The 144,179-nt window shown below is 38.5% G+C and overlaps 2 protein-coding genes and 3 pseudogenes across 9 annotated transcripts in view; 3 read left to right on the top strand and 2 right to left on the bottom strand.

Moving 5' to 3' along the window:
• The first annotated feature begins 8,041 nt into the window (after positions 1-8,041).
• On the top strand, positions 8,042-8,243 carry LOC143643352 (phosphatidylinositol N-acetylglucosaminyltransferase subunit Y-like; annotated as a pseudogene).
• A 48,338-nt stretch (positions 8,244-56,581) lies between these two features.
• LOC143644309 (interstitial collagenase-like) lies at positions 56,582-117,358 on the top strand. 8 transcript variants are annotated; one of them, XM_077113127.1, is made up of 13 exons: positions 56,596-56,692; positions 63,525-63,622; positions 67,402-67,455; positions 98,157-98,234; positions 109,328-109,572; positions 109,666-109,814; positions 110,054-110,179; positions 110,894-111,049; positions 111,211-111,328; positions 113,448-113,581; positions 115,781-115,943; positions 116,506-116,609; positions 116,793-117,358. In XM_077113127.1, exons 2-13 carry the CDS (start codon positions 63,602-63,604, stop codon positions 116,900-116,902), a joined length of 1,458 nt encoding a protein of 485 aa, XP_076969242.1. In that variant the 5' UTR covers positions 56,596-56,692; positions 63,525-63,601; the 3' UTR covers positions 116,903-117,358. The 8 variants fall into 8 exon arrangements, with proteins under 8 accessions (XP_076969246.1, XP_076969242.1, XP_076969247.1 ...); XM_077113125.1 differs by having other exon boundaries at positions 56,643-56,789; XM_077113126.1 differs by having other exon boundaries at positions 56,643-56,789; positions 63,522-63,622.
• Positions 95,070-95,583, bottom strand: LOC143643351 (protein archease pseudogene; annotated as a pseudogene).
• On the bottom strand, positions 100,173-100,386 carry LOC143643350 (phosphatidylinositol N-acetylglucosaminyltransferase subunit Y-like; annotated as a pseudogene).
• Positions 117,359-137,109: 19,751 nt separating the features above from the next.
• LOC143643349 (stromelysin-2-like) overlaps positions 137,110-144,179 on the top strand; it is an 11,519-nt gene continuing 4,449 nt past the window's right edge. The window contains exons 1-7 of the mRNA XM_077112049.1: positions 137,110-137,236; positions 138,010-138,257; positions 138,349-138,497; positions 138,589-138,720; positions 142,425-142,589; positions 142,786-142,948; positions 143,931-144,064. Coding sequence (XP_076968164.1) covers positions 137,114-137,236; positions 138,010-138,257; positions 138,349-138,497; positions 138,589-138,720; positions 142,425-142,589; positions 142,786-142,948; positions 143,931-144,064 — 1,114 coding nt within the window. The 5' untranslated portion in view covers positions 137,110-137,113. The remainder of the gene's footprint in view (positions 137,237-138,009; positions 138,258-138,348; positions 138,498-138,588; positions 138,721-142,424; positions 142,590-142,785; positions 142,949-143,930; positions 144,065-144,179) is intronic.

Genomic DNA, 144,179 nt, shown 5'->3' with positions numbered 1-144,179 from the left:
CTCCATGGCTTTTTGTTTTTTTTAATGGACTTTGCGGCTCGATTCTTCTGTTCATGCAGTACTGTGGGTTCATGCTCCCAAGGCAGAAAGCAGACTTGCTGACACAGTATGCTCATGGCTAGTCAGCCCCTTTACTGACCAACATTCGGCAACCTGGGCCCTCTGCAGTTACTCTCCTGGGTTCTACAGGGTTCCCTTCGGCATTTCAATAGCACCATAGATTCTCTTAATCTTCATTCAGGCCTAGGATTTGAGGGGCTTTTTCTGAGACCACAGGTGGAGTGTAATGCAACCCCTCACCCTAAATAGACCCCCGCCATCAGTGTCATGGGACAAATAGGATCCTTCACTGAAACCTGTCAGAATGTGTGAGATAAGTCAGGTGCTGGCGAGAGACCAAGTATGACTCTTACGTTTATCCTCCTTCCCCTAGACGTGGGCACTTCTGTGCCCTGTGGAGCTGGGCAGCATTTACTTATTCTTGCATTTATGCAGTCATTCATGTGTTTATGTCTCCATCCATTCAAGAGATTCTGATTTAGCATCTTCTGTGCACCACTTACTAAGTGGGGGAGTTTTAACGAGGAAACCAATATTTTATGGCATACCTTAACATGGTTCTAATAGAAGTCTTTATAAAGTTGCAGATTAACTTTGCCAGAAGTTTCTGAGGGAGAGACCTTGGAGCTGGTCTAGCCTCCTTGATCCTCCTAACTCCTCCGTGATTTTTGCCAAATCTCATTGCCACCCCTAGTATTATTTTTGTATTTTCTTTAATTTTACTTTAAATTCACTCAAAGTTGTGCATCATTACAAGCCATCACATCTGTAAAATCATAGTTCAGTGGACTAATTTTGTATGCACATTAAAGGAAATATGTGGCTATATAACAAAAAATGTACATTTGTTCCACATCAAATCAATTGGTGGGCTCCCTTTGTGAGGAAACAAAAGGGGGGTCTGCCTCAATAGTTCATCCACTCATCCCTTGCCCTTCTCCTTGAATGTGTTTAAATGAGACGTAAAGTGGAGAAACACTTGCCTGAATTCTTTCACTTTAGCATTTTATGGGGTTTTCTACCTACCCCCAAATGTCAAGTTTGATTTTTGACCTTACTGATTCTGTTTTCTTCACCACACTAAAACATCTTATGTGTAAATAAGGCTGTGATTGTTGTTGAATTCATTTGAACTCATTTAACCACAATTTCCTCATTTATGTGACGTAACTTGTAGGTTTGAGAGCACAAGAGGAATTGGAAGTAGTTCTCATGAAAAGGAAATCCTTCCTCCTCACAGCCATCCAGAGGAGGGTGGGGTGGGAAACTAAGAATACTAGCAATTACAGTGACTCCAGCACAGGCAAGGAAAATAGTGAAAGGACCTCTTTATGCTAGAAACTAAATACAGACCATGCTTTATAAGTCAACGGGTGGGACGCAACCTGGCTACCAGGGAATCTGGTCAGTGTGAAGTGGTTGCCCTCCCTACTCCACTGGGACCTGGGAACAAGGATCAGGTCAACTCATGGAACCTCACAGTCACTATCTGGGTAAGAAATCGCATCAGAGTTACCCTGGAAGAGTCTGGTAAGATGTTTAACCTGGCAGGCATCTATGCATCATTCCATCCAGAGGTTTACAAATTCTTGTAAGGATTTTTCCTTTTGAAAGACATCTCTGCAAACCAGATGAAAGCAAAAGTGCTCTGATGGATGTGGGGATCCCACCTATGTCATGTTCCCTCTATCATGTCTCCTTCATCTTCCCTTCTCCAGTAAGAGCCCCAACTTCTGTGAACAGTGAGGGCTCAGCGGAACACAGTCCAGTGCTCTGCTTTTTCAGATAGGAAACTAAAGAATGGAAAAGTTGCTCGCAGGCTCAGGAACACACTTCTGCCAGGATGGGGCAAGGGAGTGGGATAAAAGCGAAGATAGAATTGAATTTGACACCCTGGTTCTAGTCCAGGGCTATTGCCCTAAAGGATCCAGGGATGCTGCTCTGGCTTGGCAATTGGTTTATATTAATATACCTTTAATATTAATAAACATTAGGTAACATAAAGTTGAACTATTTTCTCTTTAAAATTTATTCCTAAAATAACAAAGAAGTTTACATTAAATTTTGGCTAAGTAGCAAGCTTAAAAAATTCATGTGATCCTGAATCTTGAAATATCTAGTTGTACATTTATAGCCAAACTTCAAACATAACACATGTCAGTTCTGGGCTAGTGCTATTGTGTGATTTATTTGAGAGTAAAAAAGAAAACATAAAAATCTAAAACAGAAAGGAGAGGATTAAATCTGACTCAAGTCATAATGATGCGTAGACTTAGCAAAATTTCCAGGAAGCTCAAAATATTTCAAAATCTGATTTGCTTTTCTCATCCAGTTGATTTTTTATCTGGGAGCTTTCTCTTCCCCAACAATCCCCTTATGGATATAATCTTGTGGAAATTATCTTTGTACCCTTATTCCACTTAGAGAACAACAGGCATAAAAAGGCTCTTATGAATGTGGGTGTACAAATTGATTCCCAGTATTTCCAAACTATTTCCATGGTTTGGTTGGTGGCTTCATGCTGGCTACTCTGTGGAATGCTTCAAATGTTTGTATTTTTTTCCATATTAAATTCAATCTTGGAATATTGCTTCATGAATTTACACTCGAAAACTCAGTCTTTTTAATTTTCCAACTCAATTTGAGTTATAAAAATTACCCTTTGGTTCTACTTTTTGTCCTGGAAGTCTTGAAATGTTCTGGCAAGAAACATTAAATATTTGACACTATTTTGTTTCCGGAGTGCATGTTTGAAAAAGCATGCCTCACCCTATGTATTTACCTCACGTATTACTTCATGATACCTACCATTTAATGTTCAATTATTATGTGTCAGACAGTGAACAGACACATTGTGCCCAATAGTAACTTCAATCCAGATGGTTATCCTTCAACTAGAAATAGTTGCCCTACTCATCCATCCATCCATCCATCCACCATCCATCTACAAGTTAAGTGGGGGAAACACCAGTTGAACACAGATCTGATTCCAATTGGCCTCACACTCTTCATGCTAATCCTGTTACCAGGCACAAAACACACTGGATGTAGCAGTTTTACTTTCCTAACGGAGAAACTTTTGCTTCTTCTAACAGTATCACAAGATTCCAGGACTGTCCCACTAATTCCCACATTCTCACTCTGGCTGAGATCTTATTTGACACCAAAGGCACTGATGTCCCACCATCTAGTCCTGCAGATCTCACCGGGGCTTTGGTTTATGTAGTTTTGCTGTAAATTTTCAGAGTTGAAACTTCTACTGGAAAGGGAACTGGATATAAATAATGTCACAGGTTATTCCAGCTAGGAACATAGACTGAAAACAGCATGAGCTTTGAAACCAGACACACCTGGATTCAAATTCTGGATCTGAGTGTAATTGATCATCTGAGGGATCTTGGGCAGACAATCCCACTCTGAGTCTCTGGCTCAGAGATAATAAAACATAGCTAACATAAGTTGTGACTTCTCAGTGGGCAGAGTTCTCGCCTGCCATTCCAGAGACCTGGGTTCAATTCGTGGTGCCTGCCCATGCAAAAAATAAAGGGTTGTGAGACTATTCATTCATTTGACACTCAATAAATATTCACGAGCATCTGAACATGTGCTGGACATGATTCTAAAAATATAACAGGTGAAGAAAACTAGGAAAATTGTCACATTCTTGTTGAGGGAAAATTAATAAATATATAAATAAATATGAATATACAATATACACTACAGAGTATATTAAAAGGTAATACTAGTGCTATGAAATAAAGTGAAGAGAGTGAGGTGGGCAAGTTCCAGGTAGATGGGCATGTATATAATATTAAATAGGTTGTCAGTATAATGTCTATAAGAAGGTGACATTCTAGCAAAGATTGGAGGGAGAGAGAGCGAGAGAGTCATATGAATATTTAAAGGAAGTGCATACCAAACAGCTTAAATGTTCAAAAGAAAAACACAGTAGTGAGAGATGATGGGAGAGTGTGAGAAGAACATGGAGGCCACTCAGAATGCAGGGAAATGGGTGACCAGGTCTTGTAAGACCTTGTAGATGAGGGAGGGAACTTTCCCTTTTACTCAGGTAAGGTAGGGGCCATAGGGACTTTTGAGCAGATGACTGATATGATGAATGAATGTATCATTCATTTAAAGTTCCTGTCCCAATGTCTGAGGGGTAGCAGGTATTCCACAAATGGAAATTCCTTTCTCCTTTCCCCTTCCCCTTTCTCTTTCTCTCTCTCTGTCTCTCTCTCTCTCTCCTTAATTATATTATAAATACAAATGAGGTTTTATTTAAGCTTACTCTCTTATTCTTACACTCCCAACCACCATCTGTATGGCTTCATCAAGTACCTGTTTCAAAAGGTGCCTGGGTATACAGATATATACCTAAAGAATTGAAAGCAGGGACTCAGATATTTGCACACCAAATATTCATAGCAGCATTATTCGCAATTGCCAAAAGATAGAACCAACCCAAGTGTCCATCAACTGATGAATGAATAAACAATATGTGGTATATATGCACAATAGAATATTATTAAGCAGTAAAAATGAATTTCTGATTCATGCAATACCATGCATGGACCTTACAAATATCTTGTTGAGTAAGATAAGGCAGACACTGGTGGGAGTGTTTTGTGACATCCAGTTCATACTCCAGGGTTATATGTGTTCCTGGCTCATAGGGAATAGAGTTCTTCTACTATGGTAGCATACAAATACATGAGAGGGCTGCTGTGTGTAAAACACCCTCCTGCTTTGGCCATGATGGAGAGCTGCTGACTATCTGATCCTGCTTTATCTCTTTTCTGTGAGTGAAATGTCTTTCCATCAGACTCTGTGTGAGTTGTGCTTTTGCTGGTGAGCCAAGCACCTGTACTGGAGTTGGTTAAAATCTCTAGATGTCTCTCCTCCTGACCAACAGAAAGAGAATATGTGTACTATATATTAGTGCAGTGACTGGCACTCACTGAGCACACAAAAAAAGGTTTGTAATTTTTAAGACTAAAATCCTTCAATGGATTCCCATTGTTTACAAATTAATTTTATTTCTATAATTAGTGTATCTTTTCATATTTATGGTAATAATGTCTACAAACTAAAAGTAGCATTCAGGATCTTCCTGATTCAGGTCCAAAATTGACTTTCCTGTGTCCCCTCCCACTCATCCTGACCCCTCCCCCAAACACATGGAACTATCTGTTCCCTAAATGAGAAGAACATTTTGTCCCTTAGCTCTTTCATACTTTTTATTCCCCTCTATTTTTAGCTAACAAAATGTTACCATTTTCCGGGTCCTTGTAAATTTGGCTTATTTCCGTCTGTGAGATAGTTCTCCTACTCTGAATTTCCATAGAGCATTACACTTTTTTTTCATAGTACTTCCATATTTTACCTTATCTAAGCTTCACTCTTCTAATGGCAGGTAATTTGTTGAAAGGAAAGGCAGTGTGTTATTTGTGTTTATATTCCAGCCTACTTCCCCGTGCTTACCAGGTTGTTTTGCACAAACTTGCTCAATGTGGAAAATATTAGGGTAAATACAATAGAATAGAAAAAAATGGTACATCAACATTTTAAAATAACATTAAAATTGCGCATTTTAAGAGCATTCCTTTTTTAAGTAACATTTCTTATCATTTGCAAGGCTGAGGGGGAAGTGATACCGAATAATGGAATTGCTGCCCAATGTGTGTAGAATCCAATACCATAAAATATAGGGATAGCCATAGCCTGTAGCACCCAACCAGATTCTGTGAGGGCTGTATGGAGTGTGTATTCAGTAGAGAAGCTCATCAATACCATGACACCAGGATTTTGAAAGAAAGAGTTTTATTGCAAGATCAACTGGCAAGGAGACAGGCGGCAACCTTGAATCTGTCTCCCTGATCCAAGACTTAAGGGAGATTTATAGGATTCAAAACACAAGTATGTGCTTTCCAGATAATTTATCTGGAAATCTATGAATAGTCAAGACAAATTTGACCAAAATCCCTTTCAGCTACTCATCTGAGCATGCCTTATTTAGTTCCCGTACTTCTTACTGGTAACAGTAAGTTAGTAGTGTAACAGACTGTCAGATGGAATGAGGAATATGCCATTCCACTGGCATAACTGGATAAGTAAGTGGAGAGGAACTTAAACAAGCTGTGTGTTCAGTCATCTGTCTGGGCTGATTTTCACTACCACAGCCTGACAGAGTCTGGTGTTGGGCCCTAAAAAGCTGATGAAATGTATGGCTTTCAAGGCATTCTGTGTACTAGAACAAATGTAAATGTTATTTGGGATTTAAGGTGAGGGTGAGGACGTGTGCCTAGTCAAGTTTAGAATCACATATTGCATTCTGAGAATTTTGGTGATTCATTCCATGTCAGAAAGGGAGCCAAGTGATCTGGTCTTTGAATTGCGTCATCAATTAATTTAATCTTGGAGTCTGTTGAAGACGAAACCAACTACTGTTTTCCTATTTCACATTAGTGCTCTCTAAAGCTGGGGTTCTTATAATGTCGGCATCTTCCATGTACATACGGAAATATGGAGTTGAAACAGTTTCTAGCTCAGAATAACAACTAAATAAGAGTTAGCTTTTATTGTTTTTATTATTATTTGTACTCTATCAACTAAATTCTGTGTCAGATAAGGTGCAGGGACAGCCATTACCTGTAGCTCCCAACCAGATTCTGTGGGGGCCTGCGCCAAGCATGTACTCAGTACACGAGCTCATGAAAGACAGTGCCCTCTACTTAGGCACAAGTCTGGTTCCTCCTTTCAGTTTGGAAAGGAGAGTAGTTCCCAGGCCACACAGCCTTCATGAGGAGGCTCCCGATGGCAGAGCAGGGGACGATGCTCAGAGAATAAACAGGGCACAATGATTTCAGAGAAGGCACCTCCAAGGACTACAACCAGACCTCCTCAGGAGGCTCCATCCTAAAAGCTACCCAGCCAGAAGATGGGCCTCCTTTCAGGTCTTGGAGTCACAGAGCTTCTTCGGATCCCCCAGAATAATTCCTTTCCCTTTTCTCCTAGGACCCTGCTTTCAAGTTTGTAAGGGCAAATCAGCATATTCATTTATACAGGCAGATGATCAGAATCCCTTTAAACAGGGACCAATGCTTATATTCTGTAAATAGATATGGATCTTCATGACTGAAAACCTATAAATGCACTTACCAATATAACTATTCATAGATATATATACTTAACACAGTGTTTGCAAAAGGTATATACATACAATTTTGGAGGAAGTATATATGATAATATAATACATTGAAACGTTATATTGTAGATTTTGCTCCATATTTTCCCTGGTCTTGCCAAGAAGGAGGCGATGCACTTTGTGTTCTCCAGTCTCTACAAGGGTTTTCAGGGCTCCAAAACCAAAATTACTTGAAGACAATATTTCTTCCCAGCTTTCTGGAAAGCCTGAGCGCATATGAGGAGATTATGGTAAGTGTCCTCAACAAGAGAGGAAGGAAAAAGCTTTGGGGGAAGTTTGAGAGAGTGGGGCAGCTTTCTTAAACTGGAAAGAGGGAAATTTGAACCCTTCCCATCAGGTATAAAGACTCCCACTTCAGCTGAGCCGGACTGAGGGCAGTGAGCGCAGCCAGGGCTGACCGAGGACGTGGAGCAGTGCAGTGGCGCATTCATGCCGGCCCCCTGCACGGTCCGGGGAGAAGGAGCACGGAGGAGTCGCCCGGGGCCTTCGATCCTGCGCTGCTGAAGTTCCAGGGGGTGCCCGCTCTCCAAGAAGCCACTCAAATATGAAGCACCGACACATGTATTGGTTAATGAAGTGCTGGGAATAGCATATCCAGTCATTGATGGCGTTCCTGATATGACACCGCAGGCAGCTGGGATGACACATCAAAATAAGAAGCAAGAAGAGCTGGAGCAGCACTAGATCTTAATTGAAGAAAACACACAACACTTAAATTTTGCTAATGCTATATACCTTTTCAAAAATCAGGGAGGCAGGTAATGAGTGGGGAAAATGTTTCTGTCTCCTCCTACGTTGACTGTCCTTATTCCGCTGGTCGCTTTAGCAGGACTGTTCCATTCTGCCTCTGTTGAAGCAAACTTCCCACAGCACTGCACTAGCACTGCAGCCTGTGCTTTACAGTCTGCTCTTGCCAATTACCATACCAGTTTATGTGTTCTTCCAGCTTTGGACTTGGATGGGTATTGAACTCTAGAAATCATTAATGCAACCAGAGCCAAGATGGTGTATATGTAATAATGATGTGTCTTGGGCTCTTATCTCTGAAAGTTCAACTAGATAGAAATACTGGAGGCCATTTAGTTTGTAGGAAGATGCTTTGCCTTACATCTGTCAGGCTTAGGCCTATGGAATGCTTAAGATGCAAAAGCTTCTGTTATTGTACTCTTGTTCAGTCTTGTTTTTTGAAGCTTCTGACTTAGAACAACTGCTGTCTCAGAAGACACATTTTGACAAAGTGTCTTCTTGAGGATTAACAGCCGCTGTCATCAATTATGACTATTTGTTGTCTCACTCATTTAAAAGTTAGTCATTTGAAATTTTGTTTGTTTTGATTCAAGGTCTTTCGTTAAGTCACGTTAGGGATGACTAAAATAATTCCAAAGGAGCAGTATTAGAGTAGTTTTAGAGAAATGCATTTGAACTAGTGTTACATAAACCTTACTGTAAAATGGAAATTTCATGTTGTTGCAAAAGTTTTGAGTTTGGAAAATTAACTTAATTTCTTTGACATCAAATGCATACACTGGAAAATAAGATTTCAATACTGTCCAATTAAAAAAAAAAGACTCATGCTTCATATCCAGCTCTGTGGAAGCACCCTGGGGTGGCTATGAGATGGACCAAGCCAGGGTGGATCTCTTAAGAGTTGATCCTTCCGGAGTGTATAATTGAGAAATAACTGAAAACTCAGACATTATCTTCTCCAACACACCAGTAGGTGGCAGAGCAAAGATTTAAGTAAACCCAGGTCTGCACGACTCCAAAGTCAGTACCCATTTCAATATACATGTTTTGTGCTCAAAACAGTAGTTCTTAATTATAGCTAGAGAGGATAGTTGTCTTATAGTGGGAAGAAGATGTGGAGGGGAAATCTCTTTCCAACTACCCATGAAAGGGCCAGGTAGAAAAAGCACAGACTTCAGAATAAAATGACTTGGATTGAATCACAAGTGTGTGGCCTTGGATGTTATCATTAGCAAAAAGGAAATAATCATGCAGAGCCATTTGTTTATGGCATAATTGATCTGTCAAGTAGTTTGTACGGTAAATCACTGTATGTTGCAATTATCCTTCCTTTCTGACTTTTAAAAACGTCCCTGTGATCAGGTACGAAATGGCAATGAAAGGTAAGGAAAGGACTCACTGAAATGTAACCCATTTTCTTGGTCCGCAGTTAGTATTTTCCTGAATTAAAAATAGAAATTTTTCCCTGGAATGTTAATACATACAGTACAAATTTGATATATCCAATTCATGAATACTCCAAACAGCTTAATTACAAATATAGAATTTATTGCAAGTATACAGAAACAGATTATAGAATTGATATAGAAGAGGCCTGATTTTTGTGTTGGGCAGATTTGGATTAAAAATGCAATTCTAACACTTTTTTTTTTTTATTTTTATTTATTTATTTTTTTTATTAATTAAAAAAAGAATTAACAAAACAATTAGAAATCATTCCAATCTACATGTACAATCAGTAATTCTTAATAACATCACATAGTTGCATATTCATCATTTCTTAGTACATTTGCATCGATTTAGAAAAAGAAATAAAAAGACAACAGAATAAGAATTAAAACAATAATAGAAAGAAAAAAAAACAAAAAAAACAAAACCAAAAAACCTATGCCTCACATGCAGCTTCATTCAGTGTTTTAACATAATTGCATTACAATTGGGTAGTATTGTGCTGTCCGTTTCTGAGTTTTTATATCCAGTCCCGTTGTATAGTCTGTATCCCTTCATCTCCAATTATCCCTTCTCTTTTTTTTTTTTTTAATTAACGGAAAAAAAGAAATTAACCCAACATTTAGAGATCATACCATTCTACACATGCAATCATTAATTCTTAACATCATCACATAGATGCATGATCATCATTTCTTAGTACATTTGCATTGGTTTAGAAGAACTAGCAACATAACCGAAAAAGATATAGAATGTTAATATAGAGAAAAAAATAAAAGTAATAATAGTAAAATCAAAACAAAACAACACAAAACAAAACAAAAACCTATAGCTCAGATGCAGCTTCATTCAGTGTTTTAACATGATTACTTTACAATTAGGTATTATTGTGCTGTCCATTTTTGAGTTTTTGTATCTAGTCCTGTTGCACAGTCTGTATCCCTTCAGCTTCAATTACCCATTGTCTTACCCTGTTTCTAACTCCTGCTGAACTCTGTTACCAATGACATATTTCAAGTTTATTCTCGAATGTCCGTTCACATCAGTGGGACCATACAGTATTTGTCCTTTACTTTTTGGCTGGATTCACTCAGCATAATATTCTCTAGGTCCATCCATGTTATTACATGGTTCATAAGTTTATCTTGTCTTAAAGCTGCATAATATTCCATCGTATGTATATAACACAGTTTGTTTAGCCACTCTTCTGTTGATGGAGATTTTGGCTGTTTCCATCTCTTTGCAATTGTAAATAATGCTGCTATAAACATTGGTGTGCAAATGTCCGTTTGTGTCTTTGCCCTTAAGTCCTTTGAGTAGATACCTAGCAATGGTATTGCTGGGTCGTATGGCAATTCTATATTCAGCTTTTTGAGGAACCGCCAAACTGCCTTCCACAGTGGTTGCACCCTTTGACATTCCCACCAACAGTGGATAAGTGTGCCTCTTTCTCCGCATCCTCTCCAGCACTTGTCATTTTCTGTTTTGTTGATAATGGCCATTCTGGTGGGTGTGAGATGATATCTCATTGTGGTTTTGATTTGCATTTCTCTAATGGCCAGGGACATTGAGCATCTCTTCATGTGCCTCTTGGCCATCCGTATTTCCTCTTCTGAGAGGTGTCTGTTCAAGTCTTTTTCCCATTTTGTAATTGGGTTGGCTGTCTTTTTGTTGTTGAGATGAACAATCTCTTTATAAATTCTGGATACTAGACCTTTATCTGATATATCATTTCCAAATATTGTCTCCCATTGTGAAGGCTGTCTTTCTACTTTCTTGATGAAGTTCTTTGATGCACAAAAGTGTTTAATTTTGAGGAGTTCCCATTTATTTATTTCCTTCTTCAGTGCTCTTGCTTTAGGTTTAAGGTCCATAAAACCGCCTCCAGTTGTAAGATCCATAAGATATCTCCCAACATTTTCCTCTAACTGCTTTATGGTCTTAGACCTAATGTTTAGATCTTTGATTCATTTTGAGTTAACTTTTGTATAGGGTGTGAGAGATGGGTCTTCTTTCATTCTTTTGCATATGGATATCCAGTTCTCTAGGCACCATTTATTGAAGAGACTGCTCTGTCCCAGGTGAGTTGGCTTGACTGCCTTATCAAAGATCAAATGTCCATAGATGAGAGGGTCTATATCTGAGCACTCTATTCGATTCCATTGGTCGATATATCTATCTTTATGCCAATACCATGCTGTTTTGACCACTGTGGCTTCATAATATGCCTTAAAGTCAGGCAGCGCGAGACCTCCAGCTTCGTTTTTTTTCCTCAAGATGTTTTTAGCAATTCGGGGCACCCTGCCCTTCCAGATAAATTTGCTTATTGGTTTTTCTATTTCTGAAAAATAAGTTGTTGGGATTTTGATTGGTATTGCATTGAATCTGTAAATCAATTTAGGTAGGATTGACATCTTAACTATATTTAGTCTTCCAATCCATGAACACGGTATGCCCTTCCATCTATTTAGGTCTTCTGTGATTTCTTTTAGCAGTTTTTTGTAGTTTTCTTTATATAGGTTTTTTGTCTCTTTAGTTAAATTTATTCCTAGGTATTTTATTCTTTTAGTTGCAATTGTAAATGGGATTCGTTTCTTGATTTCCCCCTCAGCTTGTTCATTACTAGTGTATAGAAATGCTACAGATTTTTGAATGTTGATCTTGTAACCTGCTACTTTGCTGTACTCATTTATTAGCTCTAGTAGTTTTGTTGTGGATTTTTCCGGGTTTTCGACGTATAGTATCATATCGTCTGCAAACAGTGATAGTTTTACTTCTTCCTTTCCAATTTTGATGCCTTGTATTTCTTTTTCTTGTCTAATTGCTCTGGCTAGAACCTCCAACACAATGTTGAATAATAGTGGTGATAGTGGACATCCTTGTCTTGTTCCTGATCTTAGGGGGAAAGTTTTCCATTTTTCCCCATTGAGGATGATATTAGCTGTGGGTTTTTCATATATTCCCTCTATCATTTTAAGGAAGTTCCCTTGTATTCCTATCTTTTGAAGTGTTTTCAGCAGGAAAGGATGTTGAATCTTGTCGAATGCCTTCTCTGCATCAATTGAGATGATCATGTGATTTTTCTGCTTTGATTTGTTGATATGGTGTATTACATTAATTGATTTTCTTATGTTGAACCATCCTTGCATACCTGGGATGAATCCTACTTGGTCATGATGTATAATTCTTTTAATGTGTTGTGGGATACAATTTGCTAGAATTTTATTGAGGATTTTTGCATCTGTATTCATTAGAGAGATTGGTCTGTAGTTTTCTTTTTTTGTAATATCTTTGCCTGGTTTTGGTATGAGGGTGATGTTGGCTTCATAGAATGAATTAGGTAGTTTTCCCTCCACTTCGATTTTTTTGAAGAGTTTGAAGAGAATTGGTACTAATTCTTTCTGGAACGTTTGGTAGAATTCACATGTGAAGCCATCTGGTCCTGGACTTTTCTTTTTAGGAAGCTTTTGAATGACTAATTCAATTTCTTTACTTGTGATTGGTTTGTTGAGGTCATCTATGTCTTCTTGAGTCAAAGTTGGTTGTTCATGTCTTTCCAGGAACCCGTCCATTTCCTCTAAATTGTTGTATTTATTAGCGTAAAGTTGTTCATAGTATCCTGTTATTACCTCCTTTATTTCTGTGAGGTCAGTAGTTATGTCTCCTCTTCCATTTCTGATCTTATTTATTTGCGTCCTCTCTCTTCTTCTTTTTGTCAATCTTGCTAAGGGCCCATCAATCTTATTGATTTTCTCATAGAACCAACTTCTGGCCTTATTGATTTTCTCTATTGTTTTCATGTTTTCAATTTCATTTATTTGTGCTCTAATCTTTGTTATTTCTTTCCTTTTGCTTGTTTTGGGGTTAGCTTGCTGTTCTTTCTCCAGTTCTTCCAAATGGATAGTTAATTCCTGAATTTTTGCCTTTTCTTCTTTTCTGATATAGGCATTTAGAGCAATAAATTTCCCTCTTAGCACTGCCTTTGCTGCGTCCCATAAGTTTTGATATGTTGTGTTTTCATTTTCATTCGCCTCGAGGTATTTGCTAATTTCTCTTGCAATTTCTTCTTTGACCCAGTCGTTGTTTAGGAGTGTGTTGTTGAGCCTCCACGTATTTGTGAATTTTCTGGCACTCTGCCTATTATTGATTTCCAACATCATTCCTTTATGGTCCGAGAAAGTGTTGTGTAAGATTTCAATCTTTTTAAATTTGTTAAGACTTGCTTTGTGACCCAGCATATGGTCTATCTTTGAGAATGATCCATGAGCACTTGAGAAAAAGGTGTATCCTGCTGTTGTGGGATGTAATGTCCTATAAATGTCTATTAAGTCTAGTTCATTTATAGTAATATTCAGATTCTCTATTTCTTTGTTGATCCTCTGTCTAGATGTTCTGTCCCTTGATGAGAGTGGTGAGTTGAAGTCTCCAACTATTATGGTATATGAGTCTATTTCCCTTTTCAGTGTTTGCAGTATATTCCTCACGTATTTTGGGGCATTCTGATTCGGTGCGTAAATATTTATGATTGTTATGTCTTCTTGTTTAATTGTTCCTTTTATTAGTATATAGTGTCCTTCTTTGTCTCTTTTAACTGTTTTACATTTGAAGTCTAATTTGTTGGATATTAGTATAGCCACTCCTGCTCTTTTCTGGTTGTTATTTGCATGAAATATCTTTTCCCAACCTTTCACTTTCAACCTATGTTTATCTTTGGGTCTAAGATGTGTTTCCTGTAGACAGCATATAGACGGATCCTGTTTTTTAATCCATTCTGCCAATCTATGTCTTTTGATTGGGGAATTCAGTCCATTGACATTTAGTGTTATTACTGTTTGGATAATATTTTCCTCTAACATTTTGCCTTTTGTATTATATATATCATATCTGATTTTCCTTCTTTCTACACTCTTTTCCATATGTCTCTCTTCTGTCTTTTTGTATCTGACTCTAGTGCTCCCTTTAGTATTTCTTGCAGAGCTGGTCTCTTGGTCACAAATTCTTTCAGTGACTTTTTGTCTGAGAATGTTTTAATTTCTCCCTCATTTTTTTTTTTTTTTTTTTTTTTTTTTTTTTTTTTTTTTTTTAGAGAGAGGGAGGAAGGGAAGGAAAGACAGAGAAGGAAGGAAGGATGGAAGGAAGGGAAACATCTTTAAACATTTTCTTGTTTTATTATATTTTGTTTGTTTGTTTGTTTTTTACATGGGCTGGGGCCGGGAATCGAACCGGGGTCCTCCGGCATGGCAGGCAAGCACTCCCGCCCGCTGAGCCACCGCGGCCCGCCCTCCCTCATTTTTGAAGGATAATTTTGCTGGATATAGGAGTCTTGGTTGGCAGTTTTTCTCTTTTAGTATTTTAAATATATCATCCCACTGTCTTCTAGCTTCCATGGTTTCTGCTGAGAAATCTACACAAAGTCTTATTGGGTTTCCCTTGTATGTAATGGATTGTTTTTCTCTTGCTGCTTTCAAGATCTTCTCTTTCTCTTTGACCTCTGACATTCTAACTAGTAAGTGTCTTGGAGAACGCCTATTTGGGTCTAATCTCTTTGGGGTGCGCTGCACTTCTTGGATCTGTAATTTTAGGTCTTTCATAAGAGTTGGGAAGTTTTCAGTGAAAATTTCTTCCATTAGTTTTTCTCCTCCTTTTCCCTTCTCTTCTCCTTCTGGGACACCCACAACACGTATATTTGTGCGGTTCATATTGTCCTTGAGTTCCCTGATACCCTGTTCAAATTTTTCCATTCTTTTCCCGATAGTTTCTGTTTCTTTTTGGGATTCAGATGTTCCATCCTCCAAATCACTAATTCTATCTTCTGTCTCTTTAAATCTATCATTGTAGCTATCCATTATTTTTTCTATGTTTGCTACTTTATCCTTCACTTCCATAAGTTCTGCGATTTGTTTTTTCAGTTTTTCTATTTCTTCTTTATGTTCAGCCCATGTCCTCTTCATGTCCTCCCTCAATTTATCGATTTCATTTTTGAAGAGGTTTTCCATTTCTGTTCGTATATTCAGCATTAGTTGTCTCAGCTCTTGCGTCTCATTTGAGCTATTGGTTTGTTCCTTTGACTGAGCCATATTCTCAATCTTTTGAGCTTGGACAGTTATCTTCTGCTGCTGGCGTCTGGGCATTTATTCAGATTTCTCTTGGTGTTGGACCCAGCAAGGTTGTAATATTTTTCTGTGAAATCTCTGGGTTCTGTTTTTCTTATCCTGCCCAGTAGGTGGCGCTCATGGCACACGTTTGTCTGCGGGTCCCACCAGTAAAAGGTGCTGTGGGACCTTAAACTTTGGAAAACTCTCGCCGTCCTGGGGGTTCGCTAGCCGAAGCGGCTTGAGCCGGCCCGGGGTCCGAACGCAGGGAGGGTTGCTGGTCGCCGCAGCCAGGGAAAGAGCCCGTCCGAATTTCCTAGTCGGCCCTGGGCAACAAGCGTGGTGGGAGGGCGCCAGCGGCAGCGGCCCGCCTGAGAGAGTGCACGTTCCCCGGTAGTCACGGGTTTGGAAGGGGCCTCCCCCACCCGTCACCGTTCTCCGCGGCCTGGGGGTTTCCGATCCAATTCTCTCAGTTGGTCCGGGGGCTGCGCGTGGTGTGGGCGCCAGTCGCCTTGGTTTCAGGGGACCACCTCTCCAATTCTCCCAGCCGGCCCGGGAAGGGGGAAGAGAGTAACTCCGGCCGCTTGCCACCCCGCCCAGTAAGGCCCGCGCGCCTCGGTGATCTCACCCGAGCTGCTTCTCTCAGCCAGCCAGCCGTTCCAGGATGGGGTACGCTGTCTTTTTTATCTCTGTTGTGGCTTTGGGCGCTTTCTGTATCGTTTCTACTCCCCTAGTAGGTGTCTTGGAGAAGAAACTAAGATCCGCGCGTCTTACTAAGCCGCCATCTTCCAGGAAGTCTCCAATTCTAACACTTTTAAGCCTACTATCCATAGGCTGGTATTTGGTTTTCTAGAGACTCTCAAGGTAAATTTTATATATATATATTTATAAAAATTTTTAAATAAAATTTTATTTTATTGAATTATATCTCAAAATAAATAATATTGAGATCTGCCATGACATTTTTGAGAATTAAATGAAATAGTAAAGGCATCATATACAGTATTTAATCACATAATTCCTCTGAGAGTAGAAAGACACCTTAAATTCTCCTACTTTAACCATTTCAAATTGCTAATAAGGAAATTGAGCCCCTGCATTCTCAATTATTTTATTTCATTGGAATAAAAACTATTGGAACAATAGTTCAAGAGTCTTGATGGGAATGTATCAACACACTAAATATTGATAATGAATGCTTATCTATAATGTAAATTAAATATAGCTTTTGAGCAAGTGAGTGAGAATATAATTTTCTGCTAAATACAGATCATAAAGTAACACAGTGGATTATCCCTGTTATTAACTTTGGAATCTTACCCAAGAAGCAGCTATATTGTTTGGTGTAGTTTTCATCATCATCATCATCATCATCATCATCATCATCATCATCATCACCTTCATTGCCATGAATTAAACGTGTTTCTAAGAAAATAAACAAAGGTGACAAATGTCTTAGTTGCATAAGTTATGGCCAGGAAGTCAAATAACACTTCCTCGACTAGTGCATGACTTAGTCTTGATGTGACTTCTTTCACATTAGGTCAGTAGCGAAAATACCCTTTTAGGGAATGTGAATGATATAACACTTGTCCACTGTACGTTAAATAATTTTAATGCACTGACTTATTTAAGAGCTGCCCTATTTATTTTCTCCTGTGTAAATGTTGTGTTTAAAAATAGAATGGCTGTCTAGGTCTCTATCAATACATCTGCCCTGGTGCAGTGAGAATTGATGGGCTGTTCGCATTTTAAGTCTGTTTCCTACTAGAAAAATCAAACTGAGCAAACAAATTTGAGAACACACACACACAATGCTTTATTACCTATAACATGAGTGTCAGAGCAAGTAAGATGGCAGAAGACATTTGTTTTTGGACAGAGACAATGCAAGGCAATGGAAGAGCTTCCTGATTCTCTAATAATACCTCCTATTGGGGATAGTCAATTCTGACCACCTGACAGGCTGTCCCACAGCGGAGACAGCTATGAGAGAATGGGAAGGCTGAAATTTTACAGCTAAGTTTTGCTTTTTTTCTCTGAAGAGATAGAACTAATTACACAGATATACACTATTTTCTGTTTAGTCAAATAAAAAGAGAGTGTCAATCAGCCCAGTTGGGCATGGGTAGCATGAAAAGCTGCCTGGAGTGTTGGTGTGTGACTGAATCTTGAAGGATGAGTAGGAGTTTGCCAAAGGGGGACATGACCCAGAAGAGGGAGTAGGATGCACTAAGCACAGAAATACACCCAGGAAAGCATATGACTAGTTTGATCAATATGAACCAAGGTAAATTATCTTCTGTGCTATGCATTTTTAAACTCCAATGTTAGGATGGATGTCCATACATCATGTTAGGATCAAGTCAGGATAAATTTGCGGGCCAGTTGTGGGAAAGGGTAAAGCATTCGATTGGAATTAGACTTCCTGGGTTGACACTGTGGTTCTGCCATCTATTACTTACACAGCTTTTAGCAAGCCTTCTTACTTCTTCTGAGGTGCCACAGAGCTTCCACATCTATAAATCTTGTATGTTAACATGTCTCTTATAGATATCATGAGAATTAAATGAGATAGCATATACAAAAGCTCTGTATAAACCCTCACATGTGGTATCTTCTTTGTATGATGGATGAGATGAAGTTATGGCCATGTTAGCTCCTTGTGACCCTCTGGGAGTGAGTTAGCAATGTTGAAAAAGTCCTTTTTTTCCAGAAAGAGAAGTGCTTCTTCGCTTTCTCTTCTCTTAAGCCACCAAGTGATGAAGTAAATTCCACAGGGCTTCCTTAGTACCCAGTGCTCCCTTTACACAAAGTATAAATGGTTAAGTTCAAATTGCACAAACCATTATATATTGAGCACTGTGCTTAACTGGTAGTCTCTATGATCAAGGGAAGAAAGCAAGTGACTGTTAAGTGTCTACACTCTGTAGGACTCTGTCTTAGATATTCAATATCTATTACCTCCCTTATGCTTTATAACAGAGGGAATTCCATTTTAAAGATAAGGGAATTGCGATTCAGAAATTTGATGCAAATTCTCCTTTCCATTTACCCTTCCTAGTAATCCCTCTTTTCCCTCAGTGAGGAAAAATTCAAAATAAGCAGTGGTTTTCTGTCTTGACTTTATATCAGAATTTATATTAAAAGTAGAGATAAGTGGACTCTACTTCAGCTACTGAATGAGAATCTCGGGGGAAGGGACCAGGTACATACATTTTTAGAAAGCCTCCCTGTAACTTCAAGAATGAGCTAAGAACTTCTGTTGTAAGAGAAGATAGAGGATATACAACAAGAAAAGCTGGTTTGTGATCATGTAAACTTGCTTTGGAATATTAAATGCACCACTTGGTAGGTGAGAGACCAGGAGCAAATTATTGAAAGCCTGAATAGTGGTGATTAAGTCTCTGTTCACTGGATCCATTTCCAGTTACAGTCCAGGCATGTTCCTATCAAGGCTCTGTGTGATTGGGTTGATGACTCTTACTCTGTTCTCTGATGATTCCTGCCTTGAGTTTTGTTGCAATGACCCGGTTAGGGGTAATTATTGGAGAAAAGGCAAGTTATGGTTCTGCTTTCAAAAGCTGATTCTATATATAAAGGCAGGTAAGGATTGAAATAGTTTGTCCCATAAAGCAAGAACCTCAGCGTCCATAAAGTTGATGGCTATTCTGGTGATCCCTAAGGGACTGTCTTTCCTAATTTATTATTTCATTCTACAGCTATTTATTGATCATCTACTATATGCTAGGTACTGTGTAGATAGTAGGGATACAATACAGGGCAAAAGGAGCTATAGTTCCTGTTCTTGATAAGTGAAAAGTTGGGGAGTCACACTAATAAATGTGAAATAATTTCTCAAAGGAAAGGGAAATGAACTCTTGGAGAGCATAGAGCAAAGGTTCTGATCAAGAATAACCTCTAATTCAGAGCTAAAGCATGAGTAGGAGAATGCCCAATACTATACTTATGGCCCAGCTGGAGGAAGATGTGAGAGAACACAATTTGACTGAGGATCACAAGGCAATCAAGGCCAAGGATTTTCCAGTCAATTAGAAGTACAAGTGTTTGGATCATACAGCTGATATCCAGTTGCACGCATGGGGAGATGCTTTGGAGGAACATTTGATCAGTGCGCAGTGGCTATGTTTGGTTACACGACAGATACTGGGACTGTTGAGTCTCTCCAAACAGAAGTAGAAACCCAAGGAGATGACTTACAACCTTCTGTTTCACTTTTTGGATGAGTGGCTTTATAAATTCAGGGCTGATGAGTTCTTTATACCCCAGGAAGTGAAAGTACTAAAGTATTGATTAAAGGAATTTCAAATTGTGGTAAACTGGGTGGCGAGATGCTTCTCTGGGGCTGTCTTTTTTCTCTTGTTTTCCCTTGGCTCTCTCCAGGTTCTGGCTTGCTTCACATCTCATGGGGAGGCACACAGCAACATTTGCTGGGCTCCTAGGATCTCCAAACATCCATTTATCTCTTTTTCTGTCAGTTCTGAGACTTCTATCACTTCTCTCTCTCCCCTAAACATTTCCTGTTTTAAAGAGGAAATCTAATCAGTAAACTAATCAACACCTACCTGGAATAGATGGAGCCACATCTCCATCTACTCAAAGGTAGATGGGTGCATCACACACTCAATTGGGTGTGTCACATCTCTGTGGAGATAATCTAATTGAAAGTTTCCAGCCTATAGTACTGATTAGGATCAAAAGAAACAGCTGGCTCCAGAAGATTGGATCAGGATTAAAACATGGCATTTCTGGGGTTCATAATTCTTTCAAACCAGCATATTCCACCCTCTGGACCCCCAAAAGACATGCGTTTTTTTTTCTGTATACAAAATACATTCACTCCATTATAATATCACAAAGCCTTAAAACATTTCAGCATAATAGAAATACAATGCAAAGTTAAAACTGGTACAAAGGCTCATCAAATTCAACTTACAGGCATGATCTGTTCTAAGGCAAAATTCTCCTTAGGCTCTGGCTCTGTAAAACTCAGAACAAGTTATCTGCTGCTGACATACAAAGGAGGGACAGTTGTAGGATACTATTCCCATTTTCATAGGGAGAAATTGGAAGGAACACAGGGGTCACCAGATCCAAACAGTTCTGGAAATCTGCAGGGAAAACATTAAATTTTGAAGTCTGAGAGTCATTTATCCTTGAGCCTCTAGAAAGTGGCAGTCCCACCCTTTCCAAGGGTCTATGCAGTGACTTTGTTCTCTCCAAACACTGGGGTGGTTGCAAGATTGGGGGACATTGGGGAAGCCACATTTTTCCTGGCTCTACCTTTTCCAAGCTTTGGGGCAGCACCTGGGATCTCTGCCATCTCCAGAGCACATGCTCAACCCCTCTAGAACAACAGGGTGGCAGCCAGCCTCTCCCTAATCCTCAAGAAATGTGCTTCACCCTTCCAAGGCCTGAGGTGGCACAACTCTTCTTGAACATCAAAGTGGAAGGCCCACCTTCTACTTCTGGGCTAAACTCACCCTCTCCACATATACGGCTCAGTCCACTCTCCTGGCCTGAGATTTCCTGTCTCCTTGTCTCCATGGTTCTGACTCTGAAGACATTTTTCCTTTACTTTGTCCCTTTTCTGTTCCTTTTAGCTCAGACTGGCAGTGGTTCCATTTATACAGGTCACATAACCTTTTGTTGGTCTTCTATGCAGTACGCTGGGATCATGCCCATCAGACAAAATAACTTTCCACAAATTCTTTGTGGATAACTCTATCACAAATCCTTACTTGTCAGGTAAAGGCTGACTGCTTCCATGCTTGACTAAATCCTCATATGGGGCCCTATTCACTGAGATCTCACTTTCTGAAAGACCAGAATTTTCCAGAATACCAATTTATGTTATCTTTGTACCCAAGATCCAGTTCTCCACTCATTTCTTTCCTCACAATTTTACTATAGTTTCAAGGAGTAGCCAGACTGCATTTTTACACATTTAGTTTGGACATTTCTTCTGATGAATATTCAAGTTTATCACTCTCAAATTCTGCCTTCCATCTACAAAGATTGCCTTCTTTCAGGTTGAATGACACATTCATCATTTCTATCTAAAGCCTCATCATAGGTATCTTTAGAGTTCACATTTCTACCAACTGTCTCTTCAAGGCATTCTAGGCCTTCTCTATCAAGCCTTACTCAATTCTACCAGAATCTTCTCCTTAACCATTTAAAAAGCCAGTCCAACATTTTTGTATTTGCAAACTGCAGCAGCACCCCACTTCTCCAGTACCAAAATCTGTGTTAGTTTGCAAGCTGCTGGAATGTGATATACCAGAAATGGAATGGCTTTTTAAAAGGGGAATTTATTAAGTTGCATGTTTGCAGTTCTAAGGCCATGAAAATGTCAAAACTAAAGCAAGATTAAAAAAAATGTACAAGTTAAGGCTCCAGGGAAAGATACCTTGGTTGAAGAAGGCTGATGATGTTCGGGTATTCTCTCTCAGCTGGAAAGGTACATGGTGACATCTGCTAGCTTTCTCTCCAGGCTTATTCAGTGGCTTCCCTGGGGGCATTTTCTTTCTTCATCTCCAATGGTCTCTGGCAGTGTTGGCTCTGTTGGCTCTGAGGCTTCTGTTGTTTCTGTCTCTCTCCAAAAGACTTCCTCTTTTAAAGGTGTTGTAGTTTGCTAGCTACTGGAATGTGATATAATGAAACAGAATGGTTTTTAAAAGGGGAAATTTATTAAATCATGAATCCACAGTTCTAAGGCTGTGAAAATGTCCCACCTAAAACAAGGCTATAGAAATGTCCAATATAAGGCATCCAGGAAAAGATACTTTTGTTCAAGAAGGTTGATGGCATTCAGGGTTTATCTCTCAACTGGAAAAGCACATGGCAATCGTGGCAGCATCTGCTAGCTTTCTCTTCTGGCTTCTTGTTTCATGAAGCTCCCCTTGAGACATTTTCCTTCATCTCCAAAGCTCTTTGGCTGCATGGGTTCTGTAGCTCTTTCTAAAATGGTTCCCTCTTGAAGGGCTCTAGTAAGTAACCCCAAGTTGAATAGGTGGAGATACACCTCCATGGAAATCATTTAATTGAAAGTTACCACTGACAATTGGAACAACCAAAAAGCTCCCAGCCAGCAATATTGAATGAGGATTAAAGGACATGGCTTTTCTGGGGTCCATCACAGATTCAAAGTGTCATAAAAGGATTCCAGTAAACTAATCCATCCTGGAATGAATGGAGTCACATCTCTGTCTAATCAAAGGTCACACCCAGTATTGAATTAGGATTAGAAAACCCCAGCTACCTCTACAATATTGGATCAGGGTTAAAACAGGCTTTTCTGGAGTACATCCTGGCATATTCCACACTTTGGACCCCCCAAAAGACATGTTTTTTTCCATATTCATAATACACCCATTCCATTACAATATAACAAAGTCTTAAAACATTTCAGTATAATACAAATACAATGCAAAGTTAAAAACAGTATAAAATCTCATCAAAGTCACCTTATAGGCATGGTCTGTTTTAAGGCACTATTTGCAATGCATGTTTGCATTTAAAGTAACATATCCATACCTTCTAGAGGTTAGGATGTGGATATCTTTGGGGACCATTATTTTGCCTACCACAAGTAGTGATTCTCAATAGGAAGAGGTTGTGTGTGTGTGTGTGTGTGTGTGTGTGTGTGTGTGTGTGCAAAGAGACAGAGTCCACATTTGGACAGTGAACTCTTTTATGAGGTCAGCTATGTGTTGTTTTTTTTAAATTTTTTTTTATTAATTAAAGAAATTAGCTAACACAACATTTAGAAATCATTCCATTCTACATATACAATCATTACTTCTTAATATCATCACATAGATGAGCTATGTGTTTTTAAATGGGAAAGTAAATGCAGGAGATGGCCTTTATCTCACTTAATGAGTATGGGCCCATAGGTTGGTTAGCTGGATCAATTTTGATATAAACTTATCCCTTAAGATTTGTACTTGTGCAGAGTTGTCTAAGATAGTCTTTCCCATGTTAAAGTGGCAAAAATTCCTCCTATATTTTCTTCAATGAATTGTATAGTTTTCTTTTCACATAGAGGACTTGAATCTGCTGGAAGTTTATTTTGTACATGGTTTGTATCAAAGAGAATGAGCTAAATTATGCTGCACTAATTAAGCTCTGCATCTTTTAATCACTGTTAAGGCTACACAAGTTTATTTCTTATTCATGCTACATGTTCATCATAGTTTGGCAGGGGGCTCTGCTCACTGCAGCCACCCAGGCTCCAGATCAGCCATGACCTTGATTGTTCTTGGTTCTCACGCTGGATGGAAAACGATGTCTGAAGGGTTTTGCAGCTACAATTAAATGCTCCAGTACAGAAGAGGCTCATGTCACCTCCACTCACAACTCACTGTTCAGAACTAATCGTGTGGCCTGACCCCACTGCAAGGAGGCCAGGAAGTGCAATCTTCTCATGTGCCCATTAGGCAGAGAACTGAGAACTGGTAATATTAGGTGAACAATGTTAGTCACTAACACTGATGTGGATAGAATCTTCTTTATTTTTTGCCATATAGTGCACCAATTTTCCCCAAACTTTATTTAATAACTCATTCGTTTCTCTCCAATTTGTGGTGTCACCTCTTTCATATGAAGGGTGTGTTTCTGGACTCATACTATATTGCCTAATTTTATATCTCTGCTCCTGTATCAACTCTACTCTACTAATACACTGTGGCTTGGTTAGATGTTATCTGGTGGCACTCTCTTTGCTCTTTGTCAAAATTCTTAGCTCTTTGTGTATAGTTATTCCTTTATATGGCAGATTAAATTATGCACCCTAGGAAAAAAACACACTCTTAATCCTAACCCCATTTCTGTGGCTATAAACCCACTATAAAATAGGACTGTTTGTAGATGCTATTCATAGTGAAAGTGTGAGAAAATTCATTCATAGTGAATGAGCGATTCAGAGAGAGCAGAGCAGAATGAGATAGCCACGAGAAGCATCTCATTCTCCAAAATGTTTCCTGTTTGATAGGTATGGTACTTAGATTCAGTTGTCAACTTGGCCAGGTGAAGGCACCTAGTTCTGTTGCTGTGGACATGAGCCAATGGTACGCGAACTTCATCTGTTGCTGATTTACAACTGCAGTTGGCTAGGAGGTGTGCCTCCTGCAATGAGTGAGGTTTGAATGACATTTGACTTAATTGGCTGGTACTTAAATGAGAGAGCCCAATGTAGCATAGCCTGTTGGGGACAATTAAGGTAGTATGTATAAAATCCACCCTCAGCGATGCCGGAAACATGCAACATGGCCACCAGGGCTGAAACAAAGAACAGCCTAAGCTATAATCAGCCTTCTTCACGGAAGTAGTAGTAGTTCGCGCCAAAAGTACTAACTGTACATCTGCCCTCCACACCAGCAACAGCAGTCACCAACCCCAAATCATCCCTTTGTCCTTATTCACCCAATCAGAGATCGTCACCTATCCCTACTAGCTACCGCCTCTCCTAGAGTATATATATACCCAGCCTTTTCAATAAACTTTTGCAGCTTGATCAGAATATTTGTCTTGGTGTCATTCTTTGCGTCTCTTTGTCCCATTTCACTCTTCCCTCACAGGAGTTGGAGCCTCGGTTGATCGTCCCGCAGGCCGGGACAACAGGCGCCCAATGTGGGGCTTGAGCCTTATGAGGGAATGAACACTGCACTCAAACGGCCTGGCCAGGCACACACATCACACCAGGGATCATCGTGAGGGTACTCGCCCATGAGAAGGATCCGTCATAGCAGGAGTGTCGGTGAAAAGAAAAGAAAAGAATAGAAAATTCAACAGAATCGGTAAGCCCCCACCCTCACAATGGGACAGGAACTTTCCAAACCCCAATTGTATATTAAGCAGGTAAAAGAGTCACTCAAGGCGCAAGGAACTAGAGTTAAGAAAAAGGATCTTACCCACTTTTTTGATTTCCTATTAAAAACTTGCCCTTGGTTTCCTCAGGAAGGTACTATAGATCACCAATGCTGGCTAAGGGTCGGAGATTGTCTAAAGGACTACTTCTGAACCTTTGGTCCTGAAAGGGTCCCGGTTACTGCTTTCACTTACTGGAACCTGATTAATGAAATCCTAAAAGTCCATTCTTTGGCCCTGGATATTCAAAGGCTCTGTAGAGAAGGGGAAAAAAACCTGTAAAAGGGGCCACTGCAGGGAATCAGCCCTGTGGGAAGAAGCCTGTAAAAGGGGGCCACTGCAGGGAATCAGCCCTGCGGGAAGAAGCCTGTAAAAGAGGCCACTGTGGGGGAACCTGCCCTGCGGGAAGAGCCTATAAGAAGACCCAGCCGACAGAACCTCGGTAAGTAGTTATGGAACAAGAAATTAGTCAGCATAAAACTTTTTGTAGAAGGTCTAACAAATGCTTTAAAGACACAGGGAGTAAAGGTTAAAGTTAAAGATTTGTTATAATTTTTTAAATAAAAAAAAAAGTTTGTCCCTGGTTCCCACAAGAGATAAGGCACCTCTGGAATTTGTGAGGGACTTTTGGGTTTATGTTTTATGTCACAGCATAGGAATATACCTTTACTGAGGAACCGAAAGTGTACACGCCTCCTGGAATTTGGGAGGGCTTTTAAATTTATGTCTTATAATGAGCAACTCATCGTCAATACAACGGGAATATTTATATTTACTTACGGGATTGTTACACTCCACGGGTATGGAGGCTTCTAATGCTCTACTTAAGAAACTTTTTAAACATGTCACACAAAAATAGTATTGGCTTCAACATAATGACTGTAACGTTTCCTATTATTATGATAAGTTTAAAAGATTGCTTCTTTACCATACCTTAAGAAAAGAAAAAGTTATTAATAAGCTGCAGCTGAATGAGAGTTACAATTAATTAAACAATGCATTCAAAAAGGACAGTTTATTCAAATAGATCTAAAAAAGCCTGTTGATTTTATTATTTTCTTTACCTTGCAACCTCCCACAGGCCTATTTTAGCAAGATGGTGTTTTAAAATGGATTTTTTAACCAAACAATTAACAAAAATGTTTAAATACATATTTGAAAAAGATTATTTCTTTAATAGCCAAAAGTCACCAAAAATATTATCAATTAAGAAGTCATAATCCTAATCGCATAGTGTGTGATCTCACAAAGGAAGAGGTTCAAAGTCTGTATATTTTCAATACCTCTTGGCAAATAGCACTAAATAATTTCAAAGAACAAATGAATAGTCATTTGCTATATCAAAACTTTTACAATTTTTAAAAAGAAACGCAATGGATTTTGCCTAAAATAGTTCTAGCTTCCTCGCTAGCTATTACTGTCTTTACTGATAATAATATTAATGGGAATATGTCACCCCGGGGGAAAGCAAAAGTTAGAAAACACCTTATACCTCAGCCCAACATACTGAATTAGCAGCTGTAATTCAAGTGTTGCAAAGTTTTCCACAATCTCTTAATATTGTTTTTTATTTTAAATGTTTGCCAAACAGTTACTCACATTGAGACAGCTTCTTTGTTTGAAAGAGATGAACTCTCCTGAATGTTTTTACATTTACAAACATTAATCAGAAGTCAAATGAATCCTTTTTATCATGCATATAAAGAGCTCATACCAATCTTCCGGGTCCTTTGTCATTACAAAATCAGCAAGCAGATAGTCTTGTGAGTTTAATTCAAGATCCCACAACACTTCACAAATTGACATCAATAACAAAGGGCTGGGAAAGAAAGTTCCATCTTTAAACAGCAAGCTCAGGACATTGTCAGGACTTGTCCAACCTGTGGACCTTTGAATGCACTCCCATTTGCATCAGGGGTTAATCCTCAAGGTCAAAAAGCAAATAAATTATGGCAAATGGATGTTACTCATATTTCATATTTTGATAAAATGCAGTATGCACATGTTATCATAGACACTTGTTCTCATTTCATCAGGGCTACTGCACAATCTGGAGAGCGTTTCTCCCATGTTCGATCACATTTACTTAATGCTTTTGCTGTTATGGGATGCCCTCAATCTATTAAAATGGACAATGGTCCTGCTTATACAGGAAAACAATTTCATAAATTTTGTACTACTCTTAATATTACTCATATTACAGGAATTCCACACAATCCCTCAGGGCAAGGAATTATTGAACGAGCAAACCGGATGCTAAAATCTATGCTTTTAAAACAAAAAGGGGGAGATGATGATCAGGAGGATGATGTTATGAAAATAAGTACACCTAGAGATCAATTAGCAAAGGCATTTTTTACTCTAAATTTTTAAAACATTTATGATAATTCATCACAGACTCCAGCAGAACAACATTTTAGCAATTTGGAAAAGAAAAATGATATATCCCAAACAGAACTGCAGCTGCAGCCAATCTGTTGGAAAGATGTTAAAGATGATTTATGGAAACCAGGAATGGTAAAGGTGTGGGGTAGGGGATTTGCTCTTATCATTACAGGTAATGAAACCTCAATTTGGATTCCTTTGAAGAGAATAAACCCAAACATGTCGACCTGGACAAAAATAATAACTAAATGGGTAATGTATATTATAAAACATATAACTTTAATTGCTGAAAGACAGGGACATAATTATACTTATTGGGTTTATATTCCTAACCCACCTTTGCTACTAGCCCTAACATGGGCCAATCCAACTTTACCAAAATATCTAAATACTAGTTTAGGATTCCCAAGTCCAATAAATTCAAGACTTCTGAACCTACTTAAAAAGAAGAAAAATGGTGTCAAATTTAACTCTTCCATTTTTAAACAGACCCATACATAGATCTAGGGTTTCATTTAAATGGGAATAAAATCACCAACCAAAAAATGGAACTAAGATTGGACAAATTAATAACGTTAAATGACTTCCAGAAACTTTTAGGAGATATTAATTGGCTCCGACCTTACTTAAAATTAACCACTGGAGATCTTAAACCATTATTTGACCTCCTTCAGGGAAATTCTGACCCCAATTCCCCCAGGACCATCACCCCTGAAGGACATAAAGCAATTGATGAAGTAGAGCAAACTATTCAATCACAATTTGTTACTTTTATAGATTATACTCAACCATTAGCTCTAGTAATTTGTCGAACAGCTTATACACCTACAGCTGTGTTTTGGCAAAAGGCACCTATTATGTGGGTTCATTTACATGCTTCTCCTGCAAAAACTATTTATCCCTACTATCAGGCAATTGCTAATATCATTCTTTTAGGTCGAGAACAAAGTGTTAAATATTTTAGTAAAGATCCAGACATAATTATTCAACCATATACTATGGCACAGCTTAATTGGCTTTTTCAAACTACAGACTGTTGGCCTGTTGCTTGTGCTTCCTGTTCAGGCCAAATACACAATCATTACCCTAATAATAAACTTTTGCAGTTTCTTAACACTCATGACTTCATATTCCCACTTAAAACATCCTTACAGCCACTTAAAAAATGCCCTCTTAATCTTTACTGATGGGTCCTCATCAGGAATTGCCGCTTATGTTGTTAATAATACAGTTATTTAATTCCAAACACACTGCAATTCTGCTCAACTAACAAAACTACAAGCAGTCATAGCGGTGTTTTCAGCTTATCCAAACAAATCTTTTAATCTTTATACAGATAGTGCTTATATTGTTCAATCTATGCCATTATTAAAAAACTGCAGCTCAAATTAAAAATTTTTCTCAAGCAGCTTATCTGTTTATTCAGTTGCAATCTCTCATTCAGAACAGAACCCAACAATTCTTTATTGGTCACCTTAGAGCCCATACTAATCTCCCTGGACTACTATCCTTAGGGAATCAATTAGTTGATAAAGCCACGCGTATTATATACTGTGCAAACATTGTTCTTAGTAACCAATTACCTGACTTAGTCACAAAAGCTATTAAAACTCATAAGCTGCATCATCTTAATGCTCGCACCTTACGACTAATGTTTCACATCACCAGAAAACAAGCGCGCCAAATAGTTAAACAGTGCCCTAGCTATGTCACACATTTACCTACACCACATTTGAAGGTTAAGCCCCAAAATCTAGTGCCCAATGCACTATGGCAAATGGATGTAACACACATCCCAGAATTTGGTAATCTTAAATATGTGCATCTTAACGTGGACACCTTTAATAAATTTATATTTGCTACGCCTCAAACGGTTGAAGCAGGTAAACACATTGTTGCACACATGTTGGCAGCCATGGCTGCGCTAGGAATTCCTCAGCATATAAAAACTGATAATGGTCCTGGGTACACAGGTCAAATGTTTCAAAAATTCTGTCAACAACTGCAAATTAAACACACCACAGGCATACCATATAATCCACAAAAATAGGGAATAATAGAACGAGCAAATTTATCTTTAAAAAACACCATTAAAAAAATTAAAAAGGGGGAGTGGTACCCCACTAAAAGGTCATCCAGAAATTTGCTTTCACATTCACTTTTAATTCTAAATTTTTTAATCTTGGATCAAGATGGCCGTTCTGCTGCAGAACAATTCTGGCACACAGAATCAAAAACACAGTTCGCCATGGTCCTCTGGAAAGATCCATTGGATAACACTTGACGAGGACTGGATCCGGTCCTGATATGGGGCAGAGGATCAGTGTATATATATTCTAGGGAATTCGATTCAGCCAGATGGTTGCCAGAGTGATTAACAAAACAAATAGACAATAACAATCTGTCCAGGGCAAAACAGTTGCCCTGAGAAAAGGCATTTTTCTCTCTTTCTTTCTCCAGCACAGCTGAAGCTACTAATAAACCAGCAAGCCCTGCTATAACCTATTCAATGACAGCTAAGCTGACAGACGACTGAAGTCTAAGAATCCATCTACTAGTGTTGCTGGTCTAGGCACCGGTATCGCCTCAATCACCCTCCAACAACAAAGCCTCTCCAGCCTAAGAGCTGCAATAGACGAGGACTTAACCCGCATTAAAACTTCTATCACCCACCTTAAAAAGTCCCTTACGTCCCTATCAGAAGTAGTTCTCCAAAATAGAAGAGGGTTAGACCTGCTCTTCCTTAAACAAGGAGGGCTTTGTGCAGCATTAGGCGAGGAATGTTGCTTTTATGCTGATCATTCTGGCTTAATTAAAGCTTCAATGACCAAACTCAGGGAAGGAATCGCTAACCACAGACGTGAACAAGAAGCCCAAGAAAGTTCCTCCTGGGGTGGACTCAAGCCTTATCTCCTCCCTATATTAGGCCCCTTAATAACCCTACTCCTTATAATATCTTTTGCACCCTGGGCCATAATACAAAGGATAATACAGCTAATTAAGGACCAAATTGATTCTGCCCTAGGCAGGCCCATTCAAGTACATTATCACCGGCTTCACCTCGCTGATCAAGGGATGAATCCAGAATATCTCACTGCTACCAACCCTGATGGGTAAGAACCCCCCCCCCACGAGAGCAGCATATAACTCGAAAGTATGCTTCTAGCTTATGCTATGATTGGTACCGCTGGGTGCAAGGCAAAGCACTGCAAAGGAGGGCCAAAACAATTAAAGGCCATTTTCAAGCTCCTTGAGAAGTATGCCTCATTTGCATAGGGGTTCGCTCTGCAAAAATTCCCCTCCCCAGAAAAACAGAGCCACAAACAACTTGGGGAATGAGACCTCTATTTCTCCCAGCAGGTTAATGCCAAAGGAATGCTCGATCAGCATTCTTCCTCCATCCTTTTGAAAAACAAAGGGAGGAGATGTTGGGGACAATTAAGGTAGCATGTATAAAATCCACCCTCAGCGATGCCGGAAACATGCAACATGGCCACCAGGGCTGAAACAAAGAACAGCCTAAGCTATAATCAGCCTTCTTCACGGAAGTAGTAGTAGTTCGCGCCAAAAGTGCTAACCGTACATCTGCCCTCCACCCTAGCAACAGCAGTCACCAACCCCAAATCATCCCTTTGTCCTTATTCACCCAATCAGAGATCGTCACCTATCCCTACTAGCTACCGCCTCTCCTAGAGTATATATATACCCAGCCTTTTCAATAAACTTTTGCAGCTTGATCAGAATATTTGTCTTGGTGTCATTCTTTGCGTCTCTTTGTCCCATTTCACTCTTCCCTCACAGGAGTTGGAGCCTCGGTTGATCGTCCCGCAGGCCGGGACAATAGCCCAAGCAGCTCCGCATACCTCATCTCAGCACTTGCAGCTCAGCCCAGGCCTTTGGAGATGCAGAAAGGAATCACCCCGGTGAAAATTGTTGGAACCCAGAGGCCTGGAGAGAAGACCAACAGAGACCATCCTGTGCCTTCTCACATAAGAAAGAACCTCAATTGAAAGTTAGCTGCCTTTCCTCTGAAGAACTAATGAAATATATCCCCTTTTATTAAAAACCAATCTGTCTCTGGTGTGTTGCATTCCAGCAGCTAGTAAACTAGAACAAAAGAACTCCAGTAACTAATCAAGACCCACCCAAATGGGTAAGACATGCCATCACCTAATCCAGCTTAACAACCATTCTTGATTAAATCACATCTCTGAGGAGATGATCTAATTACAGTTTCAAACATATAGTATCGAATAGGGATTATTCTATCTTTATGAAATGGGATTTAGATTAAAACATGACTTTTCTAGGGGACATACATCCTTTCAAACCAGCACACAAGGTATACTCCAAAAATCCCCTGCAGAACAGATTTCATGGTTTGGCATGGGTTACCTTTCCACAGCTTCAGGTTTTTCCTTCTAGCTGCTCCAAAACACTGGAGACTGAAAGAAATAACAATAGAGCTGTGCTGGTTTGTGTATTCCCTGTCTGCTCATATTTCCATGCAACTATCCATTTCTCTGGCTATGGGAAGGATGATAGTCAGGATCCTGGTTTGTACCCTGCTTGATGATTTCATGGACTGGGGTGAAAGGTGGCATCTCAGAGTAGGGATTTTAATGATGCAATCTGGACAACCACTCTCACTCCTTGTCCCCATCCAATGGGTCCTCCCCTCAAGGATCTCTCAGGAATGTTGTCTCAGTCTCTGAGCATTTTGGGGATCTGCTGCTATATCTGCAATAATCCAACATCCAGTCTGGTAAGGAGGGAGAGGAGGGTACTTCAGGAGCTTTCCAGACAGACTGTGTTCTTTATTATTGGCTTTCCTATCTTTGCTAGACTCTGTCATTAATTCCATATTATTTATTTTAAAATACTTATTGAAAATTTAGTTGGCTGAAATTTGCACTATCTAATTTAACCTGTCTAGTCAGTTAAACAACCTAATTCAGCTTTATTTGATATGGAATCTGGAATAAGGAACAAAATCTTAATATTCTGCACAAGTTCGTGTTATGCAATGAAGCATTTCAGAGTATTTTGGACAGAAAATGGGAAAGGGTTTGCAAAGTCCCTTGAGGAAATGGGAAAGATAGAACTAAAGTTTCCCATCTGGAGAGTTCCTGACATTTTTCTTAAGCAAGAGGGGCTCCCAATTTAATAAACCAAGGCCTCAATTATGAGACTTGCCCTTATGAAACTTATTTCTGTAATAGTAAACTGAATCTACTTAGGATTAGTGCCTAAAAGCCATCTCCAGAAAAATCTCTGCTGTTGCTCAAATGTGATCGCTCTCTAAGTCAAACTCTGAGCTTCCTCCAATGTGGGACATAATTTCCAGGGTTGTAAGAGCCTGGCACTGGCAGCATGAAACATAACTGGCTCTGGCATTGTAGGACATAACTGGCCTTGGCATCACAGACATAACTGGCCCTGGTATTGTGAGATGTAAGTTCCAGGGATGAGCCCGGCCCTGACATCATGGATGAACTGATCAAAAGGGGTAAAAGAAATAGAGCTTTAATGGCTAAGAGATTTCAAGCTGGGTCAAGAGTTCAATCTGGAGATTACTCTTATGCAAGTTTCAGACAGATATTGGGAACTGCCACAATATGGCAAGCAACAGTGTTCCTGGAAACCCTGAAGGATGTCCTGTGCTCTACAATTTATTTACTTATTAAGCTTGTTTATCAGAGACTCAAAACTTCTGGATTGTTCCAATGTCAGAGAAGTTCTGACACCCAGAGATACTGGACTCTGCAAGAATAACAACTGGTTTCATCAGTTCATCCCTTTGCCCTTAAATAACAACACCCCATTTCAGCCTTGAAGCAGTTAGAAGAGTCATCACCCAGATATCCCTCAAGATTGAGAGAGAATTATCAAATGAGGGGGAGGAATTGTAACCTAGAAATCAGGATTTATGGGATGATCTTGATTGCTGAGTCATTATATAAATATTCCTTTTTGCTTTCTGGGATATCAAAGTTGACAGGGAAATACCTGAAATTTCTGAATTGTAATCTAGCTACTTTGATCTCAAATAATGGTTTTATAGCCCTTATTTTCTGTCCCTGTGATTGTAAAAACCTTGTGACTAACCTTCATCTGTACTTAGTTATCCAGTTTTTCAATTTTAGAGTCTTGTAATCACTAAAGATAGCCCCTCATATTTGTTAATGAAGGTTCTTGGGTCTCCCAGGAACTAACCCATACCAAATCCCAAATTATCTGTTGTTTTGTTTTGTTTTGTTTTGGTCCATGGTCTGGGAATAGAACCCAGGTCTCCCACATGGAAGGCAAGCATTCTACCACTGAAACACCCAAACTGTCTTGATGACTGAGAATGGATCTAACCAAAGTGGGATCTCCTGATATGTGCAGTAGGTTAAACTTTAACCTTCAATCACCTAGACCTCACTCTGCCATTTTCTTTCATATGTTCTGTGCAAAGCATGTAATCAATCTGTGCATGCTCAATAATCAGAACTCCTCTAATTATAACATCTGGGGCCACAGTGCTCATTATCTTAAAGCCTGCACCCATTCTCTAATAAAACTATCTTGCTTACAGCAGTTCAGGGAGACAGATTTTGGGCTGCTAGGCCATCTGCTCTCCTACTATGCACATAGTAATAAACTCTTTGTCTCTTTGAAAAAAAAAGGATTAATTAAAATAGCATGAAAAATAGGCACTACTGTGCATGTAAACTACCTAAATTTCCATCAAAAGTGAAGTGAATAAATAAACTTTTATATATTCATAAAATGGAAAACAAAAACAATGAAAATAAATAAAAATTAGACTAAAAATATACATGCAATTCAAAACATTATATTGACTAAAAAATTAAGTGGACACATTTTTAAAACAATTTATTGTAAGATATAACATATATACAAAGAATGAAAGAAAGATAAAGCAATATTTTTCAAAGTACACTTCAGCAAGTGGTTACAGAACAGATTTCTGAGTTTGTTATGGCTTACCATTCTACCATTTCAGATTTTCCCTTCTAGCTGGTCCAAAACACTGGAGGCTAAAAGAAATATCAATAGTGACTCAGCAGTCTATTCATATGTTAAAACCTACTTTCTCTGTTATAATTCCTTCTTATAACTCCTTCTTCTCCTTAGACCCTTTTTCAAATCTATAGGGATCTTTGCATAATGTTCATTCTTATACTTACTTCTGGAGAGGTTGGTCCCTCTGGATTTCAGGATTTAACTGGCCTAGGAACCGTCTGGAAATTATAGGTTCCAAGAAAGTAAAATTAGTGCACGAAACTTTTATACAGCTCTTTTAGAGCCCTGGGTGTCCTTCAGATTTAACAGAAGTAATGTTGGTTGGGGGTTGACACACTGTGGCAATTAACACTATCTAACTGAAGGCTGCATTCAAGAGTAGCCTCCAGAATAAGCTCCAGAATAGCCTCTCAACCATATTTGATCTCTCTTACCCACTGATACCTTATTTTATTACTCAGATTTCCCCCCTTTTGATCAGGAAGATTTGTTGATCCTACAATGCCAGGGCCAGACTCATTCCTGAGTGTTATGTCCCACATTGTCAGGGAGACTTTTGTCCTTGAAGGTCATGTCCCATATAGTGGGGGAGAGTAATGAATTTCCTTGCAGACTTGGGCTTAGAGAGAGGCCACATCTGAGCAACAAAAGAGGTTTCCTGGAAGAAACTCTTAGGCCTTATTTTAGGTAGTCTTAGTTTCTCCACTATAGAAATGTTTCAAAAAGACAAACCTCAAAATCGAGAGCTTCGCCTATTTTCTTGGGAGTCACCAATGTTTAGAAGGGTGTCTGGGGTTTCCCAAATGGGAACATTTTATAGTTCCATATAAAACTTTCTTTGACCCCTCAAAAACTCTACCAAAACTTTAATTATTGGCCCACCATAGGCTGGAATGTATCTGGGTATTATATTAAGCTGTACAGCATTACAAGGCCTTGCTCCCATTCTGGCTCCATGAGTTTTGGGTTATTAAGTGACTATCCAGACAGGTTGGTTTAGATTCTGCGTTACAGAAAATTTAAGGTCTAGACACAGTAAACCTCTCTGCCTTTGGTCTCATACAGTAGGTGAAGATTTACAGTACATACACTATAATCTTTCACTCTGTATTCTGATTTACCATAGTGCCAGCCAGACCAGCTTTGTTTTTATTTATAATTGAGGTCTGATCTCCTTTTGGGTTACTTTAACTGTTATTGTATGTACTATGCTAACTTTCAAGGTTGCAGCACTCCATTTCTGGGTCTTAGGTGTCACAGAGTTACTCAAAGTTCCAGGGAAATACCAGGTGATACACGTAACTCAGTGTCTCAGAATCTGGAAATAATATACTTATGACTTCAGACTAAGTGTGGCTGCTATAAGGTTTACAATCTAGGCTCAAGTTCTCTTATAGGTATTTTCTGAAAGAGCCCTTAGCTCTATTGTTTCTGGCTTATTTTGCACACCACATTATGCCCGAGTTTCATTCAGTTTGTTGTGTGCCTCTAAATGTCATTCATTTTTGTAACTGTACAATATTTCATCATATATGTGTATATCACAGGTTGCCATTCTGCTTCTCAGTCATTATGTCCTTTGGCTCCCTCCATCCATTGAGCATTATGGATTATATCCAAAATAAACAAACCATGTGTGCCAGTTTGAAAATATTATGTATCCCAGAAAACCATGTTTTAATCTTGATACAGTCTTATGGGAGCAGCCACTTCTTTTAATCCTGATTCAATACTGTATGATGGAAATTTTCCATTAGGTTATCCCCATGGAGATGTGATGCACCCAGTTGTGGGTATGATCTTTTGATTAGATGGAGATGTGACTCCACCCATTCCAGGTGGGTCTTGATTGGTTTACTGGAATCATTTAAAAGAGAAAACATTTTGGGGAGAAATAGCAGAGAGAGCCAACAAGCTTTGGAGCAGAGCTGACACAGATGTCAATACTTGGAGAACAGAGACACAGATGCTTGGAGGTGCTTGACGCCCAGCAGACATCACCATGAAATGTTAAGCAAGCCAGAACCTGGAGAGAACCAAGAAAAACCAAGAGATAAAAGCCAGTCCCAGAGAAGTAACGTGAGGAATGCCACAGGAACAGAAGCTGAAAGCACAGAGCCCAAGAGCAAGGGACCAGAAGATGCCAGCCACATGACCACCCAGTTGACAGAGGTGTTCCTGACCCATAGAACTTCCTTGAATTAAGGTATTATTCCCTGGGTGCTTTAGTCTGGACATTTTCATAGGTTTAGAAATGTAAATTTGTAATTTATTAAATTCCCCTTCTTAAAATCCATTCCAGTTCAGGTATATCTCACTCCAGCAGCTTGCAAACTAGAACACCATGTCTTACAGTGTCCTCACTTGGTTGTACAGTCAGCAACACTCTCAATTTTAGACTATTTTCATTGGTCCACAGAGACAAAGAACCAATAGACACAGCCTCATCAAATAACAACTCAAAATTTACCTTATCTCTTGTCACCCCCCACAAACACACACACAATTACTTACTGCCGGTAATGCTGTGGTACTGTTGATGTCTTCCTATTAACTATTGGCCATAGCATGCAATTTTAATATTCTCCCCATTTCCGTCTTTGTACAATATCAAAGGTTTGAAGTGGTTTATGCAAGAACTTATTAATAATCATAGATTTAATCAGTGGGTACGTGGCACTACACATTCCCTTACAATCATATTCACCTTCAATATGTCAATGTTATTATAACCCCACTAATTAGCTACCATCACTTCTATCTATTCCCTTGCATTTAGGTTCAACCTCATTGGGTAACCTTTCCTCCATCTCTAGCTTTTGGGTTCCTCTAAGTCTACTATGTTTTATAATGTAAATCTCTGAGATTACCTTTACTAGAATGATAATAGCAAAATCATCCAGTATCTGACATTTTATGTCTGGCTTATTTCACTATCATGATTTTCTCAAGTTTCATCCACACTGTCATATGCTTCAGGACCCTATTTCATGTTACTGCTGCACAACAGTCCATCATATTTATATACCACATTTTGTTTATCCACTTGTCTATAATGGACAGTTGGATTGTTTCCAACTTTTGGCAATTATGAATAGTGCCACTATGAACATTGGTGTGCAGATGTCTGTTTGAGCTCCTGCTTTCAGTTCTTCTGAGTTTATACCTTGAGCAGAATTGCCATATCATATGGCATTTCTATGCTTAGCTTCCCAAGGAACCTCCAAACTGTCTTCCCCAGAGGCTGCACCATTTTCAATTTCCACCAGAAGTGAATAAGTGTTACTGTTTCTCCATGTCCTCTTCAAAACTTGTAGTTTTCTTTTTTTTTTTTTAATGGTGGCCATTCTAATAGTGGGTGCAGCTCCCTCAGCTCCTGTGGGTCATTCTGGCTTCTCCTGGAATACTTTCTCTCTTAGCTCCTCCAAACTCTCTTGGCTTACTTAAAGGATTCTAACAAGTCGATTAAAACCCACCATGAATGGGTGTGCACATCTCCATGGAAACAGCCCAATCAAAGGTCCTACCCACAACAGATCTGCACCCATAAGATTGAAATAAAAGAGCATGGCTTTCTGGGTTACATAACAGTTTCAAATCAGCACATGCCATCCTCTGGACTCCCAAAAGACATGCTTTTTCCCATATACAAAATACATTCATTCTATCACAATATCACAAAAGCCTTAAACCATTTCAGTAACAATACAAATATAATACAAAGTAAAAAACAGTACAAGGTCTCATCAAAGTCAACCATAGGCATGGTCTGTCCTTAGACAAAATTCTTCTCTGACTGTGGGCCTGTGAAACTTAGAATAAGTTATCTGTTTCCAATATACAAAGGAGGGACAGTAATGGGATAAATGTTCCCATTGCCATAGGGAGAAATTGAAGGGAAAACAGAGCCAAACAATTTGGAAAAACTGCAAGGCATACATCATTAGATTTTAAGTTCTGAGAGTCCTCTATTGAATGATGTTTTATCCTCAGGGCTTGAGAGAGCAGCAGTTTCACCCTGTCCTCTCCAAACACTGGGGTAAGGGTTGCAACATTGAAGAGTGTTGGAGAGACCACCTTGTCTTGGCCCCACCCTCATTAAGCATCTGAGTGCACCAGACTTTCTACCATCTCCAGGGCACACACTCAACCCCTTGCAGAACATGGAATGGTTGCCAGGTTCTCTTCAACTTCTGGGGAATGTGTTCCACTCTTTCCGAGGCCTGGGGCAGCAAAATATTTCCTGAACATCAAGGTGGAAGGCCCATCCTCTGCTTCTGGGGTAAACTCCCTCTCTTCATGTGCATGGGTGGGGCTGCTGTCCTGGCCCAAGATTTCTTAGCTGCAGATCTTAGTTTCCATGTGTTGTAGTTTAAAAGCTGCCAGAATGCAATATACCTGTGCTGACTTGAAAGGAAGTATGCCCCTTAGAAAAACCATATTTTAATCAAAATTCCATCTCATAAAGGTAGAATAATCCCTATTAAATACTGTATGTTTGAACTGTAATCAGATCATCTCCCTATATGATGTAATTTAGTCAAGATTGGTTGTTAAGACGGATTAAGTGATGACATGTCTCCACCCATTTCGGTGGGTCTTGATTGGTTTATTGGAGTCCTATGAAAGAGGAGACATTTTGGAGAAAGAAAGAGAGTCAGAGAGAGCAGAACGACTTAACTGTGAGAAGCAGAGTCCACCAGCCAGTGACCTTTGGAGATGAAGAAGGAAAATGTCTCCAGGGGAGTTTGACAAAACAGGAAGCCAGGGGAGAAAGTAGCAGATGATGCCTTGCTCACCATGTGCCCTTCCAGCCAAGAGAGAAACTGACTGTGTTTGCCATGTGCCTTTCCAGATTAGAGAGAAACCCTGAATATCATTGGCCTTCTTGAACCAAGGTATCTTTCCCTGGATGCCTTTGATTGGACATTTCTATAGACTTATTTTAATTGGACATTTTCACAGTCTTAGAACTGTAAACTAGCAAGTTATTAAATTTCCCTTTTTAAAAACCATTCTGATTCTGGTATATTGCATTCCATCAGCTAGCAAACTAGAACAATACCAGAAACAGAATGGCTTTTAAAAGAGGGAATTTACTAAGTTGCAAGTTTACAGTTCTAAGGCTATGAAAATGTCCAAATTAAGGCACCAACAAGAGGTTACTATCACTCAAGAAAGGCCAATGAACTTTGATATTTCTCTCTCTGCTGGGAAGGAACATGTGTGATGTCTGCTAGCTTTCTCTCCAGGAATCTTCAACAGCTTCCTTGGGGCTCAGTCCCTTCTGTTGGCTCCATCAATTCTGGTGGCTCTAAAACTTTTTCCAAAGTGGTTCCCTCTTAAAGGGCTGCATTAAGCAACCCCACTTTGAATGTGTGGAGACACATCTCCATGAAAACTAGCTAATCAAAAGTTACCACCCAGAATTGTGTGGATCACATCTCTGTGAAAACATAGAAAAATTCCCACTCATCAATGTTAAATGAGGATTAAGATACATGGCTTTTCTGCGGTACTCAACAGATTCAAACTGGCACACCATGGTTCTGCCTTTGAAGTATTTTTTCCTTCTATCTGTCCCTTTTCTGTCCCTTTTAATCCAGACTATCAGTGATTCCATTCACACAGATCTTGCAAAAATTTTGTTGGTTTAGCATGTAGCATACAGGGATCAAAACCATCAGACAATAGGACTTTCCACAAATACTTTCTGAATCACTCCATTTCTAGTCTTGGCTTGTGCTGAAATGACTGAGGTTCCATGTTAGGTTAACTCCTCACATGGAGCACTATTCTCTGGGGAGTCACTTTCTGGAAGTCCAATTTTCTCCTCTCAGCATCTCTGGGGCATCTTTCTCCCTCTGTGTCATTCACTTGGTTTCATCTCTCTGCTCTGTGTATGTTCTGTCTTTTATTTTCTTCATAGAGGACCCAAGTAAAAGAATTAAGACACACCTTGAATGGGTTGGGTCATATCTCCATGGAAACAACTTAATCAAAAGATCCCATCCAACAATAGGTCTGTCCCCACAAGACTGGATTAAAAAATCATGGCTTTTCCAGGATACATGACAGTTTCAAACCAGCATGCCCTTTATCATGTTGAGGAAGTTTCCTTTTATTCTTATCTTTATAACTGCTTTTATCAAGAAAGAATGCTGGATTTTTTCAAGTGTCTTTCTGCATCAATCAAAATGATCATTTTTTTCCCCTTTCAGTTTGTTAATGTGGTGTATTACATTAATTGATTTTCTTATGTTGAACTGTCCTTGCATATCTGGAATAAAACCCACATGATTATGACATATAATTCTTTTAATGTGCTAGTGGATTCAATTTGCAAGCATTTTGTTGTAGATTTTTGCATCTATATTCATAAGAGAAATTGGTCTGTAATTTTATTTTGTTGTAGTATCTGTCTCTGGATTTGTTAAGAGTGATGTTGGCTTCACAGGATAAGCAAGGTATTTCCTCTTCTTATTTTTTTAAAAAGTTGAGCAGGATTGCTCAAGGAGGATTTGTAGTAATTGTACTTGGAATAATACATAGAATTCACCAGGGAAGATTTCTGGCCCTAGATTTTTCTTTTTGGGGATGTTTATGATGACTGATTCTATCCCTTTGCTTGTAATTGTTCTATTGAGGTATTTTGTTTCTTCTAGAGTCAGTGGAAATTGTTCATATATTCCAAGGAAGTTGTCTATTTCACCTAAGCTTTCTAATTTTCTGGCAAATAGATATTCATAGTATTGTCTTATGATCCCTTGTATTTCTGCGGGGTAAATTGTGATGCCCCCATCTTATTTTTTATTTTATTTCTTTGCATCTTCTCATTTTTTTTTTGTCAGTCTAGCTAAGGATTTGTCAATTTTATTGATCTTTTTTTTTTTTTTTTTTTTTAAAGAGAGAGGGAGGAAGGGAAGGAAAGACAGAGAGAAGGAAGGAAGGATGGAAGGAAGGAAGGGAGGAAGAAAGGGAAACATCTTTTAAACATTTTCTTGTTTTATTGTATTTTGTTTGTTTGTCTGTTTTTTACATGGGCTGGGGCCGGGAATCGAACCGAGGTCCTCCGGCATGGCAGGCAAGCACTTTGCCCGCTGAGCCACCGCGGCCCGCCCAATTTTATTGATCTTTATGAAACAACTTTTGGTTTAGTTTATTCATTCTATTGTTTTTTATCTCAATTTCATTTATTTCTGCTCTAATCATTATTCCTTTCCTTCTGCTTGATTTGGAATTAGTTTGCAGTTCTTTTACTAGTTCCTCCAGGTGTGCAGTTAGGTCTTTGATTTTAGTTCTTTCTTCTTTTTTAAGATAGGCATTTAGGTCTATAAATTTCCTTCTCAGCACTGCCCTCGGTGCATCCTACATGTTTTGATATAGTGTCTTCTTGTTTTCATTCATCTTGAAATATTTACTGGTTTCTCTTGTAATTTCTTCTTTGCCTCACTGACTGTTTAAAAGTGTATTGTTGAATCTCCATGTATTTGTAAATTTTCCAGCTCTCTGCTTGTTGTTGATTTCCAGCTTCATTACATTATGGTCAGAGAAAGTGCTCTGTATAATTTCAATCTTTTTAAATTTATTGAAACTTGTTTTGTGAACCAGCATCCTGCAGAATGATCCATGAGCACTTTAGAAGAATGTATATGCATCTGTTTTGGGGGTGCAATGTTCTGTATATATCTTTAAGTCTAGTTCATTTATCATATTGTTCAAGTTCTCTGTTTCCTTATTGATTGTCTGTTTTGTTGTTTTCTTTATTGATGAAAGTGGTGTACTGAAGTTTTCAAATAGTATTGTAGAAACAGTTATTTCTCGTTTCAGTTTTGCCAGTGCATAACTCATGTATTTTGAGGTTCCCTGGTTAACAGTATAAGTAGTTATGATTGTCATTTATTCTTGGTGGATTTTTCCTTTTATTAATATATCATGTCCTTCTTTGTCTCTTATAACAGTTTTGCATTTAAAGTCTATTTCATATGATTTTTTGGTTGCTGTTTATGTGGAATATATTTTTCCAAACTTTTGCTTTCAACCTTTTTTCAACCTTGTCTACAAGCCCTTGTGTCTTGTAGACAGCATATAGATGGATCATACTTTTTAATCTATTCTGCCAATCTGTATCTTTCAATTGGGAGGTTTTATCCATTAACATTCAATGTTATGACTGTGCATGTAGTACTTCACCCACTTTATCTTTTGGTTTTTGTATGTCATGTCTTATTTTAGTCTCTCTTTTTCCCTTTTAGTTACCTTTACTGAGAATCATTCTCAAGCCTCTCTCTGTCTTCTATCTTTTCCTTTCAGCCTGCAAAACTCCTTTTAGCATTTCTTGTAGGGTAGGACTCTTGTTGACTAAGTCTCTTGGTTTGTGTTTATCTGTGAATATTTTAATCTTTCCCTTATTTTTGAGGGCAGGCAGTTTTTCTTTTTCAGTACCTTAAATATATCATAATACTGCCTTCTTACTGCCATTATTTCTTATGAGTAATTGGCACTTAATCTTGTTGCACTTCCCTTGAAGGTGACAAATTACTCTTCTCTTGCTGCTTTCAGAATTCTCTATCTCTGGAACCTGACATTCTGATTAGTATATGTCTTGGAATAGGTTTATTAGGATTTATTCTGTTTGGAGTACATTGTGCTTCTTGGATATGTTTATTCAAATCTTTCATAAGAATTGGGAATTTTGGGACCATTTTTTTTCCTCAAATATTGTTTCTTCCCCTTTTCCCTTAGCTTCTACTTCTGGGACACCCATGACACTTTTTATTGTTGTTTTGTTGTTTTGCACCTAATACTGTTCTTTAATTCCCTGATACCCTACTCCATTTTTCATATTCTTTTCTCTGTCTGTTCTTCTGTTTGTTAGATTTTGCTTGTCATCTCTTCTAGTTTTTGATGTTTTTTTTTATTTTTCCAGTTCAAGTTTGCTGTATTTTAATCTCTTCCAGTGTGCCTTCATTCCATAAGTTCTGTTTATTTTTCTATTCATACTTTCAAATTCACTTTGTGCTTACCAGTATTTTCCTAATATACTTTATCTCTTTAGCCATGGTTTCCTTCATCTCCTTAAATTGATTTAGAAGATTTGCTTGGACATCTTTAATTAGTTGCTCCAAATTCTGTCTCCTCTCAAGTTGTAATTTGTTCTTTTGACTGAGCCATATCTTCATATTTCTTAGTATGGCTTATAACTTTTTGCTGATGTCTAGGCATCTGACTTTTTTGATGAGTTTACTCTGAAGGTCACCTTCTCTCTCTTGCCTTGGGTTTTATTATTGGTCTGTTTTGTGTTGTGGCTCTTATTTGACACTTATTTCAATTTATTCTAGTGCTTTGGACTTGCCTGTTTTCGACTGATCAGAGTTTTTCAGCTCTTCTTCATCTGAGTCTTCTCCTGAGTATGTGGTACCATTTTAAAGATTGCATTGTTTGTGTAATTGTTTCATCTCCTGGGGAAAGCTTCCTTTTCTCTAATACTTCTCCTGGAATCCTGATCTGTTTTGTTTTGACTTTATAATTTTTTAATTCTGCTTTTCTTGCCTTCAGTTGCTTTTTCCTGGAGGGCAAAGCCTGTGAGGAAGATTTCCCTGCAGAGCAGTCTGCCAAGTCAGTATTTCCCAGCCAAACAGTGACCCACAAAAGAGGCACAGACCAGTTCCAAGGATCTCGGGGGAGAAGTTCAGTAAGTCACCAAGAAGCCTTTTTGTTGACTCCCAGAAGTTGTGCTTTCCAGGCCTGTCCAGCAGATGGCAATCTTCAGCAAACTTTTCCCTGCAGCCCACCTTAGTCTCTGCTTCTTTGGATCTCTATGCCTTTTCCCATGTCCAGGCAGAGTTGAAACAATGGTGCAGCCATCGCCAACTGGAATGGGCTGAAAGAACAGCACAGAGCCAGGACCCAGAGATCTAAACTTGCCAGTCAAGAGCCATGATCAGTACTCAGCCTTGCCCCCATCATTCTTGGGGAAGAGGGCTTCCATGTCCCTTGCAAGTTGGCTAGCCTTGAGAGTAGGGGGTGGATACCAGCAACTGCTGCTGAGCAATTTACTCATATTTTTTACTGCAGTGCCTCAGCCTCTTTTTCTCCCCACTCTTTCTTAGTTGCTTTTAAAATTCCCCCCTGGCCTTAAGAGCCTCAGAACCATTCTTCCAGACACTTTCTGCCCATCCATTAGCTATTTTTGGAGGAGGAGTGAGCACTGAAACTCCCTACTCTGCCATCTTCCCCAGAAATCTCCATATCATACCTTCTTAACAAATATTTTTAACAAATCAATGAGGGAAGTCTATGTGCACTTATTTTGTTTATACAAATACCAATTTAGTGGCACAGCAAACCAACATGATCTTGTCCATGTATTTTACAGCACTGTGTTGACTTCCTAAGTCTCCCATAACAATTTACCATAATCTGGATAATGCTTTCAAACGACAGAAATTTATTCTTTCATAGCTCTGGAAGCTAGAAGTCCAATATCAATGTTTTAACAGGACCATGCCCCTCCAAAGGCCCTAGGAAAGAATACTCTCTTTGCTCTTCCAACTCCTAGTGGTTGCCAACAATCTTTGAGGCTCCTTGGCTTGTGGTTGCATCACTCCTACGTCACCTCTGCCTAAGTCATCATATGGCATTCTTCCTCTGCGTCTGTGCCCAAGTTTTCCTCTTCTTATTGAACACCATTGGATTAGAGTCCACTCTGAATGAGTATGACCTCATCTTGACTTGATTGTAGCAACAAAGATTCTATATCCTCATAAGGTAATATTCACAGCTACCAGGTGATCATGAATTTGGGGAAAAAACAATTCAATCCAATAGAAGCACTTAGGTAATTATAATTGTATTTCAATTTTATTGTGATTCTTTGGTTTGAACATTTCTGTACTCATATTGACTTTATTTTTCTACCAATTATTGCAAACAACTCTAGCTGCAACAATGCTGGTGTGATTTGCATTTAAAACTGTCAATGTTGCATTAGTTCATTTATATTAAGTTTTCCATCTTATACACTGACTTTAGCCGGGCCTGTGATTAGCATAGTCTTTATTCCATAAAAAATGGTTTTATTCAGAAGTGAAAGTAAATATGCAAACGTAAGGCAGAGTACAAAACATCCTTTAAGAAAGTTATGAAATACCAAAAATCTAGAAGAAAAGTAGTTCCTTGGGCATTCTCAGAGTATATTTCTTGAGTGAAGTTACAGATGAGTTGTGCCTTGAAGAATGAATACAATTGCATTTATATTAGTAATATGGGAGAATGAGATGTGAATAAAGGCATGATAATAAAATTTCAAGAGATATTTGAGGCATAAATAGCTCCAGAAATTTTTTGATAGGTAGGATAAGAAAAATGGAAAATCAGTTTAGTGAGATTTTTAAACCTGAGCGTGGAAGATCTTCATTGCCAAGATGAATTGAGAATCACCTTCATAGGCACTGAAGAATCACGGAAGGATTATATTGATACTAATAATTGTTAATATTTTGTGTACAGTTATCACTTGAGTGGTGATTGTTGTGTTACCTGTTTTACAACAACCCATTTTAGTCTCACAAAATCTTTTAAAGGGAGAGGCTAGTATAATTCTAATTTTACACATGAAGAAATTGAGACATTGAATGCATGAGGAACTTGCCAAAGAGTATTCATCTTGAAATAGGCACAGATGCATTTAAACCTAGACCAGACCTAATACTTTGCAAACAAGTTTCTATACAAAATAAAAAATAAAAAAACAGAACAAAACAGGAAAGTAAGGAACAGTACTACTAGCAGTAGCAGTTCTGGCTTGAAAGGAAGATGATGAGTTTAATTTAGGATATGTTAGATTTTAAATACCATCAGGGATATATAGGTGGGAATATCCAATAGGCCAAAGGCATTCTGGGAAGAATTGGGATTAGAGAATAATTCACTTGGGGTTGAAGTAGTAGTTGTGGATTAGATTTTCTTAGAAGAGGGTGACCAGGGACAGAATGAGGACTCAGGGAAAAACATTAACAAATGCATTGGTCCGGGAGGAGGGAGAAGGAAGTGGCACCAAAGCAGAAGATAAAATACTCAGAAAATTCTTGAGTACAGGAACTGAATGGTGACAGTGAGATTGACTTCACTGTCCTCATTTACCACTTGGTTTTTGGGCTTCCCACTACTGAAACTGTGAGTTCTACAGTGATGAAAGTCCTAACCCCCAAAGAGGCACACTTTGCCGTGGGACACAGTATCTAATTGAACTATGGACTGTGGTTGCCATCTGTGCACTCTCAGCTCCTTACATCTAATATCAGCAGACAAGAGGGAAGTAACCAATCTGTTAACAGTAACGGACTCTGATTCTCAGGAGAAACAGGGCTCCTATAGCACAACGGGGAGAGAAAGGAATGTCTGGCACCGGGGTGATTTACTTGACTGCCTCTCTATACTCTTTTGGCTCATTTCAATGGTAAATGGACATATGCAGCAACGATGGTCTGTAAAGGGCATGGTGACCACAGACTATGATGTCTCAGGAATGTTTTTTTTTTTTTTCTCGAGATCTCTGCTAATTCTACACATCTCTGGGCTTTGGGTAGAAATTCATCTCAAGCTTTCACTTTGGATTTTTAAGAGTTTTCCCATTTTTACCAGCTTAAGGAAATCACATGCTTGAACTATTAAGGAAGCAATATGTATCATGTTTCATGTTCTAGCATAGACAGATCATAGAAAACTTCTGACTAGGACTGAAAACATTTTAAAGCTTGCTGATAAACCAAAATGTAATTCAAAAGACATTGGCATTTAAAGAAGAAAATGAACAATATTATGCTTAAGAAAAACAGAATCTATCCCATATAAGATGCAATGAAATTCTTAGTGCAAGTCTTCAATTTGAAAATAAAAAAAAGTTCTAATTCTAGCTTTCTTCACTATTTGACATGTAACCCTATGCAAGTGATGAAAATTCCATGTCATCCCACTTTCTCACTAGAAATCTGAAGGATTTATTCAATGGTTTTTATACTGTATTTCCTTAACCACATGTCCACAGCATTTGGGGGCTGTGTTAGACAGGGATCATAGAGCGGGATGGCATGAGAGTGGGGCTTTACAGAGCAATGCTTCAACTGCTTTCATTTAATTTGATAGCTGGACATCCACAAAGCATGCTGTTTGAGCAAAGCATTCAGCAGTACAAAAAATCATTGCCAAGCTCTACACTGGATAATTCTTACTTTGATTATTTTGTAAGTCGTTAGTAAGGGAAAAATCAAGTGTGATTCTTGTTCTTTATCAGTGGTCACAAGATGGTCTCTTGAACCTCCATGGAATCCCCTTTTGTGTTCCTGTGGCTGCTAAGTGAACTAGGGACCTCTGACTGGAGGCACCAGGAGACGTGAGGTGATGGTCTCTATGCATCCAGCATGCATCTTCCATGGAGATCAGGGAGTTCTTGCCTCACTTGGCTGGGAAAAAATTGCCTATATTCAACTTATTCCAGATAAACCTCCTTTCCTGATTTCTCTTGCCTTTGCAGACATCAATTAATGACCATAAGAACTGTGTGAAAGAGAAAACTTTGTTGTTTTTTTAAAGAAATTCACTCATTTCCCATTTTCTGCTTGTGTTCATGTATTACTTCATTCAGATGGGGAAGCTGTGGTTAAACATTAAATTGAAAAGAGAAAAATGGCTTCTTATCTGTCATATGTTTGAAGCTCTGATGAGTATTGCATAATTCATAAAGTAATGTCAGGTTCCCTAGACAGAGAACAAAGATTTAGAAGACTTATGTAGTTCCAGGAAATCAAATTTTCTGGTGGGAAAGGAAGGAAGCACCTGCCAAAGAAGAAGGAATGGAAGAATCCACCACAAAGGACCCCTTTAGTTTGCCAGTCAAATTCATGCTGTTTGGAAGGAAGCCAGTTTTGTGAGAAGGTGGAAGAAGCCATTGAGCTACAGTAGTTTTCCCCAAAAAGTGAAATGCAAACCTTTGGGGCCACAGAAGATGATTGTATGCAGTACAAGGATAAATATTCAACATGAAATCAAAATACTAATCATGTTTCCGAAGACATCATTGTTTAAAATAAGTTATGATTTTAAAGGGATTGCATTTAAAGAAAAGCATACAAAGAAGTTTAAAGGGGGTATGTGGATCTAAGAAGCATCAGAGTTAAAGAATGAGAGTTAATGAAGAAGCAAAGAATCAAATAAATCTACTGTCTCCCCTTGCCCAAGACCTTCTGCAAAATTATTGCTTCTCTCTTCCGTGTAACTGTGTCACTTTTACAAGCCTTTTATAGCACAAAATACAGGTATTATGAGTAATTTACTGACCCATTTCTCCTTTCCCCACCCCAAATGACCAGAGCATTGAAGATAATAAGTAAACATTTGTTGAATGAAGGAATATATACGTGAATGAATAAACAAATGAAATCTAGCTTCATGGACCAAATGTGTTTAGGTATCTATAATAAAAGTATTGTTAAAAATAATAACCCAGAAAAACATCTAGCTGCCCTGCCTGAGAAGCCATAAGAAAGAAAGAAGTCCTGAGACTTCATGGAAAGAGAAAAAGAGAGAAGGGCTGTGGGTGTCCCTGCAGAGCACAGCCTTCAATCTTCTCCCCCAGGATTCTCACCTTGTGAGGAGGCCATCTTGGATGTTCAAGTCTCAGTCATCATCTGACTGCAGGCCCAAGAGAAACTCCAAGCAAGATCAGCTGAGGAACCATCCAGCTGAGCCCAACCACCCATAGAATTGTGACAGATGATAAACTGTGATTGTTTTAAGGCACTTAGTTTTGTGGTGGTTTGTTGTGTAGCAATAGGAAGCACTTACCCTCAAGAAGCTAAATATACGGATGGGGAGGCATCCCAGTAAACAAAAGAACAAACAAAATATCCCATTAGGTAGAAAGCTATACAAAAGCCTTATCATTCCTAGAGTCTGTTACAGATCTTTACCCCACATCCCTCCAGCAGAATAAAGTTCACACTTAACAGAAAGAATGGCAGAGAATGTCATTCTGGCACCCACAAAATACATAAAGGAAAAAACCAATTGGTTTTAAAAGGCAACAAACAGTCATCTTCATACAAATTTGTCAATACCAATCATCATTTGCAACTAATCACTGAGATCAAAATAATTCAGAAACTGAGAGTCTCATCAAAAGAAAACATATCATGGGACCTAGAACAAAGTTACAGAGTCATCAATTTTCAACTTCTACTTTGACATACCTGCTCTTAAATTACTAGATGCATTTATTACATCTTGTGACGGTGGCTATGTGGTATGTTGGGTGTAGAGGTCCAGATCAGTTATGATGTCTCATACAGTTCTGCATGGAGTAGGCTCATAATAATAGGTCATTGCATCATGGACAACTGACTCATCTTTTAATCACACAGATCAGAAAATCAGTGCCGTCAAACAGAAATAGAATACAAGCCTCACATGTAATCTAAAATTTTCTAGCAGCCACATTTTAAAAAGTAAAATGAAACCGGAGAAATCAGTTTTAATAATAACTTTATTTAACTCAGTGTATCCCAGATATTATCATTTTTGACATGTAACCTATACAAAAATCATCAATGAGATATTTTCCATGCTTTTTTTCATATCGTCTTTAAAATCTGATGTCTATTTTATGCTCATGGCACATCTCAGTTTGGATTAGACACATTCCAAGTGCTCAGCAGCCACGTGTGCTTAGAGCCACTGTACATGACAGTGCAGACCTCGATTCACAGCAGAATGACTAATTGCTGTCAACAGCCTCTTAAAATATTCTTCTCAAGTTGAATTTTCACTGTCATTACCTATCAGACTTGAAAAATGAGTTTGCTTCTTTTTTCCTAGCTTTACAAAAACATATTGCAAAAGCCAAGATTTCCTTGATTAAAAAAACTGTTCTAGTAAAATTCAACTGAATAAATCATACATTCATAACTATTTTGGTTTCCAAGAAGCTCACATTAAGAAGGTTCTAACTATCAAATAAAATGAAATTCAAGCTTCTGAAAGACTTTAAAAAGAGAATTTGATCAAATTCTTTTTGTGCTGAACCCTTCCTGCTATACCCTGAGAAAAAACAAATCCACTAAACAGCTTTTTTTAAAACAGCTCCCAGATACGCTTTTGGTGGTGAATAACATAAATGTGATTGGTACACTCAAGTTATTTTCATGACCTGGTCTGTAGGAAACCTGGTTATAAGGGAAACAAAGTAGATGTTAGGAGAATATGACAATCTTGAACTTAATTTGGACACAACAATCAGCTGCTACTTCCAAATATTAAAGTATTTTGTCTGTTATATCTAAACAAGGGTGCCCACAAAGCTGAAGTTATTGGATAATTTTCATTTCTGTACTTATTTAATAAAATAAATATTAATAAAAACTGAACCAAAGCAAACAAATAGACTTATAGTGATCAGACTGTGGCTTGTTGATACAGCTTTACCCAATCCTCTACTGTGGCTCTCATAGGAGCCTGCTTAGGGCAGGAACAAAACTAGATGATCAGTTTATTAGCTTCTGACCTGTGGACCAAAGTGCCTTCAGGAGCAATGTTCTCCAACCCAGAACAATTTGTCATTGAGGGAGGTCATGGTAGCTATAAAACTAGGTGTGCCCACAAGCATAAGAACCAAGAGGAGTCCCTCGGGCACCTGTAAAAGTCAGCTAGATGTAGAGTCAGTTCTGTCTTGTAGGTGTAAAGAACAAGAGTAACCCACACACTGTCCACCAGTCTGCCTCTGCTGTGGAAGAATGTGTGCACAGAATCTGGGAATTGTGCACACCAGCAGAATCAGTTGGTAAAAGTCCAACTTTTGAAAAGTTCATGGAATGCTCCATTATATATCATGGTATAGATCATGAGGTGCTTGCCTAAGATAGAAGTTTTTAAGAAAATGAAACTGTGTAGGTTGGAGTGTTTCTCTTTGTATGTTCTGTTTGATCATAATCATGAGATTGCAAAAGCAAACAAAGGATTTATCTGCTTTATGTCACAATTTGTGCTAAAGGTTGAGACTGGATATTACAAGTGAAGAAGATATTATTGGAGTTGAATCAGATGACCAGTGGTTTTCTGGAAGTGCAGGGACTCTACATAAAGAGTGAGCCTGCAGGCAGAGACTCTGGAGCAGCAGGGAGTTAGGGAGCCATCGGTTACCTTTAGGGACAAAGAAGACAAAGGCCAGCCTTCCTCTGCTGCTGCTTAAGAGTACTTTACTGGTCCAGGTAAATATTGAATTTCACATGCCAGAAGTGCAAGAGCATTTCATTCTTATTTTCCAAGGTATAAGAGTTCAGGCAAGTTTGGGATTCATTCCTAGAACAATTAATTAATATATCAGAAACAGAGCTCTCATAACAGAAGCAAAATCTTTCTGTCTATCCACAGACTCTCCTTCTAAAGAGAAAGATAGAAAGAACTAAAGGAACAATACGCAGACTTGTCTGTATTATTTATAATTCTGACTTCAAAACTTTTTAACATAGAATGATTTCTACAACTGCAATAACACTTCTGCACCAATAATAAGCAAAATAAAGGCTATGAAATCATTGCAGAAGCAGACAGCATTTTACTGTCTTTCAGTTAAAACTTTAAGGCAAAAGGGCTTATATTATATACACCACCATAAATTGCTGTGATTTTCAGAAAAAAACAAGGGAACGATTTCACATCTTGTGTTTCAATAATTGTCTCTTTTATCAGAAATACTAGAAAACTACCACATACTGAAGAATGACAGAAACCAATGTGAAATGCAGAAAAGAGAGACCAAGTGGTCGAAAATTGGAAACAAATGCAGCAAATTTGCAGGCTGAAAGTGACTGGGAAACTAGATGCTTAACCCAGAGGATGGTGAAGTAGCCCAGATGTGGGGTGCCTGATGTGATTCTATTTGGTTTCACTCAGAGGACTCTTTGGCGGCAGCACACAAATCTACAGGTAACTGTAGTTACCTACAGGTAACTGGACTCCACACCAGAGTAAGAAGGAAATTTCCTACTATGCCGGTAAGAAAGATGGTCTAATGTGCTTCTGTTCTCTCCTTTCATTTTAAGGATCCAAAACTACACACCAGATTTGCCTCAAGCAGATGTAGACTGTGCAATTGAGGAAGTCTTTCAGCTATGGAGTAATGCCACAGTCCTGAATTTCACTCGGGTCTTGGAGGGTGAAGCTGATATTATGGTATCCTTTATCTGGGGAGGTAACTCTCTTTGTCTCCAAGACCACCTGAACTTTACCTCACATTGCTCCCATATCTGCTCACCTTTGCAGGCAGAATTACTCCTAGTAAATAAGGGTTTTGATTTTGGGGGCCAATGGAGGAGGATATCAGAGCTGATTGATGACTTTTGGTTCCCAACCATTGCTCTCTTGTATTTCCTCGGTTAGCCTAGATAAAAACCGATTTTTGCCTTTGCTAAATTCTGCTCCTCACAAATCAAGGCAATTCTCCCTTTGATGGACCTGGATATAGACTTGTTCATGCCTTCCTACAAGGACCAAGAATTGGGGGAGATTTCATCTGGGCAAAGAAGAAAGATGGACCAATGCTTTCAGAAGTGAGTCAACTAATTCTTCCTCTACCTCTACCTTTTAATTTTTCTCTTTTAGGACTTACTGCAATATTTGTTAGTTCATCTAAAAGAATGAATAAATATTGCAATGATCTTTACATGCTTTTAAAAGATATCCTTTATAATAAGAGTGCTTAGAAGGATAATCATAACACTACTCTTACATTTAGTGAAAATGTAGAAGAATATAAACTCTACATATTGTGGCATCTTATTGCCCAAAATACATAAAAAATCTTATTAATATAATATTAAAATCACTTTATATATATATGTAAGCCAAATTTGAAAAACGGAAATCCTGGTGGAGTGCCTTTTGGGATGTGTTTCTAGTACTTTACTGTGCTATGTAAATTTTAATTTTGGAGCACGTATCAGTTTTTCCATTAAGGAGAAACAATACAGGTTAATAGGACACTATTGTTTCTCCAGGATAAATGATTTTCCAACTTATTTAATGTTAAACTTACTAATTATCTTGGGCTTTATATGTGAGTTGATTTTAAAAAATAGACTATGCTAGCCAAATTCTAGATAAAGATGTCTCTCCAGAATTAAGAAAAGGATTTTTCCTCCTTTATTTAAACACATACAAACACATGCACATTCATACAAAGCACTCATCAACTCATCAAGGAAATCACAGTGCAATTCTTGTGTGATTTAAAGATAATATTAGCTCATCAATTTCCTCAAAACTCTACATACATCCAATAATTTCTAATGGGTTTTGTTATTGTGTCTAGACTACAATCTATATCATGTTGTAGCTCCTGAACTGGGCCATTCCCTTGGATTCTCTCATTCTACAGACTTGAGGCCTTGATGTATCCCAGCTCCACCTACAGGGGTGACTTTCAGGTACTTTAGGGTGCCAACGGTGCCATCCAGGCCATCTACGGTGAGCCAAGGGAGAGCAAAACAGATAAATATTGGGTTATCTATGTGCGTCAGACATACTATCAATGCCCTTGGACATTGAGAAATCCTCCATTAATATAAGAAAAGCATTTGCGTCAACAGAGTACAATTAGCTTCCCCAAATCCGGATCTTTGTTTATTATTTAAGGACCTTCTGAAAACCTTATCCAACCCACAGGGCCCCAAACTCCATGAGCCTGTGACAATAAACTAACACTTAATGTTTTAGCCAAAATTTGTGGAGAATTGCTCTTCTTGATAGACAGGTATAAATCATAATTAATAATGTCTTGTTTATTTTTAAGTTGTTCCAAATGATTCCCTGAATGATCTATATGTTATTAAAATAGTATACCTTTTGTTTATCATTATAGTGGTTGTACACTTGCATGAAATGATTTATTCTTCAAAATTTTATTCACCCATATCAGGAAAAATCTGTGAAGTAAAAGATACTCCAAGTCCCCCGCCGACAACCGCCATGGCACATATGGATGTGCTGAAATCAAAGGAAGGAATATGACTTCTTGAGCCTCAGTCATCTTAGTGATGGAGGAAGAATCAGTCTCTAACTCTGGTCTACAGCTCCTAACTACTCCATTCTCATGTTGATAAATATGTTAGTGCATTATGAGAACAATTGGTTTTTTCACTACACCATGTAAATCATATCTCCACAGTCTGCAGGTAACATGGCCTGGAGTCTAGAAAGGATGTTCACCTTTTCTGTATCTCCCCTTCCATCTGGACAAAGAAGCCACCCAAAGCCTGTGATCCTGACAGATCTCTGTTGCCCCTTTGGAGGCTCAGAGAAGGCAAAGAGACATTGCAGAAAGAATCCACAAGAGGTCATCAGGACCCCACTTACCCACCATGGGCAGATGTGGGCAGCCACAATGTGGTGCTTCCCTCCTCAAAAGAGGGCCCTAGAACTCTGTAGAGTGCAGATTCAAAAACTGGGAATCTATCTCGCAGGAAAGGAACTGGCTTCCTCTTCCCGCCAAACTGATTCTTTAAAGGATAAAGAAGGCAAATACTATTTTTCTCATAGTTACAGTCCCCAAAAAGATGAAAATTACTGGGTATTTGGAGGGAGTCAGTAAATCCCCTTCATCCCATTTTTTAAATTATCTTGATATTCCGTATTTTATATTATTATATACATGACTAGTTGCAGGGAATCTAGAAATAGAGTTTTAAAGCAACCGTAGTTATATTCATAGATACGCATACGGACATGTGAGACTCTATGGGAAATGAATTTTTTTCTTTCTTTTCCTTCTCCTCATCCTCCAACTCCTCATCCTCTCCCTTTCCTCTACCTTGTCCTTATCCTCCTGTCTTCCTGTTTCTCCTTCTCTTTTTCCTTCTTCTTTCCCTTTTCCCATTCTCTTCTTTCCTTCAATTTCTTTCATCTTCAGTTTTAATGGACTCATTATGTGTCTAAATAATGCTCTAAAAGAATTGTGTGAGTGAAATATTCCACTTGTCAGGAAATGTTCATGTAGAATCAGAATTTGGAAGTGAAAGGGACCACCGAGAGCATGCTGAGTGACCATAACCTGAGGAAACTGAAGCCTGGGAATGTTCACTGATCTTTACCAGCTCCCTTGTCAGTTAGGAAGAAGACTGGAGCAGATGTTAAGACAAGGATTTGGGTGCAAACAGTTTACTTGAGAGGTGATCATATGGCATGGTTAAGGAATGAAGAAGAGAGAAAGAGAAGGTATTCAAGCCGACAAGGTCTGTGTCAAATAGAGTTATCACTGTGGGCAACTGGGGCTAGGTTTCACCACAGATGTTCCTAAAGCCATGCAGAACATACCTCAGAATTGTCATATCCTAGGGACAATTTCAAATGCCCCTTTCCCTTATTACTTGAGAGGTGCCCTGAAAATGTTGACTTATCTGGACCATCAGGACTACCCTGCACCAGCCCATTGTTTTAGGGTGAGGGAAAGTCCAAAGGCCAAGAGATATCATTTACAGAGATGAACTGCTAAAGCTGCCAGTGATCTCTGGTGAGTGGAGCAGTTTTGGGCACTGTCATGTGTCAGCTTGGCCAAGGGGTAGTACCTGTTTTTCTGGTTGGGCAAGTGCTGGCCTGTCTGTTGCAATGAGGACATTTCATAGAATTAGATCATGATCACGTTAGTTGCATCCACAGCTGATTGAATTTGTAATCAGCCAAGGGGAGTGTCTCCTGCAATGAGGGATTGCTCAGTCTGAAAACTGGAAGCCTTTTAAGGAGGATTCAGAAGAGATAGGCTCTCTTCCTGCTTCTGCTGGTGAGCCTCTTCTGTGGAGTTTGTCCAGACCCTCCATTGGAATCATCGGTTTCACAGCCTGCCCTGCAGATTTTGGGCTCTGCACTCCCATGGTCATGTGAGATACTTTTATAAATTTTACATTTGTGACTGTTTCCTGTTGATTCTGTTTCTCTAGAGAACCCTAACTAATACAACTTGGTACCAAGAGTGGTTCTTAAGAAACAGAATCTTAAAAATGGGTTTTTATGAATGATTTTCTACTCTGACTGGACTCAAAGGCACTAAGGACTCTGATTCCCATAATCAGAATGACACTCCCAATCCATGGAGTGAGTTTGCAAAAGAGATAGTCAAAATATCACCATTCCATTCTCTTAATTCTTCCCTTGTACAAAGCCAGGTTCTGGGGGATAATGTTTTGACATCTTTATGGAGTTTTGTGGAAATAAGAAGAATAGAGATGTTGGCTGGTTGTTGTTAGCTACACTGGATACATTAAGGAATGAGAGGAATGGACTTAAGTCTTCAAACAAGAAGCTTAAGTGCCATTTGATAGATGTAGAAGTTTCCATGAATATCCTGAAGGAAGATCTTATTTCCTGCAGCCGTAGACTTGAGATCTCTGAAAATCAGACTCAGAATCTTTTTTATTAGAGAAGCAACTTTACAACATAAACTGAAAATTCAATCTTGCATGGTATCTGTGTTGAAGTGAGGGCATTGATTGGAAAGGAGTGAGACCTTGAAAAATGGGATGGTGACATATGGATTGATAATGATGTTGGGGGTGAGGTTGAAACCCTAGGTCATGCTGAGTCTTCTCTAGATAACTCTGAAATAGTCTGCCCTGAGGACATAGCTGCCCCACCTCCAGTCTGCCTTGAGGAGTTGGCCACCCAACCTCCTCCTGAAGGGATTAGCCCTAGAGTAATTAATCCTGTTCCACCAGATGAAACTGGAAATGAATGCCCTGAAGCAAATGGTTTGGAAGATATTTCTAATTCTTTTCATGACCCACCCCCACCACCCCTCATTTCTTCCAGACCTATAGCTAAAGTCCCAACAGGCACCTAAAGGTGAGGTACAAAGTATCACACATGAGGAGTACATTATACTCCAAAGGAACAGTGTGAGTTTTCCAATTTATATAGACAGAAATCAGGAGAATACATGTGGCAATGGATTTTAAGCATGTGGGATAATGGTGGGATGAATATTAGGCTGGATCAGACTGAATTTATTGTTGTGGGCCCACTAAGCAGAGATTCTGCATTCAATGTTATAGCTCAAGCAATAAGAAAAGGTATTAATAGTTTGCTTGGATGGTAATTGAAATATGGATTGAAAGGCGAATGACATTACCTGAGGTTGAAATGCCAGAACTGCCCTGGTATAATGTAGATGAAGGGATCCAGAGACTTAGAGAGATTGAAATGTTAGAGTGGATTTATCATGGAAAGTCTGCTCTTACACCCCAGGAAAGTCTGGAGGATGCACCTTTTACCAGAACAGTGAGAAATAAATTTGTGAGATTAGCACCATCATCGCTGAAAAGCTCTGTAGTTGTATTTCTCTGTAGGTCAGATATTATTGCAGGAACTTCTGTCACTGAGCTGAAATCCTTAAACACAGTGGGGGTGACCAGATCTCGAATTGGCAGAAGCCAGGTGGCAGCACTTACTTGCCAAAGACAGGGTAGACATGACTATTATAATAGACAGCAAACTCAAAACAGGCATCAAATTGTATGACTTGCAGAGATTTGTGGCATTGGCTAGTAAATCATGGGGTACCTAGAAATACAATAAAGGGCAGTCTACTAAATTCTTTTTTAAGCTGTATAAAGAAAAGAGTTTGTTCTAGTTTGCTAGCTGCTGGAATGCAATATACCAGAAATGGAATGGCTTTTAAAAGGGAGAAATTAATGAGTTGCAAGTTTACAGATCTAAGGCCAAGAAAATGTCCCAATTAAAACAAGTCTATAGAAATGTCCAATGAAAGGCATCCAGGGAAAGATACCTTGGTTCAAGAAGGCCAATGAAGTTCAGGGTCTCTCTCTCAAGTGAGATGGCACATGGTGAAAACAGTCAGGGCTTCTCTCTTGGCTGGAAGGGCACATGGCAAATACAGTGTCATCTGCTAGCTTTGTCTCCTGGCTTCCTGTTTCATGAAGCTCCCCGGGAGGCATTTTCTTTCTTCATCTCCAAAGGTCGCTGGCTGGTGGACTCTTTGCTTCGTGGTGCTGCAGCATTCTCTGCTCTCTCTCTGAATCTCCAAAATGTTTCCTCTTTTATAGGACTTCAGAAACTAATCAAGACCCACTCAAATGGGTGGAGACATGTCATCCCATAATCCAGTTTAACAACCATTCTTAACTAAATCACATCAACCAGGGAGATGATCTCATTACAGTTTCAAATATACAGTACTGAATAAGGATTATTCTACCTTTATGAACTGGGATTTATATTAAAACATGGCTTTTCTTAGGGGGCATGCTTCCTTTCAAACCAGCACAGAGTTCTAGGTCAAATGAACAGAAGTCTAACCTGAATTACAAAAACACAGAGTCACATTCCCTTAATTAATTCCAGTTTACAAACCCAGAGCCCCTTGAATGAAGGGGAGGCCTGGTCCCTTTGGGGGAGAATCCTGTTACACTGCCACAAATTTATACTGTTAATCTTCCTCCAAGCCTTCCCAAAGGAGACTGATGGCCTTTTATAAGGGTAACCATGCATTGGGGAAAAGAAAATGATCAGATATTGGGGGGATTATTAGACACTGGTTCAGAAGTGACATTAATTTCAGGGGACCCAAAATGTCACTCTGGTCCATGTCAGAGTGGGGGCTTATGGAGGCCAGGTGATCCATGGAGTTTTAACTCATGTCTGTCTCACAGTGGGTCAAGTGGGGCCTCAGACCCATTCTGTAGTTATTTTCCCAGTTCCAGAATTATAATTGGAATAGACATACTGAGCAACTGGCAGAATCTCCACATTGGCTCTCTAACTTGTGCAGTGAGGACTATTATGGTGGGAAAGGCCAAGTGGAAACCACGAAAACTGCCCCAACTGAGCAAAATAGTAAATCAGAAGCAATACCGGATTCCTGGAGGGATTGCAGAGATTACTGCCACTCTTAAGGACTTGAAGGATGCAGTGGTGGTGATTCCCACCACATCCCCATTCAACTCTCCTATTTGGCCTGTGCAGAAAGCAGATGGGTCTTAAGAGGATGGCAGTGGGTTATCATAAGCTCAACCAGGTGGTAACACCAATTGCAGCTGCTGTTCCAGATGTGGTACCATTGCTTGAGCAAATCAGTACATCCCCTGGTACCTGGTATGCAACTGTTGATCTGGCAAATAAATGCTTTTTTCTCAAAAGCTATTAGTAAGAACCACCAGAAACAGTTTGCTTTCAGCTGGCAAGGTCAGCAATATACTTTCACTGTCCTACCTCTGGGGTGTATCAACTCACCAGCCCCATGTCATAATCTTGTCCACAGGGAACTTGATCATTTCTCCCTCCCAAAAGACATCATACTGGTCCATTATATTGATGATATCATGCTTATTGGACCTAGTGAGCAAGAAGTAGAAACTACTCTAGACTTACTTGTAAGGCATTTGTGTGTCAGAGGATCAGAGATAAATCCAACAAAAATACAGGGGACTTCCACCTCAGTGAAATTTCTAGGTGTCTGGTGGTGTTGGGCATGTCAAAATATCCCTTCTAAAGTGAAGGACAAGTGGCTGCATCTGGCCCTTCCTGCAACCAAAAAAGAGGCACAATGCCTAGTTGGTCTCTTTGGATTTTGACAGCAACACATTCCTCATTTGGGTGTGCTACTCTGATCCATTTATTGAGTGACCAAAAAAGCTGCCAATTTTGAGTGGGGACCTAAACAAGAGGAGGCCCTGAGACAGGTCCAGGCTGCTGTACAAGCTGTTCTGCCACTTGGGCCATATAATCCATCAGATCCAATGGTGCTGGAAATGTCAGTGGCAAACAAAGATGCTGTTTGGAGCCTTTGGCAAGCCCTTATAGGAGAATCACGATGCAGACCCTTAGATTTTGGAACCAAGCCTTACCATCTGTCGCAGATAACTGTTTTCCTTTTGTGAAACAGATTTTGGCCTGCTACTGGGCCTTAGTAGAGAATGAATGCTTAACCATGGGCCACCAAGTTACCATGAGACCTGAGTTGCCTATCATGAACTAGGTGTTGTCTAACCCACCAAGCCTAAAGTTGGGCATGCACAGTAGCACTCTATTGTAAAATGGAAATGGTATATACGAGATAGGGCCAGAGCAGGTTCTGAAGGCACTAATAAGTTAATGAAGAAGTGGCCCATGGTCTCCACTCCTGCTACATTACCTTCTCTTTCCCAGACCAGAGCTATGGCCTCTTGGGGAGTTCCTTACAATGAATTGACTGAGGAAAAGTAAATCTGGGCCTGGTTTACAGATGGTTTAGCATGACATGCAGGTACCACCCAAAAGTGGACAGCTGCAGCACTACAACCTCTTCTGGGGTGTCTTTGAAAGACAGTGGTGAGGGAAAATCCTCCCAGTGGACAGAACTTTGAGCAGTCCACCTGGTTGTTCACTTTCTTGGAAGGAGAACTGACCAGCAGTGTGTTTGTATACTGACTCATGGGCTGTTGCTAATGGTTTGGCTGTATGGTCAAGGACTTGGAAACACCCTAATTGGAAAATTCGTGACAAAGAGGTTTGGGGAAGTAGTATGTGCATAGACCTTTCTGAGTGGGCAAAAAACATGAAGATATTTGTGTCCCATGTGAATGTGCACAAGAGGATGTCTTCAGCAGAGGAATGTTTTAATAATCAAGTGGATAAGATAACCCGTTCTGTGGATACCAGTCAGCCTCTTTCCCCAGCAACTCCTTTCATTGCCCAATGGGTTCATGAACAGAGTGGTCATGGTGGTATAGATGGTGATTATGCATGGGCTCAGCAACACAGACTACCACTCACCCAGGCTGACTTGGCTACAGCCACTGCAGAGTGCCCAGTCTGCCAGCAGCAGAGACCCACACTTATCCCCAATATGTCACCATTCCTTGAGGTGACCAGCCAGCTATATAGTGGCAGGTTGATTACATTGGACCACTCCCTTCATGGAAGGGGCAGTGTTGCTTCCTATGAAATGAAGCTTGAAGGATATTAAGGAATGACAAGGGAGAAAGAGAGGGAGAGAGAGAGAGAGAGAGGGAGGGAGGCAGGGAGGGAGGGAGGGAGGGTGGAAGGGAGGGAGAGAAAGAGAGTGATAGAGAGAGAGAGAAAGAGAGAAAGAGAGAGAAGAAAGAAAGAAAGAAAGAAAGAAGGAAGGAAGGAAGGAAGGAAGGAAGGAAGGAAGGAAGGAAGAAAAGGAAGAAGAAAAAGAAAGAAGAAAGAAGAAGAAGAAAGAAAGAAAGAAAGAAAGAAAGAAAGAAAGAAAGAAAGAAAGAAAGAAAGAAAGAAAGAAAGAAAAAGACAGACACAGACAGGTTCAGGGTGTCTGAACCTTAACTTGAAGAGACAACAGACATCAGACAATTTTATTCTTAACCAGATCCTGGTTATATACTGCAGGGTGACAATAGGCATGCATGCATTTCCTGAGGGAACAGTGTTCCTATCTTTCAGTGTTCTTCCTTCATCCTTAAAATAACCATTTGGGGTAAATAAGTGTTCTCTTCCTCCTAGGCTGTCTTACATAAATCAGATAACATAAAGCAGCTTACTGCTGCCACCACCCTAATGCCATCTACTCCCAAGTAGTTCCGCAGATCTTATGTTAATCCTATCTACTACATCTCTCCCTTTTTATTTTATAAGGTGAGGTGACTGTGCCTGTCTTAGGTTGCCCTTAGGCTCTGAAGGAAGGGTCTTACCTGTCATTGGCTACCAGTCAAGCTCTCTGACTTTGATTCAGAAGGGAGCCAAGAGTTTTTGCAAGAATCACATGGTTAGCACAGCTTTGCTTAGTGACTGTGCCTGGCTTAGGTTGCCCTTAAGCTCTGAAGGAAGGGTGTTTCCTGTCATTGGCTACCAGTCAAGCTTACTGACTTTGATTATTTGTTGTTAAACACAGCTGAGGAGGAAGAGAAAAAGTATAAATAGCCCCAAACTTAACAATGCAGTTCCAGTGACCGCAGCCACTGTGATAATTCCAATGATTCTTATGACAGCTATAATAATGAGTCCAATTAGTCTCTTAGTCCTTTCAGATATTCTTTTGCCAAATGGATCAGGACTTGTGTTTCTGGAGAGGATTGCCAGGATCTTGACATCTGCACCAGCAGCCAAATACCCCTTCTTCTCCTTGCTGCTACAATCGTCCCATTTTCCTGCAACATAAATGCTTGGATACAAGTGAATAGAGAATAATTCTCACAATTAAAAGTTTGATTTCCTATATGCATATAGTGTTTATGGGTGCTATTTAAAGAGAAGTTGTAGTTACTAGAATTCGCTACAAAAATTGGTCCCAGTCCTAGGAAAATTTCACATAAATTTCTCTGAATAATGTATTTATCATCCCAAATTTTGGCACAAATCATCCTCTATGTAATAAACTCTGATTTAGCTTGCCTGTCCATACAATCTTAGTTATCTTCAAGTTAAAGATGGGAGACCCCATAGGGGCTGCATCTCTTAAAATTCCATAGGAATCATTAATTATGATAACTGCTCGATCCATATGACATAACTGCCATCTATTCCAACTTTCTTTCCCATCTAACAGGCAAATATCATTTGATTACATAGAGTTATGCATATGGATCTTTCTAAAAATGGAAAAGTTAAATCTGATACCATTTTTCTTCTTCTTTTAGTAGTTTTGGAAGTCTAGAATCTACTGGACCTGGGAATCCTAAACTAGTATTCAGATATTTTGGTAAAGTTGGATCTGAACATGTTAGGGCCTACAGCAAAGGTGGGTTAGGAATATAAACCCAATAAGTATGATTATGTCCCTGTCCTTCAGCAATTAAAGTTGTATGTCATATAATATACATAACCCATTTAGTTATTTTCATCTGGGTCGATATTTCTGGGTTTTATTCTCTTTGAGGGAATCCAAACTGAGGTTCCATCATCTGCAATGACAAGAGCAAATCCTCTACCCCACACCTTTTTCATGCCTGGTTTTCATAACATCTTGAACATCTTTACAATAGATTGGCTACAGCTGCAGTTCTGTTTGGGTGGTGTTATTTTTCTTTTCCAAATTACTAAAATGTTGTCCTGCAGGAGTCTGTGATTAATTATCATAAATGTTTAAAAAATTTAAAGTAAACAGTAGTTTTGCTAATTGATCTTTTGGTGTACTTATTTTCATAACACCATCCTCCTGATCTCCCCCTTTTTTGTTTTATGAGCATAGACTTTAGCGTCCAGTTTGTTCATTCAATAATTCATTGCCCAGAGGGATTATGTGGAATTTTTGTGATATGAGTAATAGGAAAAGTAGTATAAAATTTACAAAATTGCTTTCCTGTATCAGCAGGACCATTGTCCATTTTGCTAGCTAGCGGGCATCCCATAACAGCAAAAGCGTTAAGTAAATGTGATTGAACATGGCAGAAACATTCTCAGATTGTGCGGTAGCCCAGATGGAATGAGAACAGGTGTCTATGATAACAGTACATATTGCATTTTACCAGAATGTGAAACATGAGTAACATCCATTTGCCACAATTCATTTGCCTTTTAACCTTGAGGATTAACCCCTGATGCAAATGGGAGTGCATTTAAAGGTCCACAGGTTTGACAAGTCCTAACAATGACCTGCGTTTGTTGTTTAGATAAAGATGGAAATTTCTTTCACAGCCCTTTGCTATTAATATGAGTCAGTTTGTGAAATGTTGCTAGATCTTGAATTACCACCAAAAGAGTATCTGCTTGCTGATTTTGTAATGACAAAGGACCTGGAAGATTGGTATTAGCTCTTTATATGCATGATAAAAAGAGGATTGATTCAACTTCTGACTAATGTTTGTAAAAGTAAAAATATTCAGGACAATTTATTTCTTTTAAGCAAAGCTGTCTCAATGTGAGTAACTGTTTGGCAGACTTAAACAATATTAAGAGATTGCGGAAAATTTTGCAATACTTGAATTACAGCTAATTCAGTGCACTGGGCTGAGGTATAAGGTGTTTTCTAAATTATTTTCCATTGGGGTGACATATGCAGCCTGCCCATTAATATTATCATCAGTAAAGACAGTAATATCTAGCGGGGAAGCCCAAACTATTTTAGACTAAATCCATTGCGTTCTTTTTTCAAAAAATTGTTAAAGTTTTAACATAGCAAAGGATTATTAATTTGTCCTTTAAAATCACTTAATGCTATTTGACAAGAGATGTTGAAAATAAATAGACTTTGAACCTCTCTCTTCCTTTGTGAGATCACATACTACACAATTAGGATTGTGACCTAGTTGATAATATCTTTGAAGACCTTTGGCTACTAAAGAGATGATCTTTTGCTGATATGTATTTAAACATTTTTGTCGATCATTTGGTAAAAAGACCCATTCTAAAATACCCTCTTGCCAAAATAGGCTTGTGGGAGATTGCAAGGTAAAGAAAATAATAAAATCAACAGGCTTTTCTAGATCTATTTGAACAAGCTGTCCTTCTTGAATGCATTGTTTGATTAACTGTAATTCTTGTTCAACCACAGCTTTAACTGCCTTTTGATTAATAAATCAGAATCTCCTTACAATGCCTTAAGTGACAGGTAGCAAAAATGAAAGCAGAGTGTTAATAGTGACATGTACCCATAGTAAATGACCAGATTTTGTAAAAAGAATTCATTGGATTGAGTGAAAATGGATGCAGGGATGAGGATTCTTTATATTTGGTTGTGCATTTTTGCTAATTTTAAATTTATTGCGTGCAGTTTTTATGAAATTTTCCTACAATACTGGTCAAATTCCAATTTGCTTACATGACCGGACCCAGTTGGGTCCCCTGGGAACTGGCTAGGGCCCAAGAGGAGCTTCCTGGGACTTAGATATCTTTATTAAAGTACACTTCCTTCTGGGAGGATAGCCAGTCCTCCCAGCTAGAGTGCACATTTTAACTATTTCTTATCAAGGTCATGTGATAGCAACATCAGTTGCATGGAATGGCAGCATCAGGTGAACAAAACAGACTCCACAAGTATATTTTTTCCTTGCATTCGGCCCTCAATTCTGATCTGCTCCCAATATAAGCCACGGTTATTTGGGGATAAATTTAGTTTATACATATGTAGTTTATACAAACACTGGACAAAGCATTAAAATATTTTGGCTTAAAGGAATTTAGGTATTTATATGATCTGAATATTAGTTAGCCAGTAATAGATTCATTTACAGTAATATTATTTAGACTAATAGATTAAGCCACCCGGTTTGGGGCAAGAAATGAAAGTTTTTTGCCAGTATAATGATACCCAGGAGAAAATCAGTATTTTTTATACAGATAAAAGTTAACATAAGTTATTTTGATAAAACACAGACTCTTTGTTTTTTACACTAATTATTTAGAAAAAAATTTTTTATATCTTTTCCTTAGAACAGGCTAAGAGTCCAAGAAAATGCTGTCATTTTAGACTCATTAAATCTTTTTTGATTTTAACCATAATTTCCATTTTTACATACGCTTAACAATTATTGTATTAGTTCAGGCTTTGTTCTATATTTTTCTCATTTTGTAACAGCTATTCATTTTAGGATAAAACTATTCTGTTTTCCTATTAATAAAAATACATCTTTCATATTTTCATACTTAAGTCATTATTTTTGGCAATATTTTACCACATATAATTACCATCAAAGTTAAATTTGTTAGAATAGTATTAAATACTTAGAATACTTTAGTTAATGCATATTTAAAACATCAATATATAGTCTTTAACAAGAATTTTCAGTTGTAAAGTTCTGAAAATATGTATATATATATATTTTAAATATGAATAGGAGATAACTCATGGCCAGTTTCCAAATTGCTGTCTGCTGAGGATCTAATTTAACAAAAGGAGATGGGGCTGCCATTCCCATTCTGTGTCACAAGATTTTATTTGTAGCATTGGTATAAATTTCAGCAGAATAATTATTTAGATTAAACCAAGGTAATTTAACAGAACACTTTAGTCAGAACTACAATCTTGAATTGCATACCCCTTAGGAGACCAATCTGTTACAATTCATAAGAACCATTAATGAGTACTGACTTTTGTTTGGCATGGCATTGTTCTTATTGAATATTTTCTGACTTAGGTGTATGTGAATTTTTATACAAAGGCAGCTCATTAAGAACCAGCTCAGAAGTTAATTTTTCTTTATCTTGCTCTGCTAAAGGTATGGTAAAGAAGCAAATTTTAAAATCCATTATAATAATAAAGCAGTTTTTAGAAATTATAACTGGTGTGGGCAAGCCAGGTTGTAATGACTCCGTAGGTTGAATTACAGTATTAAATTTTATCAAATCAGTTAACATTCTCCATTTCCCTGATCTTTTTTTAATAATAAATATTGGACAATTCCAAGGACTATGAGATTCTACTAAATGTCCTGCTTTAAACTGTTCTTAAACTAACTGAGTTAGAGCCTCTAACTTTTCTATAGATAAGGGCCACTGCTCAACCCAGAAAGGCTCATTTGTAGTATTTGTAGTGGATGTCCCTGGAGCATCTCCTCACTTTATGCTAATATGCTTTATTAGATCCCTGTCTGGGCACCAATTGCCGAGTCCAGCTCAAGCAACTGTCCAAACAAGGTAAGAAGGGGCAGTGGGAGACTGAGAAGAAACACAACTTAGAGTTTAAGAGAAAGTGTGAGCCAGGAGTTCATTGCTTGACTGAACACAATGACCAAATAGAAACAGGAATATTTTCCCCATTTTGTTATCCTCGCTTGAAAGCCTTCATAACCAATTTCCATTGCTTAATATTTAAAACTTTACGGCCTTAAGGTTGAAACCAATAAGAATGATTTCAAATGAGATCAAATAAGCTTAATAATTCAGATGTTTTAACAGGCACCCCAGTAGCTTCTAACAATGTTTTCAACACACACCCATACTCCTTCAGCCACCTATTGTGATTACCCATTACCCTGATGCTCCAAGGGAAATGCTTACTTTACCAATATGACTCAAGTCCTCTTCTATCAGCTGGACAGAAGTGCCTTTAATGAGACTTTTCCTTGGCTGCATAATACTGTCTTGGAGTCTTGTTCTTCGAGCCCCATATCGGGTGCCATATGTTGCTTCCTATGTAACGGGGCTCAAAGGATATTAAGAATGACAAGAAAGAAAGAAAGAAAGAAAGAAAGAAAGAAAGAAAGAAAGAAAGAAAGAAAGAAAGAAAGAAAGAAACAAATGAACAGGTTCAGGGGGTCTGAAGCTTAACTTTAACAGACAACAGACATCAGACAATTTTATGCTTAACCAGATCCTGGTTATATACTGCAGGATGACAATATGCGTGCATGCATTTCCTGAGGGAATAAAGTTCTTATCTTTCAGTGTTCTTGCTTCACCCTTAAAATAACCATTTGGGGTAAATAAGCATTCTCTTTCTCTTAAACTGTCTTACATAAATCAGATAACATAAAGCAGCTTACTGCTGCCACCACCCTAATGCCATCTACTCCCAAGTAGTTCCGCAGATCTTATGTTAATCCTATCTGCTACAGGGCAGTGATTTGTCCTAACTGGGATAGACACATACTCTGGATATGGGTTTGCTTTTCCTGCATGCAATGCTTCTGCCAAAACTACCATCTGTGGTCTTACAGAATATCTTATCCATCATCATGGTATTCCACACAGCATTGCTCTGATCAGGGAACACACTTCACAGCAAATGATGTACAGGAATGGGCACATGGTCATGGAATTCTCTGGTCTTGCCATGTTCCCCATCATCCAGAAGCAGCTGGATTGATAGACAGAGGTATGGCCTTTTGAAAACTCAATTATGGTGCCAACTAGGTGGCAATACCTTGAAGGGCTGGGGTAATGTTCTCCAGGAGGCTATGTATGCTTTGAATCAGCATCTACTGTATGGTGCTGCTTCTCCCATAGCCAGGATCCATGGGTCCAGGAACCAAGGGGTGGAAATGGGAGGGGTACCACTCACTATTACCCCTAGTGATCCACTAGGAAAATTTTTGCTTCCTGTCCCTGCCACCCTGAGCTCTGCTGGTCTATAGGTTTAAGTTCCAAAAGGGGGAGTGCTTCCACCAGGAGAAACAACAATGATTCCATTGAACTGGAATCTGAGACTGACACCTGGTCACTTTGGGCTACTCATGCCCCTGGTCAACAAGCCAAGAAGGGATTGCATTATTGTCTGGGGTGAATGACCCTTACTATTAGGGGAAAATAGGATTGCAACTACATAATGGAGATAAAGAAGAATTTTCTTGGAATATAGGAGATCCCCTCAGGCATCGTTTAGTACTACCATGCCCTGTGATTAAAATCAGTGGAAAACTGCAGCAACCCAATCCAGGCAGGACTACCAATGGCTCTGAAACTTCAGGAATGAAGGTCTGGGTCACCCCATCAGGCAAAGGACCGAAGCCAGTTGAAATGCTTGCTGAGGGTAAAGGTAACATGGAATGAGTAGTGGAAGAAGGTAGTGATATATATGAACTATGACCACATGATCAGTTACAGAAATGAGGATTGTAATGCTGTTTTGCTCCTGTTACACTATTTAAGTTGTAAGTTGTCAAGTTTAAGAATGAATATTACTGAACGACTTGCACCTTATTCTGGAAGATTTAATGTGTTTCCCATTATATGCAGGACAGTTGAGTATTGTTAGGTGAAAGAAAAATATATTTATTGTTTTTTATTTAGAAATTAAATATTGTTTAAGGTGATGTGTATAGTTGACAAGGGGTGTACTGTCATGCTCAGGTTCATGTGTCAGCTTGGTCAAGTGATTTTACCTGTTTCTCTGGTTGAGCAAGTGCTGGCCTATCTGTTGCAATGACATTTCATAGAGTTGAATCATGATCACATCAGCTGCATCCACAGCTGATTCTATTTGCAATCAGCCAAGGGGAGTGTCTTCTGCAATAAGTGATGCTCAGTCTAATCACTGGAAACCTTTTAAGGAGGATTCAGAAGAGACAGGCTCTTTTCCTGCTTCGGCTGGTGAACCTCTCTTGTGGAGTTTGTCCAGACCCTTCATCAGAATTGTTGGCTTCATAGCCTGCCCTGTGGATTTTGGACTCTGTGTACTTATGGTCACGTGAGACACTTTCATAAATTTTATATTTGTGAGTGTTCGCTGTTGCTTCTGTTTCTCTTGAGAACCCTAACTAATACAGGCATCAAAAGATTTCCTACATTGGTTTACAAGGAAGGTTCTTTCTCATGCCTCAGTCTTTGTATCTTTGTATTACTCTTTGTTCTTCACAACACTGGCTTGCTTTGATACTTCTCTTTGGCTTTGGAGTCTTGGAAACTCTTTTCTTGGCCCACATGGAAGTCTATGTTGTGCCATTATCTCTGTCTCTGTGAATTATGAAATGGATGTGGCAAAACTCCCAAAGGAAGGATAATAGAGGCAAAGAGCTTGGTCTTTAAAGACAGAGAGTATGAGCTTAAAATTAGCCTTAACCCCTTCTCAGTTGGGTGGCCTTACTTTCCTATCATGAGTAATAGAACTTCAATGCAGGGTTTCTGTGAGATAAGGCATGGGGTAATAAAGAGCCAGACATGTTGGAATTGCTCATCAATTGAGTCATAGTCTTTTTCCAGTAATGTGAGGAGATGGATGTCAGGCAAAGAATGTTGATGATAATCAAATTATTGCTTTCTTTTAAAATCAGATCCTTCATCCACATTCATCTTTGCTATGCATGAGAGGAACTCACTTTCATTTCTGATTTCTGGCTACTTCTAATGGGTAGACTTGGGACTGCTTGTGATACTTATGATGCTCCTGAAAGAGATGAAGTCCTGTTCTTCAAATGTAATTCTCCTGATTTTCCTTATTATCACAAAATAATTTAGTCATCAATTTGGGCTGAGAAATAAGAGGAGCTGGGTATTTCAATCCATGGATTTTTTCCTTCAACTCTATGAGTCTCAACTACCAAATCAATGGGGATTCATCATTGTGATAAAAAAATTGAATGGTGCATTTGTGATCTATTTTAAATAAAAATCAAATGACTGGGGATTTAACTTTTTTTGTCTTTATGATTATGAAACTGAACATGGAAATTTCACATTTGGGACAAAGTATTTATGTATTTTTTATTATTAATTAAAAAATTAACAATCAAAATATTTAGAAATCATTCCATTCTACATATTTAATCAGAAATTCTTAATATCATCACATAGATGCATATTCATCATTTCTTAGTACATTTGCATCGATTTAGAAAAAGAAATAAAAAGACAATGGAAAAAGAAATAAAATGATAATAGAGAAAAATAAAACTATACGTACCATACCCCTTACCCCTCGCTTTCATTTTCCACTATTTCAAACTGAATTTATTTTAACATTTGTTCCCCTTATTATTAATTTTTATTCCATATGTTCTACTCTTCTGTTGATATAGTAGCTAAAAGGAGCATCTCAGACACAAGGTTTTCATTCACAGAGTCTCATTGTGAAAGCTATATCATTGTTCAATCATCATCAAGAAACATGGCTACTGGAACACAGCACTACATTTTCAGGCAATTCCCTCCAGCCTCTCCACTACATCTTGAACAACAAGGTGATATCTACTTAATGCGTAAGAATAACCTCCAGGATAACCTCTCAACTCTGTTTGGAATCTCTCAGCCATTGACACTTTGTCTCATTTTACTCTTCCCCCTTTTGGTTGAGAAGTTTCTCTCAGTCTCTTGATGTTAATTCTCAGCTCATTCTAGAGTTTTTTTCGGTCCTTTGATGCTGAGTCTCAGCTCATTCCAGGAACTTTGTCCCACGTTGCTAGGAGGGTCCACACCCCTGGGAGTCATGTCCCATGCAGAGAAGGGGAGGGTGGTGAGACAATGCACAAATTTTAAAAAGGTTTTTGCATGAGGAAGAACAAAAGATTGTCATTATTGCAGGGTGCTGAAAATAGATGATAACTAATACTTCAAAATGTCACATTATATGTAATACTAAAGCAAAAAATGGTTATTTGTTACAAAATTTAGATTTTGACTAGAGCATTTCCTAATATAACTCATGTAGATAGTTTGATTGAATGTCATAAGTACTTGGAATCTCAGGTAGCACTTGAGATTTTGTTGGTTTGTCCAGAGTGATCCCCCGATGAATCCCAGAATGATTTGATCAGTGACTGGAAAAGTATTTGCAAGCCCCTTTTGAGGAATGGTGAGCATGGGGAGAAATTCGATTTCCCCAAGTTGAATTCTTGATATTCTCAGAAGCAGTGTGGACAACCAAAGCTATAGGCTGAGCCCCCAGTCTTGGGGTTTGTTCACAAGAAACTTAACTCCACAAAAGATAGGTCAAGTCTACTTAAAATTTAGACCTAAGAGTCACCCCCAAGAGAGCCTCTTTTGTTGCTCAGATGTATTTATGTATTTTAAACATGCCCCATATTTTTTGAGGAGCTTCAATAAACATAGACACTCAGGGAAGATGTGGCATGGCATTGCAGGCAAAAATTTGTTCCTTGGGTTTTGTTAGAAATTCACTTAATATGCATTTCCATTTGGAAGGAGGTGGATAACCACCTCTCCCTCAAAAACACACCTTTGTAGATGGGCCACCATGAATTCCACAAGGCAACCATTTGATTCTTCTAGAAATCCTATTTAAATATTCAACTCTGGCTTTGTGGGCATTTCGCCAAACATTTGGCATTTTGCACATGTTCAGGTGTTTGACTTTGTATGCACAAAGCATTAAGACAATGGACCCCAGTAACATTAAGGTGAATAGTTGTAAACAGCTTAAATAAGCAAAGAATCTTGAAACAGACTTGCCTAATGTGCATGCTCTCCTGAAGACTAATCAGTGGTACAAATGCAAAAATAATTGATGATGCACTGTCATTTTAATTCTGGGCAGCTGTCACAAGGATGCATACTGCGATTCTCCAGAAAAGGACAGAAAAACCTCAGTGTCAGTGAAAGAAAAACAGTACCTAAAATATGGGTCTTTTAATGATGATCTTTTCCTGTTATGTAGGGTAGAGCACTGTTGAATGTACAAGAAAATATTATACAAATTCAGTTTGCTGAAGAAAATAAAGTACTTAATAGAATACAATTATATTGGTCTCCTAAAATGTTATAACAAAGGACCACAAAGTAGATGGCTTAAAACAAGAGGAACTTATTGTCCCACAGTTGTGGAGGCTAGAAGTCTGATATCAATATGTTGGCAGGGTCATGCTCTGACTGAAGTTTCAAGGGAAGAATTTTTTCCATGACTTTCTTTCAGTGTCTCATTGACCCAGGGTTTTTTTTGGCTGATTGATATATTCAACTCCATCCTCACATAGCCATCTTCTCTCTCTCTCTCTCTCATATATATATATATATATCTGTGTCTGAATATCTCCTTCTTATAGTGACAGCAATTATGTTGGATTAAGGGCCATTTTAGGCCAGTATGACCTCATGTCAACTTGCTGAATTCCATCTGTTTCAACCCTACTTCCAAATAAGGCCACATTTTGGGGTATTGGGTTTAGAACTTCAATATATCTTTTGGACAATGCAGTTTAATCCCGTAATATACATACAGAAAATGCACATATCATATATGTATAAGTATAAATCCTACTTGATGCTTACAAAGTAAACAGACCAGGTAACCAACAACCACACCAAAAAAAAAGAACATTGACAGCATCCCTGAAGCATCATTATGCTGCAGTAGGCACTAAACTTCCAAGAATAATTATCATCCTGACTTTTAACAGCATGGATTAGAGGATTATTTTAGCCTGCTTTTGCACTTAATATAAAATGAATTATAAAATATATATTTTGTCAGCCCTTCAGGGAAGATTTTGGGGTAGGGTAGATTGGGTTCACCTCTGCTTCATAGAACAAAAAGAGAGGGACAGAAAAAATGACCAGGACTATCGTCCTTGGGGGTGAGTGATCAAAGAGAGTCTTCACCATTTTATAGGTTGGCCCTGGAGAAGAAAGAGATGAGGAGAATTGGGTTAGTCTTTCAGCCATGACTCCAGCAGGGGAGGCAGCAATGCACGGAGAAGTACAGAGGTTAGGAAGAAGAATGTCCCTCCATATCAGCCTCTCTCAGCATCTAGCTTGGGTGACATTCCCACACAGCTCTGAAATTGGCAGCACTTGTGCAGAAGCCATAGGCATGCATAGCCACCCATCATGAAAAGCTGCACCACAAATAGCTGTTTCATTGGACCCTGTGAATGGTGAATCAACTGGATGCTTGTGGCCACAAGCTGGGAGCAGACCGACCCCTGCCATGCATGCCATCTTGCTCTGCCAGCCACTATAGTGAGGGAGAGGCAGCCCAGGGGGCGACATGGCTCAAGAGAGACATCTTCTGGATAGAATCAGTAAGTTCAGCTGGCAAACTCCTTATCTGCCCACCTGTTTTAAAAAGTACTTATTTACTTATTTATTTTTATTTTAAATTCAATTTTCATTTCTTTTATTTTATTTCTCTTCTCTGTGCACCAGTTTGAATTCATTCCCAATGTATCTTGGGGTGGTTCCTTCTGGCTATGGGACCTACTACTGTTGAGGTATTTTATTTATTTTTAAAATTTTTTGGGGGGGATGGTGTGAGGGCCAAGAGTCAAGCCCAGGTCTCCAGCAAGGTGAATGGGCATTCTGCCACTGAACTATCTGTGCATCCCTGCCTAGCTTTTAATAGACCCTCAAGAATAAATGCATCTCATACATGTGATCTGGGCCTTTGTATAGCAGAGAATTATTCACAAACCAAGTGAAAAAGAGGACTTTCAATGCAAACCCAAATAAATATAAAATCTTAGACAGCTTAAGGAAACCAACTTGCAAAATAACCTTATTAAGATAACCAAATGTGGTGCCAAGATGGCAGCTTAGTGAGGTGTCAGATTTAGTTTGTCCTCCAGAACAGTTACCAAATAGCCAGGAACAGTACAGAACAAGTACTGGGGCCACATCAGTGACTGGACACACAGCGTTTCCCAGTTTGCACCAGCTGGACCAGCTGCAAACACCCCCCAAAAACTGTGAATGCCCCAAGCATCAGTGGCAAGTGCCCCACCCCCACAAGTGCTTCCCAGAAGAGAAAGGAAAGGGATTTTACAAGCAGCAGGGGCTGAGCACAACTAGTCTTCAAATGTGGAATTAATTCACAACTTCTGTCTACTAAAAATAGGCCTCCAGCTCAGGTGAACCTTGTCAAAGCGGAGGTTGCTGATTTTTGCTCCAGTGCTGAGGGGGCAAGGCTGAAAGACAGAAAAAGAAAAAAGAAAAAAAGAAACAGAGGTTTTTTTGGATTGGATACCACATAATACTTGAATGGGTCTGGGCCCTAAAGGAAAGAAGGGGACACATAGGATCTGAAGATATACAAAGCAGCATACCAACTTATGCTCTTGATTGGGAAACCTGAGGAATGGGGATCCTGCTCTGAGAAGGATTTTTCTCTTTCTTTTTTGTGGCTGTGTTTCCACAAAGGCTTGGGTGCCTTTGGATACAGTGGCAAGGCTTCTTAGGCTGCAACTGCCACAGGCATAGGCAGAAACAGGCTTGTTTGAGAGCTTGTGTGGAGCTTATGCATTCCCCAGGGGATGAGGGGTCCAGCTCAGGTGATTCTCACCCTTAAGGAATTCAGACCCCAGGGCTTAGAAACTTGAGGCCATTAAAGCCTGCCTACAACCTCTTCTCTCTCTCGACCATGTCCCCAGCAGGGAGAGTCTACCAAAGTTAAAGGTACCACATCAGCTTATGCTGCTGTTACCTGCAGGCAGAAAGCACCAAATTCTGGACAGGATAAGAAAAACAGAGCCCAGAAACTTCACAGGAAAGTCTTTCAACCTGCTGGGTCTCATCCTCAGGGAAAACCAATGCAGGTGACTCTTTCCTCCTGACAGGAGGTCAGTTTGGTCTGGGAAAATCTGATAGGCTCTATAATACCTAAGTAGACCCTCCTAAGGGTGGGAGGAAAGGCACCATACAGGCAGGGCAAGAAACAAGAAAACAAGAACAAAAAAAATTCTGCTCTGTTAAACAAAGCCTAAGCTAGTGGTCCAGAATAAGCTGAACTGAATGTCAAAGAACAGACAAACAGCAAATTCATCCAGCAAGAAAATCCTAGGTAAAAGAAGTGAAAACAATCTCCAGAATAAACTAATTAAGGTGCTTAAATGTGTGGGTGCCAGCAAAGAATAATGAATCACACTAGGAAAATTGAAGATATGACCCAGTCAAAGGAACAAAGCAACAATTCAAATGTGGTACAGGAGTTGATGCAATTAATTCAGAATGTTTGAACAGACATGTAAAACTCATCAAAAATCAATTCAATGAATTGAGGGAGGATATAAAGAAGGCAAGGAATGAACAGAAAGAATAAATGAAAAATCTGAAAAAAGAAATTGCAGAACTTATGGGAATGAAAGGCACAGTAGAATAGATGAAAAAACAATGGAAACCTACAAGGTTAGATTTCAAGAGGCAGAAGGTAGGGTTAGTGAACTGGAGGACTGAACATCTGAAATCTTTCAAGTAAAAGAAAATATAGGAAAAAGTGTGGAAAATATGAGCAGGGACTCAGGGAATTGGATAACAGCATGAAGCACACAAATATGCATGTGTGGATGCCCCAGAAGGAGAAGAGAAGGGAAAAGGAGGAGAAAAACTAATGGAGGAAATTATCACTGAAAATTTCCCAACTCTTATGAAGGACTTAAAATAACAGATCCAAGAAAAGCAGCATACCCAAAACAGAATACATTCAAATAGACATACTCCAAGACATTTACTAATCAGAATGTCAGAGGCCAAAGAGAAAGACAGAATCCTGAAGGTGGCAAGAGAAAAGCAATCCAGGGCATACAAGGGAAGCCCAATAAGACTATGCATAGATTTCTCAGCAGAAACCATGGAGGCAAGAAGACAATGGGATGATATATTGAAATTACTAAAAGAGGAAAACTGCCAACCAAGAATTCTATACCCAGCAAAATTATCCTTCAAAAATGAAGGAGAGATTAAGACATTTTCAGACAAAAAATCACTGAGAGAATTTGTGACCCAGAGACCAGCTCTGCAAGAAATACTAAAGGGAGCACTAGATGCAGATATGAAAAGACAGGATAGAGAAGTGTGGAGAAGAGTGTAGAAATGAAGACTATCAGTGAAGATAATAAGAAGAAAAATTAAATATGACATATAAAATCCAAAAGGCAAAATGGTAGATGAAAGTACTACCCATACAGTAATAACAATAAATGTTAATGGAGTAAGCTCCCCAATCAAAAGACATAGACTGGCAGAATGGATTAAAAAACAGGACCCATCTATATGCTGTCTACAGGAAACACATCGTAGACCCAAGGATAAACATAGGTTGAAAGTGAAATGTTGGAAAAAGATGTTTCATACAAATAAAAATAAGAAAAGAGCAGGAGAAGCTATACAATATCCAACAAATTAAACTTCAAATGTGAAACAGTTAAAAGAGACAAAGAAGGACACTATGTATTAATAAAAGGAACAATTCAAAAAGACAGAACAATCATAAATATTTTTGCATCAAGCCAGAATGCTCCAAAATACATGAGGCAAACACTGAAAAGAGAAATAGACACATCTATCACAATAGTTGGAGACTTCAATTCCACACTTTCTTCAATGGACAGAACATGTAGACAAAAGATCAATAAAGAAACAGAGAATATGAATCATACAATAAATGAGCTATACTTAGACATTTATAGAACATTACACCCCACAACAGCAGAATACACCTTTTTCTCAAGTGCTCATAGATCATTCTCAAGGATAGACCATATACTGGGTCACAAAGCAAGTCTCAGTAAATTTTAAAAGATCAAAATCATGCAAAACACATTATCAGATCATAAAGGAATGAAGTTGGAAATCAATAATAGGCAGAGTGCCAGAAAATTCACAAATATTTGGAGGCTCAACAACACGCTCTTAAACATCCAGTGGATCAAGGAAGAAATTACAAGAGAAATTTTAAATATCTCAAGGCCAATGAAAATGAAAACACAACACATCAAAACATATGGGATGCAGCAAAGGCAGTGCTAAGAGGGAAATTTATTGCCCTAAATGTCTATATCAAAAAAGAAGAAAGAGCAAAAATCGAGGAATTAACTGTCCACTCTGAAGAACTAGAGAAAGAACAGCAAACTAACCCCAAAGAAAGCAAAAGAAAGAAATAATGAATACTTGAGCAGAAATAAATGTAATTGAGAACAGGAAAACAATTGAGAAAACCAAAAAAACCAGAAGTTAGTTCAATGAGAAAATCAATGAGATTGATGGGCCCTTAGTGGGGTTGACAAAAAGAAGAAGAGAGAGGACACAAATAAATAAGATCAGAAATGGAAGAGAAGACATAACCACTGACCCCACAGAAATAAAGGAAGTAATGAGAGGATACTATGAAGAAATTTATGCTAATAAATACAACAATATAGATGAAATGGACAACTTCCTAGAAAGGCATGAACAACCAACATTGACCCAAGAAGAAATAGATGACCTCAACAAACCAATCACAAGTAATGAAATTGAGTTGGTCATTAAGAAGCTCCCCCCCCAAAAAAAAATAAAATAAAATAAAATAAAATAAAGAAGCTCCCGAAAAAGAAAAGTCCAGGACCAGATGGCTTCACATGCGAATTCTACCAAACATTCCAGAAAGAATTAGTACCTAACTCATCCTATGAAGCCAACATCACCATCATACCAAAACCAGGCAAAGATATTACAAAAAAAGAAAACTACAGACCAATCTCTCTAATGAATATAGATGCAAAAATCCTCAACAAAATTCTAGCAAATCGAATGTAGCAGCACATTTAAAGAATTATGCATCATGACCAAGTAGGATTCATCCCAGGTATGCAAGGATGGTCCAACATAAGAAAATCAATTAATGTAATACACCATATCAACAAATCAAAGCAGAAAAATCACATGATCATTTCAATTGATGCAGAGAGGGCATTTAACAAGATTCAACATCCTTTCCTGTTGAAAACACTTCAAAGGATAGGAATACAAGGGAACTTCCTTAAAAGGATAAAGGGAATATGTGAAAAGCCCACAGCTAATATCATCCTCAATGGGGAAAAACTGAAAACTTTCCCCCTAAGATCAGGAACAAGACAAGGATGTCCACTATCACCACTGTTATTCAACATCATGTTGGAAGTTCTAGCCAGAGCAATTAGACAAGAAAAAGAAATACAAGGAATCAAAATTGGAAAGGAAGAAGTAAAACTATCACTGTTTGCAGATGATGTGACACTATACATTGAAAACCCTGAAAAATCCACAGCAAAACTACTAGAGCTTTTAAACGAGTACAGCAAAGTGGCAGGTTACAAGATCAACATTCAAAAATCTGTAGTGTTTTATACACTAGTAATGAACAATCTGAGGGGGAAATCAAGAAATTAATTCCATTTACAATTGCAACTAAAAGAATAAAATACTTAGGAATAAATGTAACTAAAGAGACAAAAGACCTATACAAAGAAAACAATAAAAAACTGTTAAAAGGAATCACAGAAGACCTAAATAGATGGAAGGGTATACCATGTTCATGGATTGGAAGACTAAATATAGTTAAGATGCCAATTCTACCTAAATAGATTTACAGATTCAATGCAATACCAATCAAAATCCCAACAACTTACTTTTCAGAAATAGAAAAACCTATAAGGAAATTTATCTGGAAGGGCAGGGTGCCCCGAATTGCTAAAAGTACCTTGAGGAAAAAAAACGAAGCTGGAGGTCTCATGCTGCCTGACTTTAAGGCATATTATGAAGCCACAGTGGTCAAAACAGCATGGTACTGGCATAAAGATAGATATGTTGACCAATGGAATCAAATAGAGTGCTCAGATATAGACCCTCTCATCTATGGACATTTGATCTTTGATAAGGCAGTCAAGCCAACTCATTTGGGACAGAACAGTCTCTTCAATGAATGATGCCTAGAGAACTGGATATCCATATGCAAAAGAGGATCCGTATATCACACTCTATACAAAAGTTAACTCAAAATGGATCAAAGATCTAAACATTAGGTCTAAGACCATGAAACAGTCAGAGGAAAATGTAGGGAGATATCTTATAAATCTTATAAATGGAGGCAATTTTATGTACCTTACACCTAAAGCAAGAGCACTGAAGAAAGAAATAAATAAATGGGAGCTCCTCAAAATTAAACACTTTTGTGCATCAAAGAACTTCATCAAGAAAATAAAAGGACAGCTTACACAATGGGAGACAATATTTGGAATTGACATGTCAGATAAAGGTCCAGTATCCAGAATTTATAAAGAGATTGTTCAACTCAACAACAAAAAGAGAGCCAATCCAATTAGAAAATGGGAAAAAGACTTGAACAGACACTTCTCAGAAGAGGAAATACAAATGGCTAAAAGGCACATGAAGAGATGCTCAACGTCGCTGGCCATTAGAGAAATGCAAATCAAAACCACAATGAGATATCATCTCACACCCACCAGAATGGCCATTAGCAACAAAACAGAAAATGACAAGTGCTGGAGAGGATGTGGAGAAAGAGGCACACTTATTCACTGTTGGTGGGAATGTCAAATGGTGCAACCACTGTGGAAGGCAGTTTGGCGGTTCCTCAAAAAACAGAATATAGAATTGCCATATGACCCAGCAATACCATTGCAAGGTATCTACTCAGAGGACTTAAGTGTAAAGTCACAAATGGACACTTGCACACCAATATTTATAGCAGCATTATTTACAATTGCAAAGAGATGGAAACAGCCAAAATATTCATCAACAGATGAGTGGCTAAACAAATTGTGGTATGTACATACAATGGAATATTGTGCAGCTCTAAGACAGAATAAACTTTTGAATTATGTAACATGGATGGACCTTGAGAACATTATACTGAGTGAGACTAGCCAAAAACTAAAGGACAAATGCTGTAGGGTCTCACTGATATGAACTGACATTAGTGAATAAACTTGGAATATGTCATTGGTAACAGAGACCATCAGGAGATAGAAATAGGGTAAGATATTGGGTAATTGGAGCTGAAGGGATACAGACTGTGCAACAGGACAGGATACAAAAACTCAGAAATGGACAGCACAATACTACCTAACTGTAATGTAATTATGTTAAAACACTGAATGAAGCTGCATGTGAGTATGATAGGGGGAGGAGGGCTGGGGACATAAATGAAATCAGAAAGAAAGATAGATGTTAAAGATCGAGATGGTATAATCTACAAATGCCTAGAGTGTATAATAATAGTGAAATGTACAATGTACAAATTTTAAAACGTTTTTGCATGAGGAAGAACAAAAGAATGTCATTATTGCAGGGCGCTGAAAATAGATGATAATTAATACTTTAAAATGTCACCTTTTGTGTGAGACTAAAGCAAAAAATGTTTATTTATTACAAAATCTATATTTTTTCTAGAGCATTTCCTGATATAACTCATGTAGATAGTTTGATTGAATTTCATAAGTACTTGGAATCTCAGGTAGGACATGAGATTTTGTTGGTTTGTCCAGAGTGATGCCCTGATGAATCCCAGAGTGATTTGATCAGTGACTGGAAAAGTAGTTGCAAGCCCCCTTTGGGGAATGATGAGAGTGGGGAGAAATTCAAATTCCCCAAGTTTAATTCTTGATATTCTCACAAGCAGGGTGGACAACCAAAGCTATAGGCTGAGCCCCCAGTCTTGGGGTTTGTTCATATGAACTCCACAAAGGATAGGTCAAGTCTACTTAAAATTTAGGCCTAAGAGTCACCCCCAAGGGAGCTTCTTTTGTGGCTCAGATGTGGCCTCACTCCCCAACACAACAAGTAAATTCATTGCCCTCCCCCTATCTATGCGCAACTTAACTCCCCGGGGTGTGGACCTTTCTGGCAACATGGGATAGAAATCCTAGAATGAGCTGAGAGGGCATCAAAGGATTGAGAAAACCTTTCAACCAAAAGGGGAAGATCAAAATGAGACAAAATGAAGTGTCAATGGCTGAGAGATTCCAAACAGAGTCGAGAGGTTTTCCTGGAGGTTATTCTTAAGCATTAAATAATCACCTTGTTATTCAAGATGTAATGGACAGGCTGGAGGGAACTGCCTGAAAATATAGAGCTGTGTTCCAGCAGCCATGTTTCTTGAAGATGATTGTATAATGATATAACTTTCATAATGTGACTGTGTGTTATGAAAACCTGTGTCTGCTGCTCCTTTTTATCTACCTTATCAACAGATGAGTGAAACATATGGAATAAAAATAAATAATAGGGGGAACAAATATTAAAATAAATTTAGTTTGAAATGCTAGTGATCAATGAATGGGAGGGGTAAGGGGTATGGTATGTATGAGTGTTTTACTGTTGTCTTTTCATTTTTTTCTGAATTGATGCAAATGTTCTAAGAAATGATCATAATGTTGAACATGCAACTATGTGATGATATTGTGAATTACTGTTTATATATGTAGAATGGAATGATCATAAGTTAAGAATGTTTGCATTTGTTTGTTGTTAATTTTAATTTAAAATTTAATTAAAAAATGTATCCAAACTGATTCTCCTAATAAAAAAGATAATCAAATGTCCCAAACACAACAGCAACTCACAAAACACATGAAGATACAGTCAGAATAGACCCAGTTATATGACCAAATCAAAACAGCAGAGGACAGAATATGGAACAACTACTCAAGGATATTTATAAATAAATAAAGCCAATCAAGAAGACACTAGAAGAGCATAAAGAAGAACTCAAAAGATTAAATAGAAAACAGTAGATCTCACAGAGATGAAAGATACTTTTGACCAAATTATAAATATATTAAAGATACACAATAGCAGATTTGAAGAAGTGGAAGAACGACTAAGTGCGCTAGAAGACAGAACAATTAAACTAAGGAGCACAAAAGAACAAATAGCAAGAAAAATGGAAAAAATGCAAGTGGATCTCAGGGTAATTATGAACCACATAGACATGCAAATATAAGAATCATGGGTGTCCCAGAAGGAGAAGAGAAGAGTGATGGGCTGGGAAGGATAGTCGAAGAGATAATCAGAGAAACTTTCCAACCCTTATAGAAGGCATAAATATTCAAATCAAAGATGTTCAACAAATCTCAAATAGATTAAGTCCAAATAAGCCTACTCTAAGGCACATACAAATCAGACTGTCAAATGTTGAAAAGAAGAAAAAAAAAATTCTGAAAGCAGCATGAAAAAAGTGATCTACTACATACAAGAGAAGCCACATAAGACTGGGTTCAGACTACTCAACAAGCACCATGGAGGTGAGAAGGCAGTGGTGTGATATATTTAAGATCCTGAATGTTAAAGACATTAAATAAATAAATATTCTGAATGATAAAGTCTTCCAGCCAAGAGTTCTTTATCCAACCAAGTTGTCCTTCAAAATTGAGAGGGAGATTTAAATCTTAAAGTCTAGTCAAACAAAGACTGAGAGAAATAGTTAACAATAGACATGCCTTACAAGAAATACTACAGGGAGTCCTGTCAGCTGATAAAAAAAATCTGGAGAGGGAGGTCTGGAGGAGGGAACACAATTGAAGAATAATTTAAAGAATAAAAAGGAGAAGAAAAGGATATATAGATTTAATAGATAAAAACTAAAGGAAAAGCAGTAGATTTAAAAACTACTTTTACAATAATTACTTTGCACATTAACAAACTAAACTACCAATTTAAATATCAGATTGGCTGAATGGATTAAAAATATAATCCATCTATATGCTGTTTATGAGAGACTCATCTTAGATCCAAGGACACAAATAAACTGAAAGTGAAAGGATGGAAAAAGATGTTTTATGCAAGCTGTAACCAAACGAAAGCAAGAGTAGCTATACAAATATCAGATAAAATAGACTTTAAAGGTAAAGCTGTGTTAAGAGACAAAGAAGACACTACATAGTAATAAAAGGGACAATTCACCAAGAAGAAACAACAATCATAAATGTTTATGCTTCCAACCAAGGAACTCCAAACTACATGAGCAAACACTGGCAAAACTGAAGGGAGTTATAGATGTTTCAACTGTACTAGTGGGAGACTTCACTATACCATTCTCCACGATAGCTAGGACAACCAGACAGAGGATCAACAAGGAAATAGAGAACTTAAATAATGCAATAAATGAATTAAACCTTTTAGACATATATGGGTCATTACACCCCAAAACACCAGGATATATATTCTTCTCTGATGCTCATGGCATGTTATCCAGGATAGATCATACGCTGGAACATAAAACAAGTCATAGTCAATTTAATAAGATTGAAATCATTCAAAGCACTTTCTCTGGCTACAATGAAACGAAGCTGGGAATTAATAATCACCAAAGAATCAGAACTTTCTCAAATATATGAAGATTAATACACCCTTAAATAGTCAGTGTGTCAAAGAGGAAATTGCTAGAGAAATCAGTAAATAACTGGAGAAGAATGATAATAAGGATACAACATATCAGCACTTATAGGATGCCGCAAAGACAGTGCTGAGAGGGAAATTTATTGTCCTAAATGCCTATGTTCTGGTTTGAAACTGTTATGTAGTCCAGAGAAGACATTTCCTTTCAATCCTGAACTAACTTGTGGAACCAGACCTATTGTTTAGGGTGGAACCTTTGATTAGATTGTATCCATGGAGAATGACCCACTCAATTTGGGTGTGACCTTGTTTTTATATTTTAACTTTTTAAATTGTATACCTTAACATATATACAAAGCAAAGAAATTTAAAAAACAATAGTTTTCAAAACACTCTTCAACAAATAGTTATAGGACAGATCCCAGAGTTTGTCATGATCCTATCATATATTTCCTTCTAGCTGCTCCAGAATATAGGAGGCTAGAGGGCTTAAATATTTCTTTATCATCGCAAACGTTATTTTCCCTCTTTTTTTTTTGTGAACAATAACATATATACAAAAGAGCTATAAATTTCAAAGCATAGCACCACAGTTAATTGTAGAACATATTTCAGACTTTGGCATAAGTTGCAATTTCACAATTTTAGGTTTTTACTTCTAGCTGCTCTAAAATACTGGAGACTAAAAGATATATCAATTTAATGATTCATCATTTATATTCATTTGTTAAATCCTATCTTTTCTGTATAACTCCACCACCAACTTTGATCTTTCCATCCCTCTCTTTAGGGGATTTTGGATTATGGCAAGTCTAAATTTCTCATATTGGAAGGATCTGTCGTTAATATGGGGTAGGAAGATGGAGTTATCTGATGTTCTGGAGAGGCTGGGCTAGGTTTCAGGACTTATCTGGACCAGGGATCCATATGAAGGTTCTAGGTTTCTGGAAAGTTACTGTAGTACATGGAGCCCTTGTGGAATCTTATATATTGCCCTAGGTGTTCTTTAGGACTGGCTGGAATGGTCCTGGTTGGGGGTTGACAGGTTATGATAGGTAGGAAGGTCTAACTGAAGCTTGCATACGTGCAACCTCCAGAGAAGCTTCTCGACTCTATTTGAACTCTCGCTGCCCTGATACTTTATTAATGGCACTTCTTTTCCCCCTTTTGGTCAGGATGGAATTGTTGATCCTAATGTGCTGGGTCTGGATTTATCCCTGGGAGTCATTGCCCATGTCAGCAGGGAGACCTTCCCCTTTGGATATCATGTCCTAGGTAGGGGGGAGGGCAATGATTTCACTTGCAGAGTTGGGCTGAGAGAAACTGAGGCCGCATCTGAGCAACAAAAGGGGTCCTCCAGAAGTAACTCTTAGGCATGCCTATAGGTAGTCTAAGCTTCTATGCTACCTACATAACCTCCCCAAAGAGTAAGCCTCATGATCAAGGGCACAGCCTATTGATTGAGTATCCCTAGGGTGTGGCCTTTTGATTAGATTGCTTCCATGCAGATGTGACACACCCAATTATGGGTGTGACTTTTTTGATTAGATGCAGATGTGACACAGCCCATTCAAGGTGGGTCCTGATTTGTTTACTAGAGCCCTGCAAAAGAGAAGAATTTTGGAGAAAACGTTGCTTCAGGCCAACAGAGATGCATCTATTTGGAGAAGCCAACACATGTAGCCTAGATGCTAAGCGAGGATTCACAGAAATAGCCTGAACCTGAAAAGAAGAAATCTCTAGCCTCATGAGATGCTAAGTGAAGAGACGAAACCCAGAGTTTTTCCCTGGAGCAGCTAAATCAGGACCCTTACATAATTAAAAAGGAAGCCACTGGAATCAGAAGCTGGAAATCATGGAATGAGAACAAGGATCAGCACATGCCAGTCCTGTCCCTTCTCATGGGACCAACATTGGCTTTCTTCTTGAGTCAAGGTTTCTTTCTCTGGACGCCTTAGTTTGGACTTTTTTATGGTCTCAGAACTGTAAACTTGTAAGTTAATAAATCCCCTTTATAAAAGCCAACCATTTCTGGTATATTGCATTCAGGCATCTTTAGCAAACTAAAACAGCCTATATTAAAAAACACGAACGAGCAAAAATTGAGGACTTAACTGCTCACCTGGAGAAATTAGAGAAAGAACAGCAAACTAACCCCAAAGCAAGCAGATGAAGAGCAATAATAAAGATTAAAGCAGAACTAAACGAACTGGAGAACAACAACAAAAATAATAGAAAAAATCAACAAAACCAAAGTTGGTCTTTAAGAAAATCAGTAAAATCCATGGACCCCTAAGCTAGGCAGACAAAGAGAGAGAGAGGATGCAAATAAACAAAATTAGAAAATGAGAGGGAAGATGTTGCCATGGGTCCTGAATAAATTTTAAAAATCATAAGAGAATACCATGAACAACTATACGCCAACAAATTAGACAACTTAGATTAAATGGACATGTTACTAGAAACACACAAACTACCTATACTGACTTAAGAAGAAATAGAAGATCTTAACCAACCAATTACAAGAGATTGAATCTGTCATCGAGAATCTTCCTACAAAGAAAAGTCCAAGCCAGATGGTTGAAAATTTTATGAAGCATTTCAAAAAGAACTAACACCAATCCTGCTCAAACGTAACCAGAATTTTGAGGAAAAAGGAATGCTACCTAACTCACTGTATGAAGCTAACATTACTCTAATACCAAAACTAGATAAGGTGCTGCAAGAATAAAAAACTACAGACCAATTTCCTTAATAAAATATGTAGAAAATTTCTCAAAAAAAAAAAAAAAACTAGCAAATCAAATCTAGCAACACATTAAAAGAAGTATACATCATGACCAAGTGGGGTTTATACCAGGAATGCAAGAATGGTTCAAAACAAGAAAAGCAATCAATGTAATATAGCACATTAACAAACTGAAAAGGAAAAAAATCATGTGATCACATCAGTTGATGCTGAAAAAAAGCATTCAACAAAATTCAGCATCCTTTCCTTGTAAAAACACTTCAAAAGTTAGGAATCAAGGGAAATTTCCTCAATATCTTAATGGACATATATGAAAAATCCATAGCAAGATCACACTTATGTTGAGAGACTGAAAACATTCCCCTAACATTGAGAATTAGACAAGGATGCCCATTGTCACCACTATTATTCAAGATTGTACTAGAAGTCCTAGCTAGACTGATTAGGCAGGAGAATAAAATAACAGGAATCCAAAAGAAAAAAAAAAAAAGAAGTAAAGTTTTCATTATTTGTAAATGACATGATCCTATACTTGAAAAACTCTGAGAAATTTATCACAGAACTATGTGAGCTAATAAACAGATTCAGCAAAGTGGCTGGATACAAGACTAATATACAAAAATCAGTAATGTTTCTATACACAAATAATGGTGTATGTGAGGGACAAATAAGGAAAAAATGCCATTCAAAGAAGCAACCAAAAGAATTAAGTATCTAGGAATAAGCTTAACAAAGGATGTCAAGAACTGTACATAGAAAAATACAATACATTGCTAAAAGAATTTTTTTAAGTCCTGAACAGATGAAAAAACACTACCTGCTCCTGGATAGGAAGGTTATAGTCATTAAGATGTCAATTCTACCCAAATTGATCTACAGATTGAATGCAATACCAATCAAATTCCTGACAACTTTTCCAAAAACTTGGAAAACTTAGTTATCAAGTTTATTTGAAAGTGAAATAAATAGCTAAAGCTAGCCCAAGGGAAAAAAAGAAAGAAAGATGAATGAAGTTGGAGGATGGATACTTCCTGATTTTAAAGCTTACTATAAAGCCACAGTGATCAAAACAACATGGACTGGCACAAAGTTAGATGTATTTGCCAATGGAATTGAATCAAGAGTGTGGAGCTAGATCACCAAATCTATGGACAATTCATCTTCATTAAGGCTCCCCAATCCACTGAACTGGGACAGAATAGTCTTTTCAATAAATGGGCAAGGGAGAACTGGATATAAATAACCAAAAGACTGAAAAAGGACTCTGACCTTACACCCTGTACAAAAATTAATTCAAAATAGATTAAAGACATAAGTATAGGAGCCAGTATTATAAAACTCTTAGAAGACAATATAGGAAAACTTCTTCAAGACCTGGTAATCAGAGGAAGCTTCTTGAACTTTACACCTAAAGCACAAGCAATGAGAGGAAAAAAGATAAATGGGAACTACTTAAAATAAAGGACTTTGTCAAAAAGGTGAAGGGGCAGCAAACTCAATGTGAGAATATATTAGGAAGCTCAGCCCAGGCCTTTGGAGATGCACAAAGGAATAACCCTGGGGAAAGCTGTTGGAACCCAGAGGCCTGGAGAGAAGGCCAGCAGAGATCACCCTGTGCCTTTCCATGTAAGAAAGAACCTCAGTTGAAAGTCAGCTGCCTTTCTTCTGAAGAACTATATATCAACTAAATAAATCCCTTTTATTGAAAGCCAATCCAACTCTGGTGTGTTGCATTCCAGCAGCTAGCAAATTAGAACAGGAGATAATTCAGAAAAGTAATTGACTCTGGGGAACAGATTAGGTTTGACTGAGAAAGGGCACAGACAACATGTGTGTTCTATTTCTTGATTGGATACAGATTATATTTGCCCTTGTCATAAGTCACTAAACTGCACACTTAAGATCTATGCACTTCACTGTGCATCAACAATATCTTCAAATATATAAACAGAAATCAAAAGAAACAGGAAGGCTGAGTCATTCTGTTAACTACTGTAACAGTTGCAAATAGTGGTTTTTAAGTCTTCCCATAAAGACTTTGGGTCCAGATGTTTTTACTGGTTTGTTTTGCTCAAAGATCCATTTCAAGGGAAAAGATCATTCCAGTCTTATGTAAACTGTTTCAGACAATATAAAAAGAGGTCACATTCCACTGTCACTCTGTAGCACACAAGGAGAAGTCTTCCTAAGTTATACTGGGAATAAATTCACATTCCTATGTGTTAAATGTAGTACAATGTCTGGTTGAAAAGAAAATAAAAATGGACATAGCATGCAAGGAAAGAGTCCAAAATACCATTATTTCCAGATAACTTGATCACTTATGCAGAAAAAAAACAAATAATCAAAACCCTTAGAATAAGAGAGATATTTCAACAATGCCTCCAAATACAATATCAACATACCAAAATTGTCGAAGTTCCTATATACTTGCAATTGAAAAGTAGGTTAAAAAAAGAAAATAAAATACTAATCATAATAGCAAATTCTATGTTCTATCTTAGAAACAATGTAGCAGAAATAGAAAGACTCTAGTAAATAACATTTTAAAACTCTATTAAATACTTACAAGAAAAAAGAATACTTTGGGTGACAATACTTTACTCCTCAAAAAAAGAGAAAGAGCTAAAGAAAATGGCAGTATTGTTTATAATTTCAGCAATGAATGCATGCGTATCCAACATTCTTTTCTGCTTTTTTAAAATCCATGTTTTAAAACATTTGAAATGTTTCATAATTAATTTTTTTAAAGAAAGCACATCTCATACTCTGAAATAGAATCAAACCAACCAAAGAATACTCTAACCTCAGCAAACATGGTTTTTGGTTGCACATGGATCCAATTACAATTAATTTATCCATAGACATTTCCATGTATTTGAAGGCCTACCTGGGTTTGACAGTGGAGGGGGCTGAATAGCAGAACAGCTGAGAAGTCAGATGCCAGAGTCAGATGTGCCTGGGTTTTAGTCTTGACTGCCACTAATTTGCTTATGATACCAGACAAGTTACTTTACATCAATGGGCTCCAGCTTTCTTATATATCAAAAGCATGATAATAAAGTGTCTAATTCTCAAGGTTGTCCTGGAGCATTAATGAGTACACCTGTAAAGCTTTGAGGCAGAGGATGACATCAGCAAACATGAATAGACACAGCTTCTGTTACAGTCACTGGGTTACGTGAAAAGCATTACAATGGCAAGTAGCAGGAACAAGGTTTTACAGCATGAGTCACGGAACAAAACTGGGTTGGAAAGACTCTATTCTTCTCTAAGTGGGGTAAGTGACAATGGACAGAGCTCTACAGGAAGGCACGCTACTCCTCAGGGTATGCCACCACCCAACATTTTTAGGTGGTACCGTTCACCAGACTGAAAGTGCTGGTGTGCCAGTTTGAAGTTATTATGTTCCCCAGGAAAGCCATGTCTTCTAATCCTCACTCTTTATTGATGGTTTTGGAGCTTTTTGATTGTTTCCATGGAGATGTGACCCACCTAATTGTGGGTGGTAACTTTTGATTAGGTGGTTTCCATGAAGATGAGTCTCCACTCATTCAAGGTGGGGTTGCTTACTGGAGCTCTTTAAAAAGGAACCATTTGGTAAAAGCCCACAGTGCTGACAGAGCCCGCACAGCTTTTGGAAATGCATAAGGAAAACCATTGAAAAAAGCCTGGAAAGAAGACTAGCAGGTATCACCATGTGCCTTTCCATCTGAGAGAGAAACCCTGAACATCAATGGCCTTCTTGAGCCCAGGGATCTTTCCCTGGATGCCTCAGTTTGGACATTTTTAGAGACTTGCCTTAATTTGGACACTTTCATGGCCTTAGAACTACAACTTTGCAACTTAATAAATTCCCTTCTTAAAAAAAAGCCTTTCCATTTTTGGTATATTGCATTTTGGCAGCTTACAATCTAAAACAGATGGTAAAGCAGATTATAGTCGCTTGAAGTATTCATGCTTTAATCAGGCCAGTCTCCACTGATTTCAATAAGAAGTTAAGAAGATTGAAGATTTCAGAAACACTCTATCCAGTCACAGAGCAACAAAACTTAGCTTCATTTAAGTTTCATGTCCTAAGCTTACTTTCCTGAAACCCATTACTTCCAGAAGTTCTTAGGCTAAATAAACCCTGAAACCCAGAGGGGTCAGCTCTCCAAGAATATCAATATAATATCAATATTCAATACTGTATGTTTAAAACTGTAATTAGATCATCTCCCCAGAGATGTAATTTAATCAAGAGTGGTTGTTAAGCTGGATTAGGTGATGGCATGTTTCACCCATTTGGGTGGGTCTTGATTAGTTACTGGAGTCCTTTTGCTCTAGTTTGCTAGCTGCTGGAATTCAACACACCAGAGATGGATTGGCTTTTAATAAAAGGGGATTTATTTCATTAGCTCTTCAGAGGAAAGGCAGCTAACTTTCAACTGAGGTTCTTTCTTAAGTGGAAGGCACAGGATGGTCTCTGTTGGCCTTCTCTCCAGGCCTCTGGGTTCCAACAATTTTCCCCAGTGTGATTTCTTTCTGCATCTCCAAAGGCCTGGGCTGAGCTGCAAGTGATGAGATGAGGTATGCAGAGCTGCTTGGGCTGTGCAAGGTTGCCCTCTCCATTTAATCACCAGCCAATTAAGTTAAACGTCATTCATTGCAGCATGCATACCTCCTAGCCTACTGCAGATATAAATCAGCAACAGATGAGGTTCACATACCATTGGCTCATGTCCACAGAAACAGAACTAGGTGCCTTCACCCAGCCAAGTTGACAACTGAATCTAACTACCATACCTATAAAAGAGGAAACATTTTGGAGAATGGGTGATTCAGAGAGAGCAGAGTAGAATGACATAGCCATGAGAAGCAGAGTCCACCAGCCAGCGACCTTTAGAAATGAAGAAGGAAAATGCCTCCCGGGGAGCTTCGTGAAGGGAAGCCAGGAGAGAAAGCTAGCAGATGATGCTGTGTTCGCACATGGCTTTCCAGATGAGAGAGAAACCCTGACCCTGTTTGCCATGTGCCTTCTCACTTGAGAGAGAAACGCTTAAATTCATTGGCCTTCTTGAACCAAGGTATCTTTCCCTGGATGCCTTTGATTGGACATTTCAATAGACTCGTTTTAATTGGGACATTTTCTTGGCCTTAGAACTGTAAACTAACAACTTATTAAACTCTGCTTTATAAAAGCCATTCCATTTCTGGTATATTGCATTCCAGCAGCTAGCAAACTAGAACACCTTGAAAATTATTGCTTTTTCTTTTTTTTTTTTTGCATTAAGTTACATTTCACAATTAAAACAAGTTAAAAAAACTGAATATAATTTTCATGTATGGAATGACAATATTGTAAAGATGGAAACTTTTCCAAATGAATTTATAAATTTAATGTAATTTCAATTAAATCATAAAGGGATTATTTGAAAATCTTTACAAGCTGATTTTAAAGTTTTTATAAAGTATCTTAGTTTCCCAGCTGCTATGGTAGATAACATAGAATATGTTGGTTTAAACAACTGGAATTTATTGGCTCACAATTTTGGAAGCTAGAAGGCTTGCTTCCTCCCAAGTTTGGTAGCATTCTGGCTACCACACAGGAGCAGAGGCTGAAAGCAACAGAGCCCAGGAGCAATGGACCAGCAGATGCCAGCCACATGATGGCCCAGCTGACAGAGGAGTTTCTGATCCATCTGCCTTCCCTGAAGTAAGGTATCTTTCCATAGATGCCTTAGTTTGGATATTTTTATAGGCATAGAACTATAAACTTGTAAGTTATTAAATCCCCCTTTTTAAAAGCTGTTCCAGTTCTGGTGTATCACGTTCCAGCGACTTGCAGATTAACACACTAATGTATTAAACTGAAGGACCTTGATGTTGGGAGTATCCAGGCTTATCCAGATGGGCCCTCTCTAATTATAGGAGTCCTTAGAAGCAGAGAACTTGCCCCAGCTGTGGTTACAGGAAGACATGATGAGATGCAACATTTTTGACTCTGAAGATGGAGGAAGAGGCTATTTATCAAGGAATGTTTTGGGTGGCCTCTAGCAGCCGAAAAAGGCAAGGAAGCAAATTCCTTCCTAGAGCTTCCAGGGAAAAAAAACACCTTGATTTTAGTCAAGTAAAATCTGTTTCAGACATCTGACCTACAGAATTATAAGATGGTACATTTATGTTATGTGAAGCCATTAAGTTGGTAATTTCTTACAGAACTCATAGAAAATGATTACACTGCCCTTGATGAGCCGCTGTCTCCAAGGGGCCTATGGGTGTCTTTCTAGTATTTTTGGGAAATAAAACAAAAATCAACAACAAAAAAAACTAAATTGTAAATCACTCACTGATGAAGACTAGAGAGAACAGTAGTTGCTAATGGAGACCCTATAGTTGGGATACATATTTTACTCACATAAGTTTTCACAAACTCCAACAATAATTCTCATAGTAAAAAAGAAACAAAAAAACAATCATTATTGATGGAGTTGGGGGGAATCATCTTGTGCTCCACTTCTACATTCAGTCAGAGGTAACTGTGTTTGGTGCATATTCCTTTTCTTTCTTTCTTTCTTTCTTTTTTTGATGCACATACATACAAACACATACTTTTTAATAAAATGGAATCAGACTCTACATACATACAAATTTCTATATTCTTACTACTTTTAATGTAATTAATATATTCAGTGTATTTTTCCATGTGGATCTACTTATTCTTTGAATCATTTGCTTCAACACAAACGTTAAATCCTTCAACAAAGAGCTGCGTAGGAGAATGGAGAGGGTCTAAGTGTGGGGAAGGAGGGATCGATTCTGGTGTAGAGGCGAGAACATTCATTGGCAGTTCCTCTGTTCTGTCTTTGCTGGGAAAGGAGACCCTGAAGCCCAGTGTCACCCTCTGCGGGCAGAAGAGGAAGTGAGGGGATGGAATGATGACAACAAAGGCAGCCAAGTCCAAGCTGCCCAGCCCTGAACTAAGGGCTCATGGGGTGACAAAGGCAACATTTAAGTCAGGGTTTGGAGGATCCTGGAAGAGGGATGCAAAACATGACACTTTGTAGAGCCAACCCACCCACCCAAATGTATTATCTACCACCAGGCACTGCCCTGGAGAGAAGGGAGGGAAGAAGAAAATACCCCGAATGAGGAGAGGGGAGGGGGAATAAGTAAAGCTAATCTATAAAAGCACAGGGCTCACATTGCCTATTGTCTCTCACCTCCCTCACCTCTGTCCTGTTGCATGTACTCTCAATAATTTTTTTGCCTACTTACTCTTAAAAAAAAATTGACCCTTGGCAATTTTCTTTTTGTTGCTTCTGATTCACCTAGTTAGTTGGTTCCTATGCACTCTTTTTTTTTTTTTTTGATCAAATTATTCTTTTTATCAAAGAAAGATAAGAGTGGTTAGAGTGCAGAGGCTTTGGAGAAGCTCGCTGACACTCCAGAGTGCTAGTAGTCAGGCCTGAGAAGGGTCTCCAGGGCTGCTGCTTACATTGGTGATCACTTTTGGGACCAGGCTGGAGGGTTTGATTTCCATTATAAGGGAGGGAAGCACCTGCTGCCACAACAGGGACTTCATAAGGGGCCATAATTACCACCTGAAGAATTCTTTAAAGTTTGAATATTTGGGTCACCACAGCTGTGCCCTGATTGGCCATCTCTGAAAGTCACACTGTAAGTTAAAATTTTCAGTTTTGTAAGTTTCTATCCATCAATATATTATGCTATCTTCTCAAAAGGAAGGAGTCTTCTCTTTGGATTTTATTTTATTTTATTTTATTTCAACTCTTTTTTTTAATGTGAAATATAAGATCTGTATATACAAAAAAGCAATACATTTCCAAGCACATTTTAACAGATAGTTATAGAGCAGATTTTAAAGTTTGGCATGGGTTACAGGTCCAGGATTTTTCATTTTTTCTTCTAGCTGCTCCAAGACACTGGAAGCCATAAGAAATAGTAATATAATGATTCAGCAATCATACCCATTTTTAAATCCTGTCTTCTCTGTTATACTCCTCCTTCTCTTTGTATTTTAAATGTCAACGATCATGACAACTCCTGGCTTCTCTTCACTATTGACCTGCATTGATGAATATGTTATTGTCTTGACTTCAGTTCCCTGAGGATGCTTGGGCAATGAAAACTCTTCTCCCCACCCAGTTGACCGCAATTTGAAATTCCTTTAATCAATACTTGAGTACTTTCACTTCCTAGGGTATAAAGAACTCATCAGCCCAGAATTTATAAAGCCACTCATCCAAAAAGTGAAACAGAAGGTTGTAAGTCATCTCCTTGGCTTTCTACTTCTGTTTGGAGAGGCTCAACAGTCCCAGTATCTGTCATGTAACCAAACATAGCCACTGCACACTGATCAAATGTTCCTCCAAAGCATCTCCCCATGTGTGTAACTGGATATCAGCTGTATGATCCAAACACTTGTACTTCTGATTGACTGGAGAATACTTGGCCTTGATTGCCTTCTGATCCTCAGACAAAATGTGTTCTCTCACATCTTCCTCCAGCTGGGCCATAAGTGTAGTATTGGACATTCTCCTACTCATGCTTTAGCTCTGAGTTAGAGGTTATTCTTGATCAGAACCTTTGCTCTATGCTCTCCAAGAGTTCATTTCCCTTTCCTTTGAGAAATTATCTCACATTTATTAGTGTGACTCCCCAACTTTGCACTAATCAAGAACAGGAACTATAGCTCCTTTTGCCCTGTATTGTATCCCTACCATCTACACAGTACCTAGCATATAGTAGATGATCAATAAATAGCTGTAGAATGAAATAATGAATTAGGAAAGACAGTCCCTTAGGGATCACCAGAATAGCCATCAACTTTAGGGACTCTGAGGCTCTTGCTTTATGGGACAAACTATTTCAATCCTTACCTGCCTTTATATATAGAATCAGCTTTTGAAGGCAGAACCATAGCTTGCCTTATCTCCAATAATTACCCCTAACTGGGTCATTGCAACAAAATTCAAGGCAGGAATCATCACAGAACAGAGTAAGAGTCGTCAACCCAATCGCACAGAGCCTTGGTAGGAACATGCCTGGACTATAACTGGAAATGGATCCAGTGAACAGGGACTTAACCACCACTCTTCACGCTTTCAATAATTTGCTCCTGGTCTCTCAACTACCAACTGGTGCATTTAATATTCCAAAGCAAGTTTGCATGATCACAAACCAGCTTTTCTTGTTCTATATATTCTATCCTCTCTTACAACAGGAGTTCTTAGCTCATTTTTGAAGTTACAGGGAGGCTTTCTAAAAATGTACGTGCCTGGACCCTTCCCCAGAGATTCTCATTCAGTAGCTGAAGTAGAGTCCACTTATCTCTACTTTTAATACAAATTCTGATATAACTTCAAGGCTGAAAATCATTGCTTATTTTGAATTTTCCCTCACTGAGGGAAAAGAGGGATTACTAGGAAAAGTAAATGAAAAGGTAAATTTGCATCAAATTTCTGAATCACAATTTCCTTATCTTTAAAATGGAAATCATTCTGTTATAAAGCATAAGGGAGATAATAGATGTTGAATATCTAGGGAGATAATAGATATTGAATATCTAAGACAGAGTCCTACAGAGTGTAGACACTTAACACTTATGTGCTTTCTTCCCTTAATCATAGAGACTACCAGCTAAGCACACTGCTTAATATATAGTGGTTTGTGCAATTTGAACTTAACCATTTATACTTTGTGTAAAGGGAGCACTGGGTACTAAGGGAAGCCCTGTGGAAGTTACTTCATCTCTTGGTGGCTTAAGAGAAGAGAAAGAGAAGAAGCCCTTCTCTTTCTGGAAAAAAAGGACCTTTTCAACATTGCTAACTCACTCCCAGAGGGTCACAAGGAGCTAACATGGCCATAACTTCATCTCATCCATCATACAAAGAAGATACCACACGTGAGGGTTTACACAGAGCTTTTGTATATACTATCTCATTTAATTCTCATGATATCTATAAGAGACATGTTAACATACCAGATTTATAGATGTGGAAGCTCTGTGGCACCTCAGAAAAAGTTAGAAGACTTGCTAAAAGCTGTCTAAGTAGGAAGTGGCAGAACCACAGTGTGAACCCAGGAAGTCTAATCCCACTCTAATGCTTTAACCTTTTCCACAACTGGCCCCCAAATTTATCCTAACTTGATCCTAACATGATGTGTGGACATCCATCCTAACCATTGGAGTTTAAAAATGCATAACACAGAAGATAATTTACCTTGGTTTATATTGATCAAATTAGTCATATGCTTTACTGGGTGTATTTCTGTGCTTAGTGCATGCTATTCCCACTTCTGGGTCATGTTCCCCTTTGGCAAACTCCTGTTCATCCTTCAAGGTTCTGTCACACACAAACAGTCCAGGCAGCTTTTCATGCTGCCCATGCCCCACCGGGCTGGTTGACACACTGTCTTTTATTTGACTAAACAGAAAATAGAGTATATCTATGCAATTGGTTTTATCTCTTCAGAGAAAAAAGCAAAACTTAGCTATAAAATTTCAGCCTTCCCATTCTCTCATAGCTGTCTCTGCTGTGGGACAGTCTGTCAGGTGATCAGACTAGACTCTCCCCAACAGGAGGTGTTATTAGAGAATCAGGAAGATCTTCCATTGTCTTGCATTGTCTCTGTCCAAAAATAAATTTCTTCTACCATCTTACTTGCTCTGAAACTCATGTTATAGGTCATAAAGCATTGTGTGTGTGTGTTTTTAAATTTGTTTGCTCAGTTTGATTTTTCTAGTAAGAAACAGACTTAAAATGTGAACAGCCCATCAATTCTCACTGCACCAGGGCAGATCTGTTGACAGAGACCTAGACAGCCATTCTATTTTTAAATACAGCATTTACACAGGAGAAAATAAAAAATAGTGCCGCTCTGTAAATAAGTCGCTGCATTAAAATCATTTAACGTACAGTGGACAAGTATTATATCATTCACATTACCTAAAAGGGTAAATTCACTACTGACCTAATGTGAAATAAGTCACATCAAGACTAAGTCGTGCACTAGTCGAGGAAGTGTTACTTGACTTCCTGGCCATAATTTATGCAACTAAGACATTTGTCACCTTTGTTTATTTTCTTTGAATCACATTTAGTTCATGGCAATGAAGGTGATGATGATGATGATGATGATGATGATGAAAACTGCACCGAACAATATAGCTGCTCCTTGGGTAAGATTCCAAAATTAATAAAGGGGATAATCCACTGTGTTACTTCATGATCTGTATTTAGCAGAAAATTATATTCTCACTTACTTGCTCAAGAGTTATATTTAATTTACATTATAGATAAGCATTCAGTATCAATATTTAGTGTGTTGATATACTCCCATCGAGACTCTCAAACGATCGTTCCGATAGTTTTTATTCCAATGAGATAAAATAATTGAGAATGCAGGGGCTCAATTTCCTTATTGCGAATTTGAGAGGGTTAAAGTATGAGAATTTAAGGTGTCTTTCTACTCCCAGAGGAATTATGTGATTAAATACTGTCTATAATGCATTTACTATTTCATTTAATTCTCAAAACTGTCATGGAAGATCTCAATATCATTTATTTTGAGATAAAATTGTATAAAACAAAATTTTATTTAAAAATTTTATAAATAAATAAATAAATAAATAAATTTATATATATATATAAAATTTACTTTGAGAGTCTCCAGAAAACTGAATACCAGCCTATGGATAGTAGGCTTAAAAGTGTTAGAATTGCATTTTTAGTCCACATCTGCCCAACACAAAAATCAGGCTTCTTCTATAACAATTATATATTCTGTCTCTGTATACTTACAACAAATTCTATATTTGTAATTAAGCTGCTTGTAGTATTGATAAATTGGATATATCAAATTTGTACTGTATGTATTAACATTCTAGGGACAAATTTCTATTTTTAATTCAGGAAAATACTAACTGTGGACCAAGAAAATGGGTTACATTTTAGTGAATCCTTTCCTTACCTTTCATTGCCATTTCGTACCTGATCACAGGGACAGTTTTAAAAGTCAGAAAGGAAGGATTATTGCAACATACAGTGATTTAATGTACAAAGTACTTGACAGGTCAATTATGCCATAAACAAATGGCTCTGCATGATTATTTCCTTTTGGTCAATGATAACATCCAAGGCCACACACCTGTGATTCATATCCAAGTCATTTTATTCTAAAGTCTGTGCTTTTTCTACCTGGCCCTTTCATGGGTAGTTGGAAAGAGATTTCCCCTCCACATCTTCTTCCCACTATAAGACAACTATCCTCTCTAGCTATAATTAGGAACTACTGTTTTGAGCAGAAAACATTTATATTGAAATGGGCACTGACTTTGGAGTCGTGCAGACCTGGGTTTACTTAAATCTTTGCTCTGCCACCTACTGGTGTGTTGGAGAAGATAATGTCTGAGTTTTCAGTTATTTTTCATTTATACACTCTGGAAGGATCAACTCTTAAGAGATCCACCCTGGCCTGGTCCATCTCATAGCCACCCCAGGGTGCTTCCACAGAGCTGGAAGTAAAGCATGAGTATTTTTTTTTTGGGGAGGGGGGTGTATTGACATCTCATTTACCAATGTATGCATTTGATGTCAAAGAAATTAAGTTAATTTTCCAAACTCAAAACTTTTGCAAAAACATGAAATTTCTATTTTACAGTAAGGTTTATGTAACACCAGTTCAAATGCATTTCTCTAAAACTACTCTAGTACTGCTCCTTTGGAATTATTTTAGTCATCCCTAACGTGACTTAACCAAAGACCTTGAATCAAAACAAACAAAATTTCAAATGACTAACTTTTAAATGGGTGAGACAACAAATAGTCATAATTGATGACGGGTGCTGTTAATCCTCAAGAAGACACTTTGTCAAAATGTGTCTTCTGAGACATCAGTTGTTCTAACTCAGAAGCTTCAAAAAACAAGACTGCACAACAGTACAATAACAGAAGCTTTTGCATCTTAAGCATTCCATAGGCCTAAGCCTGACAGATGCAAGGCAAAGCATCTTCCTACAAACTAAATGGCCTCCAGTATTTCTATCTAGTTGAACTTTCAGAGATAAGAGCCCAAGACACATCATTATTACATATACACCATCTTGGCTCTGGTTGCATTAATGATTTCTGAAGAGTTCAATACCCATCCAAGTCCAAAGCTGGAAGAACACATAAACTGGTATGGTAATTGGCAAGAGCAGACTGTAAAGCACAGGCTGCAGTGCTAGTGCAGTGCTGTGGGAAGTTTGCTTCAACAGAGGCGGAATGGAACAGTCCTGCTAAGGCGACCAGCGGAATAAGGACAGTCAACGTAGGAGGAGACAGAAACATTTTCCCCACTCATTACCCGCCTCCCTGATTTTGAAAAGGTATATAGCATTAGCAACATTTAAGTGTTGTGTGTTTTCTTCAATTAAGATCTAGTGCTGCTCCAGTTCTTCTTGCTTCTTATTTTGATGTGTCATCCCAGCTGCCTGTGGTGTCATATCAGGAACGCCATCAATGACTGGATATGCTATTCCCAGCTCTTCATTAACCAATTCATGTGTCGGTGCTCTTATCTGAGTGGCTTCTTGGAGAGCGGGCACCCCCTGGAACTTCAGCAGCGCAGGATCGAAGGCCCCGGGCGACTCCTCCGTGCTCCTTCTCCCCTGACCGTGCAGGGGGCCGGCGTGAGTGCGCCACTGCACTGCTCCACGTCCTCGGTCAGCCCTGGCTGCGCTCACTGCCCTCAGTCCGGCTCAGCAGAAGTGGGAGTCTTTATACCTGATGGGAAGGGTCCAAATTTCCCTCTTTCCAGTTTAAGAAAACTGCCCCACTCTCTCAAACTTCCCCCAAAGTTTTTTCCTTCCTCTCTTGTTGAGGACACCAACTATAACCACCTCATATGCGCTCAGGTTTTCCTAAAAGCTGGTAAGAAATATTGTCTTCAAGTAACTTTGGTTTTGGAGCCCTGAAAATCCGTATAGAGACTAGAGAACACCTCCTTCTGGCAAGAACAGAGAAAATATGGAGCAAAATCTACAATATAACGTTTCAATGTATTATTTTATCATATATACTTCCTCCAAAATTGTATGTATATACCTTTTGCAAGCACTGTGTTAAGTATATATATCTATGAATACTTATATTGATAAGTGCATTTATAGGTTTTCAGACATGAAGATCCATATCTATTTACAGGATATAAGCATTGGTCCCTTTTTAAAGGGGCTCTGATCATCTGCCAGTATAAATGAATATGCTGATTTGCCCTTACAAACTTGACAGCAGGGTCCTAGGAGAAAAGGGAAAGGAATTACTCTGGGGGATCCGAAGAAGCTCTGTGACTCCAAGACCTGAAAGGAGGCCCATCTTCTGGCTGGGTAGCTTTTAGGATGGAGCCTCCTGAGGAGGTCTGGTTGTAGTCCTTGGAGGTGCCTTCTCTGAAATCATTGTGCCCTGTTTATTCTCTGAGCATCGTCCCCTGCTCTGCCATCGGGATCCTCCTCGTGAAGGCTGTGTGGCCTGGGAACTACTCTCCTTTCCAAGCTAAAAGGAGGAACCAGACTTGTGCCTAAGTAGAGGGCACTGTCTTTCATGAGCTCGTGTACTGAGTACATGCTTGGCGCAGGCCCCTACAGAATCTCGTTGGGAGCTACAGGTAATGGCTGTCCCTGTGCCTTATCTGACACAGAATTTAGTTGGTAGAGTACAAATAATAATAAAAACAATAAAAGCTAACTCTTATTTAGTTGTTATTGTGAGCTAGAAACTGTTCCAACTCCATATTTCCATATTTACATGGAAGATGCCAACATTATAAGAACCCCAGCTTCAGAGAGCACTAATGTGAAATAGGAAAACAGTAGTTGGTTTCGTCTTCAACAGACTCCAAGATTAAATTAATTGATGAGGCAATTCAAAGACCAGATCACTTGGCTCCCTTTCTGACATGGAATGAATCACCAAAATTCTCAGAATGCAATATGTGATTCTAAACTTGACTAGGCACACGTCCTCACGCTCACCTTAAATCCCAATTAACATTTACATTTGTTCTAGTACACAGAATGTCTTAAGAGCCATACATTTCCATCAGCTCTCTAGGGTCCAACACAAGACTCTGTCAGGCAGGGGTAGTGAAAATCATCCCAGACAGATGACTGAACACACAGCTTGTTTAAGTTCCTCTCCACTTACTTTTCCAGTTATGCCAGTGGAATGGCATATTCCTCATTCCATCTGACAGTCTGTTACACTACTAACTTACTGTTACCAGTAAGAAGTACAGGAACTAAATAAGGCAAGCTCAGATGAGTAGCTGAAAGGGATTTTGGTCAAATTTGTCTTGGTTATTCATAGATTTCCAGATAAATTGTCTGGAAAGCACATACTTGTATTTTGAATCCTATAAATCTCCCTTAAGTCTTGGATCAGGGAGACAGATTCAAGGTTGCCGCCTGTCTCCTTGCCAGTTGATCTTGCAATAAAACTCTTTCTTCTCTCAAAATCCTGGTGTCATGGTATTGATGAGCTTCTCTACTGAATACACACTCCATGCAGCCCTCACAGAATCTGGTTGGGTGCTATAGGCTATGGCTATCCCTATATTTCATGGTATTAGATTCTACACACATTGGGCAGCAATTCCATTATTCGGTATCGCTTCCCCCTCAGCCTTGCAAATGATAAGAAATGTTACTTAAAAAAGGAATGCTCTTAAAATGCGCCATTTTAATGTTATTTAAAAATGTTGATGTACCGTTTTTTTCTATTCTATTGTATTTACCCTAATATTTTCCACATTGAGCAAGTTTGTGCAAAACAACCTGGTAAGCACTGGGAAGTAGGCTGGGATATAAACACAAACAACACACTGCCCTTCCTTTCAACAAATTACCTGCCATTAGAAGAGTGAAGCTTAGATAAGGTAAAATATGGAAGTACTATGAAAAAAAGTGTAATGCTCTATGGAAATTCAGAGTAGGAGAACTATCTCACAGACGGAAATAAGTCAAATTTACAAGGACCTGGAAAATGGTAAAATTTTGTTAGCTAAAAATAGAGGGGAATAAAAAGTATGAAAGAGCTAAAGGACAAAATGTTCCTCTCATTTAGGGAACAGATAGTTCCATGTATTTGGGGGAGGGGGTCAGGATGAGTGGGAGGGGACACCGGAAAGTCAACTTTGGACCTGAATCAGGAAGATCCTGAATGCTACTATTAGTTTATAGACATTATTACCATAAATATGAAAAGATACACTAATTATAGAAATAAAATTAATTTGTAAACAATGGGAAACCATTGAAGGATTTTAGTCTTAAAAATTACAAACCTTTTTTTGTGTGCTCAGTGAGTGCCAGTCACTGCACTAATATATAGTACACATATTCTCTTTCTGTTGGTCAGGAGGAGAGACATCTAGAGATTTTAACCAACTCCAGTACAGGTGCTTGGCTCACCAGCAAAAGCACAACTCACACAGAGTCTGATGGAAAGACATTTCACTCACAGAAAAGAGATAAAGCAGGATCAGATAGCCAGCAGCTCTCCATCATGGCCAAAGCAGGGGGGTGTTTTACACACAGCAGCCCTCTCTTGTATTTGTGTGCTACCATAGTAGAAGAACTCTATTTCCTCCAAGCCAGGAACACATATAACCCTGGAGTATGAACTGGATGTCACAAAACACTCCCATCAGTGTCTGCCTTATCTTACTCAACAAGATATTTGTAAGGTCCATGCATAGTATTGCATGAATCAGAAATTCATTTTTACTGCTTAATAATATTCTATTGTGCATATATACCACATATTGTTTATTCATTCATCAGTTGATGGACACTTGGGTTGGTTCTATCTTTTGGCAATTGCGAATAATGCTGCTATGAATATTTGGTGTGCAAATATCTGAGTCCCTGCTTTCAATTCTTTAGGTATATATCTGTATACCCAGGCACCTTTTGAAACAGGTACTTGATGAAGCCATACAGATGGTGGTTGGGAGTGTAAGAATAAGAGAGTAAGCTTAAATAAAACCTCATTTGTATTTATAATATAATTAAGGAGAGAGAGAGAGAGACAGAGAGAGAGAAAGAGAAAGGGGAAGGGGAAAGGAGAAAGGAATTTCCATTTGTGGATACCTGCTACCCCTCAGACATTGGGACAGGAACTTTAAATGAATGATACATTCATTCATCATATCAGTCATCTGCTCAAAAGTCTCGATGACCCCTACCTTACCTGAGTAAAAGGCAAAGTTCCTCCCTCATCTACAAGGTCTTACAAGACCTGGTCACCCATTTCCCTGCATTCTGAGTGGCCTCCATGTTCTTCTCACACTCTCCAGTCATCTCTCACTACTGGGTTTTTCTTTTGAACATTTAAGCTGTTTGATATGCACTTCCTTTAAATATTCATATGACTCTCTCTCGCTCTCTCCCCCTCCAATCTTTGCTAGAATGTCACCTTCTTATAGACATTATACTGACAACCTATTTAATATTATATACATGCCCATCTACCTGGAACTTGCCCACCTCACTCTCTTCACTTTATTTCATAGCACTAGTATTACCTTTTAATATACTCTGTAGTGTATATTGTATATTCATATTTATTTATATATTTATTAATTTTCCCTCAACAAGAATGTGACAATTTTCCTAGTTTTCTTCACCTGTTATATTCTTAGAATCATGTCCAGCACATGTTCAGATGCTCGTGAATATTTATTGAGTGTCAAATGAATGAATAGTCTCACAACCCTTTATTTTTTGCATGGGCAGGCACCACGAATTGAACCCAGGTCTCTGGAATGGCAGGCGAGAACTCTGCCCGCTGAGAAGTCACAACTTTTGTTAGCTATGTTTTATTATCTCTGAGCCAGAGACTCAGAGTGGGGTTGTCTGCCCAAGATCCCTCAGATGATCAATTACACTCAGATCCAGAATTTGAATCCAGGTGTGTCTGGTTTCAAAGCTCATGCTGTTTTCAGTCTATGTTCCTAGCTGGAATAACCTGTGACATTATTTATATCCAGTTCCCTTTCCAGTAGAAGTTTCAACTCTGAAAAGTTACAGCAAAACTACATAAACCAAAGCCCCAGTGAGATCTGCAGGACTAGATGGTGGGACATCAGTGCCTTTGGTGTCAAATAAGATCTCAGCCAGAGTGAGAATGTGGGAATTAGTGGGACAGTCCTGGAATCTTGTGATACTGTTAGAAGAAGCAAAAGTTTCTCCGTTAGGAAAGTAAAACTGCTACATCCAGTGTGTTTTGTGCCTGGTAACAGGATTAGCATGAAGAGTGTGAGGCCAATTGGAATCAGATCTGTGTTCAACTGGTGTTTCCCCCACTCAACTTGTAGATGGATGGATGGTGGATGGATGGATGGATGAGTAGGGCAACTATTTCTAGTTGAAGGATAACCATCTGGATTGAAGTTACTATTGGGCACAATGTGTCTGTTCACTGTCTGACACATAATAATTGAACATTAAATGGTAGGTATCATGAAGTAATATGTGAGGTAAATATATAGGGTGAGGCATGCTTTTTCAAACATGCACTCCTGAAACAAAATAGTGTCAAATATTTAATGTTTCTTGCCAGAACATTTCAAGACTTCCAGGACAAAAAGTAGAACCAAAGGGTAATTTTTATAACTCAAATTGAGTTGGAAAATTAAAAAGACTGAGTTTTCAAGTGTAAATGCGTGAAGCAATATTCCAAGATTGAATTTAATATGGAAAAAAATACAAACATTTGAAGCATTCCACAGAGTAGCCAGCATGAAGCCACCAACAAAACCATGGAAATAGTTTGGAAATACTGGGAATCAATTTGTACCCCCACATTCATAAGAGCCTTTTTATGCCTGTTGTTCTCTAAGTGGAATAAGGGTACAAAGATAATTTCCACAAGATTATATCCATAAGGGGATTGTTGGGGAAGAGAAAGCTCCCAGATAAAAAATCAACTGGATGAGAAAAGCAAATCAGATTTTGAAATATTTTGAGCTTCCTGGAAATTTTGCTAAGTCTACGCATCATTATGACTTGAGTCAGATTTAATCCTCTCCTTTCTGTTTTAGATTTTTATGTTTTCTTTTTTACTCTCAAATAAATCACACAATAGCACTAGCCCAGAACTGACATGTGTTATGTTTGAAGTTTGGCTATAAATGTACAACTAGATATTTCAAGATTCAGGATCACATGAATTTTTTAAGCTTGCTACTTAGCCAAAATTTAATGTAAACTTCTTTGTTATTTTAGGAATAAATTTTAAAGAGAAAATAGTTCAACTTTATGTTACCTAATGTTTATTAATATTAAAGGTATATTAATATAAACCAATTGCCAAGCCAGAGCAGCATCCCTGGATCCTTTAGGGCAATAGCCCTGGACTAGAACCAGGGTGTCAAATTCAATTCTATCTTCGCTTTTATCCCACTCCCTTGCCCCATCCTGGCAGAAGTGTGTTCCTGAGCCTGCGAGCAACTTTTCTATTCTTTAGTTTCCTATCTGAAAAAGCAGAGCACTGGACTGTGTTCCGAGAGCCCTCACTGTTCACAGAAGTTGGGGCTCTTACTGGAGAAGGGAAGATGAAGGAGACATGATACAGGGAACATGACATAGGTGGGATCCCCACATCCATCAGAGCACTTTTGCTTTCATCTGGTTTGCAGAGATGTCTTTCAAAAAGGAAAAATCCTTACAAAAATTTGTAAACCTCTGGATGGAATGATGCATAGATGCCTGCCAGGTTAAACATCTTACCAGACTCTTCCAGGGTAACTCTGATGCGATTTCTTACCCAGATAGTGACTGTGAGGTTCCATGAGTTGACCTGATCCTTGTTCCCAGGTCCCAGTGGAGTAGGGAGGGCAACCACTTCACACTGACCAGATTCCCTGGTAGCCAGGTTGCGTCCCACCCGTTGACTTATAAAGCGTGGTCTGTATTTAGTTTCTAGCATAAAGAGGTCCTTTCACTATTTTACTTGCCTGTGCTGGAGTCACTGTAATTGCTAGGATTCTTAGTTTCCCACCCCACCCTCCTCTGGATGGCTGTGAGAAGGAAGGATTTCCTTTTCATGAGAACTACTTCCAATTCCTCTTGTGCTCTCAAACCTACAAGTTACGTCACATAAATGAGGAAATTGTGGTTAAATGAGTTCAAATGAATTCAACAACAATCACAGCCTTATTTACACATAAGATGTTTTAGTGTGGTGAAGAAAACAGAATCAGTAAGGTCAAAAATCAAACTTGACATTTGGGGGTAGGTAGAAAACCCCATAAAATGCTAAAGTGAAAGAATTCAGGCAAGTGTTTCTCCACTTTATGTCTCATTTAAACACATTCAAGGAGAAGGGCAAGGGATGAGTGGATGAAGCTATTGAGGCAGACCCCCCTTTTGTTTCCTCACAAAGGGAGCCCACCAATTGATTTGATGTGGAACAAATGTACATTTTTTGTTATATAGCCACATATTTCCTTTAATGTGCATACAAAAAATAGTCCACTGAACTACGATTTTACAGATGTGATGGCTTGTAATGATGCACAACTTTGAGTGAATTTAAAGTAAAATTAAAGAAAATACAAAAATAATACTAGGGGTGGCAATGAGATTTGGCAAAAATCACGGAGGAGTTAGGAGGATCAAGGAAGGTCAGGTAACTTGAGGCTAGACCAGCTCCAAAGTCTCTCCCTCAGAAACTTCTGGCAAAGTTAATCTGCAACTTTATAAAGACTTCTATTAGAACCATGTTAAGGTATGCCATAAAATATTGGTTTCCTCGTTAAAACTCCCCCACTTAGTAAGTGGTGCACAGAAGATGCTAAATCAGAATCTCTTGAATGGATGGAGACATAAACACATGAATGACTGCATAAGTGCAAGAATAAGTAAATGCTGCCCAGCTCCACAGGGCACAGATGTGCCCATGTCTAGGGGAAGGAGGATAAACATAAGAGTCATACTTGGTCTCTCGCCAGCACCTGACTTATCTCACACATTCTGACAGGTTTCAGTGAAGGATCCTATTTGTCCCATGACGCTGATGGCGGGGGTCTATTTAGGGTGAGGGGTTGCATTACACTCCACCTGTGGTCTCAGAAAAAGCCCCTCAAATCCTAGGCCTGAATGAAGATTAAGAGAATCTATGGTGCTATTGAAATGCCGAAGGGAACCCTGTAGAACCCAGGAGAGTAACTGCAGAGGGCCCAGGTTGCCGAATGTTGGTCAGTAAAGGGGCTGACTAGCCATGAGCATACTGTGTCAGCAAGTCTGCTTTCTGCCTTGGGAGCATGAACCCACAGTACTGCATGAACAGAAGAATCGAGCAGCAAAGTCCATTAAAAAAAACAAAAAGCCATGGAGCACTCCATGACCTGCACATATAATAAGGGTCTTTCTCAAATAAGAGACAAATGAATTGCAAAAACAACTGTTTACATCAGGGAGTATATCTCCTTCGTACATATTCTCTTTGATTTTAATCATGAGATTACAAGACTAAGCAAATACAAATCATCTGCTGGAGTCACCACTTCTGATAAATGCTCGGGCTGTTTATTGCTAATCAAGAGGATATTATGAAACATGAGTCACACAGCCTCCGGTTTTCCAGAAGTGTAGCACTCTTTATAAAAGGAGAACTTCTTGGCCTAAATATTGGAACAGCCAGCAGGTAAGGGAACCACTGGTTGTCTCGCACTGGGAAAGAGAACACAGACCAGCATGTCCAGCCTTCCTCTGTTGCTGCTGCTGCTCACCGTGGGGTCTCACAGCTTCCCAACGATTTCAGAAACACAAGAGCAAGATGTGAAAACAGAAACAGTCCAGGTAAATGCTGAATTTCACATGCAAGAAATGCAAAAGTCTTTGGTTTGCATTTTCCCATTGTAGTGTACTGGACAGATTAAGGATGGATTTCTTACTAGAGAAATATGTATATATTTTCTACCAGAAATATCATACCCCCCAAAAATGTGTCTAGCTGTGCTAGAGGTGAGAGGGAATTAAAGGAACAGTATACAAATCTGACTCTGCAAATTGTAACTCTGACTTCATAGTAACTAATAGCAGAGAGATTTCTACTCCAAATTTGCATTTTTTCCCCACCAATAATAAGGAGTATAAGGCTCATGAAATCGAAACACAAAGCTTCAGAAATAGTGTCTGCTTTAGCTAAAAATTCATGTTGTCCCTTTTTTTCAGAAAACTGAGAAAAATTTTACATCCAGTATTTCAATAATTTTATCTTTTATCAGAAGTACCTAGAAAACTACTACGACCTGAAGAATGATGGGGAACAAATTGAAAGGCAGAAAAATGGGGGCCAGGTGGTTGAAAAACTGAAGCAAATGCAGGAATTCTTTGGGCTGCGAGTGACTGGGAAGCCAGATGCTGAAACCCTGAAGGTGATGAGGCAGCCCAGATGTGGGGTGCCCGACGTGGCTCAGTTTGTCCTCACTGAGGGGAATCCTCGCTGGGAGAAAACACATCTGACCTACAGGTAACCAGACTGAGCACTAGAGTGAGATGACTACTTCCCGTCAGAGTGGTAAGAAAGAAGATCCAGTGTATCTTTATTTTATTTCATTTTAAGGATTGAAAATTACACACCAGATTTGCCTCAAGCAGATGTGGACCATGCAATCAAGAAAGCCTTTCAGCTCTGGAGTAATGTCTCACCCCTGACATTCACCAAGGTCTTTGAGGGTGAAGCAGACATCATGATATCCTTTGTCTGGGGAGGTAAGCTCTTGTATCATGACAGTATTTGCCCCTTAGTTTCATCTTGCTGCCAAAGCTACTGAGCTTTGTGGCTAGAATTCCTTGTTTAAGAGGAGTGCTCATTTTGTAGGCTAAAGGAAGGAAACTATATCACATTTGGTGGGAAGTCTTTTGGGTCTTCTAGCAAAGCTACATTTTCCCTCCTGGGTTTAGCCTAAATAAGAACCAAGAGGGACCTTTGTTGAATTCTGTTTCTTCAGATCATCGTGACAATTCTCCCTTTGATGGACCTGAGGGAAACCTTGCTCATGCTTTCCAACCCGGGCCAGGTATTGGAGGGGATGTCCACTTTGATGAAGAGGAAATGTGGACCAGCAATTCCAGGAGTGAGTCAAACAGTTTTTGCCTCTATCTACTCCCCCTCTTCATGGTTCTCAAAATATTTGTTGATAACTGAGAGAATGCATTAGTAGATGTATGTATTTTTCTACTATTCTTAGAAAATTATTGATACATTTAGAAAAGTATAAGGGACGGTTAATCTGTTATTAACAGCATCTTACTGGCTACAAAAACACCACTCTAAACTTTCTACTAAGAAAATATTGAAAGCTTAATGTTTTATTTCTGGGTGTCTTTAACTAGGACACACCAAAAGGCAACAGTAGTAGGAAGATTGTGTGAAAATTATGAGAGCAGAGGCTTTTTGTATTTTCCAAAATTCCCAATATTAATCATGTAGCAGTTTTGTAAATAAGAAAAAATACAAAAGGCTAATAGAATTCTATTGCTTCTGTGTGAAATAATATGGACCATCTAATCAATGCAAGATTGACTAACATATGCTGGACTGTCAGTCAACCAAGTTTGTCTTTTGACTGTATCAGTGTAATCACAGAGTTGAGTCTTTAATGTGTCTCTTCACAATTAATAAAGGCATTCCTCCCTGCCTTCAGAAAAAAAGTTTCATGTATATTTCAAAAGTCACTGAGAAAATGGAAATGTTAATCCTTGTGGAGTTGTAGATTACTTCTTAACTAAATGCCTTAAAAACTGAATGCATTTCAAATAATTGCAAATTGGTATGTTGGCTTTTTTAGATTACAATTTGTTTCATGTTGCGGCTCATGAATTAGGCCATTCCCTTGGGCTCTCTCATTCTGCTGATATTGGGGCTTTGATGTTTCCCAGCTACATCTTCAGTGGTGAGGTCCAGCTGTCTCAGGATGACATCAATGGCATCCAGGCCATCTATGGTGAGTGTAAAGAAGACATAAAGGGAATATTACACCCATTTCAGTAGAACAGCCACTAGCTGTATCCTTGAAGAAGTTGTTTTTCATTGCTTGTGTTTTTGTTTGTTGATGTACTTTTTAATTCCAGGCCAAACTAATTCCAAAACTGTTGTTTTCTTTAGGACCTTCCAAAAATCCCACCCAGCCAGTAGGCCCTGAAACCCCAAAAGCATGTGATAGTAAGCTAACCTTTGATGCTGTAACTACAGTCCGGGGAGAAATTATATTCTTTAAAGACAGGTAAAGAAACAATTACTCCTTGTGTTCTGTATTTATAGTAATGACAGCAATTATTTTATGTGTCTGCACTATGTGCCAGGCCAGAATCCTATACTTCTCATATTAAGTATCTGTTTGCAATTATAATTTTATGGTCATAATTGTTTGTATTTGTACAATATAGTTGAGTTATAACAATTTTGTTTTCCCACATGTATTACGTCATTTGATGCTCAGAAAAGTACCATTGAGGTAGAAAAATCAGTTAATATAATCCCACTTTACAAATCATTTTACAAAAGGCAAGAGACTTTGTAAGGAAACAGCATCCCCAGGTGACAGAGCCGAAATTGGTCTTCTGACTGTACCCTCCCCCCAAAGTTCTTTTCCAGATGCTGGTCTTTCTGATAAGCATGTTAGCATTTTATTAAGAGAAATCTGCCCTTTTATTAGCACCATTTCGCTGATGAGACTTATGCAGTCAGGAACCGAAAAGGGCAAGGCAACCATTTCACTATCACCCCTTCCATCCTGGAAAAGACAGCCTACTCAAAGCCTGAGATCCTGACAGGTCTCTGCTACTCCCAAGAAGCCCGGGAAGGGGAGAGGCATTACTGGGGAAAACTCCAAGGACCCATAAGGAACCCCTGCCTTGGGCAGATATGGGCAACTACAGAGTGGTGCTTCCCTCCTCCTGGGAGGGGGATGTGTGGACTCAGAGCACCCGGAGTCTCTTGCAGAATGGGCTTGTTCTCCCTAAAATCCTTTTCACTAAAAGGTCAGGCAAAATCAAAAGCACTCTTTTTTCGTGAAGGATCAGTGCTGCTGAAGGGCCAAGGCATCAGCACATCGGGAACAGCAGCCGTCTGAAAAGCTTCCCTATCCTTCACTTCTCTTCATGGAGCGTTGCTGTTGTTTAACTCCTTTGTGGTCATACCTGTCTCAAAATGCAAGGCATATCGGTTCCCGGTGCCTGCCCATGCAAAAAAAAATCAGGGCATTCGCTCCTAATGCTTTTCATCTCTTCTTTACTATTTTTGAGTATGTAAGATAAGGCCGGATGTAAACCATACATTGTTGGGGCACTCTCAATATAGCAAGATACAACTGTCAAGGCAAGTATTTAAGGGATTATTCCATGAACCAGGACCAGTGCTATTTCCAGGAACTAAAATGCTTCCACGTTAGGAAGCTACAGAAGCTCAAGGATGTTCCCTGACTTGCCCAAGGTCTTGCAGCCAAGGTCTAGGGCTGGACCTGGAAGTCAGGTTCCTGACGGTAGAGGCAATATTCTTTCCTGTGCTCAAGTCCCCCTGCGGCCCTTTGTTCCTTCCCAATGCTGAGGGCTTTCTGGAATATGTCAAACTCTTCCGTCAACCCACATGACAGTCTGTGTTATGCTGTCACCCCAGTCCCTATGGACTGTCAAATCAACTTTGTAAATCCCAACCAAAGGGGGGCAAAGGGAGTGACTGCCAGAACTGACGTTAAAATTGTCCTTTGCCTCTTAACCAGCTGTGTGGCCTTAGACGCCTCCCTGAGCCTTCCTGACCTCAAGGTCTCATCTGTGAGATGGGAGTAGTACTCTTTAGGGTTTTTCTGAAATAAGGCATGATGTAGGGAATGGGCCTGGCCTGGTGTCAGTGCTCCCTAATTGCAGGGTATTAGTGTTGTGTTCCAGCCAGTGGTGCACTGGAGCTGGCCAAAACTGATTGTTAATTTTCAAGAATTTTGTGAATCATTCTCTAAAGATAGCCATTGCTAAACATTAAATTATATATACTTACAATGAATTCAATTATATTAAAACTGAAGGTACTGAAAAATAAAACCCATGATTTCTGAATTATTTTACTATTTTTCTATGTGCTTGAAGTTGTTCATACCTATTATGTTTGTACTGTGGAAATAGTATACAATGGGATACAAATACTAATCTCTTGAAATCTACCACGGCGGGAGAATTTCCATTATAGAAATAAGCAAATACTACAAACCAAAACCTTTTTGTTTTTTTTGGAAAGCCAGATGTTAAACAATTACCAGTACACTTCTAGCATCAATAGTGGGAGAATTGGATATCAGCCAGAAGTTGCCAGCAGTTAGACCAAACTCACTCATTTTTATTTTTCAAAATCAGGTTCTACATGAGATCAAAGCCTTTCTACCCAGAAGTGGAGCTCAATTTCATTTCTGTTTTCTGGCCTCGTCTGCCAAATGGAATTGAAGCTGCTTATGAATTTACTGAAAGAGATGAAATCCGGTTTTTCAAAGGTAATGCTTCTGATTATTTTTTCACGAATAAATTTTTCATTAACTTTTGGGCTAAGATATGAGGATACTGGGTACATTCTCTCCATGGAATTTTGAAAAGACTAACAGTTTCACCTACTAAATCACTGAGAGTCTATCACTTTAATTAAAATCGTATAGTAGATATATATTTTTTTAGCTTTAACATGGAATTCTTTATTTTGTCCAAAACAGCACAACAAAAACATCTCAAACAATACATAAACCTATATATAAAATATAGAATATCTCTAATATTTTTCCTCTGTAAGGTAGCTAGACAGTATATGTGAGAGAAAGTACTGTTTATGGGGCAAGTGGAAAACTGATTTGGGAAATGAACCAATCAGCCAGGCACTAACATTCAAAAAAGACCAAGTAAACATCCATTTTAATCAGAAAAGCAGTACTTAAACAGAGTTCCTATAAGGCTGGGATTTAGACTCCTCCCACGGCAGGCCTCCAGGCCTGGTGGTTTCATGCACAGCCTGACTCTTCTCAGTCATGGTTCTTTGCCTTCTCTCACAGACGAAGGAAAGACGATCTGGAGGAGTGGCATTGCAGGGTACAGAGACTGTCTAGCTGAACACCAATTTCTCACCAAAAAAATCAAAATAGAAATGACAAAGTTTAAAAGAGTATGTTGGATTTCAGAAGTATTTACTCTAATAATTTTATAGAAAGCTATACCATAAATACTTCAAAAAATCACAGGCTTTACAAAATATTGTACAATGTCCTGAGTATAGAAGTAAGCATCTACTCAGGTCATTTGTCAAATTCTGTTTAGAAATTTGTTTCTGCTGTACCCTTTCATATCAGGAAGGTCAATAATCACCAGAATTCTTCTTGACCTAATGTAAATCGTATAGCATATTTTTAGTCGTTTTATATAAAAAGCAAATGCTTGGAGATATGAATGTTTCACTCTATTTACTTTTAAATCTGGACTTGTGAAACTGCTTTTTGTGCACTTTGTTTATGTGTTTAAAACCCAACCCATATTACTTGGGTTGTCTAGAGAGGATGACAAGAATCACTCAGTTTGTGTCATTTCCTAGAGCCTAACAATGCAAAGGACACTCTTGAGCGCTGCGGAGGTCTCCACCGCACAGCCAGATAGGAGATTTGCTCTCAGAGTGTGGTCCACAGACCAGCAGCGCTGGACCCCCCAACCCCCGCCCGCCGGGAATCTGTTAGGAGCATAGAATCTCAGGTCCCACATCAGATCTTCTTTGACGGTATCTGAATTTTAACAAGAATTTCCTGGCGATTTGTACACACATTAAAGCATGAAAAATGAATTCAGTAGGACAAACTTCTTTGATTCTTTCAGAAGGAAATGCAGTCCAATGATCAGCTGCTGCCTTTGGGAGCAGGATGTCAAACCTTTGTAAAATCTAAATATGAATACAAATATAAAATATTTAAAAATGTTGGGCATTATGCCAAGAAACATTAAGACACCTGACCAAGTCATACACTCAAGACAAAGAACTGAACACAGTTCAGATGTGGAAACACTTGGAAACACACTTTCTAGTGCTTGTTTCATAAAATTCAAGAGGATTTTATACACATGCTGTTTCAAACAGCTTTTCTGATGAGGGGTACACAAGCATATTAGTACAAAGAGAATGATCCTGGCTTTAGGATATAAGACCAGTTTTATGTGATGCAGGGATGACTGAGTATAAACACATAGAATGTGGACACAGCATAAATCCAAGTATATGGATATGTATTCTCATCAGGTGCAATGATTTGAACCCAAGTATGTAAGTGATTACAGGTTATGAATCATTACAACACTCAATACCGTTGGTATGAATTTCCACAGGTAATGAGCAACTCAGAGAACTGAGCTTTATATCACTGAGGTGGGCATGAACGACTCTAGTCATTTGAGCACCTGGCTTTGGAATGGCACCCTCAACTTCAGAAAACCATTTTCAAAACTTGTTGCAGATTGGAATCACCTAGGAAGCTTTAAAAAGTACACTGATTAATTGGATTGTAGTAGGATCCTAGCACCAGAATTTTTAAAAATCTCTCTCGATGATTCTATCGTGCAGCTCGGTCACTGTTATAGCCCATGACACTAAGAACCTATCTAGAAATCTGTTTACTGCCTATTGGAACCCTGAGCTAATGCGTTTATCACCACTTCTTGATTGGCAGGTAATAAGTACTGGGCTGCTCAGGGGCATGACTTGCTGCCTGGATATCCTAAAGACATCTACAGATCCTTTGGTTTCCCTCAAACTGTGAAGCGTATCAATGCAGCTGTTTCTGAGGAAGAAACTGGAAAAACATACTTCTTTGTTGGTAAAAAGTACTGGAGGTAAAGAGTACAGAACATTTCAGGACATTGTTTTTTATTTTAGGTTTTTTTTTTTTGGTCTTTTTTTTTATGTAGAAAGAAAGTTTTAGATTGAACAATTTCAAAATGAGTCTCACAGTGCCTTGACCTTTTCTGTTAATGGCTACAGCTCGTCCAGCACTCATTTAATCTTTTGACCAATAATTATCATATAATGCCTCTCTTGGGAATCCAGGGATCTTGGAGCAGAATTTTAAAAAGAATATGTAGAAATGAGGATATTCATTGCCAAAGAGAAACTTCAACCAAAGGAAGGTTACCTTTTATAGCATTTTACCCAAATAGGACCTACTGGGGAACCTACTGAAGAATTAGATCCATATGCTGGAGTTCAGTAAGGTCTTATAGATCTTCTTGTCCACTGGACATCCTCCCTCATCTCATCCCACTCTCTATTTTACAAATGTAACCTGTTACATGAAAAGTTCCTCTTAAATCCCTGTTGGCAAATTACCCAAAATGATTTTGAGAAGCTTCCAGATGTAGCAAAAAGTTCTGACATTTCTGATTCTTTCTTGACTAGGTATGATGAATATAGACGCTCCATGGATGCAGGTTATCCAAAAATGATAGCACATGACTTCCCTGGAATTGGCAACAAAGTTGATGCTGTTTTCAAGAAAGATGGTAAGTGAATAGACATCTGTTTCCTCCATTTTGTTGCTACGGTAATAGCATCAGTATTGTTATTTGGAGCAAGAAATAACCCAAATATTTGTGTTCATAAATGACTTGGGTTTTGAAATAATTCAAGTTAAAATTAGAAACTACTTATATAATGAAGTAAGTCTCTTTTGTTTCTTTTTCTAGGATTTTTCTATTTCTTTCATGGAACGAGGCAATACAAATTTGATCCTAAAACTAAGCGAATTTTGACTCTCCTGAAATCTAATAGCTGGTTCAAGTGCAGAGGAAATTAACCAATATATTTTGTGAACCCAGAGATGGTTTGTCCTGAAAAGCCATATTTTTTACTATTTTACTTTACCTCTAGAATCATGAGGCACAGAGCTGTTAAGTATAACCTTATTTATACCTCATTCTCTGTATGTTTTCTGCAATTTAAAATGTAATGCTTTATGTACTAAGTTACTTTTGTTCCTCAAATGAGGGCTGAGGAAGATCAAGTGCATGGCTTACAGATTCAAAGGGGCCAACCAGTTTCATAAAAAGAGAAGATCATTACAAAAGTATCAGATTCTGACTTTATCTCTGGAAAGAGCCTCAGGGATGAACAGCTCCTCTCGAAAGAGAAAGACACAAGAGACACTAGACTCCACCAGGGGAAAGCAGTTCAAGAACACATGATCAGCCACTATGTATCATCCTGATAGCAAGAGACAAGTCTTGCTACAGGGAATAAAGTATTTTATATTTGGAAGAAAACCATCCTTTGTCTTCTGTTTTATAAACTGCTTTTTTAAAGTTGAAGTTTCATTATTATAAACACACCCTTAAAGACATTGATTTTCAAGTCTGAAATAAGAAGTGGACAAATACACAAAACATATATGTTGGAAGTGAGGATATATATAAAAAGTTTAAATATTCTCCATTCTCCTGGAATTTAAATCATATAGATGGGTAAACTATCTGACTATTTCCCTTGCCCCATATGATGAGTCCCAAACAGGTTCTAGGTAAAATCAGCCATGGCGTGGTAGAGCTTTCCCAGAGGGTTACGTTGTTCCACAGTCTAGTTCCCTGTAGTTGTGGGAGTTGGGCGGTGGACAGCTGACTAGTTCTGGCCCGTGGGTTGAGGGCAGAAGTGACCGCCACCACTTCAGACTGATGCATTCGATTGCTGGTCCAAGTTTCTCCAGTGCGCTCCTCCTGCTTGTGGTAACTGTGGAGCACATCTTGAGAGTGCTGCCACAAGAGGGAAGTGGCATGACCAGCTGGGCCAAAAACTACTGCACATTCTTTCTCCAAACCTCAGTAGACTTCGTCTGAGTAAGAAATGAATTTATGTTGTGTGAAGCTGCTGAGATTTTAGAGTTTGTGCATGCTGCATGATTTACTTTATTTATATCAACATTATATAGTTTATCACAAGTAATGTAAGTAGAAGCTTGCAAGTAGCCTCCCAGACCCATGAATTTATGAAGAGTTCATACGGTGCTCCAGGGTGTTTGCAGGCTTTACAAGAACATAGAGAATCTTGAAATTATTTTGAGGTACTTATGAACCTATGGCAGGCAGTTCTCAACTCAAGAATTTGGAAAATATGTAACCTCTTCTTTGGCCAATTTCTTCCCCTCTCCCTTTTTCTCTGACTCTCTGATAAACTTTTAAATTGGGGTAAAATTTAAAAATGCACAAATTCCATGTGACAAATTGGATATGATGAATTAACAAACCCAAGAAACTCTCAACCCAGATCAAGAAATAGAACATAAGCAAGACCACAGGAGCCCCCCTCAAGCACCCTCCTTCACTACTCAAATCTCTCTCTGGCTGGTTCACTAAAAGCAGAGCATGAAACAAATTCTGAGATGGAGTCACTGGGGAAAGAGTGCATTCAGGAGAAGGGGAGTGTGGGGAATGTTTGAAAGGAGGAAAAAGGCTAGGCATGACTATAGTTTCAGAAGGGGACTGCTCTGATCTCATAAGAAAGTTCCCAAGCAAAAATTGCACCACAGAATTTCCAACCCTGAAACCTTTTGTTCTCCTGTGTTACTCAGCCATTGGTCAAGGTCTGGGGTGTATGTGGGACAGGGGTGTTGAGGGATGGCAATCTCCCAGCAAGATGGTTTCATTTGACCAAGGAACAGGGAACAGCCGTGAATTGTAAGCAGCCCACCCTCACAGTAGCTGGGAATTAGGGTACACTGGTACTAAAGATCGGGAAGGGTGTCAAGAGTACTCACTATACATTCTCTGTTTCCAAAACCACTGTGGGCTGCTTTCTAACACTGTACATTAAATTTGCCTATTTTCTGAACTACATCAGATCAAGTCTGTATTCCCTTGTATCTTATTTTGTTCAGCATCATTTCTGCACTCCATCCATTGTTGATGGACTTTGAGTTGTTACCTGATTGGGACTACAGCTTAGTTTCCCATCTGCTAAACACATACCATTCAATAGTTTGGCTTAAATGACAGAAATTTATTGGCTTCTATTATGAAGCCAGTAAAAGTTAATAATGAAAGCCTCAGCAAGATAATGCTTTCTCCCCCAGGATTATGTCTGTTCTAGTTTGCTAGCTGCCGGGATGCAATATACCAGAAACAGAATGGCTTTTATATAGGGGAATTTAATGCGTTGCTAGTTTACAGTTCTACAGCCCAGAAAATGTCCCAATCAAAACAAGTCTATAGAAATGTCCGATTTAAGGTATCCAGGGAAAGATACCTTGGTTCAAGAAGGCCGACGATGTTCAACATTTCTTTCTCAGCTGGAAGGACACATGGTGAACATGGCAGTGTCTTTTGGCTTTCACGTGGCTCTAACAGAAGGGACTCTCTCCCAAATGTTTCCTCTTTTAAAGGATTCCAGTAAGCAACTCCAACTTCAGTGGGTGGAGAAACACCTCTATGGAACAAATCTAATCAAAAGTTACCACCCACAATTGGGTGGGTCACATCTTTCACGGAAATGATCAAAATGCTCCCCCCCAGCAATATTGAATGCGGATCAAAGGGCATGGTTTTTCAGATTCAGACCAACACAATGTCATTCTAGGGCTGGCTGCCAGCAATCCCTAGTCCTTGGCCTTTCTGTCACATGGAAATACACATGGCAATGCCTTTTCTGTTCTCCTCTGGTTTCCATTGACTTGGCCTTCTGTCTTTTTGTCTGAATTTTATTCTTCTTGTAAAGAACTCCAGCAATCTGGACTAAAGGCCTAACTGATTCAATTGGCTACACTTTAACTACATATAACATCTTTAAAAGGTCCTACTTAAAATGGGTTTACAACCACAGGAATGGATTAAGATTAAGAACATGTTTACTGGGGTATTCATTCCCCCAATATTACTGGACATATTTAGGCATTTGTTGTTTGTACCCCTAGAAGTGCAATTGCTGAGTCACAGAGATTATCAGTCAACTCTTCAGATTCATTTTCAGCCTCATCTGTATTATTTTCCAGCCAAGCATCCGTGAGTGGTTCTGCACATGTTCTAAACTGGTTTCTAAACTGATAACTCTTCTCATTGGGCTTGTGCAGTGTGCTTCTTTTTTCCTACCCTGGATCTTTTCTGTTGATGCTGTGTCATGCTCTGCTCTGGAACCCACTCAGAACCCATGCACATGCAACCTGGAAGTGCAAAGAGACTCACTCATGGAACAAATATTTGACCAGTGTGGGAGGAACCAATGGATAAATGTGTCTGCCTTCCATTCCTCAGAAGAATGTTCCTAAGCTTTATTTCAAATGTGTCCTTAGATAGTCCCATAGGATTGAGCAACATTTCTCATAAATTTGGCCAGTTGGTCAGGTCTCTTCGTATTCTCTCTCCCATGTTCCTTGCTTTGCTCTCAATGTCTCTCAGTCTAGCTCCCGGGATCATCTGCCCCATTAGTCACTGACATTTATGCTTTTATCTGAGGTTCTGCTTTCTAGGGACACCAGCCTAAGGTAGTTTGTGGTGGAACTGGGATGCTGTCATCACAATGACTCAGACGCTCATCTGTGGTTTTCATTTATCTGGTAATTGGCCATAACACTTGCATAGTATGAGAAGAATGGTAATTATAGTAAGTGCAGAGTGGTTGATTAATGCCCTGAGAACTTGAAGAGAGTAAGGGAAGCCCAATAGCAACTCAAAACATACTGATAGACAACCGACCTTAAAGGCAACATTTAAGGAAATCTTTATCTATTGTAGATGGTGTTGAAAACTGTATGGATGGGAACTTGCTATCTGGAATTGGTGGCTGAGCTTGAAAATCTTGAACACCTAAATTTCCCTCAAAGCTCCACAGAAGCAGAAGTAGTGCCTCTATCTTGACAGAGGAGAGCAGCCTCCCCTTGCATTTAGAATCTGCAAAGACTTCATCTGAGATAATAAATTACAAGATAATGCTTGTACTTCTCCAAAATTGCCTCTACCATCCCTTATTTTCCACACTAATATCTAATATCAGTTCTCAGCACAGTTCCAATCCTAGTAGTGGCAGGAAACAACTTATGCACCAAAGGAATTACAGGACTTGGCCATTAGCTATGATCACAAATCAGGGGAACATGTGTGGGAGTGGATTTTTAAGGTGTTGGACTGAAGGGGGGAAATATAAGCCTGGACAGGGAAGAATTCATTGACAAGAATGCATCCATTAATGATTCCAGATTCAATATTCTGGCAATGAAGTCAGAAGCTTGTCCAATTCTGTTTGAATTTTTAAATCTTGGATACAACAATTTCTTATAGTAAATGAAGCAGAGATGTAGAATTTCTGCAGCAAACTATTGATGAAAGAATCAGAAGGGACAAGAAGATGAAAACCTTAGAATAAACTTATTATGTGATATTGGAAAACCCACCATCATTCCCTGTTCCCCTAGAAGGTCCTAGAAGGAATACAGCATGATGGGTCATGCTGGTATTACAGAGAAATGATAATGGTTGTTTTCTCTGGGCCAGGATTGACACTATCAGCTGTTGCTGTGGAATTGGGCTCCCTAGTATCAGTGGAAAGGATGGGATTCCAGAACGGCAAACAGCAAGTGACATAACTTAACCAACAGAGGAAAGGTAAATGAAACCAATTAGAATGGACAGAGAAGCTAGCATGGCTAGAAGAGGGACTTGATCCATTCAGTCCATAGACAATTTCTGGGATGACTAGAGATGAACAGCCAACAAAAGTGTTGTCAAGCTCTCATTGGTGTCAGCTAGAGCAATGAAAAAAAATCCTGATTTCTCACTTAGTTTCCAAATTTAAGAAAGTTTACAAACTCAAAGCTCATTGATTGAAGAAGAGATTAGGTCCTTTTGAAGAAGAATCATTCTTTTTAGTGCCAAAACACACACACACAATCCCCAAATGGACCTGTGGCCATTTAGAAGGGTAACTGTGCATTGCAGAATGTTGAATACAGTGATTTTCAAGGACAATTGGATACCAGGTCTGAGTTGACACATATTGGAGGACACAACATGGCATCATGATCTTTTATTTTAAAAAGAAGGCTCATGAAGTTAAGTCCTGGCTCAAGGTCATTTCACAGTGAGTCCAATGGATTTAGTGACTGCTTCCTTGGCTAAACTCTTCCATTGCTTCTCTGACTTGTAGAGTAAGAGCCTATGGAAAAAAGAGCCAACTGGATACTCCTGAAACTGTTCAGACATGATTTCTTTACTCATATCTTTGGCAAGTTCATCATGCTTCTTTTCTTGTCTCTCCCACTTTTTCTGCTTTGCTATCCCTACAACCTCAATCCAGCTCCCTGGATCACGTGCCCTATTACTTACTTACACTACTGTTTTTGTCTCAGGCTCTGCTTCACAGAAAGCTGGTATGGAGTGAGTTGCAAGGAATGCTCAGAGTTTTCCCTTTTTTTCTATGAGCTGAGGAAAACACTGAAAATAGTGCTTGTATTTTTTGTTCAGGATATTTTTCTTGAGGTTCATCCATGTTGTACTATACATCAGAATGCTAATCCTTTTTACAGCAGCTGAATAATGTTCTATTCTATGGATATACCACATTTTAAAAATCTATTATCTGTTGATGGACAACTGGGTTGTTTCCACCATTTGGCTATTGTGAATAATGTTGCTATGGACATTGGTGTGCAAGCATCTGTTCAAATCCTTGTTTCCTATTCTTTGGTGTATATACCTAGAAGTGGGATTGCTGGGCTATAGTATAATTGTGTTTAACTTTTTAATAAACCACCAAACTTATTTGGGTTTTACTCAAAGTTCTAATGTGAGGACCTTTAGATAATTTAGCTCATCTTCTTCCATAAGGGGAAATAGTAGTTTAACTCTTTATCCCATTTATCTCGAAGAAGCAGCATTCTGACCAGTGAATTCTCTTTAACCCATTTATTTTGAAGAAGCAGCATTCTGACCAGTGAATTGTAGTGCAAAGACGCTCATCTTTCTATGATCACAAGAAAATAATTTGACCTCTCTTAATCTTATTTTCCTATCTGTGATAAAAGGAACTAATACTAGGTCCCAAGGTCATCACTGGGGTGGATGAGGCTAAATCACCTAGAACAATACTTGCTACACAAAAAATACTCAACAATTGACAGCTGTTTTTTTCCTTCCCACATTCTTCAGGTCCAAAATTCTTCATCAGTGCTTTTCTCCATCCCAAAAGATTCTTCATGCCAATAAAAAAGCCGAATGCATTAATGAACCAAACCCGACAATGAGCCCTATTCCGAACAGTAAATGCAATAATCACATTCTGTAAAATTATTATTTTTTAACCTTTTCATTGTATTATATATATATATATGTATATATATATAAATTAAAGAAAGAAAAAAGCAATTGCTTCCAAAGCACTGTTCAACAAATAGTTACAGGATAGATCCCAGAGTTTGTCATTGGCTCCCATAAAATCCTCTCAGATTTTTCCTTCTAGCTGCTCCATAATATAGGATGGTAGAAGGAATAAATATTTTTTATGATCACAATTGACTTTTCCTCATGAAAAATAATGTGTATAGAAAAAGCAATAAATTTCAAAGCACTGCAAAACAATTAGTTGTAGAACAGATTTCAGAGTTTGATATGGGTTACAGTTCCACAATTTTAGTTTCTCTTCTAACCTCTCTAAGATATTGGAGACTAAAAAAAATTATCAGTTTAATGATTCAGCCATCATATTCATTTATTAAACTCTTCCTTTGATCTTTCTATCCCACTCTTTAGGAGTATTTAGGCTATGGCCTTTCTAACTTTTTCATATTGGAAGGGACTGTCAATCATATGGGGTAGGGTGATGGAACTACCTAATGTTCTGGATAGCCTGGGCCTCTAGTTTTCAGGACTTATCTGGTCCAGGGATCCATCTGGAAGTTGTGGGTTTCTGGAAAGTTAACCTAGCTCATGGAACCTTTGTAGAATCCTATATATTGCCCTACTTGTTCTTTAAGATTTAGGGTTAGGCATGTTATGATAAGTAGCAATGTCTAACTGAAGTTTGTCTAAGAGTGACCTCCAGAATAGCCTCTTAACTCTATTTTAACTGTCTCAGCTACTGACACTTTATTAATTACACTTCTTTCCCCCCTTTTAGCCAGGATAGTATTGTTGATCCCACAGTGCCAAGGCCAGACTCATCCCTGGGAGTCATCTTCTATGCTGCCAGGGAGACTTTCACTCCTCGATGTCATGTCCCATGTAGAGGGAGGGCAAAGATTTCATTTGCAGAGTTGGACTTAGAGAGAGTGAGGCCACATCTGAGCAACAAAAGAGGTAGGTCCTCCAGAAGTAACTCTTTGGCATGCCTATAGATAGGCCAAGCTTCTCTGCTACCTACAAAACTTCACAAGAGTAAGCCTCAAGATTAAGGGCTTGTCCTATTGATTTCGGTGTCCCTAATGTTTGACACAGTATCAGAGGATTCCCTGATAGTAAACTTTAATAGTTTCATATTTTTTTTCTCCCATCCCTCAAGGGACTTTGCCAATACCTTTTTTTTTACATTTTATAAAAATTTATTTATTAATTTAAAAAACTTAAGAACAAACACTAACATATAATTCCGTTCTACATATATTCAGGAATTCTCAATATCATCACATAGTTACATATTCATGATTACTTAGAACATTTGCATCAATTCAGAAAAAGAAATAAAGACAACAGAAAAAGAAATAAAACAATAACAGAAGAAAAGGGTATACATACACACCTCTTTCCCCTCACTTTCATTTATCACTAACATTTCAAACTAAATTTATTTTAACATTTGTTTCCCTTACTATTTTTTTTCCACATGTTCTACTCGTTTGTTGACAAGGTAGATAAAAGGAGCCTCAGACACAAGGTTTTCACAATCACACAGTCGCGTTGTGACAGCTATATCATTATTCAATCATCCTCAAGAAACATGGCTACTGTAACACAGCTCTACATTTTCAGGCAGTTCCCTCCAGCCTCTCCATTACATTTTGAATAACGAGATGATATCTACTTCATGCATAAGAATAACCTCCAGGACAACCTCTTGACTCTGGAATCTCTCAGTCATTGACACTTTTTCTCATTTCACTCTTCCCCCTTTAGGTTGAGAAGATTTTCTCAATCCCTTGATGCTAAGTCTCAGCTCATTCTAGGCTTTTTATCAATTCCTTGATGCTGAGTCTCAGCTCATTCTAGTATTTCTGTTCCACGTTGCCAGGAAGGTCCACACCCCTGGGAGTCATGTCCCACGTAGACAGGGGGAGGGTGGTGAGATTGCTTGTTGTGTTGGCTGGAGAAAGAGGCCACATCTGAGCAACAAAAGAGGCTCTCTTGGGGGTGATTCTTGGGCCTAAATTTTAAGTAAACTTGACCTATCCTTTGTGGGGAAAAGTTTCATATGAACAAACCAAAAGACTGGGGGCTCAGCCTATAGCTTTGATTGTCCACACTGCTTGTGAGAATATCAAGAATTCATCTTGGGGAAGTTGTGTTTCTCCCCATTCTCACCATTCCCCAAATGGGGGTTTGCAAATACTTTTCTACTCACTGATCGAATCCCTCTGGGATTCATCAGGGCATCACTCTGGACAAACAAACAAAATCTCATGTCCTACCTGAGATTCCAAGTACTTATGGTGTTCGATCAAACTATCTACATAAGTTATATTAGGAAATGCACTAGTCATAATATAAATTTTCTAACAAACATTTTTTGCTTTAGTCTCACACATAAGGTGACATTTTAAAATATTAATTGCCATCTATTTTCAGCACCCTGCAGTAATGACATTCCTTTGTTCTTCCTCACGCAAAAACATTTTTAAAATTTGTACATTTGGTCACTATTATTTTACACTCTAGGCATTCCTAGATTATACCATCCCAATCTTTAACATCAATCTTTCTTTCTGATTTCGTTTATGTCCCCAGCCCTCCTCCCTCTATCATTCTCACATGCTGCTTCATTCAGTGTTTTAACATAATTGTATTACAGTTGGGTAATATTGTGCTGTCCATTTCTGAGTTTTTGTATTCAGTCCTGTTGCACAGTCTGTATCACTCCAGCTCCAATTACCCAATATCTTATCCTATTTCTATCTCCTGATGGTCTCTGTTATCAGTGAAATTCTCCAAGTTTATTCACTAAGGTCACTTCATATCAGTGAGACCATGCAGTATTTGTCCTTTTGTTTTTGGCTAGTCTCACTCAGCATAATATTCTCAAGATCCATCCATGTTGTTGCATACTTCATAACTTTATTCTGTCTTAAAGCTGCATCATATGTATATACCACAGTTTATTTAGCCACTCATCTGTTGATGGACATTTTGGCTGTTTCTATCTCTTTGCAATTGTAAATAATGCTACTATGAACATTGGTGTGCAAATGTCCATTTGTGTCTTTGCCCTCATGTCCTCTGAGTAGATACCTAGCAATGGTATAGCTGGGTCATATGGCAATTCTATATTCAGCTTTTTGAGGAACCGCCAAACTGCCTTCCACAGCAGTTGCACCATTTGACGTTCACACCAACAGTGAATAAGTGCACCTCTTTCTCCACATCCTCTCCAGCACTTGTCATTTTCTGTTTTGTTGATAATGGCCATTCTGGTGGGTGTGAGAGGATATCTCATTGTGGTTTTGATTTGCATTTCTCTAATGACTAGGGACGTTGAGCATCTCTTCATGTGCCTTTTGGCCATTTGTATTTCCTCTTCTGAGAAGTGTCTGTTCAAGTCTTTTTTCCCATTTTGTAATTGGTTTGGCTGTCTTTTTGTTGTTGAGTTGAGCAATCTCTTAATAATTCTGCATACTAGACCGTTATCTGATATGTCATTTCCAAATATTGTCTCCCATTGGGTAGGCTGTCTTTTTACTTTCTTGATGAAGTTCTTTGATGCACAAAAGTGTTTAATTTTGAGGAGCTCCCATTTATTTCTTTGTTTCTTCAGTGTTCTTGCTTTGGGTGTAAGGTCTATAAAACTGCCTCCAATGATAAGATTTATAAGATATTTCCCTATGTTTTCCTCTAACTGTTTTATGGTCTTACCTAATGTTTAGATCTTTGATCCATTTTGAATTAACTTTTGTATAGGATGTGAGATATGGGTCCTCTTTCATTCTTTTGCATATGGATATCCACTTCTCTAGGCACTTTGCCAATACCTTTTGATTATCTGCTTAATATACTCTAGGATGTATCCAGGCATTAAAATAAGCTATACAGGATTAAAGGCCCTTATTCTTATTCTGGGCTCCCTGGGCTCCAATTGTTCAAATGAGCTATCCATTCAGGTTGAGTTAGAATATGTGCTACAGAAAATTTTGGTTCCAGACAAAATAAACATTTCTTCTTTTGGTCTCAAAGAGTAAGTATGGTTCTGAAATACAATGTTTTCCTTACCCCTGTGTCCTGAATTACCGTAATCCTGATCTGATCAGCTCCATTCCTATCTCTAAATACAAGGCTATACATATATAAAACAGCCTCTCAAAATCCAGAAATCCAGTCCTAATTACAACTCAGGACTAAATGTATCTGCTATAAGAGCTTACAATCTAGATCCCTGTTTTATTATAAGAATTTTCTAAAGGAGATCACAATAATTGTTCTTTCATTTCTGTCTTATTTTGCCTCACCAAATGTCCCACAGGTTCATTCACATCATTGTATGCCTCACAACTATGTTTCTTTTTGTAATAGCACAATAATCCTTCCTATGTATACACCATCATTCACCAATCTATTTCTCAGTTAGTGCATCCTTCAGCTACCTGCATTCATTGGGCATCATGTACCATGCCCAAAGTACACAGTCCATCAACACTTTCAATTTTAGATAATTTCATTGTTCCCAAGAGAAAGAGAATCAATAAACACACCTTCACCAAATAAGAAATCTAAATCTCCCTTAACTCTTGTCCCTCCTCCATGTATTTATCTCTGCTGTTGCTGTGGTAGTGCTGATGTTTTCTTGTTAAACATAGTCCATAGCATGCAATAGCAGTTTTTCCCCTGTATCCTGGACTGAAACACTCTTTATACATGAATCATACCTTTGAAGTAGTTCTTGCAAGAACTTATTTATATTTCTAGTGTTAATCAGTGGGACACACAGGTCTATGCAACCCCTTTCAATATTGTTCACCTTCAATATGGTAATATTACTTACAGACCTACTAGAGAAGTGCCTTCACTTCTATCTATTCCCTTACATTTGAGTTCAACTTCATTAACTAATCATTTACCCATTTCTAACTTCTGTGTATCTCTAAGTCCTGTATTTCTGTATTATATACCTCTGATTTTACCTCTACCATGGTCATAAAAGTGGAGTCATACAGTATCGATCCTTTTGTGTTTGGCTTATTTCACTCAGCATTATGTCCTCAAGGCTCATCCATCTTGCCATGTGCTTTAGGAAAATATTTTGTCTTACTGCGGCATAATATTCCATCGTGTGTATATATCACATTTTGCTAATGCATTTGTCTGTTGATGGGCATTTGGATTGTTTCTATCTTTTGGCAATTGTGAATAATGCTGCTGTAAACATCGGTGTGCAAATGTCTGTTTGTGTCACTGCTTTCAGCTCTTCTGGGAATATACCAGGGATGCTATTGCTGGGTCATAGGGCAACTCAATATTTAGTTTCCTACAAAACTGCCAAACTGTCTTCTGTAGCAGTCTCTAACATTATTGTATGTGTCTAATTTATTAGTAATAATGTCTATGGTAGGCTGCAATATATAATTACGCTTTCTAATCTTTATAGCAAGCAGTGAAGCCAGGATTCTGAGGTGTATCTAACCTCTACTGTGATACTTTGCTTCCTTCAATTGATAGTCTTTTTCATGGCAAGTACTGGGTAGCCTGAAATGCTTGGCTAAATTATCAGGGGTGAGATATAATGACTTAGAATTCAGCAATAAATTGAGCTCCTATTGTGAAGCAGTCAAATTGATATTAAAGTTATGAGGAAGGAAATGAACTTCCCACTTGTTCTGCGTCTGTAACTCAGCACAGTAACCTCAGACTATAAGTCCAAGAATTTCAAATGAAATGAGAAGTTGCAAAATACAGAGGTTAGTATAAGGCCACAGTACAGAGGTTAGTATAAGGCCACAGATCGTGTGTGTATGCAACAATCTTAGACATAGAGGTGGTTAGAGGTTACAAAATGATAGCTTTCATGATTAGGTTCACGTGTCAACCTGGCCAGGTGGTGGTACCCATTTGTCTGGTTGGGCAAGTGCTGGCCTCTCTGTTGCTATGAGGACATTTCATAGAATTAAATCACAATCGTAGGCTGCATCCACAGCTGATTCCATTTGTAATCCGCCAAGGGGAGTTTCTTCTGCAATAAGTGATGTTTAATCTAATGAATGGAAGGCTTTTAAGGAGGATTCAGAAAAGGTGGTTTCTCTCTTCCTGGTTCGGCCTGTGAGCCTCTCCTGTGGAGTTCGTCCAGACTGTCCAGTGGAGTCATCAGCTTTACAGCCTGCCCTGCAGATTTTGGACTCTATGTTCCCATGGTTATGTGAGACACTTTCATAAATTTTGTATTTATAGATATTTTCTGTTGATTCTGTTTCTCTAGAGAACCCTAACTAATACAATAGCCATCCAATTTCCAAGAATTTGACCATCTGTAAATGAGGGACTGTTATGCATTCCTCATTCTTCCTTATAATTTGTGTTCTCTATAGGTCACATCCATGCAGCTCAGGTCAACAGGAGTTGCAGGTGACAGAGCAGATAGACATAAGTCAAAAGAAGTTGCTGGATTAGCAATGTGATCAGATAGTTGGAAGAAAAGAATGGAAGCTGACAAGCTAAACTGAGGGAAATTCAGGCACAAGCCTCAAGATAGAGAGAAAAAAGAACAGAATGTTTTAAAACATGAGAGCAAAAAACTGAGGGAAAATCAAGGTTCAAGCCAAGGGTTTTTGAATGAACATAAAAATTTTAGTGGTTAGATCTTTTATCTCTAATCGCTTGTTAGCCAGCTGATCTTTTTTTTCTTTATTTCTATTTAGTTTTTAAATTAAAAAAATATATAACAACAAACAAACACAAACATTCTTAATCATAAGTTAAGAATGATCATTGATATAATTTATCATTATATATGATCATAATCATATATAATCAGTAATTTACAATATCATCACATAGTTGCATATTCATCATCATGATCATTTCTTAGAACATTTGCATCAATTCAGAAAAAGAAATAAAAAGACAACAGAAAAAAATTCATACATACCATACCCCTTAACCCTCCCTTTCATTGATCACTAGCATTTCAATCTGAATTTATTCTAATATTTGTTCCACCTATTATTTATTTATTAATTATTTTATAATTTTTTATTAATTCAAAAAAATTACAGGAAAGAAACACAAACATTCTTATTATATGTTCATTCCATTCTACGTATATAATCAGTAATTCACAATATCACATAGTTGCATATTCATCATCATGATCATTTCTTAGAACATTTGCATCAATTCAGAGAAAGAAATATAAAGAAAATAGAAAAATAAAATGAAAACAGAATAAAAAATTTTACATACCATACCCCTTACCCTTCCCTTTCATTGGTCACTAGCATTTCAAACTAAATTTAACATTTGTTCCCCCATTATATTTTTTATTCCATATGTTCTACTCCTCTATGGACAAGGTAGATAAAAGGAGCATCAGACGCAAGGTTTTCACAACCACACAGTCACATTGTGACAGCTATATCATTATTCAATCATTCTCAAGAAACATGGCTACTAGAGCACAACTCTACATTTTCAGGCAGTTCCCTCCAGCCTCTCCATTATGTCTTGGATAACAAGGTGCTATCGACTTAATGCATAAGAATAACCTCCAGGATAACTTCTTGACTCTGTTTGGAATCTCTCAGCCATTGACACTTTGCCTCATTTCACTCTTCCCCCTTATGGTCAAGAAGTTTTTCTCAAGTCCTTGATGCTGGGTCTCAGCTCATTCTAGAGTTTTTCTCAATCCCTTGATGCTGAGACTCAGCTCATCCTAGGATTTCTGTCCCACATTGCCAGGAAGGTCCACACCTCTGGGAGTCATGTCCCACGTAGACGGTGGGGGGAGGGCAGTGAGTTTGCTTGTTGTGTTGGATTAACCAGCTGATCTTGATCTTATTACTCAAATTGTTAAAATCCTAATCTCTAATTTATTGAGTTGTCCGAAAGACTAGAAGTAATACACATTTTGGGTCTGGCATATAGGAGTAGCTCTATACCCAGGAGTTTCATTTTTCTTTAAGGAACGGTCCTATATGTCTGTTTGCTTGATCATATATATATGTATTCTGGTAGACCTCAAAAGTAATGAGTGACTTAGGGCTGTGTGATGGTGGCTTAGTGGCAGAATTCTCACCTGCCACGCCAGAGACCCGGGTTCGATTTCCAGTGCCTGCCCATGAAGAAAAAAAGTGAGTGACTTAAAAACCAACACAGGATTTCTCTTGCCCCAAGTCATTAATTCCTTCTAGGTGTGATGGTTTCATGCAGGTTAAATTTGTATACCAACATCAATCCTGTGAAGCATGGGCTTTGGTATTTATCCGATTATAATTACAGCTATCACTACAACATTAACTTTTATGTATCATTACCACATAATAACATTCATTGACAGGATGTGCCAATATCAATAGAATTATGACTCAAGATGAGGCATCTTGGAGCTTGACAAGTGCCCAGGAGTACTGCCACAGATTTGTCTGGCCAACAGTTTTGTCTGTTGAAGATGCTGGAAAGAAATGTGAGTAGACATGTTCCCCAGCATAAAGCATACATGACTTCCAGTTTTAAGCAAAAGCAGGGGTGCGGAGCCAGAAAAGCTGTCTCCAGCCAAGGAAATCCCTATTTCTATGACTGAGGCCTATCAAACATGTACATAAATGACAACTGTTTTTTCCATTCAAAGTCCTGACCTTCGAACAAGGCACAAAGAAAAGACATTTCTTCTGCAAATGGCTCATTTTTCAATTTCTTCCTCTTATCTGCCAATGTAAAGATTGGTTATAAACACTGGCTTTGATGAGAGACTCGGTGCCATGACATGCCTTCCTCACTCCACCATTTCCCTGGATTTGCTCAAATATCCCTCCCCTACTGTCTTCCTATTCCCACCAACACTGCCCTCCTTCAAGCTTCCTTTGTACTTTTCTCAATTCCATATTTCACCATTTTAATCCATCTTTAAACAAAAATTTTCTGAATTATTTTTGTTGTGGTAACATATGCATAATAACAAATTTTTCACTTTAATCATTCTTAAATGTACAATTCAGTGCCATTCATTGCATCTGCAATGCTGTGTTACCATCCTCGCCATCTAATACCAAAACTTTATCACTTCAAACAGAAACTCTGCACTCGTTGAACAATAACCCCCATTCTCTCTCTCACTAGGTGAGACAATCTCTAATACACTGTCACTATGAATTTGCTGATTTTGATATTTAATATCAGAGAAGTAGTACAATATTGTCCTTTGTGTCTGCCTTATTTCACATAGCATAAAGTTTTCAAGGTTCATCCATGTTGTAGCATGTATTAGATCTTCATTCTTTTTTATAGCTGAATAGTATCCCATTATGTGTATATACTACTTTATGTTTATCTATTCATCCGTTGTTGGGCACTTGGATTCTTTCCATGTTTTGGCTATTGTGAATAATACTGCTATGAATATTAATGTACAGTTATCTTTCTGAGTCCCTGCTTCCCATTCTTTGGGGTCAATCCATCTTTGAAACTACTGTCAGGGATATTTTTCTTCCCCAGAAGCATTATTCTAGTGTCACAGAACTCACTGAGAACATTTAATGGGAAGATTTGGGGCTCCAAAGACACCTGACTGACAGACTTTGAAGCAGTTTTCCTCAGCTTTGCTCTAAAATGGTTCAAGAAGAAAAAAATAGTCACAGATATTGAGAATCAAGACTAATGGTCAGGTGACTGAGGTATTTTTTAAATAAATTTCTACTTATATCAAGGATAATGCAGTTGACTGAGACAAAGATTTGGTGGCCTTCTCAGGTTTTATTCTAAGAAGGTCAGTAGCAAAATCTGGCCAGTCTGGAAGAAGGTAGGAAGACAGTTCCATTTCTCTTTATCTGCCCGGTAATGTAGAAACCTGGGTGGTCATTTAGCACTCTATTAGGCTGTCAGAAACCTAACAAATTATAGCTCAGCTCACACATGAATCTAATGCAAAAATACTTAACAGAATATCAGTATAGTAAATAGAACAAAGTATGCAAAATTTAAATTCAGAGTTTGCAAGCTTACTGGATAAAAAATTGTTGTGCAGAAATCTATCTTTTTTTTCATTATCTCAAAGCAAAATTTTTAGCCATGGAGCACTTAAAAAGTAAACTTCTTTCCTTCTGCTGCATTTATATGTAATTCCTCAATTAATGCCTCATGGATTATTTATGTGGATAAAACCTCACTACCATATTATAAGCTTCTTGAATGTTGGAGCATGTCTCTGTAATGTCTATAATAGTACCACCAGTTTTTGATAAATATTTGATAAATGAATTATTTTACCCATGAATATAAACTGGGACCTGAGTTCTGATTTACTCTGACATCAAGATTTCCTGTATGACTTCTAACACGTCACAGGATCTGCGTACGCATCTCTCTGTTTATCCCGTTAGTCTCGGAATTGATAACATTTGGACAGACGGGAGAATAAACACGGAGGCTTCCTGGTAAGCTGTGACTTCTATTTTGCAGTGATTTGTAATTTCAGAGAAAATATTCTTAGTGAAAACCGCATTCTGGAAGGCACAGCCATTCCTCTTTCCAATTCTTCTTCTTTTTATCTTTCCCTGTCTTACCCTAGGGGCTGTCTTGTCCCTTCCGTGAATTTAGATCTGACAGAGTCCCTGACACGCTCTCACAGCACTCTGCTCCCCTTAGCTATCACTATCTCATTACGTACAAATATTCCCTTCCCCTCTTATGTCAGCCATGGTAAGACACTGGTAACTAAAACAGCATCACAGAATCCCAGGAAGAAAGTCATCATCATCTAATCTCACAAATGATGCCTAAATTTGCTTTGCCGCATCACAGAATCCCAGGAAGAAAGTCATCATCATCTAATCTCACAAATGATGCCTAAATTTGCTTTGCCACATACTTTTCTGGTGGAAAATTGGTCTCTGCTTGGACATCCCACTTAGAGTTTCACTACTCCCTGATGAAACCTATTGCTGGTGGTTTTACCAGGACAGGATATATGTATCTTTTTAAATACCACTTCTTTTTTATAGGACTAAATTTTTTTCAGTAATAAGTCTCACATTAACACTGTTAAAAATCACATATCCTTTAACAAAAACTGTATTCTGATTGGAAATTAGTTTAGACAACTCCCAGTAAATTGTAGTAGGTCAGAGTTAGGCAAGCTTGGGTTGCATGCAATTTGTTTCTGCAACAAAGAATTTGGTATGCTTGCTTTTACAGAGTAAATTTTAAATAAGTAATGATAGGTGATTATAAAAATACAGTAAGGGCAGGCAATGGTGGTTCAGTGGCAGATTTCTTGCCTGCCATGCCAGAGACCCGGGTTCGATTCCCGGGGCCTGCCCATGCCAGAAAAACAACAACAACGACAAAGTAACACAGCTGGAGTCACTTCAACTCTACCATTCTATTGACTGCTCACAGCTCTAGGGTTTAAAATTTAAAACAGTAAAATGAAGTGGTTCGAGTGGTCCTTTGAAAACTATGTTCAGCTGATCCCAAATCCGGTAGGAATTACTTTATTTTACCCTCTATCTGAAAGGATGTATGCAGCTGAGGTCATATGTGTCAATGATGGGGGTGGGAGGTTGGGACACATGGCAGTTATATTGTGTTTAAAACTTAGACCAACAAAAGATTTTTTTTTTATGCAAGAGTGTATTTTTTTAATCACTGATATTGTTAGAATTACTGTTGCATATTGATTTTTGTTTTTTTTAATTTAAAGCAGAACTCTTTTTTTTTGTTTCATTATTGTTTTAACTCTTCTATAGACAACGCTGTCCTTTAATTGCCTGTGTCCAGAGTGCACTCCTCTCACTATGCTCCCTGGGTTTGCCACTGCCTATTACCTCTTTGTTATAATCTTATATACTGGGTGAAACCCTTCAGATCTTTTCTTGAAAGTTGTAAGGGAAAGAAAGCAAAAGAAGTGCACATGGGAGATAGAGGAAATAATATTTGTGGAGCACCAACTGAAAGGCAATTTACATGTGACATTTCATATAATCTTGACAAACTTATGAGTGAGGTTAAATTCACTCCACTTTTAAATGTAAAATAATGCTCCTCAGAAATTATATACTTGTTTTGTCTTCCATCTATTAAATGTCTGAGCCTGAGTCTACATCTTCGCTCCCCTGATTTTTAAGCTAATGCTTATTCCATTCCCCTGGGCCAAAGAGGAAACCCCTTGGCTATATCCAGCTTGGCTTGAGGGTTGGATGCTCCTTGGAGATCTCAGAGCCTCCAGGTTCCTGGTAGTCCCATCCTGTCCAGTCTACCTCAAGTAGTGGAGATGAGAGGATCATTCCTGCATCCTCATTAATTTAATCTCCCATTACTTTGAAATGACATACTTCAGGTATGGTGCTGTTAATTTATCTTTAGGATAGAAAAATGTCATTTTATCCTACAAGAATTTCATATTAACAGAGTCAATATTAAAAGACTAATTTGATAGAACAGTTATTAGAGACCTACTGTGTAAAAAGTACTCTACTTGACTGAGGAAAAGAGAGAGAGAGAAATGTTATTCATGGGCAGAGCTGGGTGACTAGCTATGTGAAGAAAAGGAAGGATTTGAAATCATCCCCCTTCATAAATCTCAATCAATCATCTCTTTTGTACTTGGGGAGCAGGAAAGACAATGATTCCATGATTAAAAAATACGTTTTTTTATTGGCATATCTTCACACATATACAGTCCATTCATGGTGTACAATCAGTTGCTCAAAGTATCATCACATAGCTGTGTATTCATCATCATGATCATTTTTAGAACATTTGCATCACCCCAGGAAAAAGAAACAAGAAGAAAAAGCTCATACATCCCTTACGCCTTACCTCTCCCGCTCTTTTACCACTAGTATTTCCATCAAGGCAATTTAGAAAAGATGATTTTTGAAAAGCAGAAATAAAGAGGAAGGTAGAAGGAAGATTTCAGTCTAGTATACAATTGGATTTATTTTGATTTAACAAGTTTTATGGAGCAATTAGTGTGAACATATCAAACATTCTGAATGAAGTACAAATGAAAGCCACAGGAGAACTGGTCTGCTTCTTCCTTCCTCTCCAGGCCCTCCTTCCCGTTGCCTGCTTCTTTCTGCTCTTCCCAAACAGCCAGGAAATCCACCTGAAAATAAGTAGTAGGCATTTTAAATAGAGATTCAAGAAATGGAGTAGAGTATTTCTTCTAATACCCTGGTAGAGAGCAATTCCTTCATTCAGAACACAATTGTAACTGGGATTTCTTTTCATTCGTCTATGTATTCCTTGGTGACTTATGTTGAAGTTTAAAATATGGTCTTTTGAAAAGAAAGACTATATTTTTATATTTTTGAAAGAAGATGCCTGATTTCCAGATATCTGAACATTTGACCTTTTACCTTTTACCAAGCTTTTCAGTTCCCCTCAATAAACACACAAATATGAGTTATCTAGTCATCTCATTTTTCCTTACAAACACAGAAACTATTTCCTGGAAATTAAATCATTATTTCGTGTTTCAAGGTCAGAAGGTTGAAGAAAATAACCAATGAAAACAGAATCATCTTTACACCGAAATTTTGTGAACATTCCTGCTGTCATTCAGACAGGCACATACACACGTACACACACACACATGAATCATGCTCTCAGCAGTGATCTCCGTTGTCACCCTATAAAAGCCTGGAGGGTAGAGATAGAAGTCAGTAGTCAGAGAAGGTGCTCCTATGGTAAGCACAATGAGAATGAAGAATCTTGCCATCCTTGTGCTGTTATATCTGCCAGGTTGCTTGACGTATCCACTGCATGGGACTGCAAAGGAGGAGGACCCAAACATGGACCTTGCCCAGGTGATTAATGTTGGTGGCCAGGCCCAGCTGTAGAAATTAATGTGCCTACTTGGTCTTCCAACACAATGCAGAAGATGTGGTTGCAGGGTACTGATGATTTGTTTGGAATAATTTAAGATCAGGGAATACTAAAGTGCTGGAGGTGGAAAGTCTCTTAATCTTAACAGAGAAGGAAACGTAGGTCCAGGAAGGGGATAAAATCACTAAAGGTTATACAGTAAAATAATAACTGCAGTTTTGGGACTGAATGAAAATGACAAATGGCAATGTATGAAACTTCTCTGGTCTTAGAGTTTCTTTAGTGAAAATAATTAGGGAGAAAACGGGAAACACTTTGATCTTCACATAATATCAGGTAATAATGTCTACATTGTTACTTGTCATGTTTGGACAAAAGAAATTGTCCCACTTCAGTCTTAAAGAAGATCTATATTAACCATGTAAATTGAGATGTGATACAGTCACCAAAACTATTCACACATTTATGTCAAAAGAGATTTTCCTTTTCTTTAAATGTGCTGGATCTGAAATCTCAACTTCAAGTTTCTTACTTGCTTAGCAAACTAATTGGCAATGACTTTTAAAAATTAGTACAAAGTTAAAATAATGAAATGGAGAATCAATGAAAAATCAAATTATGTGCTCCTTACTTTTGTTTCAGCAAACTAGAGAATAGCAAAAATACATTGTGAAATTTAGGAAATGGCAAGAACTTACTGTAAAAGGCTAGCCATAATTAAAATGACTAAAATCGATATTTATTATTTCATTAGCAATACCTGGAAAACTACTACAATCTTACAAAAGATGTGAGGCAGTTTGTTAGAAGAAAGGACAGTAGTAACGCTGTGGTTAAAAAAATTGAAGAAATGCAGAAGTTCCTTGGGTTGGAGGTGACGGGGAAGCTGGACTCCAACACGCTGGAGGTGATGGCCAAGCCCAGGTGTGGAGTTCCTGATGTCGGTCAATTCACTACCTTTCCTGGAGTCCCAAAGTGGAGGAAAACTCACCTCACTTACAGGTAATGGGACCAAAGAGATCTTCACATAATATCGAAACTTTCCAAGTTATTAACACAGGAGAAAATATTTTCTTCAATTTTCCTCTTGCAGGATTGTGAAGTATACATTGGATCTTCCAAGGGAGGCTGTTGATTCGGCCATAGAGAAGGCTCTGAAAGTCTGGGAGGAGGTGACTCCTCTCACATTCTCCAGGGTGGATGAAGGCAAGGCTGACATAATGATCTCTTTTGCAGTTAAAGGTAAAAAACATGAAATGGCATTGTTTTATTGAAAAAGGTTAAAAAGAGACCCTAATTACCTACCTGTCTAATAATTTTTCCTCCCATTTAGAACATGGAGACTTTTTCCGTTTCGATGGTCCTGGAAAAGTTTTGGCCCATGCCTACCCACCTGGGGTAGGTCTGGGGATTTATGGAGACATTCACTTTGATGATGATGAACAGTGGACAGAGGATGCATCAGGTGAGTTCTGCAACTCTCAGGATGATCTCAGGAATAATGTTCAACTTTATGCAAGAATAATTCAATTAACCAGAATGAACAGCAAATGGAATGTTCTAAAGTGAATTTTCTGATTATCTGAGTGGTAAGCAGAGTGCTCTTTATTTCAGCCCTCATTTAAAAATTTAATAAAATGGCTGTATTTCCTTCTTTGTCTCCAGCAAGCCCAACATAAGAATAGCTCAGTCTTATTTCCACAACTCATATCTTGTGGCAGTATTAGAATGAGCATTATTAACATGATTTCTAATCACATCTAATTATAGATGCCTAAAATAGGGTGAGTGACATTGACTCTATTCCACCCTTAAAATGTGCAAAGGGTTTCTTTCCATTTACCTCCTTTTCTCTGAAAAGAACAGACTAAAATGCAGAAACTAAAGAAAATATCTAGGTCATTTGTTTAAATCAACACTTCATTGTCTCTAGCTTAAGAGCTTTTGCTCTAAATTTGTTCTGAGAAACTTTTACTAAGCGTGTTCTGACTTATTTTTTTTCAAGCGGCTTCTGGAGTTTGCACTCTTTTGAAACAGTTGTTATTCCTGAGACTGGATGTTATCTTTAATGTAAATGCAAAGAAAATCTTTAGTGAGAGTAACCTGAGGTTTGTGCTGCATGGAATTATTTAGTTTTATTTGAATAGCTTCTCTTCCGCATAATTGCTTGGAGTCTTGGTTTAATAATTTCTGTTACTAATAACAGCAGAATTCAGTTGTGTTTGTGTGCTGTGGAAAAAATGTTATTGGGTATGATTCTGTTTTAAACTGTAGATTGCACACATCCCATGGTAGTTACTACTGGAAAGGTTTTTGACAATCAAAAATGATTTGATTAATATGAAAAGGAGGAAGAATAACTCTGATATACCCTCATGGGAAATAACAGAGTTTTATTGCTTGGAGTCTTAAGGAAGAACGTGAATACTCTATGATTAATTTCAACTGCATTTATAACTGGTACATGTTATTAAATTTGAGTAGCGCCTAATTTTTTTTTTGCATGGGCAGGCACTGGGAATCGAACCTGGGCCTCTGGCTGGCAGGAGAGAACTCTGCCTGTTGACCCACAGTGGCCTGCCCAATAATGCCTAACTTTACATCTTTATACAATACTTAAGAGTTATATTTATTGACATGCTACTCGTCTTGATCCTTCCAGAGAAATATCTTTTGGAAACAAGCTTATCACTGTTAACAAAGAATAAGTGAACTGACTTTACAAAGCAAGGGAGGAGACTTGGGGAGAGATATGGTGAAATACTTAGAAATTGAGCCCATCAGCCTTGATGACACATGGATCTGTATGAAGTAGGGAATATGCCAACTGATGAACTAATCCACAAATAAGGAAAAGACACTGTGAGGTTTCAAAGATGGCCTGTATAGCTGGCATGTGTTCTGTATAGGCATAACCTGTTTTATTGAACTTTGCTTTATTATGCTTCACAGATACTGCATTTTTACAAAGCAAAGGTTTGTAGCAACCCTGCATTGATCAGGTTTATTGGCACCATTCTTCCTATAGCTTGGGCTCACTTTGTGTCTCTGGCCACATTTTGGTAATTCTATCAATATTTCAAACTTTTTCATTAGTAATATGCCAGTTATGGTGATCCGTGATCAGTGACCTTTGATGTTACTATTGTAATTGTTTTGGGGCACCATGACCTTTTTCCATGTAAGATGGCGATAAATGTTATATGTGTATTCTGTCTGCTCCACCAACCACAGCCCCCTTTCTCTCTCCCTCTGCTTGGGCCTCCCTATTCCTTGAGACTACATCAATATTGAAATTAGGCCACTTAACACTCTACAATGGCCTTTGAGTGTTCAAGTGAAAGAAAGGGCCTCACATTTCTCACTTCAAATCAAAAGCTAGCAATGATTAAGATCAGGGAGGAAGACATGTTGAACAGGCTGAAAGCTAGGTTTTCTTTTGTATCAGTTAGCCAAATTGTGATTGCAAATGAAAAGTTCCTGAAGGAAATTAAAAGTGCAACTTCAGTGACACATGCATGATAAGAACACAAATAGCTTTATTGCCAATATGGAGATGAAGAAGCTGAAAAAGAAAAGTGTGAAGCTAGCAGAGGTTTGTTCATGAGGTTTAAGGAAAGAAGCTATCTCCATCACAAAAAAGTGCAAGGTAAAACAAGTGCTGATATAGAAGCTGCAGCAAGTTATTCTGAAGATCTAGCTGACTAACTGATGAAGGCAGCCACACCAAACAACACATTTTCCATGTAGATCTTCTACTGGGGGATGATGCCATCTAGAACTTTCATAGGTAGAGAGGAGAAATCAATGCCTGGCTTCAAGGCTTCAGAGGACGGGCTGACTATCTTGGTCATGCATCTGGTCACCTTAAGTTGAAGCCAATGCTCATTTATCATTCAGGAAATCCTAGGAAATTATGAAAAAACTCTGTGCTCTCAAAATGCACAACAAAGCCTGGATGAGAACACATCTGTTTACAACATGGCGTATTGAATATTTGAAGCATATTGTTGCAATCTACTGCTCAGAAAAAAAGATTTCCTTTCAAAATGTTACTGCTCATCGACAATGCATCTGGTCACCCATGGGCTCTGATGGAGATGTACAATGAGATTAACGTTGTTTCCATGCCTGCCGACACAATATCCGTTCTGCAGCCCATGGTCAGGAGTCATTTTGCCTTTGAGCCTTATTATTTAAGAAAAACATTTTGTAAGCTACAGCTGCCTTAGGTAGTGATTCCCCTATTGGATCTGAGCAAAGTGAATTGAAAACCATTCAGAACATTTGTGATTCATGGGAGGAAGTCAAAAATCAACATTAAGAGAAGTTTGGAAGAAGTTGATTCTAGCCCTCATGGATGACTTAGAGGGGTTCAAGACGTCAGTTGAGAAAGTAATTGCAGATTGATAGAAATAGCAAGAGAACTACAATTAGATGTTGGAACCAGAAGATGTGACTGAATTGCTGTCATTTCATGATGAAACTTCAATGGATGAGGAATTGCTTCTTATGAAACTGGTTTCTTAAGATGGAAGCTACTTCTGATGAAGATGCTGTGAGCATTGTTGAAATGATGACAAATGATTTAGACTATTCCATAAACTTAGTTGATAAAGCAGCAGCAGGGTTTGAGAGGACTGACTCAAATTTTGAAAGAAGTTCTATGATGGGTAAAACGCTATGCAACAGCATCACATGCTACAGAGAAATATTTTACGAAATGAAGAGTACATCAATGTACAAGCATCAGTATTGTCTTAACTTAAGAAATTGTCGCAGCCACCCCAACCTTCATCAACCACCACCCTGACCAGAAAGCAGCCGTCATTGAGGCAAATGACCCTCCAGCAGTAAAAAAGTTACAATTTGCTGAAGGCTTAGAAGATGGTTAGCAATTTTTAGCAATATAGTATTTTTAAATTAAGGTAATACATTGTTTTTTGCTTTAGACATAATGCTACTGAACTTAATTATCTAAAGTACTGTGTAAACATAACTTTATACGCACTGGGAAACCAAAAAAATTCATGCGACTCACTTTATGGCGATTTTTGTTTAATTGTGGTGGTCTGGAACTGAACCCACAATCCAATTGAGCTGTGCTTGTAGGTACACTCATGGAATTGATAGCTGTTAGACTCTGGATATTTATGATTTTTCAAACAGGGACCAATTTATTCTTCGTTGCTGCTCATGAACTTGGCCATTCCCTGGGTCTCTCTCACTCGGCCAACACTGAAGCCCTAATGTACCCAGTCTACAAGCAAACTACAGGTCTGGCCCACTTTGGCCTTTCGCAAGATGATGTGACTGGCATTCAATCCCTCTATGGTGAGTGACACTCAACAACCAAGCTCTTCAGAATTGTTGCTCTCCAAGAAAACTTTTCAGTGATGATTTTCAGGAAAGCTTTAAAATGCTATATAAAGTTTCAGCTCAAAGCATTTGACAAAGCTTAGGGAGCTTACTAATCGACAAAAGCATCGCTTTTCTCCTAATGCTTTCCTCCTGCATCTGTTCCCCTCAGGAACTCCCACTGCCTCCCATGAGGAATCCCTGGTGCCCACAGAACCCATGGTGCCCACACAACCCAATCTGCCAGAGCCTGAGACACCAGCCATGTGCGATCCTGCTTTGTCCTTTGATGCTGTCAGCACCCTGAGGGGAGAGATGCTGTTCTTTAAAGACAGGTCAGCTGGAAACATTAGTTTTTCTTATCTAATCTTTTGATCTACTATGCTTAGAAAGAAGAACAAACAGAAACTTGACAGATTTTTAAATGAAATGTTTCCTCCTAGGTTTTTCTTTTTGCATGAGCAGATATGGGGACTCGAACCAGGGTCTCGAGCATGGCTGGTGGGAATTCTGCCATTGAGCCACCATCACACTGCCCTCCACTAGTTTTTAGATCTGACTCTTGATACATTTTCTAACAACTTAAAATTGTCTGGATCATTTTTCAGAGACTTATCAAGAATCATGCTTCATCACTAGAGGATGAAAGAGGGAGTTTTCTCTGTTTGGTTTACTTTTATATGCCCGGAGTCTAGAATAGGTCCAGTATATGCAATGGATATCTTAAATAAGTGAGTACTCGTGGCTTTCAAATATCATAAACCATGGAATATTTTTTAAAAAGCACTGATGGATCTTTAAAATCAGTGGTTGTTTTATCATTGTTAACAAGTGCTACTATTTGAATTAATTAATTTTAGAAAAAGTGAAACATGCCTATGGCAAAATACCCAAACAGCACCAAAGGGTAGAGTTAATAGAAAAATCTCTCTTCCATTTTTGACCTACAGTTCCCCAGTTTTCCCCATATATGCAACCACTGCTACCAATTTTTCTGGAGTTGTTCTATTTACGTATACAAGCATAATGGTAATATGTAATTTATTCCATTACTTTTTTCTGAAAACTATGAATGGGTGCATAATAAGCACATTGTTTTACAGACCTTTAGAACTTGTACTAAGCTAAATAATTATACTGTTAATACATTTCCTGCCACAAATGCCATTATCCTGGAATCACATGGAGGAGGACAGTCCAACATGGACTCCTAGAAAGGGGTGAATTAGCATTAAGAGAGCAAAGGAAGAATATGTTCATTAATTTTCAAATATCTAAAGGAGAAAGACATTTGCAATTAATCTTTGTGTATTTCAGGTATCTTTGGCGCAAACGGCACTGGAACTTCGAGCCTGAATTTCATTTGATTTCTGCATTTTGGCCCTCTCTTCCATCAGACTTGGATGCTGCCTATGAAGTTATTAGCAAGGATATCACTTTTATTTTTAAAGGTAAATGCTATTTAAGAAATTTTAAGCTGTTGAAATAAATCCTATTGCAAATATTTCCTCAAAACATAAATTTTCTTCCTTATATTTAAACTTTGGATGGTCTGTACTCAGTAAC

The sequence above is a fragment of the Tamandua tetradactyla genome, chromosome 8, assembly GCF_023851605.1.
Source record: "Tamandua tetradactyla isolate mTamTet1 chromosome 8, mTamTet1.pri, whole genome shotgun sequence".
Lineage (NCBI taxonomy): Eukaryota > Metazoa > Chordata > Mammalia > Pilosa > Myrmecophagidae > Tamandua > Tamandua tetradactyla.
Note: the sequence above shows the minus strand (reverse complement) of the source record. Positions and strands in the feature narration are given on the sequence as shown.

Bases quoted from the DNA above. Each gene is read 5' to 3' on its own strand.
- LOC143644309 (XM_077113127.1), top strand. From the start codon at position 63,602: ATGTTAGGGCCTACAGCAAAG. The intron at 111,329-113,447 runs GTAAAGAAACAA...TTTCAAAATCAG, and splicing joins ATTATATTCTTTAAAGACAG to GTTCTACATGAGATCAAAGC. The intron at 113,582-115,780 runs GTAATGCTTCTG...CTTGATTGGCAG, and splicing joins TGAAATCCGGTTTTTCAAAG to GTAATAAGTACTGGGCTGCT.